The 144,179-nt window shown below is 40.3% G+C and overlaps 1 protein-coding gene and 1 long non-coding RNA gene across 2 annotated transcripts in view; one reads left to right on the top strand and one right to left on the bottom strand.

Annotated features, from left to right (window-relative positions):
* LOC145722649 (uncharacterized) overlaps window positions 1-2,429 on the top strand; it is a 5,299-nt gene extending 2,870 nt beyond the window's left edge. Inside the window, exon 3 of the long non-coding RNA XR_014147052.1 lies at window positions 1-2,429. This exon is cut by the window's left edge and continues 942 nt beyond it. This is a non-coding gene — a long non-coding RNA (uncharacterized LOC145722649).
* Window positions 2,430-52,406: 49,977 nt separating this feature from the next.
* Window positions 52,407-120,539, bottom strand: ELL2 (elongation factor for RNA polymerase II 2). The gene is made up of 12 exons (XM_081826538.1): window positions 120,246-120,539; window positions 103,811-103,858; window positions 79,079-79,200; window positions 74,716-74,879; window positions 67,391-67,650; window positions 65,034-65,158; window positions 64,808-64,895; window positions 62,512-63,082; window positions 59,864-59,930; window positions 56,256-56,427; window positions 53,975-54,019; window positions 52,407-53,883 (listed from the first exon to the last, which is right to left on the bottom strand). The coding sequence occupies exons 1-12, from the start codon at window positions 120,390-120,392 to the stop codon at window positions 53,767-53,769; spliced, it is 1,926 nt and encodes a 641-aa protein (XP_081682664.1). The 5' UTR covers window positions 120,393-120,539; the 3' UTR covers window positions 52,407-53,766.
* Window positions 120,540-144,179: the final 23,640 nt, after the last annotated feature.

Genomic DNA, 144,179 nt, shown 5'->3' with positions numbered 1-144,179 from the left:
AGGCTTTTTCCTGACTTGCCACTTTGCAGGACTTGACCACGCAGGTCACCGTCCCCTCTTGAAGCTCTCTTCTTCAAAAGGTCATTTGTGGCCTTTTTTTTTTTTTTATTCTTCCTGTATCTCTGGGTATTCTGTCTGAGACTCTTTCTTGAGAATTTTGCCCACACATGTGGTATATCCTGGGGCTTGATCCTCTTCTCACTGGGCATACACCCTCCTTGAAAGATTTCATCTGCCCACGTAGCTCCAGCTAGCACCTGGTTGCTGAGGAGTACCACGTCTATTTTTCTTGTCTAGATTTCTCTCCTAAGCCTCAGGAATGGACAGCCCATTGCCTACTGAGAAGACCCCCCTGGGGGTTCCTGAGGCGTGTTAGCCTCAGTATGAACAAAACTGAAGCCGCTCTCCTCTCTTCCATAGGTATGCATGCTCCCATGAGCACCAGCATCTGCCCTGTTGACCTGGGGGGCTGGCATCTGTATGCACACTTCCCCCCCTGGCCCCGCTTTCTTTATACAGAGTGACCAGACTCTAACAATTTGGCCTCCCTTGGACCCCTCCGGTCTGAACGCCCTTCTCAATCTGACTGCCCTGCCTTCAATCCGCCCTCATCAGTTCTCTGCTAGATTTTGTTAGAATCTCCATCTTGGCCTCACGGCCTGGCCCCACACTGCTCCTGGGGGGTGTCTATATTTGCAAATCCTACCATGTTCTCTCTTTTTCTTAGAAGTGTTCCTTTTTTTTTTTTAAGGAAAAACTCCAGATTCCCTAGTGAGGTTGTGGCCCTGCGTGATGGGTCCTCCCTTGCCTCTTGATCTGTGTTGCTGTCTTTCCCCCACATTTCTCCTTTTATTCCAGCTCGGTGGAGTCTGAGCCATTTCCACACTGCTGCTACTCACACCTTCATTGCTTGGGACCTGCTCATCCCTCTGCCTAATGTGCCGCTCCCTCCCCTTCCTCTGTGGCTGACTCCCCTGGTCCAACAGGATCCAGATCCAGATCATGTGTTGACTCCTGTAGGAGGTATCCTTGAGCACACGCCTCTTTTCTCCACCAGAATGGGTGACACTCAGCTGAGCTCACATGCCCATGGCTGGGCTCACATGCTGTGGCCTGACTTATTCTATCTCATCGTCCTTTGTTACTTGTTTTCTGTCATCTGCATTGAGCTCTTGGAGGGCAGGGAGAGGGCCTTCATCCCTGTATTACCAGAACCCAGAAGATTAACAGAGACACCTTGGTCCTTATCCATTCACGCATGCCTCCATCCAACAAATATTTTAAATCAACTGCTCTGAGCCAGACACGAACATCCGTTTCATACAGACCCAGCCCTTAGGAGTTTATGGTCCAGCAGGGAATACAGACACAGGAAATGGACACAGGTGTTATAGAATATTCTAAGTGGTCTAACAGAAGTATGTATCGGCACTAGGGTGACCGAGAGAGTGGTTATTTCTGCCTACAGTGTGCTTAGGGAAAGGTTGACAAGGGTGAGCGAGGCTGAATCTTGAGAGATGAGATGTTTGTGGGTCTACAAGGTAGGGAAGAGCACAGCGAGCAGAGGAAGGAGGAAGAAGCAGGAAGGACATAAATGGCATTTGGTATTGGATGTAGCTGCGTGTGGATAGAGCATAAGGGGTATGAGGTCAGGGGACAGGGGAGAGAGACAGCCGCAGAGCAGGCAGATGGGCATCCTTTACCAAGCTAAATATTGAGGACTTTATACATGGCATTGAGGAGCCGTACTAGGTGTATTTTAAGAGTGGATAGATTTGCAGTTAAATGATCAGTTAATGACTGTGACACATCTCCCAAGTAACACAATGCATACCTAAATGCAGTTTGATCATAGAAAGAGTCTAAGGAATGCTTTGAAGCAGGCCAACCTTTGAGGATCTCTCAGAGCTCACCCTGGGACCACTCCTGGCTTCCACAAGGCTTGACGTGGTGGTGGAAGGGGCAGCTCAGCGGGTGGCAGGCTGCCGTGGTTCTGAGCTGCTGTCAAGACTTCCTAGACTAATCATGGCCGCTCTCAGCCCTGCCAATGTGCGACTGTAGGAGTCCAGGTGAATGAGCCGCGTTACCAGAAGCCCTTTCCAACCTCAGACGCGTCAAAATTCTGGTGTGAGGCCGTGCCCTTTTTCAGAGTCTGAGACTGTTTGGTGCTGTCTCTCTCTCTGGACCTCTCTAGATTTGACCACAGAGGACCAGTGACTTTGAGTCTAACTGTCGTCCCTTTGGTTGGATTGCTTCCTCACCCTCCACCTCTACGCAGGGTTTCTCAGCGCTGAACTCAGTAGCACCGATAGCTACCGCTTACTTTGTCCCTACTGTGTGCCAGGCTCGGGGCTAGGGGCTTTACATACATCATCTCTAATCCTCATAGCAACCTTGAAAGGTAGATACTTTGGATACTTTGGATCCCAGATGACAAGAGGAATAAGGAGAGGATCCCAGATGACTTGGAGGACTTGAAGTTCAACCTAGGTCAGAAGTCTAGGCTGCTTCTCAACAGGCTCCACCATATATTTGGAAAGTCTCCCTTGTTGCCACCTTTTCCAAGATCCAGGCTCAGTCTCGGTCTAGTGTATCACCTACTAATATAGGGGACTGACAAGTCCCTGGATTCCACTGAGGTCTATTGCTGTCATTTAAGTTCAAGACTGTATCCTTGACCTTTCTAGGTGTTTTACTACAGGTAGATCTTACTTTTGCTATTGGCTTCATGGGAGGGAATAAGCCCTACTGCTTTCATCTCCTTAACCTAATCATGCCAAAGCACACTAAGCCCTTTATTAGGAATCTCTTTATTAGGGGCCCCAGTAAGGAAGTGCCATTAGGTCTCTATCTTTCCCCACCATTGGTGCCAAGGTAGGATAGCCCACAGGGCATTATACCTATGTCCTTTGGCTATAAGGAACAGAAACCCCAACTCAAGCATCAGATGTGGCTGGAGAGAGATGGAAAGTTAAGGACTCCCCCTGGGCTGTGACTTGGATTTCCTTTAAGGGCTTCTAGGGTACTTCGAGGGAAAACACGTAGATTTAGATTTCAGAGCATCATGTGAACAAGCAGAATATAATACCCCAGGTTTTTTTTAATAGCCCTAGCCTCCAACCAGATTTATCAGTTTGGATATTTTAGGTGTAAATTAGCAGAAGACCCAATTAAAATCAGTTTTGATTAGGGGTTTATTTTTCTTGGCTCTCAGTTCAGAGGTAGGAAGGTGGCTCGGAGGCTCAGTGATCCGGGGCCCTGGGCAAGGGTCTCTGCGATTTTCTTGGTCCTTCCCTCAGGATGGCAGCTTGCTGCAGCTGGCCCAAGCATCACCTTTACACGGCTGTGTTCAAAGGTGGGAGGTAGAGGGTGGCACAGGCAGGGAGGGCATTCCTCCTTCCATGCTTTTTCCCCAGCAGACTTCCCTTGGGAAGTCTGGGCTGGAACTGGTTCACATGCCCACCCCAAAGTCAGGGTCTCTCTTCCCTGAGCACATTGCTGTATGCTTGCTACCCGAGTTCTCTGGGCCAGCAAGAAGAGACAGATAATCAGTCAGCCTTCTCCTGTACCGCATGTGGTATTCTGATTTTATTGTCTACCATCCCCTTTCACCATCAAGAGCAGGGGTCTGCTTCTCTGTGATCCTTCTCAAGGTAGCTACATCAGAAGCCAGAGGGTTTTCTGTACTGGTTAGTTATTCTTGTGTTTCTTAAGATGACTTTGGCTATAAGAAACAGAAACCCCAACTCAAACTGGCTTAAACAATTATATATATATATTTTATATATACATAAGACCCTTTAGAAATAAGGCCAGCTTTATGGCTGGCATAATTCAGTGGCCTTACCTCCATTTCCCTGCCCTTGTCCATGTGATGGGTTCACCCTCAGCCTGATGGTGGGATGCCTCATTTCTGTGAACAAAAATGTCTTGAGGAAGCTAGGAAGGGTCACTTAGGAAGTTTTCCCACAGTAAACCTCACCTTGTATTACTGATTCAGATTGTTTCACAGGCTCATTCCTGGCCCAAAGATTAGCAAAAGGCATGGAATGACTCTACTTTTGGAGACGATCGGGCCCACCACCTGGAGTGGAGATGGTTTTAGCTTGTCCTGAGGGGACGAGCTATGTTGGGGAGTAGTGGATTCCTGAGCACAGCTGGAGCTCTGTAGGAGGAAGAAAGGGGAAATGGATGTTAGGGAGGCAACTAGCAGTCTTCATGGCCAACTCTCAGGGCAGACTTCTTAGAAGCGGTAAGCCACCAATAGGAACTTTATCTTGCTTAGTCAAACCAAGTTGAAAACACTGAAATAAAAGATGGCCACTTCTGCTGTTCCGCAGGTTGTTTTATCTACTTCTCTGACCGAGTGCAGTGCCTTCCAGGCCTAAATGTTTTTAGCAGTTTCAATTACTCCTTTCCCGAGGCAGGTTCTCTAAATAATTTAATAAATAAATATCCCCCTAGAGTAGGTACCTGCCATTTGCAGATAGGAGAGCAGACTCAGGGAGATTTGGAGACTATTTAAATAGTCACTGTTGAGTTGGCAGTTTGAGGTCTACCAAGCAGAACAAAATGCCACCCAGGAATCAGCAAGGACTGGCAGGACACTAGGAACCAGGCAGAAGTACTGTTGTAAAGCTGAGGGAGCCAGTGTCCAAGCTGGCCTTCGGTGCTACTGATCTGGGATTTGTATCCTGTGTGGATCCCTCTTGCATTGAATAGAGCAGGCATTTATTAACCAACAGGATGTTTTGGAAATGATGCATATGACTTCTGAGAGTAGGTCATAAAAGATATTGTGGGGGCACCCAGGTGGCTCAGTTGGTTAAGCATCTGGCTCTTGATTTCAGTTCAGGTCATGATCTCAGTGTTGTGGGATTGAGCCCCACATGGGGCTCTGTGCTCAGTGTGCAGTCTGCTTGTCCCTCTTTGGGACCCCCCCACAGTGGGTTCTCTCCCCCCCACCCTGGAAAATAGAAAAAAAAAAAATATATATATATAAAGCCTTGCTCTTTCTTAGATCTCTTACTTTAGGGGAAGCCGGCTGCTATATTGTGAGGGCACTCAAGTAGCCCCGTGTAGAGGTCCATGTGGTAAAGAGTTAAGGCCTCTAGTCAATAGCCATTAAGTAGGCCATCTTGAAAGGAGATCCTCCAGCCCTTGTCAAGCCTTCTGATGACTGCAATTCAGCCAACATCTTAACTGCAATCTCATGACAGACCCTGGACCAGAACCACCCAGTTGTTTCAGGCTTTCTGACTCTCAAAAACTGTATGAAATAAAAAAATGCCTGTTATTTTAGGTGGATATGTTTGGGGGTGATTTTTTTCACTGCAGTGAAGAGCTAACACAAAGGCCTAGGTACCTTGGACCTCACCCCACATACCAGAGCAGGGCTTGAGAGTCAACTACTCTAGCATCATTTTCGGGTCAAGATAAGACTTCTGCTAAGCTGCTCACTTGGGATCAACTTAGGGTATGGTCAGCCTTCAGCTTAAAGATCCTCAGAGCATACAGCTGGGAAGGGATGGGGCCATATGAGAGTGTGTTTGTGTGTTAACACACATGTGGAGTGTATGAATGTGGGTATGTGAATCCGTGTTGTTTCCTTGTACCCTCTATAAGGGAAAAAAAGGCCTGTTTGCTCTGCCTTCTGCCTCCAGGGTGACTATGAACCCTACTTTATGATATTTCCTCAGGGTTTCTCTCTCTCTTTTTTTTTTTTTTGGTATAACTGACATATAACATTATATAAGTTTCAGGTGTATGTCTTTTTAAACTAGATTTTACTTTTTAGAGCAGTTTTAACTGATGAACCTACGTAAACACATCATAACCACCCACAGGCCATAGTTTACATTAGGGTTCTCTCTTGGTGTTGTACATTCTATGGGTTTGAACAGATGTGTAATCACTTGTATCCACCATGCAGAGTAGTTTCCTTGCCCTCAGAATCCTCTATGGTCTGCTTGTTCATCTCTCCCTCCTGGGCAGAGGGTTTATTTTCCCCTTCATACCTTCCTCACTGAATCTACTTGCTTTTGTGCTTAATTTTTTACTTATGTAAAGTAGTGATTGGCAGTAAGGAAGTGGAGAAAACCAGTGCAGAATAACCTCTAAAGAATTTTGGCGGACGGAGAAGCGACAATAGGGCAATCATTTAAGGAAATAGCAGGGTTGAGAAAAGTCTTTAGTATGAGGGAGCATTGAGTACATTTTTTAAATCTGTTTTTGCAGAGGAAGCAACCAGTTGAAGGAGGAAAATATATGTGGTAAAGAGGGTGGTTGATGGCGCCAGGTCACAGACCAGAACTGAGGGTAAGGGACAGAGGGCAGGCAGTAGGGTTAACCTTGGCAAGAAGGAGGGGCACACCTTCAGGGGGAGTGCTTCTGGGGCTGAGGATGGGCAAGTCAAGGAGGCATAGTGAGAGCCCAAGGGACAGGGGACTGTAGACTCTGACACATGGCTGAGTCAGCCAGGCCTGGGCTCCAGGCTGGAGAGGAGGCAGGTGAAGCCAGGAGAAGATCATGAAAGAGAAGAATGGGAGAAATTGATGGCCACATGAAGATGAAAAATTGGGTCAGTAGCAGGGATTAAAAAATCCTATATATAAAAGAAGTTATGCTCAATGACAGGAAATTCTGGATCCTAGGCAAGCACTTGGTGGATACTTGATTGCGTGACCAAATAGGACCTGCAGAAACAAAACAATAAAGTAAAAAAAAAAAAAAAAAAGCAGGACATCTGGGTGGCTCAGTTGGTCAAGCATCTGCCTTTGACTCAGGTCGTAGAAAATCCCAGGATTCTGGGATCGAGTCCCACTTCGGTCTCCCTGCTCAGTGGGGAGCCTGCTTCTCCCTCTCCCTCTGCCCCTTCTCCCACTTATTCTCTCTCTCTCTCTCAAGTAAATAAAATCTTTTTTAAAAAGCAGTTTCAAACCCTTCTTGGGAAACGCAACTTTACTTTGGCTACAGTGACCCTACAACTAACTGAGGTCGAAGGTCTGTTTGCCCAGGAAGGCAGCACTAGAGGAAAGCAAACCACCTAGGTCAAGTCGTTACCAGTGCATCCAAAGCTTAAATTCGTGTTTTCAGATTATCAGTTGCACAGCACCTGCCTTCTATAGAAGTAGAAGCTACCTCCAGGTGCAGCCGGTTGTAAAAACCATTCCTTACACCTGAGTTGAGATGCTCAAAGGCAATGAATCACAGGGGCAGAGTGTCTGTGGTGGAAAGGACAGCAGGTCCCACCCGGAGACAGTCGCTGGGCACAAATGTGTGGAGCTGCCATTGGGAGTGACTGGTGCAGAGTGTTTGAGGGAAACCTGAAAGAAGCTGAAACTGGAAAATAAAGATCCGAGCTGACGGTAACTATAGAACAAAATCACCAGGAGTGTTACGAGGTGAATCAAGAGGAAACAGCTCCCCAGGGGCCCTCTTCCCACCCCCTTCGGCCCTGCATCCTGTCGCACACAGCAACCCGCTGGTTTCATGATTCCTCCACAGAATGTGAGGCTCGACTGAAGATGGATGACAAGTATGTTCGTAATAAGAATGCTCCTCAGTGGGCTCCTGGTTAAAACATTTTGGCACATCCAAATGATGGAACAGGATGCAGCTGTTAATACGAACAGTGCCTGAGACCCCTCGGGCACATGAGCTGAGTTTTCTAGGGTCTGAAGATCAAACAGCAGAATCATGTATACAGACTATCTTTTGTACGAAGATAAAAATGTAGGCTATGAGAGAATTCTATGTGTGTGTGTGTATGATATATATACACGGGTATATGAACGAGCTGTATCTATGTATCCTGACATGAAAGATTCCCAAGTGAAAAACCTATCAAGTTTTAAAAGTAGCAAAATCATATCTATATGTAAAATAGTGAGAAATAAAAAATGACATAGGTGCATAGATCCATGGACTACATATGATGTCAATGCCTAGAAAGGGGGCTAGAAGCATGCATTGCAAATGGTGGGCATTGTGGCCTCTGAGAGGTAAAGTGGCCATGGGAGGGATGGTGCAGGTTTTCAGCGTTGCTCTGTAGACTTCTATATTATTTGAAACTTGTACAGTAAGGATGTGTTCATGTCTTACTTATGTAAGAAAAAAAAGAAACAATAAGGGCCAAAAATGAAAGCAGTGTGATCACTCTTGGTACCATCCTGGGAACCTAGAGGACCGGAAGCTACAGACATGAGGGGACACATCCCACATTTAGTAAATCACGCCTATGCTGGGAGCTGACCAACAGAGGGTCATAAAAGGGAGAGGGAACGTCCCAGGCCCAAGTCCCTTACTTCCGCTGCCATGGGGCTACCAGGGAGCTGCGAGGAGCCTGAGCGAGAAAGTCCCTGTCGAACAGTGGGAATCCCTGGGCAGCTGGTGGGCAGTGGGTAGGGGAGAGAAAACAAGCACAGCCTTCTCAGGGCCGTGGGACAGTCATTTCTCTACAATTTTCAGGATGTGGAATTTTAAAGATTCTCTTTTGAACTCTGAATTACTAAAAACTCGAACTGTTTCTGGAGAAGGCAGATGGTCACCCCGTGGCTGGCGATGCCTGAGCCGGACCATGAGGCCGCCGTGTGGCCCAGCGAGGTGGGCCAGTGTGTCAGGACACGTGGCCACGAAGGCCAGTCTGCATGTGAGAGCAACAGAGGCGTGCTCAGAAACAGAGGGTATTTTCTGAGAATGAACATCTCATCCCAGAGGAGGGAACATCTGAATCTTGGCTCAAACTGAGATGCTGCGCGAGTGGCTGGTGGCCAGGGTCTGTGCTGATGAAATGTCTTACAGACCCAGCCTTCAAGGCCTTTCTCGTGCTCTAGTGAGCATCACCTGACACCGACTGCATCCTGAGACCACGCCCCCAGACACATGGGAAGCTGAGAGCGGGGGGGCTACATGTTAGTCTCCTGAATCCCCTCCCTAAATCTGGGGAAATGTGCTTTTTAAAGCACGTAGGTTAGAAATATTGGTGCAGAGCATCCTCATTAGGGGAGGTGAGGGGCCAGCTGTGCAACCAGGCCCGTCCATTTGCAGTAGGACCTAGAGGGACACTTTGAGTGACATCTCCATTCCCTACCAGCCTGATTGGCTTCAAGCCCTTCCTAGGTCTTCATTGCTTCAAGAGTCAGTGGTCACCTTGCGTCAATGGCAGGAAAGCAGTGGTGGAGCTCACAGCTAGCGGAACTGGTGAAAGAAGGGGAGCGAGCTGGAGTGCTGGTCTCCCTCCACGGACGCGGGCAGAGCGGCACAGAAGTGGGCGTCCGGGCCTTGCCAGCTAGAGAGCTGAGGCTGTGCCACTCCGCTGCCGAAACCCGGGGTCGCCCAAGTGCAACATTCCCAAGGCCTGCCACAGCATATCCTGTCTGCCCTGCCCTGCCACACTCTATCTGGCTACCGAGGCCAAAGGGTCTCCGCTCTCCTCTCTCTCCATCCCTAAAGAGGGTGGTGCCTGGGGGCTCCACTTCCAACACCTGTTACTGCAAGGGAGACCCAGGAGGAGGAAGGGCCCTAGCCCTAAAAGGGGACATTGATATCTACACCTGTTGGTTTGGGGACTGTGTGGAGCATGAATACTTGGAGAACACACAGAGAATGATTATTTGAGGACACGCAATTCATAGCACCGATGAAATTTACAACCTTAGGCCCATATGTAATCAGCTTTCAGTCCTATCTGCACATGAGATGCAACTGGGGAGCTTTAAAAAAATACCTGCCTGGGTCCCACTCTGGATTAATTGAATCAGAACCCCTCGGGGTTATGCTCCCACCAAAGACCTTCCTTCCACAGAAGAAGACCCAGTAGGAGATATGTCCTGGCCAGGAGGAGAGAAAATCCTCTTTGTGCCCAGGCTCATCTGCCAGACCTTGGGAAGCTTGTCTATGCTGTGAGGTGCTGTTTTACTATGAAAATTACTCTCCGTAAATCAATAGTAAATTGATGTTAAATGTAGGAAAATGGGTTTCAGCTACTCTGGCTAAGAAGTGCCCTTACCTCCCTTTGAAAGTATCCCTATTTATTTATGGAAAGTATTTCCCCTTTATAAAGCACAAAGATTTATTGAGAGGAAGGTGCAACAGAGTATTGGGTCAATAGTTACCATGGGGAGGGTTTTGTGGTGTGGATAACTTCTCTTTCCCCCTTGCAGGCAGGACAAACAGGCCTTGGTGTTCTGAGCTCTGGATTGTCTTGTTCTGGATAGGGAAGGGGTCAGTGTTATGCTCCATCACGTTTTATGATGGAAGTGTTAGTTTTGAAGTATAAGGAGAGGCTGGAAAAGGAGGGGATGGGGGGTAGGCTTTGAAGGGAAGGGAGTGGCCTGGCTCAGAGGGCAGAGAGAGGCGGCCGGTCTTGAGTACTGGGGGCCTGTGTGCCTCTCACGTCCAGCATCCTGAGCTGTGATACACCCAGCGTGAATCAAGCAGAGGAATTGATGGAGACCTGCGGGTGAGCACTGAGTCTCAGGACCTGGGGGCCCAGGGGGAATGCCCTGGGCCTCACGTGGCCTGGAGGTGGTGAGACCACCAGAGGGGCCTGCGGAGGAGCTGGGGAGCTGGACCATGGGCCAGGAGATGGGGACGGCTACCCCGATGCATCCAGGGCCCCTGCTCCATGTTCCTGGATCCTAGAAACTTTAGAACTGGAGTTCTTTGATGATCACAAAGGAGGGACAGGAACAGGGTGGCCGGGGACAGCCAGATTTCACTTTCTTTGGAGAAACTAAGCAGGGTGGGAATTCTTATATTCTACAATAGTGGAATGATTCCCACCACACAGAGAAATTTATTGGTTTAGCGGGAGGTCATTGAAGAAGAAAGTTTCCATCTAGTGGCTTTAAAGGAGGGAGAAGAATTGAAGTTCGGTGTGTGGAGAAAGGAGAACGCATGAACAGAGCCTGAGAGCTAACTGTGTGATTGGGAGAGGCCAGCAGAGAAGCTCCTGGTGGCAGGTGTTCCAAGAGGGACTATGGGACCAGAAATCTGCAGTTTTCCGTGGGTTGTGGATATAAAGCCCTCCTCTGCCTTCTCCAGGACATTGTCAGTGAAGTTGAAACTCGTTCCCTGATGCTTTTGTGTGGGCAGCTTCCCTCCCTTCTTCCTCATTGGAAATGTTTCAAAGTAACTCTGGATCATTGCTTCCTCTTAATCTTGACCCCTGACCTCATGTTCCTCTCTCAAATGCAACCACGTTTCTGGAGATAGTTGTTCATGTATTTTTTCTTAAACAGTCACCTGTATGCTCAATGTCCTACCCTTGCCTTGGTCTGGCGACAATTTACCTCTGCCCCTGGGACTCAGCTTTATAAACGTTACTTAGTATTCCATTTAATGAATGGACCATCACACACGTAACCAGTGTCCTACAGTCGGAGTTTTGGGTTGTTTCAGTCCACTTGTACTGTTACAGTGTATTTCTGTGTGGTGTGAGTGTGTTCTCTCTCAGAACTGAGAGGGAGGCGGTGTGTTGCAGGCGTGGCTAAAGGGCACTTGGCAGCTGGCAGAGGACCAAGAGAGATTAATTCCAGAAATTGTTAGTATTGGGGGAACTTTGGGGCTTTTTCAGCCCAGGTATTGGAGATTTGAGGTGATCCTCAAGAACTCTCAAGAGCTGATCGTTCAGTTTTCTGCTTCTTCAGAATCCCAGACATACCTTAACTTACTTCTAGTGAGCTTGCAGTAGGACCTCAAGGATGGAAGCCCACCTTTACGTTCCTGGCAATGCTTACCCACAGGCTCTCCATACAGTTTGACTGAATCTAATATCGAATTAAATATGCCTTATTTTTTGTGAAATGTTTTTATTTGCGTGTTTTTTTTTTCCCCTCTGAATCTTCCAGTGGAGAAGTGGTCCTTGCAAAGAGCTTCCAATTATTTCTGGGAATCCTGCACTTAATAATAAATCCTTTCAGCAACTGCAGTATATCTGTGAAACTTTTTACCTTCCTTCTGACTCTGGCCCTCTCTCTTTGGGGCCCTCCTGCTGTGTTGCTGGGCCGAGCAGTACTCCTCACTTTTGACATGACCCGAGGCTCTATGCTGGGAGCCCTGTTCACAGGAGGGGCACGGGTCCTCCGAGTTCCCTGCCGTGTCACCACATTCCTCACCTACTAAAAGCAAGAGCAAAAGTATTTAGGTTTGGGTGTTGGCTTCTTCTTCCAGAACTGGGTCAGTGCTCATGGATTATGAAACCAAGTGCCTCACACCCTCATTACTTCACAAGCTTCCTTTGGGAGGACTAAGTGGGTGGCTGCTGGATAGGGACCTGCTGTTTCCTAAGAGTTGCATTTTGAGATGAGTAGCAGGGCGATGCCACCTGATGGTCCACATTCTGACACACAGCAGCCCACTGGGCTATTGTTACTCATGGTTGAAAATTCTCTTCCCTCGTACAAGAAGAAATTAGTTAGGAAGGAAGTTTTATGTAGAAGAAAGGAGAAAGAGAGTTATACGATCTCCGTTTTTTATTTCTTCCTCACCTGGTGGAGTTCTGTGGCAACATTCGCAGAAACACTAGGACCTACTTCAGTTTTTCTCATTTGTGATGGTGGGAGAGGTGCCCTCAGGAAGAGCTGCGGGGACTCCAGGCTTGGCGGGCTGAAGTTCTGGTGGTCGTCCCCAGTGTGGTGGAAGGGCCAGCCGCAGCTCTGATAGGCTGGGGCTCATGCCATCTGAGCTGTTAAATATTTTAGGTGTGGCTGGGCATATTCTGAAAATAATATTCACTATCGCACAATAGTTTTATACATGGAGACTATAAAAGGGGATTTCTCTTGTAATTCAAACTACAGGAGGTGAAGTTCAGTGAAATGCTTTGGCTGGTGAGATGGAGTAATGCAAAAGACAGAATGGAAGGGAAGAAACCACCGGGGACCGACCATTCCAGACGTTGGGACAGTGGTAGTAAGAACTTCGCACTTATCAGAAGGGCACATGGATGGAATAAGGTAGAGAAACACTCAACTACATAAAACAGAGGTGATTCTTGTTGGGCACCAGCTGGGGTAACTCATGGAGAAAACCTGTTATGCTAACGTCTTCTGTGTATGCTGGTTGTGGGGATGGGGTGCATCCTCAGACATGGAGATTGAAATCCCTGTACCACTGGAGCTGCAAATGGCGCTCTTGAGTCTGGGGGCTCCTGAGTGGCCTTCCGGTACGCCCTTGTTCGGTCTTGTCATTCTGTGCCTTCAGGCTTCCAGGCTGTGAGAGGGCTTTCTGAAGCAGAGGGCCACAGAGGACAGTGTGTAATGGTCAAGAGCTGGGCTTCAGTGTCAGGCAGACCTAGGTTTGGTCCCTTGCTGTCACTGACCGGTCATATAAATTCAGGCAAGTGACTTCATCTCTCCAGCCCCCAGTGTCCTCTTTGATGGGCAATATTAGATTGTGCAAGACAGGAACCTCCCTCAGAGGAGAGGTGAGGATTACATGACATGATGAAGGAGTGCTCAGGAAGTGGTAGCCGGGACTGCTCATCTACCGGGGCGAGAGAGAGAGATTCTGGAGGTTCCACTTCATGCATATAGGAGGAGACAGAGATGTCATGAAGGTTCAGGAACTCCTTAAGGTTAGGAACCTGAAAAGGGTGATGATCAGGAATAATGAGCATAAGGAAACTATAAGGCTTCTGTATCTTTGAACTGTCCCCAGTCCTCCGTGAGCCTCTAGTTCTAATGAAGAAGAAAATCTTGCTCCTCGTTTTCAGGAGTGTCAAAGGTAGCTGGAAGGGTGTGTCCTAGGCCTCTTCAAACTTAGGAGAAGAAAAAACTACCAGGAAACTGAGTAGACAGAAAAACAAAACGGCTGGTAGCCCGGGGTCTGCAGGAAGGAAGAAAAAAGTAGCTGACAGTCAGCCGAGGCTCCAAATGTGGCCCTGGGGATTTGATCAGCCTGCAGTACTTCCTGACACAGTGGCTCCTGGAAGCCAGTTTACCCAACAACACTCCCTGCGTGAGCTCAGTCCAAGTTCAGAACTTACTACAAATAAACATTTGTTGGACGAGCACATCACTGACAGTTGCTTAGCTGACAGTTGCTTAGCTGACAGTTGCTGTTAGCGAGCTGATCTCGAGACGGCCAAGGGTACCACGTGTGCCTTATCCCATCATCACTGAGAGCAGCAGAACTGGGCAGATGAAGGGTTTTTGCCTGCTTCACATCCCTTCTTCCAGCGCCAGAACCTATCTTTCCCTTTTGGAGAACTACCCCACTCTTAACGCTTGGCCCTTGGTTTGGGTTCTATCCTTTAAGACTCCGTTCTGGTAGGACATGACCTCTGGTTAGTTCTCAAATCCCAATGCCAGGAGTGGGCATGTGACACAGGCTGGCCCATCAGAACCAAATCACTTTGTTCAAAGAGAGGCACATGGTACCATCCAAGCCAATGAGCTGCAACTCCCGATACCTGGAGCCATTGGGACACGGGTGTTCTCTTCTTGGGAGGCTTTACACTTGTATGCCTGCAACTGTTGAAATTTGCCTTCCCTTTAGGAAAGTCTGAGTTAGGATGAGGCGGAGACAAGAATAAAGTGGGGACAAGGGAGGGAGAAATAGATGCCTGATGACAGGTATTTGAACACCTGCCTCTGGTTAAGCATGCTCCATCCCTGGACTTTACCATTGCCTGGGCTAATCGATTCCCTTTTTTGCTTAAGTTGGTTTGAGGTGGCCTTTCTTCACCTAAATATGGCAGGAAACTGAGGGGCACCCTCTGTTTTCTCTTCACCAGGGGAGTAGAAAAGCAACAGGGTCCTTTTCCTTGTGACCTGGATCATAGATCTCCCACCACTTTTTAAAGGGTTAATCTTTTCGTGCTCTCTTTTGGTTTTCCCAACTCACCTGTTAACTCAAGTTCTTGCAGCTAGTCTGAAATGAATTTCACATTTGTGAAATAAGGGGAAACAGAAGTTGGTGAGAAAGAGAAAATATTTTATAATGAGATAGGATTTTTTGCCAACATTAACCAGTGTAGCCACTGCCAAGTCTGGATCAGGGACTTGAGTGGGCTTGGATCAGGCTCCGAGGAGGGACGGTTGCCCTTTTCTTGACTGTATTTGACAAAGAGTAGGAAAGGGCTTTAAAAGAGCAATTGAAAAGGTGGAAAAGAAAAAAAAATGCATCTGGACAATGGATACGAGTATACTGATATTTTTCAAGTTCTAAGGGTGTGGGCTTGGGGTTTAGTAAGTATGAAATATGTCTTGCTCCACGTCTATGTCTCTGGTAAGAGGAAATGTATCTCTTAACTGAACCTGAGAGGCAAGTATAAACTGCCTTTAGGTTCATATGGCTTGGCAAATATTCCTTTCTAACCCACGGGTCAGATGAAATGTGGTTCTTTCTTGTTCCTCGTTCTCCCTTCCGTATCATATCCAAAATGGTCTCCACCGTGTATGACTTAGGGCAAGTCCCCAGCTTGCTTCAGTGTTCTCATTTGTAAACGGAGCAGTTTGCATTAGACCAGTGGTTCCAGCTTTAAACAAAACAGAATCGAGTGTCAGGGTCCTCGGTCCAAACAGGGCTTGCGCAGCACGCAGCCTCGCAGGGGGCTCCTGACGGACGTCCTGGAAGCCCTGGGACTCTGAGGGGCTGTTCGGAATGCCCGCCCCCCCTTCCCGTAGATGTTTGCCACGGCCTTTCCCGCTCCACACATGACGCTTCTCTCAGTCTAGGAGCCACCTCTCGTGAAGCTCTTTCAGTTCCCCGGCCCGTGCCGATCGCATCTTCCCCTGCGCCCCGCTGGCGTTAGCGAGCACGCCGCGCACGCGCTGGCTCGTGTTTGCAAACTGACCTCGATGTGGGGGTTTGTCTTCTGGTGGAGTCGGTATATCCTCGTGTTTCTTTTGGGAAGTGGCTCAAGAGTTACTTCAGAAACTGAATGTAATGGAAAGAACCGCAGGAAGTGCGGAGAGAAGCTTCGTTCATAGCCTGGGGGAATCTGGATGTTTGCCCCTGTGGCGAGTCGCCTGTGCTGCCAGAAGCTGCCTTGCTGCTCCAGAGCCCCCCCAGGGCGGAGCAGGGCCAGCACACCGGAGGGCCCCGCATGCGTGCTTTGTCCAGACCTTTTCTCCCCAGTGCGCATGCCGGCCAGGCTGTGGTAGATGGAAGGTCACGGAAGTTGTCCTTGCGAGCGGGGTGCCGGCCTCACCTTTCAGCATCACTGCGCCAGTTCCTGGAGTGGGAGATGAAGTTGCTATTGGAAGCATCACCAGGAGGAAAAGACTGGGCCAGCCACTTGCACCCCCACCCGCCTTAGTCATTTCCTCACCACTGTGAGGAGACTTCTGCTTTTCTGACTAGAGCTTACCACTCTCCTCCTCACTCTGGGGATCCGGATAAATTTGATGGGGCTTAAAACATACTTCATGTGGTGCAATTTCAGTCAGGTCTGGCCTTGTCCAGTGTGGGGCCTAACCTAGGACTGTCCCTGAGGCTCAGGTAGACATTAATGTGTGAGCACCATCTAGTGGTAGTGAAGAATAGTGTGTGTGATGAATGAATATGAGAAATCTTTCCTATGGGTGGATAGTGAGATAAATAGTATTCAGGGATCTTTGATGTCCAAAAACAATTCTATTGAGAATATGATTTTAAGCCAAATTATAATAAACATACTAGATTATAGGTATATGGTAGTTATGCTAAACATAAACATAATTTTAGTTTTATCTTAATGATTCTAAAAACAGATGAGTGTCATCATAATGAACACTAGTTATTATTATAGAGTGCCATAAATGTAACAGCTTGGAAAAAATCTATAAAAAAATTTTTATCTCATCTAAGTTTCTATTTTTTAAAAATGTGTACATCCAGAAATAATATACCATGTAACCATTAAAAGAAAGAGGCTTATGTAAAGATCTGGTTAAGAGGGGCACCTGGCTGGCTCAGCCGGTTAAGCATACGACTCTTGCTTTCAGCTCAGGTCCTGATCTCATGGGTCCTGGGGTTGACAGCCCCCATGTCGGGCTCTTTGCTCAGCGAGGAGTCTGCTTGGATATTCTCTTCTGCCCCTTCCCCCACTTGCACTCTTCTTGCTTGCTTGCGCGCTCTCTCTCTTTCTCAAATAAATAAATAAATAAATCTTACAAAAAAAGAACGGGCTAAGAGATATTAAAAGAAAGAAGGTGTCGGGCGCCTGGGTGGCTCAGACGGTTAAGTGTCTGCCTTCGGCTCAGGTCATGGTCCCAGAGTCCTGGGATCGAGTCCCGCATCGGGCTCCCTGCTCCTTGGGAGCCTGCTTCTCTCTCTGCTTCTCTCTCTCTCTGTCTCTCATGAATAAATAAATAAAATCTTTAAAAAAAAATTATAAAAAAAAAAAAAAAAAAAAAAGAAAGAAGGTGTCGAATGGTATCACTGGAATGCTGTATTTCACATGGGAAACAGAAAAAAATATATATGTATGGAAATACATATATACATACATGTATACTATATATACTATATACATGTATACGTATATGTGTATATATATATACTGTATACATATATATTTTTATGTGTATATATATGATTTACAATATAGCGATACATACTTGTTTTGTCATCCTGGAAGGATACCTAATAAACTAATCTTTGTGGTGGTCTCTGGGGAGAGGAACCAAGGGACTGGGGAAAGGAATTAAAAGAAAACACACACACACATTTAATTTGTTGATGCTGTGTTTCTTTTATACCCTTTGCATTCTGGCAAGTAATATGTTACATATCCAAATAAAGAAAAAATTTAAATATTAAGTCTTTAATAGTACTTATCAATAAATAGTAGCCATCATTATGATTATTGGTAGCATTATTAGCAATAGTCATAATATTGACATTTTTCACTTCCTTCTAGAAAAGCTGTGTGCAGAAAATAAATCTGGTTCTTTGAGCTCTCTGGTTATTTGCATCCTGGAGAAGTGGGAGTTGAAGGTACTTTCCAAGCTAATTAATTCAATTGCCTGGAGCTCAGTGCCAAGTCTAAGGAAAGAGTTCTCAGTGACAAGATTCTTAATACCAGCCTATAAATGATCATCATCATTTACAAGAGAAATTTGGAGAAAGAATATAACTGATTCAGTGGGAACTCATTGCTGAAAAATAATTCAAGTTGCCAGAAGCTCTTCTGAAATATTGAATCTTAGAATCTTTGTGTTGTAAAAGGCCTCGAAGATACTGCAGTCCTTTACTTAGTGTTTTCTTGGCCACGGAACTCTTTCTTCCAATGAAATCTTACTCTATATTTCTGTTTGTAACCCATAGACTTGGCAAGAAGGGAAGCCACACAGTTGTGTGTAAGTTTGAATCCAATGTACCTAGGAGGTATAACTTATGCTGCATCATACAGAGTTTTCCAACAAACACACTGACATGTGTACACCTAATAATTATCGTTAAAATAATCATCTCAGGAGGCAGTTCGTTTATTCCAATGGCATATCATTGGTCTTTAAAATTTGGGGACTTCTCTCTTGGAAATGCCTTATTATCAGTTTTCACTGGTGAGGTGAAAGTCACATTACATTATTTTGGGTGACACTCCTTTGGAGTCTAAAACTCCATTAAGCAGCTTAGCCAACTTTCTTAGTTGTCAGATTTATCAGAGATTGTCTATTTCTAAAAATTAAATCTCCCCAGATGAGAAGACAATGTTAACTGTTCCTCTAAACCCAAGAGATGCTTCACTTTTGATGGAGTTTAAGATGCAAGGAAAGGGATAAATGAGCAAACAATTGCAAATAATTTTCACTTAGAAAATGTTCCTCGTGTGAGGTTTTAAAATAGTGGGTAAGTCTGGGATGGGTGGAGGGGATGCCAGCGAGAAAGTCTTTAAAAAGGGGAATCCTGCTCCTTCAGGATGGTTTTGGTATAATGTGTAGGATTGTAGAGAGACAGACTTGGTTCCTATGGCAACAGAAGATGCAAAAATTAAAAGGCCAATATATCCTTTCTTGTCTTCATAAAATATTCAACAATTTGCCAAGGTTACAGGCAGATCTCAAGTTAAACCTAGCGTGTAGTCATAGTACTAATCATGGTACTCTTTGAATTAATATTTGTTCATTTAGTTTAGGTGAGATGGGGAAATAAGTTTGGTAAATGTAATTTAAATAATTTGAATTATTTTACATAAGCAACATACATCCATATTGATTTTAGATCTGTGAACAGCTGTTGAGGGGTTAAGAGTGTGGGCTCTGAACTCCCCCGCTCAGGTTCAAATCCTATCTTGACCTTGGGCAAAGAACTTGACATTTCCTGTGCCTTCATCTACTGCTCTGTAAAGTGGGGATAATAAAACCTGCACTCTCTTAAAAGCTGTGGTGAAGAATGTAAAGGAAAATGTTCTGCTTATAGTGGTGCTTGCGAAGAAGAGATCACAACTGACGGTGTCTTTTTCACAGCTGACGGTTTCGGTGTTTTTCTCACAGCTGGCTCTGACCGGCTGGAGCTGATAAAGGACGAGGACCTTGTATTGACCCCGAGACCCCAGACTCAGTGGTCTTAACTGAAGACTTTCCTAAGTAATGAGCAGTATGGTTTGTTTCAGCCAACTGTTTTTAAACCCCGTGGACTCCTTCTATCCTCTCCAGAGTAGTGGATTTCAATCCTTAGTTAGCAATAACCACATGAACACCTCCCTACCCCCAGGACTTTAAAAACTGATTTTTCCCTCTCAGTGAACTTTTACTTACACAGTGAGTTTTTTTCACTAGCCTGTTCTCCTTTGTCTGGCAAATCAATAGACTTTGTTTTTATTTTTATCTATTCATCCATCCATCTATCCATCTCTTCTCCACTTATTTTTTACTTCTGATGGTCTTCTTTTTTAAAATTTTTTTAAAGATTTTATTTTTAAGTAATCTCTCATCTCTACACCCAATGTGGGACTTTAACTTACAACCCCAAAATCGAGTCGCATGCTCGGGGCCCCTGGGTGGCTCTCTCGGTTGAGTGTCCAACGCTTGATTTCAGCTCAGGTCGTGATCTCAGGGTCATGCGATCCACGCTTGGCAGGGAGTCCACTTGAGACTCTATATCTCTCCCTCTCCCTCTGCCCCTCCCTGCTCAGGTGTGGGTGCGTGCAAGCATGTGCGCACATGCTCTCTCTCTCAAATACATAAACAAATCTTAAAAAAAAAAAGAGTCACATGCTTACTGAGCCAGTCAGGTGCCCCTTACCTTTGATGGTCTTTGTTTTACTTGTTGACAGGCACAAATAAATTAGTGTATATAAAGCACTGATATGTGACAACTATTATTATCTTATTCACTCACTGGTATTTTGTGTATAATAACAACATGTCACTGAGATATTTTAATTATATCTCTGTAAAAGTATACATGAATAATAATACATAGACTTTAGATGATAGAATGTTTCTAACTCAAATTTGTAAGTATGGGGTGCTTGGGGGGCTTAACCTATTAAGCATACAACTCTTGATTTCCGCTCAGGTTATGATCCCAGGTTGGGATCGAGCCCTGTGTCGGGCTCCACACTGGGCATGGAGCCTGCTTAAGATTCTGTCTCTCCCTCTCCCTCCCCCTGTTGCTAGCCCCCCAACCCTGTGCATGCACACACACACCCTTGTGTGCTCTCTCCCTCTAAAAAAGAAATTGAGAGTATGATGTGGTATTCAGGAGCAGGAACAGGAACCTCCTTTAGCATCAAGAGGAATGGCTAGTAAGATTTTGAGGCTGACCAGTGGGGATGAGGCTGAAACATTCAGGTCTAAGTTCAGGGTCAAACACTGACATTCAAAAGATTTGTCATTCTGATTCTTTCTAACTTATGGACCTTTGAAAATTTTAACTCTGAACTCTTTAAGGAAACAGGGTTAAAAGGTAGTTTGTTGGTATATGAGCATCTGCCAAAAAATCCGTTTCAAAGCTCAGCATCGGCGCGCACGCACACTCCAGAGCCTTGGCCTTTTGCTGTAGACTCCCTGCACAGCACACAAGGACATGCCTTTGTTACCAGGGAAATGACTTTCTCAGAGCAAAGAGATGTTGAGGACGCTTCTCAGTAAGCGATACAGAACAAGGCCCTGTTGTTTCTTAGACCTGCTGTTCTGGGTAGCCTGAAGCTCTGTGTCCTCCCCGCCCACCCGGCCCATCGCTGCTACAGTGGTAGCAGCCAGTGCGGCTTCCTTGGTGAAGTCCAGCCCATAGCTGACAGTCCGCCTTCCCTTCCTACTTGCTTGGGCAATTGTGGCACGTGTTTGAAATGACCCGTGAAGAAAGCTCTTTAGCAACTTTGCATCAGTCTCCGAGTGCTGCAGAAACTTCAGACACAGATGTGGACGGGGTCACCGAGGCTGGGACTCTGGATGCCATTGCTGCCTCTGCAGGGCAGGTGTAGGACCGTTGGGAGACTGTACGGCAAAGACGACAGTAGGGACCCTCAGAGCCAGCAGTCCAGGTCCCCACAAGCTGGGAACCAGCTTTGCTTCACATGGGAGTTCTTCCTCTTTTAATTGTCCTTTTAGTTGAAATTAATTAATTACTTCTTTGGAATCTGTACTTCCTGACAGTTGCCCAACTGACTGCAGCTGCAACTCCTTTCCCCAGATCAACACTGAAGAAAGTACAGAAGCAAGAAAGAAGCATAGATTTTAAAAATTACGAACAAACCACCCATCTCCGTGGTGCTTCTCCGTAAAGGAGGGGCAAATGGGAATAGGGGCCATGGTTCTAGTGCTTGGGTGCATCACCTCCCTTTCCTTAAACTCTTTTCCTGATGTGCAGTATCAGAGGGTAGCTGATTCCCCCTTTCAATATAAGCTCAAAGGTCAGAAAGTACCCTAATTTGGAAAGTCCCCCAATACATACTACGTAAGCAAAAATATTAGAATGAACAGAAGGAGGATATAAAATGAGCTTGATATAAATATCCTGAAGAAAATGAGAATATATTAGCAATTTGAAACAAGCATAGGAGATCATGAGAAGAATTAAGTGGAAATATTAAGTATTAAAATAGTTGAAATAAAGACCACGATATATAACATAAATAGTAGGATAAATATAGTTGAAGAATGAATTAGATAAGGTTAAGGGAACTTTCCCAGAAGGGAGCAAGAAAGGAGAAAGAGACAATAGTATGAAAAGAAAGCTAAGATATAAGGAGGAAAGAAGTAAAGATGTTAACATCCAGATCACGGGAGTCCCAGAGAAAGAGAAAACTAAAAACCAAATACAGGAAATATTTGGGAGAAATGATGGAGGTACATTTCCCAGAATTAAAGAACTTGAAAAGTTCTCGATTGACTAGACTTGTGGCGTACCACACAGAGAGATAAAGAAAAACCCATACCTAGACAAATTTTAGAGCAATTAAAAGTTTCATGAACAAAAGAAAAGTCTAAAAGCTGCTAGAGAGAAAGAAACCATCTTGTAAAGGAGCAAGGCTCAGATGAAAGCTGACTTCTCACAGCAGGACTGGATGTAGTTAAGAAATGGAGTAACCCACTTCCAACTTAGACTCTTGTATTCCAGGCACATTCAAATGGGAGGGGATTCTCCAAAAGAAGGAGGAGGTTCAGATCCTGGAGGAGGAGAGTGAATGACAAATGTGCACTATGGTAGCTTTGGCAAGTTTCTTTAGCTCTCTGAGCATCATTTCTCTGAGAAAGACAATGGCCCTTCGATGTCATCCATCCATCCATATATCCATCCATCCATCCATATATCCATCCATCCATCCATCCATCCATCCATCCATCCATATATCCATCCATCCATCCATCCATGCATGCATCCATCCATCCATCCATCTATCCAGCAGCAAACATTTATTGAGAGCTATTCTAGTTATCTATTATTTCATGATGAACTACCCCAAAGCTTAGTGACCGAATCAACCATTTTATTATATCTCATGATTTTGTGAGTTGGGAATTTAGGCAGGGCTTAGCTAAGTGATTATTCTTCTCTATGTGGAGTCAACTGGGGTCCTTTGGGACAGGCAGATGGTGGCTGATCTGACCTGCATGGTTCAAAATGGCTCCATGTATTTGTCTGATGTTTTGGCAGGGGCGGCTGGAAGGTTAGGCTCAGTTGGGCTCATCTCCCTCTCCATGTGATCCCCACATGGACTCTCCAGTAGGGTAGCTGGATTTTGTACGTGAAAGCTCATGGCTTGAAGATACCAAGTTCTCTTTAAGACTAGGCTTGGAGCTGGCATAATGTCACTTCCACTATATTCAGGTATTCAAAGCAGTCCCAGGCCAGCCCAGATTCAAAAGAAGGAGAAATACATTGCATCTCTTAGTGGGAGGTGTCAAAGAATTTGCAGCCACCTTTCATCAAACTATGGGCCAGGCATACATAGGCCACACAAAAATAAACAATACATGGCTCTGTCTTCAAGAAGCTCATAGTCACGTAAGGTCACATGGCAGACAAACAAATGAAAGCAGTAAATGAGATCAATGCAAAGATTCATTGTAAACTGCAAAACACCTCTACTATGAAGATTTGCTCTAAAACTAGAATATAACAAACTCTTCTGATGCTCTCAAATATCTGTTACCATTTTTTGACTGGTTTGCCAGGAATCAGGAACTTAGCGAAGCCTTTTCCTGGCATAACCTTCCCCAGTTCTCAAACCAGCACTATGACTGTAACTTATACACAATGCTCCTTGCTTAATTACACAACATCTTGGGATCTTGTCTTATATCAGCACCCATCACTCTCCTGCCCGTCAATGCCATTTACTGGATGCTTCTCAAGATGCCCAAAGAGGCCCCTGGCTATTCAAGAAGAGATTTTCAATTCAGAGTGACACATCCAGCTCATCCTTCAAGGCTCTGATTCCTTCCTCTCACAATTTTTATTTTAATCTGCTGTCCTCTCCTGAGCCACGAGGCAACAAATTCTCAGGCTCCAAGGCTGACAGAGTGACAACATATTTAAAGGTGCTTATGTTTTATAAGCAAAATTTATTAAGTTCCTACCGTGTATAAAGAACTGGACAACCAACCACTTGGAGCAAATACATTTTCTGTTGCAGAGACCGGCCACCCAGACAAGATTGTAAAACTGTACATTTGTTTTTCCTGGTTGGCAAAGTAACATACATAGGTAAAAACAGGCAAAATTAGAATGTAGAAAATTTGAAGAGTAAAAACAAACAAACAAAAAAAAGAAATTAGTCATAATCTCATCATCCAAAAGACATTACTGTTAGCATTTTATTTCCTTCTGGTTTTTCATTTATTTGTTTTTAGTTTTTTGTGTTTTTTTTAAAGATTTTCTTTATTTATTTGACAGAGAGAGAGACAGCGAGAGAGGGAACATAAGCAGGGGGAGTGGGAGAGGGAGAAGCAGGCTTCCCGCCGAGCCAGGAGCCCGATGCGGGGCTCGATCCCAGGACCCTGGGACCACGACCTGAGCCGATGGCAGACGTTTAACCAACTGAGCCACCCAGGCGCCCCTGTTTTTAGTTTTGTTAATAAGAGTAAAAGACTTCATTCTTTAGAACAGTTTTAGGTTTATAGAAACATTGAACCAATATTACAAATACTTCCCATATATACTCCTTCCCTGCACACAGCTTGGCCTGTTGTTAATATCCTGCATGAGGTGCACAGCTGTTATAATTGATGAACCAATATTGAAACACTATTATTAACTGAAATCCCTTCTTCACATTAAGGTTTATCTTTGCGTTATACAGTTCTGTGGGTTTTGACAAATGCATAAGATCGTGCATCCATTACTGTATCATACTGGTCAGCTTCCTCGTTTATCTTTGTACTATCGGACGCCGCCACGAGATAGTTCCGCAGGCAGCTTTTCTCTCTGCTTTTCCGTTAGAGCCTGACACAAACCCCCCTTTACCTTATGGCACTTCTTTGTGTGTTGATAAACTCTCATAAACGTTAGAGAATACACCAGCCTCTACTTCACCGTTCCCCTCATGGTAGACATTCATGCTGCTGACGGTTTTGCACATATCATAAGGTATTTTACAATCAGCTCATGGAAATAGCTTTCCAGGACTTAGGTAACATGTAGAAAAGAAAAAAACAAAATCAATTTAGAAAGAAATACGTTGTGTGGCGTCTCCCAACACCTCCTAGACAAAAGGCTTTTGTCTGGAGGCTTGAGGCCTGTGCTACCGGGGACTGCCAGTGGCCCTTTGCCGTGCACTGGTCGGGGAGGTTGGGCCTTCCCAGGAGGCCAGGAGAGAGAGAGACTGCTTCCACAGGGAGGCCCTGGGCTCCGGCGTCCCCTCCCTTCTCACTTTCGTCTCTCCAGCTCTCCTCAGAGCCTTTATCTGTAAACCTGGCACTATTTTCGTTTGCTCTTAGGACTGGTTGGCTCAATGGGGGAGGACAGCACTGCTATTGGTAGAAGTGAACTTGGGCCGCACAGGACGGCTTTGACGACCATGTCACTCGGGTTAGCCGGGCAGGTCAGACTGCCTCACAGAAACCTGGAACTATATATATAGCTCTGTCCCGAAGTTTTTGCCACAGGGCAAAAGACTGCACAGATAGTATCTCTTTACCATCCCTCAGACAAGCGCATGTCAGAATTGATAAAATACTTGTTTTCCTGTGGAACTGATAACCATACATGCACTGTATCTGCAGAACCCTGGAGTCTACCAGCACTTTCTCACACACGGGGTCGCGTTACCTGACAACAGTTTAGCATGGATGTCATTACTGCCACTTTAGAGCGAGAAGCTTTGGCCTATGTGAAGTCGTCAGAGACGACGCTGCCAAAGGCCGCCCTTCCAGTCCGGCGTACAGCTTCCCCGCGGTATGTGGCAGAACAGGAAGCTGAATGCAGTGTTTTCCTCATCCACCCCAGCTGCCTAAGAATGGGGCAGGCCACTTTTCACACCCCGTCATCCCATCCCAAGACACAGTGGCCAGCCCCAGCCTGCGGGCCCCCACATGTCACCGAGAGCCTTGTTTGTTTTTGCCCTGGAAGTCCAGTTCTGTCCCCTGACCTCTGGCCTAGAACTGTTCATTCCAACCATTCCTGGTCTGTCATCCTGGCTCAAAACAAGGTGAACGAAAGCTCTTTCTTCAGGCCCTGCTTGCATACTCGAGGGGTCAGTGAAAATGAGTGGTGTGGTCATGTGGCTGATGAGTCATTTTGGCCTTGAAATAACAAGTAAAATATACTATATAGTTCATGGCCTCATAGGGCACCAACAGCTGGGAAGCAGTAAACTCTGGGAGCATGGTCTTCGGGCCAGACACACTTGGGCTAGAGTCCTATCTTTACACCTCTGAGCTGGGCAACCTTAGGCCACTTAAACTCTGTGGGCCTCAGTTTCCACATGTGTAAAGCAGGGCTAAGCATAGTGCTAATCTTCTAGAGCAGTTGTGAGGATTACATGAGAAAAGAAAAGGTAAAGTACTTAGCCTACTGCCTGGCCTAAGTCAGCCCTCACAGTGCCGTTGTTTTTATTACTCAGTTACCGGGAAAACCCAGAAGACTCAGTCTGTTGGGTCACTCACTGGTGTTTCTGGTAGTGTCAGCAGACACTGCCCCATTGCTAACAGCAGTTTTCTTCATGAAACACCTTTGCTTTTGTCTTTCAGGCCTCCTGCTTCAACAAATGTCCAATGGCTTTAGGTCAGGAACCTCTCTGGCAGGGAAAGTCGCCTCCTAATTGTGACCCATGGGAGCCTATCTCTGACAAAGAGCCACAGGCGCGGGTTCGGCCGAGTTTTCCGACGTACCCCTTACAGCCTGTCGGAGGTGGCTGGCTGAGGTTGGACTTCAGATTTCTTGGCTCAGCTGGCTGGAGTTTACTTCCGGTCAGAGTCCGCCCTGGATCTCCTCCACGCCCACGGCCGGTGCCGCCCGGCTGAGGGACTGTGAGTCTTTGCCTCCATGGGGGTGCAGTCGTTTGAAAGGGGGGGAAACTCATTCGTGTGCTGTCATCCTCAGACGTGGTGAGGTCATGAGTAATTCTGCTAGCAGAGCCAGGGTGCTGGCCGCTCATTTGGGTGAGACGGTTTTATCTCCCTGTACAGAGTAGTAGGAGATTCAATGGGATAATTTATGTGAGAGTAGCTGCCAACTGTAGAACTCCTTGCGGGCCCAGCAAGGAGGATGACGATAACACCACTTTCCCTACCTTTAAGAGATCACCTCTGGACCCACCCAAATGCACAACCACACTGTACGTTGACACATACGCGTGTGCACACACACCACACCCCATTCTATAGTGGAGAAAGGATCGCGTGTGCACCCTGAGGATGGGTCGGGATCAGGAGTGCGTATTTCTGCTAGTGTTTTTGTTCTCCTTCCGGTCAGGCCTGGTCGTTGCCTCAAAGCAAACAGGGCGCCGGTAGGACGCAGCGGGGTCCGCGGTCAGCTCGTCTGCTGCTCTCCCGAGCGGCTTCCAGCAGGTGGCGCTGCACCCCGCGCGGCCCCGGCCCGCCGGCCCACGCTCCCGAGGAGGCACCCGAGGCACTGGCAAGTCGGGAAGTGGGTTTTCGCGGACGCCGAGCTGCAGCCGTGGCAAACGCAAACGATGACACACCGGCTTGACGAAGGCCTTTGTCAGAGGCACGGGGGATCTGGCGTCACCGCACAATGGAAAACAAAGTGCTTCTGCCTGCCTGGCCAGAGTTCGCTTTGCTCACCATCGATTCTGGGGCATTTACAGGCAGAATGAGTTCATGTGAAGTTTCAGGACCTTGCCATGACTCAGATTCACTTTCTGTAAACCAGTCAGCATTGACCCTTCCCCCTCGCCTTGGATCATTACTCAGACTTTTAGGGGACCAATTGTATTTGTGCTCACTGAAGATAAATTTGAGTATTTCATAAGCACTTCTGTTTTTTCAAGGGCACTTTTATTTTTTAAAACTAACTTGGGGCAGATTTGTATTTTTGAGAATTTTGCCACTCTTAGTTCCAAACATAGTTTTGCCTTGTCTGTTAATTTACGTGTTCAAAAGTATGCCTTTTAGAAATTCAAGTGAAAGCTGTAAAATAACTACTCTGGCAGGAAGCCCAGGAGACGCTTGTTCTTGGAGACGGTGACTTGGTCAGAGGAGCAGGAAATGTGGGTGAGGAGGGAGTGAACTGAGGGAACCTGCCCAGTTTTTTGTTTTCTGCACCTAGAAAAAAATGTAGATGACTGGAGTTGATCTGTTCTGAGGATTATGCAGAATTTTGGTATTGAGGAAGTGACACAAGATGGGGTTAGAACTGGAGAGAAAACAGATCTGGGAAGGTCTGAAAGGGTTTGAGCCAGTGAACAGGGAGCCTGAATGATACCGTGGATTTACATCAGGAGAAGCACCTGAAGAGAACTTGATTTAACTCAGGAGGAGGGGGCACGGGAAAGCTTTTCACCTGCAGGAGGGGGGCGGGAGCAGCTGGACACGAAGGTCCGAAGGTCCGGGCCACGCAAAGGTGACTCTTTTACCTGACTCTCACCAGCACATTGCTCTGACTCTTCTCCCACATTTAGAGGGAAATAGATTCCGGAGAAGTTCCCCACATCCTCATTCCTAGTTTTGGCTAGTTGTTCCTCTGGGATTTTTCCTACCGGTGTCCAATCCCCTTTCCCACCTTGTGTGATCTCAAATCTCATTGGTCCCTAAAAGTTCTCCTACAGAAATCTCTATGCCTCGTTAAATTTTTCGTGCTTTTATTTAGGTTTTGTTTCTGGTTTTTGGTGTTTGGTTCTTGTAGGTTTTTACTGAAAGATTATCTTTGGGGACTGGAGAAGGTAGGGAATCCATAGTTTCTCTTGATTTCCCTCTTCCTTGCAGGGCTCGCTGGTGGGGGAGGGGGCGGGGGTCTCCAGCTGTCCCAGGTTCTCTGGCTTTAGTGGAATTGGGTGGGGGCCCACAGGAAGGGCGTGAGTATAAGCACTGAGCACTTTTCTGGCACAGGGACACGGATGTTTCAGGTGAGTGAGCAAACAAAAGCATAAACACCTTGAAAACCAAGTCCAGCAGAGTTTAGTTTAGTCCAAATAAATTCACCCCCATCCCCACCCCTTAGGGCACACAGGAAGAATGATGCTTGTGTGTGTAATATTTTCTCCTGGATGTATGCAATGTTATGAGTAATTCTTGGCTTGTGCTGTAAATTCTCTCCTGTTCTTGCTCACTTGGAGAAATGTACTGGAGTTGGAGAAAATGAAAGAATTCGGATTCTTTATAAGTATGTGTGTTGTGTGTGTTTTATGTGAGGGAGGAAACAAATGCAAACAGAAACTTTGCTAAGATTATGATCGATCCCGATTTATCAGGGTAGTAGATACGAACAAAGCCAGAAAACAACAGTTGTTCACCCAAAGAACCATGCGTTGGTCTGGCGTTTTTAATATGTGACCTTTGTAGAATAAAACAGGTCAGGTGAACTCACACCATTTTGGAGATGGTGAAACCAAGACTCATAGAGGGCTTATGTGAATTTTTTAAGACCATGGTATATCACAGGTGTAGTCAAGTAGTCCAGCTTCTGGTTCATGCCTTTAAACACCTCTTGCCCTTTGTGAGGTGAGTGGGGAAGACTAGGTGCAGGTCTGATACGTGCCTCCTTCCATTTTCAGAGGGGCCGAGGTCAGGCATCTCCTACAAGTCAAGAGGGCTTGCTGAGACCATGGCCGCGTCCTGTGATGCTCAGGTGAGTGTCCTTCTCTGAGTCTTAGTACCTGATGAAGCCACCATTTGTGAAGCCCGCAAGCCGAGAGGCTGGCTAGAATATGGTTCGGCAGTCTCAGGGTGACAGCATTGGTTTTATTGTCATTTGAGAGGTGTGTGGCATGTCAGCCGGGCTTTTATCACTCAGCCCCTTTCCCTTCCTGAGAACTGTTTGTGTTGCGGAGATTTCCTGTCTATGTTGTTAGTGTCTGATTCTCCCTGGTTGCTCGAGTATCCGTGGCCATGTTTCATTGACTCACGCAGATGCCCTGATGCCCCTGAGAAAACGGATGGCTGCTGAGCGGAAAGAGTTCAGTGTGGAAGCCCAGGGATTGTCCCACAGCTTGCCTTATTGGGTCCAGCTGATTTTTTGGAACAGGGTTTGCCGATAGCTTAGCTTTCAGAATTACAGTTTCGTCAGTTCGCTTCCTTAATGCTGAATCAGAAAAAGGACATATCCTGGGGTAAAGCAAAAGGGAGTGGGTGTGGCAAGTATTCATTAGTGTCCCCTCTCCTCGCTGCTGCTTTTCGGCCAGCTGGAGTTCCCAAAGCCCTGCGTCTGTGGGCAAGGCTGCGTGGTGAAACAGCTGAGTCACAGCTTTGCTTCTCTATAATTACAAATTTTATCATCTCATCTGACATAGAAAGGGTGTTGGTTGGAAATGAAATACACATTAGGAATAAGCTCTTTAGAAATAGAAAAAAAAAAAATGAAAAACCCGGCTTTCACAATTTTTCCCCGGTAGCTAAGGTCATGAAGAGACAGAGAAGTCATTTCCTTCTCACCCATACAATCAGGAAAATTAAAACATCAAAATAAACAACCCTGTAAATTTCTCGACAAGCCCTCTTCTCATTTTTTTGTTTCGTGTCCTCAGTGCGAACGTCTGGCTAACATACCATGCCAGCCATCCCCCCCATCTTTTCTCCCATCTTCTTTGCTGTTCTGTCTCTCAAGACCTTATTCAAAATCACCTTCAGTATGAAATCTTGTCTCCCTAGGAGATACTGTTCCATGGTATGTTACTGTGCTTCTGAAACTTAAAAATTGTTCTCAGGTCATTCTCTGTGTACATCACATCTCCAACAGATTGGAAGTCCTTCCAGATCAGAGGCAGTGCCTTCCAACGCCTTTGTATTCTCCTTGTGCTTCCTCCTTCCATGGGGTAGTCCTTAGTATGAGTAGCATCCAATCTCAAGCCTCTTTTCCAACTTAGCCCAACCAAGCTCCCCCACCAGCTAAGCTAAGAACAAACTCCCCTCCCAAATGCGTGTGTAAACAGCCCCCCAAAATAGCCAGGACATGCAAACTAATGAAGTTTCCAATCCACCTCTACCCAAATATGACCTTGTTGATACCATCTCCTTTTAGATGACAGATCCGGATGTTTCTATTGCTTGGTTGCTATTTGCCACATGCTTCCTGGACAGGTTTCCAGGTAACCTTAATGGCCATGCTTCTGGGGAAGGAGGGGTAGAAAATAATTCACCTCTTCAGTAAGTGGTTGTAAAAATATAACAGCATTTAAAAGCTTTTAAAGAGCAGCTCTCTCCTTCCGGTCGCTCAGGGCCCTGTTAGCTTTGCGATAGGAGCCCCCATAATGCTTTGTGCTTGGCAACCTCTCACTAGGACAGAAGCCAGATTTAAAGCCCAGGAGATTGATTTTTTTTTTTTTTTTTGGTGGAGGGCTTTCCATGGAGAGTGTGGGAGAGGAATCACTCAGGGAAGCAGTGGTCAGTGAGGCTTACTTCTCCATCTGCTCTTCATTCATATGTAAGGCTGAACAAGCTCCTTGTCTCAACAAGTGAGAGTCCCAGACCGCAGAGCGGGAGCAGTTTATCCTGGAGGTCCCAGGGGGAGGGGGGACCTGGAAGTAAGAGGTAGGGGCTGTCACTGACTCTCCTCCCACTCACATTCCCATCAAAACTTGCAGGGCGAATGTCCCCAAATTGCATGTGTGTTTTGCTTTGATGTGGCCACACTGTGGCCAGCCAGGCTTACTCTGGTGCAGCTGGATCCCATGGTTCAAACTGGGCCTGACTGTCCAATTTTGGAAACTGGGAGGCGTTTTCCCCTCTGCCAGGGCTTGGAGTTTATCTTCCCTAGAGCACTGAGTAAGAAATTCATGTTTATAAAATCCTGAGCCCCATGGTTTCTTCCTGCTGGGGCTGGAAAAGAAGTAGGCACAGAATGTCAGGCAGACCTTGCAACTGCTGTCCTTTTGTTCCTGCCCAGCACAAAGTTACCAGGGGAAAAATAGGGATAGATGGGGTGAAGGGATGTATTGGTTGTTTGAACCCTGAATATATAATTTTAAAATTGTCACTGCAAATCAAGTCATGAGATCTTCTGCCTGCAATTTTATTTCTTCCAAAACAATTCCTAAAAGCTATATATAAATGAAAATTTAAAACCGACACTGTATTTTAAATGCTCTGGGTAATGTTTTTTTTTTGTTCCCCCCCCTCCCCCGCAAGAAGTGCTGTTAAGTCCTCTAAAAGATGTGTACTCTCCATGTAGTTTATTTTTTGTGCAAATTTATATATGTGTATATATATATATATTTAATATATTAAAGTTTTTAAAAACCAAGTACTCAGTATTTGGCAATATCTAACAGTTGCTAAACCAACTCCAAATCTCCTCTAGGTCGTTTCACCCTTTGGTGTCACCTTGAGCAGAAAACCACTTCTGCGTAGCAGCCGTGTGCCCATCCGTGTTGACTCTCATGGACGTACTGATCATGGGCTTTTCCACCATGAGGTGCAAACTGCTTCTCATGGTTTAGAGAGCGCTTGGTTACACAGCACCTCCTAGGTCTTAAAATTAAAAATAAGACATGAGAGGTGGGGGTTGTGCGATATTCTATCTGTGAAGACATAACCGTGTATATATTTTGGTGTTCATCAACTTCATGAAAATAAAGATTCCAAACCACCACCAAAATGTCATTTGGCTTTAAAGATGGGAAGTAGTGAGTTTCTACAATTTCCAGTTATTTGGGGCCGTGTAAGGGTAAAACGACAGGAGCTGAGAAGTTCACATTAAGGCAGACTGAGGCTCACCAAGTCCCACATTTCCAGCAGGACTGAATTCTCTGAGTCACATCAACTCTGGGTGGAAGATTCAATGAGGAGTGGGGTGGGGCAAAAACCAGTCTGGAGGATGCTAGGCAGTAGAGGCTGATGATGACTTTTAGAGTCCTCACGAATCAAAAAATACTAAGATTCATTCTCCTCCAACCCCACCGCACATAATTCAAAATAGCCTATTCAAAGTTACATCATAATTGTAAAAAATTCTCCAGTGGTAATTACCTGGTTGATTAAAATACATTTAATTTTTTCTTTCTCTTTGACTTGCTGCCACGGTGAGCATGTGCTTGATCTGCCTCTTAGCTACCTTAGCAAACTAGCAAGGTGGGGAGGTGTGGGGAAGGGCAGCTATGGAGCTGGTCATTCGAGAGAATGTAGGGCTCGAGCTAGAGGGTCGTGCTCCTGCCCAGCCATGGGGCAAACAGAATAAAGACACAGCCCCAGCAAGAACTCTAGAGTGGGTGGATTTCAAAATGTGCAGAGCTGCTCCTTGTAGGGCTCAAGCACTGGGTACTTAGTTTATAATTTGCACACATTCATTTTCTGGCTGGAAGGCTGGAGACAAACAGACAGCTCATTAGGAAAATAACCGAAGAGCTAAATATAATGGAGGAAGTAGGTAGCAGCTCCCAGACAGATGAGCATGGCTCACAGTCCTTCATGGAGATCAGAGGCCAAGCCAAACCAACGTGTCTGTCCCTCAAAGGTCAGCCATCTAGGGCTTTGTCAGACCAGGAAGGGAACAGAGTTTCAAAGGACCTTTTGTGGAACACACACAGCTCTGGCCCCTGAGATTCAAATCAGGATCTAGAAACCTCTGTAGCAACCGCTCACGTGCACAGTGCTTAGAGACCAGTGGGGCCCTCCATTCTCCTTTTTTTTTTTTTTTTCTCTTTTATGAGCACCAAGCTTTCCCTGTAGTTGGGTAAGAGATCATAAGAAACAAAATAACCAAAAGATGAAGTTATTTACTTATTTTGAATAAAGCCAAAGAATGTTACATAATTTTTGTTGGATATTATTCAGAAAACTATATAGGAAATGTACTTAAAAACCATCGAAAACATTATTATTTGTATCATAGGTCCTTTTGCCTTGTTGATAATACAATATGCATATATTATGTTTCAATATATATGAACAAGAACCAAACGTATGAATAGATACGCAATAACCTTGTTAAAAATTGAAATAATACTTCAAGTAGACTCTCAATGGTTTTTGACCTCCAGTTTCTTTTGCTAAATCCTGTCTTCTCTATGTATTATCATTTCTTTTTTTTTTTTTCTTTTTGCTTCAAATGGCAACGATGCTTCTCTGTCCTTTTCTATCTTTGGTGAGTGTTATAAACATTAGGAAGTGCTGATGTTTACCGTTTTGCTCCTGAGTCTCATTTAGTTTTCAGGCGGTACACAGTTCTTCTATGTTTTGTTCGGTTTTTCTCAAGCAGTACCCCTGAGGACTCTGGGCTTTTCAGATTTTGTGTTGCGTGGAGAAGCCCTGCCCCAAGAGTAGAGAGCCTAGTCCTGGCTCAAGCCCCACTTTCTAATCTGGGAAATCTAACCTGTGTCCTGTCCTTGATGTTCTCTAAGATACAGCTTTTGTAACCGTTGGCTGGGTTGTTAAGGACATCAAACTCAATAATGACTATATAAACTCTACTCACATGTAAATTATGTGCTATTATTAGTAAAGTTTATTTTATTCCAAGACAAAGGGCCACTGGCAGTTGTCATTCATTTGTTATACAGTTTTTCTTTTATTCCTATCATTCATTCTACATGTTTTCCCTTCTATTTCTGTCCCTGGCTCCCTTCAAATTTTATAAGTTGAAAATGATGTCGTCATTATTGAGCCATGCCTCTGAGTCAGCCACTGAGAATATGAATCAACTGAAATTAAAGGAAGAGTCATCTCAAGTCCAGTAGGACCTGACACTATGGAGTCAGCTTCTCTTGAAGACAAAGAACTCTCTTCCGTTGTAAAGGTCTAATTGAAACCCTGAGTCAAAGGAATAAGCTAGAACTTTTAGGGCAAAGAACCAGGGAACTCAATAGGCAATAAATGAAGAGTCAGAGGAACTTACAAATAGCCGTAGAGGGCAGTTTTGAAACTGCAGGCCTCGTAACCTATAATCATTCTTGAAGACAGGAATATCATAATCTCAGCAAGCTGAATAAAGAAGGCCAACCAGCGAATCCAGCCTATGGTTATGCAATGGCTTGCCTTGCAGTTCTGAAAGCTTGCTGACAGCAGGTTCTCTTTCTCTCCACCCTTTCATTGAAGTTTCTTGACCCAGGAGGGTTGAACACTTGTTAGAAGCGCATGCCTAAATCACATTTCTCAAGCATTAGTCATTATCATTTGCCATGTTCCTATTGGGATGATGTATTTGTAAACCAGCAACTCAAGTTCATCTGTGAAACCCTAGTGCAGGGAGTCGCAGTCTTTGATTTTGAGCCATGGCCCTATTTAGAAGTCCGGTGGAGCCTGTGAACCACTTCTTAGAGTGATTCTTGGAAGTACGAAACAAAATACATAGGATACTAAGGAAACCAATTATGGTGAAGAAAATTTTTAAAAAATATGTGATATAGTAATGTAGGTGCTTCTTTATTAATACATTAAATAAGATCTGGTGGGTTTAGTAAGCATTGCAGTAAGCATTGCACCTTCAAAGTGGGGATGAATGTTAATGATATTTCAAGGAACTGGCAACAACTAATGGTGACAAAGTCATAGGGAACTATTGTAGTTTGTTGCCTATCTTCATAATTAAAAGAAAGCTAAATTTCAGTTACAGGTTAGTGAAAATAAGTGTTTTTTTTCCCCCATCCAAATTTATGGGAAATTCTGAAATTCTCTCCAAGAGCCACTTGGGTGTTTTTGAGCCCAAGGGTAAGCACCCCCTGCCAGAGTGGCTTCTTTGCTCTTGGTTCAAAGGACAGCCACGTGACCTAAGAACAGCATTACCTATATCTTCTTGCTGTATCTACTTATGAAACCCATCTTTCCCAGTGCATTCCCAAATGGCATACCTCTGTTTGATGGCGAGAAATGAAGGTAAAATTCATTTGGGAAGTAGAGTCAGTATATACTTGTTTTGTGCTTTTGCTACAGTGACCAGATACCCCTACTTACAACAGGGAGCCAAGGTTTCAGAGTACTTGACAAAACAAACTGTTAGGGTCATCTTGACTTTATTTGAGGGTTTCCAGGCCCCATAGGAAAGCTGAGGAGATTAGTACAAAGGTGGGCTAACAGCCAGACAAAGGTGAGTGAAGGCCCACATTAAAATGTGACATGAAAGTGGGCACTGGAAGAGGCAAGAAATGTCTGAGCTCGGGCATCAAGATGAGCCTGGGCTGGGCATTCTCCTAGAACTCCAGCCCCCAGGCTTGGGCAGCCACAGAGTGTGGGCCAAACAGGCATTTTTATCAGTTTCACAGTGAACACATACATAGTCACTTCCCCAGCATGAATGGAAATACCACATAAGTGGAAGCAAACACAAAACCTACCATTTCTTGGTTTGCGAGAATTGGGATTTTTTTTTGGGGGGGGGTGGCTAAAAGGCAGAAATGTACTGATATCCACAATTTAGCAATATCCATATAGTGTGTGTGCTCAAGGAAGCAAAAGAATTTAATAGATCCTAGAAATAATGTGCTCTATTTCATCTTTTCAGTGACATAGTTTTAAATTTCATCATTTTTGTTTTAGGAGATGTTGCTACCATGCTTTCTTTTAATGTGTATGGTTTGTTGCAGATTATGGTAGCATCAACCAAATTTTATATATGCACATAAATATGTACATGTATTATATATGCATGCATGCATGTATATATGTTTAGTTTTTATTTTTGTTATTAGCAGATACCTGGAAAAGCATCACTTTTAGAAAATAAGGGACATCATCCCAAAGGGATGATACCTGCGTGCTCATGCTTACTTGTTTGTTACTGAGTCACATACACAGAATTTCCAGACAAATGTCTGAGAGAGCGACACATGCTTTGATAATGGTTGAGTCAAAACTAGACGAGGGAACTGCTATGAATAGAAAAAGGGAATTCAAGTTGTGTGGTAGGCTTAGGAAGTGTGGCAATGAGCTCATACACAAGGAACAACAAATTGTGAAAGTAACTGCTTTTCTAAAATGGTGAATGCTGTGTGGTCTAGCCAGTGGCCAAGACTCAGGGTGAGGGAGGGACTGCCAGTGTCTCTGGGAAACGGACTTGGTTGGCCTCGGCTGCCAGCAGAGATCTGGGAGCAGCTGGTGCTCCTCGTGAGCAGTGGGAGCTTTGAGGAGCAAGGATGAGCTTTCCAGGTTAGCCTCGCTGTCATGTGTGCCTCGTTCAATGCCCCGAGTGTTACGTAGTGGTCTGAGTGTGCCCCGTGGCATTCTCAGAATTTTTCATTTCTAGGTTTCTGAGAAGTGCTATAGTCTCACTCTGGTCCCAGCGTGGTGGTCACTGGGTTTAATGGAAACTCTCCAGCTGTGTTAATACGTGTCATCCTCTGCACTCAGGTGTGGTGATGCCGGCCCGTGGAATCCCCTCATTTTCCATGCGCTGTCACAGAGGGCTCACGGTTAAAGTTCCAGCCATGGTTCTATCCAGGGATGGAATTTCAAAATTTAACTACAGGAAATAGACCAACATGAAGTTTCCCTAGAACTCATCTTTGCAGTGTTTTAAATGGAATTGAGAAACACGTAGGGCCCCTTGCTCCCATGAAAAATTTGTTCCCTGCTTTTCTTTATAGAAGCCATTTCCTTCCCAGAACATTTAAAAACCATTGCACACGGTGTTCTGGGAGCTGGAGGAAGATTAAGAATGACCTTTAGCTGAGGAAAGAGGCAGCACAACTACAGGAGATTCTGACCTATTTTCTTTCTTTTTTTTTTTTTTTTTTTTTTATGTGTATAATGTTGCATATCCATGGAAAACACTGGCAAGGTCCCAAGCCAGCTTCAAGTGACTCTAAATATTCTCAGAGAAATAGCCTTCAATCAATAGAAAAATTGTCTAAATGCGCAGCAGGATAAAACCCAGTTCAGATCTGTTAAAGGTTTCTCCCATTGAAAGGAGGGCTGGGATTTCATTTTAAAGGACGGAACATAAGATAAGGTAGACGGTAATACTATTTCCTTACACTGGCTATTACTTAACAGTTTGTGGAGCACTTTCATGATTGTCTCTTTGGATTTTTCAGAGATAGAGTTAAGAGAGCAATGATATAGTTAAGAATTATGCAATTATATAGCAGATAGTATTAACAAGGGGTAAGAACACTCATCTTAAAACTATACAAAACAAAAAACTTTCTGGGACGTCTGGGTAGCTCAGTTGGCTAAGTGTCTGCTTTCGGCTCAGGTCATGATCCCAGTGTCCTGGGATCGAGTCCCACATCAGGGTCCCTGCTCACTGGGGAGTCTGCTTCTCCCTCTGCCTGCCACTCCCCCTGCTTGTGCTCGCTCACTCTCCCTCTCTCTCTCTCTGACAAATAAATAAAATCTTTAAAAACAAAACCAAAAAACTTCTGTATGTGTTAAATAGCTAATATAACAGATATGGCAACTAAGGGATGAAACATGAACAGAGTTAATTTGGCAAGAAAATAAACATTTATGAAATGTGAGCCTGGCACTGTGCAGGGATCTTGACATGCATTATTCTCCTTGGTCCTTACAACAGATTGATAGTATTGGGTATTTTACCAAAGGCAAAACCGACAGAGGAATGGTTTCACTGAGAGAGCACAGTAATTGTACAATCTGAGAGGTGAGCCCCGTCCATATACCTCTAAAGCCCATTGTCTTGCCATCATGCCACCGTACCTCAAGTTACTTAGCGTGAATGTTGCGCATCATTTTTTCTTTCCTTTTGATTTTTATCACTGCTTCAGTTGAATGTGATCACACTCTCCATATCTCCTTTCATCACCATGATCACATCATAATAATAGTGATCATTCATTGACCTCATTCAGTGCATCTTATTATGGTTACTTAGAGATATCTCATCTTATCCATGTTCTACCATAGTGTTCCTTGAAAGTAGGTCTTGAGTCTTACTCAGTTTTATATCTTAAGCAGCATCTTACATACTGTTCTGCATCTAATATTTACTCAATAAATTTTTATTTTAAGTTACTTAGTAAATGATTCATGCCAACTTTATATTCTATTGATTTGTGCTGGGGGCAGGGAGTGTTCAATAGTATAATAAATGTTTAATAGATGATTTTGAAAGAAACTAAGTGAAGCAAAATGCTCATAATCCCTTAAGCCTATTAACTAGAGAGTTTCAAGGAAACAAAAAGTGATTAAGCTAAAAGATGGTGGTGTAAAGTTGTGTTTTCTTTATCCCTTCCATGAAACCTACAGAATGAATGAAGTTAAAATGGATGAAATTTTGATAGGAAAGGTCCATCTGCAGTAAAACTAGGAAGTAGCTAAAATCTCAAAGTACTTTATCCCCCAAATATGGTGCATCTGGACTGAGTCAAGGGAGGCTGGAAGGAGTTGAAACACACCTTTTGGGTTCCAATTAAGATTCAGAGTTTTCTGAAAGTAAGTGTTACCAGGGGTCCAGGTGATGCTCTTTTACTTAGAGCAAGAACTGAGGGTCTTTGCTCTACATTGCAGAGAAGAGAGGTTGGTCAGACAGACGGAAGGACATTACTGGGCAAGGCATGTTTATTTCCCAAAGCAGAATTCCTCTTTGGGAGGTGAGGCAGGGAGGATGAAAAGGTGGTAGTGGCAGCCAGCTTAGTGGTGGTTGATTGATTCAAACAAGCGGCTACAGATATGCATAAATAACCCAATAAAAGGCTGGAGAGCTGGGAGTCTCCACCATGGTCCTTACATTTTGCCGGGGCCATCTGCTCACTTGAGAGGTCAGAGAATAAGGCAAATATGGTTAAAAACTACTGAAGCCCAATAAAAACCCAGTTTGAAGCCTGCCAGCCTGAACTCGTCTCCATAATTAAAACAAATGGCAAGTCAGGCAAGAACCGCATTTCCTTCAGAGCAGGGAGTATGTTTTCAAGTTGATGTAGGTCCATTAATGTCAAAAGCAAATAAAAATCACAAACAAAACTGTGCAAAGAAACTCAAAAACCAAAAGGCAAATGAAGCATAATACTCTTTTTTTTTTTTTAAAAGATTTTATTTATTTATTCATGAGAGACAGAGAGAGAGACAGAGGCAGAGGGAGAAGCAGGCTCCCCGCAGAGCGGGGAGCCCGATGCGGGACTCGATCCCAGGACCCTGGGATCATGACCTGAGCCGAAGGCAGACGCTCAACCGACTGAGCCACCCAGGCGTCCCGAAGCATAATACTCTTAAGAGGAATCATTGTAGCACACCAAGGATTTTCAGATGTGTATTTGTCTGCACTCCCAATTTTAAAAATACAGAAGGTCTTTGTGAAATAATTCTGAAGTGAAATAATATGATCAAAGAAGAATAGGCAAAAGAAGACAAAGTAAGCTAAGAGTGATGAATGAAATTGAAGATAATATAACTATCCTAGAAATGAAGACCGCATTAGAACAGATGTTGAAAACATATTCAGTGATGCAGAGGTCAGACCAAAGAGAATAAAATAGCATTTATGGGGGGGGGGGTGCGGATCTCCAAATAAATAAAAACTAAGTACAAGATGACAGCCAGCCAGACAACAGTCAGTCAGCATATGGGATGATAGTGTTCCTAAAGTACGTAACAGAACAAATGGAACAGAAAATAAAAATATCAAAAATAAAATGAAAACTCCATGGGAACAAACTATGATCTGACTGTGCATTGAAAGAGATCTTGGGGGAAGAAACTTGTAACAGAATCATCAACACAAAGACACATAGTCAAGTTAGTTGAACTTTAAGGACAGTATAAGAATCCACATGGGCATCTAGGCGAAAAAAGCATGTTTCTTACAAAGGAGAAACGAACAGACTGACCTCAAATTTCCCATTGGAGATATTTCATTAGGGGAAAAAAGTACACAGTAAAATCTGGTTAACTATGAGATGAATCAAAATAAAGTCTCAGGAATGGGGAAGGCTTAGAGTCAAAGAATTGAGGTAGAGTCTTGAATCCACTGAATTATAGAACTAAACCAAATGCACAAAATTATGGTTAAAGAACAGAATGTAACTATTGTAAATCCTAAACATCATAAAAGTACAATATAAACATATAATAGTCCAAAATGGTCAGTAGCGAAATTAGCTTTTTTCTTCTCTCCTCATTCATAGCTTGGAGCCACAGCTACCATCAAAGGTTGTTGAACTTAAGAAACAAAATGTACTTGACCACTTTTAGAAACTGATGAATAATATTTAAATTTTTTGCATCTGTAAATGATTTCTGAACATCCTCTAAACAGTCTTTAAGTTTTATGGTTCTCTCATGCTTTAAGAGGATTTGGTGATAAGGCAAGGTAAGGTAGATATTGTCAGCAGGGTTACTGACTAAAATGTTAAACCATTCAGTTTAAAAAGAATTTTTTCCCTGGGTGGCTCAGTGGGTTAAGCGTCCAACTCTTGGTTTCAGCTCAGGTCATGATCTCAGAGTCAAGAGATCGAGCCCCGCATCAGGTTCTGTGCTCAGTGTGGAGTCTGCTTGAGATTCTTTCTTTCCCTCTGCCCCTCTCCTTGTTCCTGTGCACTCTCTCTCTAAATAAATAAATAAAATCTTTTTTTTTTTTTTCTAAAGAGAATTTATATGGCCATTGTTGGTGATTTCAGTTTTTCACTATTAGGAATAATCCTGAATCTCAGGAGTGATTAAATTATGAAATTATGACCTAAGTGCTGGAATACCATGCAGCTGTTAAAAAGAATGAAATAAGTCAACAGGGATTAACATGGAATGATGTTCAAGCAGTGTTATTAAATAAAAAATTAAGTTGCAGACTATAGTTTGATATCCTATTTGAACCAAAGAGAAGACTATGCATGATACTGTGCATGTTTCGTGGCTACCTCCAGGACCTGAGGTAGATGAGTGTGAACAGGGGGCGTTTGCTATTTATTTTATTTACTATGTACTATTGGAAATTGTTGTCAAGAGTAGAAAGGACTTTTTTTTAAACCACAGATTAAGAAAAAGACAAAGGACAAATTTTAATTTTTCATTGGATGACCATAACAGTCATGGTAGGGGAGTTAGAAAAATGGTCTGGTGAAACTGATTGGCTTAGGAGTGTCCTTTAAGGTTCTGTTCCCACTGCCAGGGGGAAACTTTGTCTGGCTATGACGGAGGGCATCCCACCCCCCAGGAGAAAACAGGAGGAAGGGATGGTTACAGTCATGGATGGGAGCCTGGGAAGGATGCCCGTGATGTGGAATGGCCTGAACTCAAGGGTAGTGTTCCAGATTGAGGCATTTTCATAGTAGATTTAGGTGTTTACCTGGCTGAAGAAGCCAAGGCACTGAGGAATACCTGGCTCAGCACAAGATAGGGATAGAAATTTACCTTCTGTAAGTAGGGGTACTCTTACAGGAGAGACTAAATTTCAAGGAGGAAGAACATGAGTTGGCTGGGAGGAGACCTTGCTGGGTCCCCTCAGTAACTAGGTAGATCTTGGGGATCAGCACCAAGTCCTAGAGGGCAAGCTCCTGAGGTACGCTGGAAGTGGGGTATGGTAGAGCGACAAGACTGGTATTCTTGTCCTAGTACTGATACCATGTGACCCCTCTAAGCCTATTTTTTTCTTGGTGGGATATTCCCCCTCATGATAAAAAGAGTTTAGAGGGAGGATTGAGAATGTGTGCAAAAAAAAAATTGCATGGAAGAAGCACAAAGCATTGTATGCTATAAAGTGGTCTCTCAGAAAATACCCACCTTGCTTCCCAACTTCTGCTCATTTTGATTCCCAGAAGTTCTTCTTTTCAGCTTCTCTGACCTTTTGGCATGTTTCTCCACCCCTCTTGTTGGGGTTTCCTCCCTGCCCACCATGACCTCCTTAGAGTCACACCACACAGATGGTCTGCCTGGCTGCTGGCAGCAAAGAGAGAAGGCTGGCAATGTTAATCGTCCAGGTGTTACTTATTTTTCTCAGAGAAACTGCCTCTGGCTGATAGGGCTCTACCCCTGTGGCCAAGACTTCTTGCTGTAACTCCAGAAACCTCCGCCAGCGCAGGGCACTTGCCAGCGTGGCTCTCTATGCATTTGTTCTGCGCTAGCCTCCAACTTCAGGGGAGAAGGTGGGCTGGCTAATTTCTGGGCAAGGCCATCACTTTCCTCCCCAGCTCAAACTTTGCCAATGTGAAGGCTCTTGGACCTGTCTGAGATCAACTGTCCCCTAAACTGATAACACTCTATTTTGGAAACTTTCCTCAGAACTATTAGCAACATGAGAAGGCCACCAGATAAGAACCTCAAGTTCCAAAATGCCTGTGATAAGGCAATAACCTCAAGTGCCTAGACTTCAGTAGGGAATCTTGTCTGGGCTTCATATCGGCAGAAATGCTTAGTTAGGGCAAAGCAGCCATTGAGAAAACAAGTTCGACAACAAAAAAGCCAGACCCTAAATGCCTTTTGTTAAGGAGAAGTGATGGGGATAAACAGGCATTCAGTGAGTGCTAAAGGCCTTCTTCTCAAGGCTTTCCCACATGCTCGCTCTTTCTGGTACAGTCTCCTCTCATCCAGCTCCTACTCATCCCCCAGGTGCTGGCTTCCATGCCACTTCCCCTGCTCCATTCCCTAACTGCCCTATGTCCCCTTATTATTCATTCTCATAGTTGCCCTTTCATTTTGCAGCACTTAACACAATTGGAATCAAACAATTTGTGTCATTTGCATGGGTCTGGTTTGGTGATAGATTCCCAGCCCCTAGCACAGTACCTAGGTGCACATCAGTATTTGTTGGATTAATGCACCAGTGTTCAGACTGAAAATCCCCAAACATATATCATGGGGTTTAACACAGGACTCTGACAGCTTTGGCTGATGTCACAAGGCAGTAGATTGCTGTTTACCCACAACTGTAAAGCAAGACGCTGAACCACACATGCAGGGCTTGCAGAGGGGGTCAAAATACCCAGTTTTGCTCCCTTAGCTTCTGGCTCCTCTCACTGGCATAAAGGCTTTTAGTTGAGAAGTCAGCTGATGTGGGAAATCAGAGGGTTTCTCCAGAGGGTTGGGAGTGTTTCCCCTTACCACAGGCTAATGATAGCAGCTTCACAAAGACCACTTAGATGTTGGTGTGGACGTGGAGTAAAGTAAACCTGGGGCATTGCTGGCGGGAGCGGAAGCTGGTGTAGCCACTGTGGAAAACTGCATGGACGTTCTTTTGAAAATTAGAAATAGAGCTGTCATATGATCCAGCAATCCTACTTTTGGATATTTATCCAAAGAAATTAAGTTCTCAAAGAGATATCTGCACTCCTTTGTTCACTGCCACACTATTCACAATAGCCAAGATATGAAAACAACATAAATGTCCATAGACGACAGATGAATGGATACAGAAAATGTGCTGTGTACACACACATACACACACAATGGAATATTTCAGCCTTAAAATGAAGTCCTGCCATTTGCAAAAACATGAATAGACCTGGAGAACATTATGTTAAACGAAATAAGCCAGACAGAGAAAGACAGATACTGTATTTTCTCACTTATATGTGTGATCTGAAAGAGCGAAACTCATAGAAGCACAGTAGAAGCACAGTAGAATGGTGATCATAGGGGCTAGGGGGAGGGGGAAATGAAGAGGTGTGATGGTCAAAGGGTACCAAGTGTCAGTTATGCAAGTTCTGGAGACTCACTACACAGCACAGTGCCTGTAGTATGTACCTGAAATCTCCTAAGAGATCTTATGTTAAATATTCTTAACACATACACAAAAATAATAATGTTAACAAAGGGTGTGAGTGGAAGCTTTGGGAGGTGGTTGGGTACGTTTGTAGCCTTGATGGTGGTGATGGTTTTATAGGTGTATCCTTCCTCCAAACTCACTGAGTTGTATATATTAAATACGTACAGCTTTTTACATGTTAGTCATATTTTAATAAAGTGGTTTAAATAAACAAAACACCCCTGATTTGTGACTCCTCAAACTTGGGGGACACAGAGGGCTGGTATTTGCTTGGAAAAATACACAAAACAAAACCACCCCTACAGTAGAGTAGAGGATGTTTGTTCATGGCTGAGGTGGAAGGGTGGATGTGACCAGAAAGAACACGTGTAGCTGCCATGTTGGCATGGTCCTTTAGAAAGAGACCCTAAGCTACTAGTTCCTACCTGAATAGGTGTGTGTGTGTGTGTGTGTGTGTGTATGCACGCGCGCTGTTGGAGGGCTGGCCAAAGGAGAGGTCCTGTCAACACCCTGCAAGGCTGGAGGAGCTCAGCGTGGCACCTTCTGAGGCACCCAGGATGGGTTTTTGACAATGCCTGCAGGAAGCCAAGGCCAGATTCCAGGGGTGCTAAGATCTCTGCAGCCCTAATCCCTCCTCTGCACCCTCTTCTCCGTCAACCCATGGGTGGCTGAGTGGTGGGTCAATGGGGAGGGTGGCAAGAATCACTTGGCTTTCAGCAAGCCTAAGCTGGAAGAGGGGAGAGACTTTAATTTTAAATGAATTTCAGAGTTTTGGCTGTTAGAGAAGGCTGGACTTACTAGTTATGAAATGAAACTTATGCTAAGAGTGACCAGAGGACTTATCAAGAACAACTGTCCTGGAAGAATTAAGATCTGCCGAGGGCAAGGAAACAGCCACCAAAGTGTGTTTGCAGGGGCACGTGTGAAATAAATAGGGTTCTTTATGATTGCCCCGCCCAGTCCCTCTCATGAAATGCAACAGTCTGTGTTTAATCCTTGCATAACTATGGAATATAGGTATTATCCTAATTCATCAGAGATGTTGGAAGGAAGATCCAGGGGATTAGGCAAATTGCTTGGGGTCAACCGGTCGGTGAATCTCAGAACTAGGACTCAAACCCAGGGTGTAGTTCTATATTCTTTACTCTCTGTACCACATACCAAAGCATTTTCAATTTTACTTCCCAAACAGGTTCTTGGTTTTGAACTGGCCTTCTCATTGTAAGTCAAGTCATCTGTACCCAAAGACAGGAGAAATGATAGGATACGCACCTTAACAGAAGGGAGGAGTCATAATAGTTCATTCAGGCGAGAGCGGTGAGTTAGAAGGGAGGAGCAGGTGGGGTGGTGATAATTGGCTACCACAGCAATACAGACTTGTCATCAGGGGCAGAGGGAGGAAGGAAGGATTAGGGAGGATAGGAGGTGGCTCTGCCAACAGTCCCCAGTGTCCCCTTATAGCCTGTTCTCAGCTGCAGAGCTCTGTGGCTCAGGTGGCCACAAGACCCCTGGAGACCCTCTTGGCACTGGTTTGACAGGGCTGACTTAAGTGAACTCTATCCTTGAGAGGAGAAGGAAAAGCTTACAGGTGTACGAGAGTCATTTCCACAGCAGGCTTTTCCCCAAAGCATCTTACCTGAATTGATCTGTGCCAACCCCCTCCAGTACCTGCATGGGTAAGAAGCACTCAGGCTTACAGACCACAAGGCTCTTTTTAAAACTCTCCTATGAAGACAAAGTAGAAGAGAGGATTAATAGAATATTCAAAGTTAAGCTCAAGTTTGGGACAAGTGCATCAGTACTGTTATTGGTAGCCATGATGCTAAGAGAAGCTAATACCATACTTGGAAAGATTCACAGAGAAAACTTATTTCACAAAGCAGCAAGGAGCAGAGCCTCAAAAATGTTCTGGATTGTGTTTATCATACAATGGGGCTCATTCACTGCTATGCAAAAATCTAAATGAACCCAACAGACTTCTTAGTCCTGGCTGGCTGCTTGTCAGGTATATTGTAACAAAACTCTCCAAATCCAAATAAAAGATGGAAAGAAATAATTAGAAAATAAACTATATATATATATATATATATATATATATATATATATATATATATGGAAAACTTACTAGGTACCATGCACCATCCTACCTATACATTATCATAATGCTCTGAGGAAGGTACTATCCCATTCATGGATGGGAAGCTGAAGCTGCAGGGCTTTATGAACTTGCCTATGGTCTGTGGTTGGTGAGTGGCAGAGCAGGACTCTAAGCCAGGCTGTCTGGCTTGACTGCTTTGAACCACGTGTGTACGGTACTTCTTGTTTGGCGCTTTACGACTCCATCTTTGTATTGTTTGCCATCAGTGGCTGCTGGGCTGTTCTCAGCTCCTCTCTAGGGAGAGTCTGTAAGCTCCTAGGGTCTCATCCTGCTCTGTGTGGCTGTCATTTAAACATCTTCATTTCATCGTCTATGGAATCCAGAGAGTTGTTCTGGATGCTGTTGATGGGCTACACTATAGTTCTATCATTACAGGAATCCCACAGTCCTTCAGTTGTCCTCAAAATGTCTATGCTTGGAAGATGACAGAAATGCTAGGCATAAAATAAGTGTCAACAAAAGCTCATATCGAATTTAAAGAAATGTCAGGCTAATCTATCTTTAATGAAGATAGAAACATGATATACAACATTATCTCTAGACTGCTGTCCTCTACCCTGTCTTGGAGAAGTGGGAGAAAAGCTATAGAAAAAATACAGTAGGAAATGAAATCAGAACCCATCAGTTATGATAAATAAAAGTAACTTTTAAAATCATTTAATTTTATATTACAAACCATTATAGACTATTGAGATGCTCATGTTCCAGAGGTGACTAGAGGTATGAATGCCAAATTGGAAAGAGACATCCCCTTTGAAGGTGTCCAGTTGGTTAATCATGGCAAAGGGACTCCCAAAGGCAAGTCAGTCTGCCATCAGGAAAAAAAAAAAAAAAAGAAATTAATTTCGAAATCATGACTTTGGAAAGATGTGGCAAGGCACATAGACCTAAATGACACTTGCAGTAATCCAAATCCTCTGGCCACATGAATTTTAAATAGGACATAATATCAATAACCTCCCTCATTCATTCTTTGAATAAATTATTATTGAGCACCTTCTCTGTGCCAGGTACTAGACTAGGAGCTGGGAACACCCTAGAGAACAAGATAGTCTCCACTCTCATGGAATTTAATACAACTAGTATTTAAGTTATAATTGTGATAAATGCCACAAAAGAGAAGTAGAAGATGAAACAGAGTGTATACCAGCGTGACCTGAGTTAGTCTGAGAGGTTAGGGACAGCTTCCTGGAGGAGGTGATGTTAAGGGGAGATCTTGAGGGTGAGGAGGACTTAGCTAAGTGAGGAAGGGGTGGAGGATAGACCTGGTAGTACAGAAGAGACAGCAAGTACTGAGTAAGACCTTGGGATAGGAGGAGCGGGGGTTATTGGAGAATCTGAAGGCATCTGTGTGACTGGTGTGCAGAAAGTGGGTGCAGCAGGTGATGACACTGGTGAGGTAGAGCATGCTGTCTATCTACGCCACAGTGGAATTCTGTAAGTCCTAGAAATCCATGAAATATAGAAAGGAAGGTGGTCATTCCTCTAGAAGTCCCAGCTTTAGAACTCAAGTGCGGGGGCTAGTCATGTGGGCTCATCTTTAGGAAGCACTCTCGTACATTTCACAACCCTAGAAATGGAATTCTTATCACCCATCTATAAATGCCCATATTCTACCAAGGATCTCATTACAGTAAGACGAACCAGCCTGGCTGGCCAGCTGAATTCAGCAGGCAGGAGTTGTAAATACACATCTCTACTGTCACACATCGTACCAGAATCATCTGACCCCAACTTGAGAATTGAGCAATCCTAAAATACCAGAGCTACTTCCTGCCACTGCCAGCCTCCTGTCCCAATCTCAGAAAGGTAAAACCAGTGGAGCAGGTCTGTGTAGGTCTCGGCTTTTGATAAAACAAACCCCAAACACTCCACCTTGAAACCTCCAGCCTCTCTCTGCCCTTCCCCCCCCCGCCCCTGCAATCAGTCAAAAAGGACTCGTTCTCAGCAGGAAACTCATGCTCTAATAAACTCTCCCTATGGCAGTCAGCGGACGATCCATAATCTAGATAGCAGTTTTTCATGGAACTCGTCAGTGCTTTACAAACAATGATGAAGCCTCTTCCATGCCCCAGTAAGAAGGCATGTTTTTTCTTTACAGCTGAGGAGAAGAGTTCGTTAAATGTCCGGTGGGGGAGGGCTGCGGACACAATGATAACACTAGGAACCTCATTCATTCATCCATGAGGCTCCTCGTAAACCTAACCAGAATCACTGCTGGCACTGATCGATCTGATCGTTCCAGGTTTTCTGTATCAGTGTTTAGTCTAGGACTTCTTCCTTTCCCTTTCTATTATTCCTTCAGAAAGCTCGTAGAAACTAGAGGTTAAGGACCCAGCTAGGAGAACTATCCTTATGTCTAATTCAGACTGGACAGCCCCTAAGCTGGAGTCTGTTACTGAGACGGCCTTTTACTCTGAAGAGGAGATGGTGATTCCAGGACTGTACCCTGCCCGGGGCCTCTACCTGCATTGCCCCCGGTCTCCCTCAAAGAGCCTGCTTGTTACGACTGCACACATGCGAAAATAAAGGAAACATACTTTTTCTCAAGAAGTATTTTGGCCTCCCTTCACATTTACCCATCATTTCTGACAAAATCAACTCGTTGAAAATAATCTACTAGATATTACCCCACCCCTCACATTCTAGTCTCCTTTGAATCAAGAGTTTGTCTAGCTTGTCTGGTGTTACTGGAAGGGTTACTTCGTGAAGCTCACACTAAGGTGCCAGCATTATGAGGGGCAGTATGGAGAAGCGGTGAAGAACACAGATGCTGGGGTCAGGCTTCCCAGCTTCCACTGTTTACCAGCTGTGTCATGGACAAGTCTCTTAACTTCTCTAAGCCTCAGTTCACTCACCTATAAAATGGGGATAACAGGGTTGTGGTGAGGAGTAATGGGACAATGTATGCACAAAGTGTGTAAACAACAGGAAACCCTTACATGGTAACTGTGATTATTGTTCTCCAAGTAGATGTTGCCTCTGGAGGGCATGCCATACACTTAGAAAACAGGCAGGATCCTGGAGCAAATACCCGGCCCGTATTTCACCAACAAGAAGTATCTCTGTCCCAGGAGGATCATTTACATTAGGGCATCAGAGAGCACTTTGTTGTGGGTTTTTAATTTATTTTTTTAGAGAAATTTAAAAGCCTTGAAATGAGACAAAGGAAAAACACTTACCAGAATTGCAAAGTTAACATTTTTATTGAACTGAAATTGGTGTAGAACAAAAGGGACCACCACAGCTGCTGAGCTTAGTAACAACTGAAAAGTCTGTGTGACATTTTACCTTGAGAGTCCTAACATGGTTTGGGTGGAACTGAGAAACAGTGTAGATATATATCCGTATCTATATATCTATATATAGATCTGTAGATCTCTCTCTCTCTCTCTATATATATATATATTTTTTTAACACTTCAAAATATTTTGAAATGAGCCTCACAGCTTTGTTTAGTTTCAGGTTACAGAGAACACTGATAACATCTTCTGTTGCCTTCATTTAGTAGTATCAGTTTATATCCTTTCATAAAAGGTTCCTCAAAATGCTGGCTATAATTTTCCCCTATCCGGTACACGTAAAGAAAAGGATTTAGGAACACTTAGGCAAGTAATAAACCGTATGAACTTCAAAAGTAGTAAGGGTGGATACCAAGCATACATGACTCAACACTCACACTGCCAGAAACACCATGAACTGGCTGAGGAGTTTCAGCCAAGTTCCAGAAGCAAAGAATGCACTAATGGAAGGGATAAGGCAACCAAGGAGAGTGTTGGAACTAATGGACCACTTGTGTCTAATCCTCATTTCAGCATCTTGCTTCCAACATGCAAGTATGCATTTCTTTTACATAATAAGGTAAAATACTTTAAGGGAAAAGAAAACTATAAAGTTTAAAAGATCAATCAGATGAAAGGAAATTAATACTGAATTTTTTATGATCAGTGTGCATAGAGCAATGATATAAACTGATCACACCAATTATTTTTGTGAGAGCAAGTACTGAACATCCATTGCTACTCAGGGTTGGAAGTTACCCCCTCTCAAATATTCCATGGGAAATAAATGACAAGATAGGAAACAGAATCCCTACTTAAAAAACAAAACCACATCTACTCAATGTTCCTTTTGGTTTGTATTAAGTCAGATGCTCATTCAATCTGGAGTTAATCTGCTGTTGGTAAAAATTTTCAAAAGTGCTTCACATTATTTTAGAAGAAATGTGATACAAAAATAACAACTCTTTCTCTCATCTTGATAATGCTGTTTTATACTTACTTTGTCTCTCAAAACAACTAAATAAATTCTTCCACCGGAGTAACTGGTACTAAGTGGCCACTCATTCCTGCAGCAGTTATTTGAGAGAATCTAAAAATCTTGCAGTAGGAGATAAAGGATGATTATAAATATTTAAATAGGCTCATGCCCATCTTCACAAGAGATGCAGCCTCAGGTAATAGCAGATTCAGAGATTTATAACTCAAATTTGTAACTGATAGATACACATTTTGCAAGGATGTGCCCAAAGTATACAACAAACATCTAAATTAAGGCTTTTATAGGTAGGTGGTCAAGTCTATGTGCAATGCTGGATTTTTATAACCTATCTCCAGCTTCCATTATTATCCAGTTTGTAAACCAGAAGATGTGCTGATGTATGTGGGTGGGAGCTCCAAGGGCTAAGAGCCAACTGGAAGGCTTGTTCATAAACAAGTTCTGAAATAAGAGCTGGCAGTGAAACAGTTGATCATGTAGAGGGGCAGAGTGATTTGTGCCTGCTAACAGGGATGGGCTTAAAAAAAAAGCCAATAGTTCAACTTCAGTTCAAGACTTTGAGATTTAGAGACCCAAAGGTTTAACGCCATATCTAAGCCAATGGTTCTCACACCTTCCCTTGCAAAAGTCACCTGGAGGCTACTTATGAAAGTGTGGATACCTGGGCCCTATACCCAGAGATTCTAATTTGGGTTATGCAAGTGGTCCAAGCACCTTGCTTTTGAGAAACACTGCTCATAGCAAATAGCAGCAGAAATCTTTGATTAAAAGGCCAAGTTGTCCAAGAAATGACACCAGTGAGGTCATTACCTACAGACAAATCTCTTAGGAGACTCCACCTTTATATGAGGAACAAAGTTATCCCCAATTAAGTTTCCTATCTTTTTACAACTCAAAGTTTAAAATCAATGAACATTTAGTAATGATTGTACCAATTCTGAGGTAAAAGGAAGAGCACCAGGGATCTCAATGCTAAAAGAAACCAATTCCTTAAGAGGTCCGTGCTACATAGAAATCTAATTTCTGTGGTAATGTTATAGAGTTATAGTGCACAGGGTCTTTTATCAGTCTTTGTATAGTCTTTTTACTTTTGTATACTCTTCTATATTATCTACTCTTTCCAGTTAATGTTTTAGAAGAACTGCAAAGAGGAAAGTTCTTCTATATGCTCTCTCAGGTTTTCTAGATACCAACATTTTCTGGTTTACACTGATACACAACAAAGTTATTTATTTATTTTTTGGATGCTGGAGACAAACATCTTTATTAAAGATACTACCAAAATTTTGGCAAACATTTCAAAACAGATTTGTAAACATAATGCTTCCCTTTTCAACTGGCAGCACTTTGAAAAGACAATACGATAAAGACAACACAACTTGAATCAACATTAGTTCAAAATCCTTATATTTTTGACCACATAACTTATGTTCCCACATGATAAAACAAATGATAGTTTAAATCAACGTCAACAGATAAACTCCATGAAATGAAAGTTTGTGCTGTTTGATGACTCACAGTATGTTATGGTTAAATATATCCGCTCTTTTTTTATAGTCCTGGCTCCCAGGATGAAAAAAAAAATCTTTAAATATACATTTCATGTAGGTAATAGCTTCTTTGCATATCTCTCTTCAAAAAATACTTTATAGCAGTATATAAATAGGTTACCTACATGTTTAATTTTATAATTTTGCCCCAAAACTATAGATCTGTTTCATTTTCATAACATATTGATTTTGCCCAACATTAATAAAGCTGACAAACTGTTGAAATGGAAATGCTTTTGTCTTCCACAATAGAAGTAGCAATTTGACAGAAAACAAACAAACAAACAACCCCTACAGTAACACTCATCAGTTGTTTAACCTGAGCGTTTGGCCTACTGAGAGTAGCAGCTTTTTTCCTCCATGCACGCTCACATCCACACCACCTCTGCACACATACAGGTTGAGCACACGCTTTCAGACGCTGGTAGGCCACAGTATGCTTCCCACTGCTCTAACCAAGTGGGAAGCAGTGTAGCTAATGATTAACCACACTAATGTACACAACTAGCAAACACCTTAAGGCAACCATTGCAATGGGGGGTTAACTTGCAGGGCGGATATACTGTCTAGATCAAGTCAGCCTGTATGTCCATATGTGTGTGCATACCTATACACATACACATACGCCTTTCTATTTCTTAACCCTCCAAAACAATGTTTCAATTTTTTTTTGTATTTTGTGCAAATTTCTAAATATTCTACCATTTAAGGCAAAGAGTTTGCATTAAGAAAGGTCAGAAAATAGGCTTATGTTTATCCAAAAGCATTTCACCTTGCACATTACTGTTTTTTTTTTTTTAAACACACATAACTTTGAAGTGTGGACATTGGATCCCCAATATCTAAAAAAAAATCATTTCCAATGACAAACATAAGTTTTTAAAGAAAAAATTGATTTGAAGTATAGACACTGGATCCCCAATATCTAAAAAGAAAAATTATTTCTATTGACAAACATAAGTCTTGGGGGTAGGGTGGGGCTGGGGTGAAGGGCCAGAAAAAAGCAGCTTCAAAAATGCAGGGAAGCGAAGTAAAATGGGGAAAAGAAAAAAAAAAAAAAAAGGTAAATAACTCAAGTTTACTCATACTGAAACTTTCAACAAGCAAAGTTTCATTTTTTTTAGAATCTTAGAGCAACTCATTTGGAATTTTAAATAAATAAGCTTAAGTTTATTCACATCTTCTGGTCCAAGCAGAGATTTAGTGCCATGACTCTGCTTGCTGCTGGTCAAATTCACCTATTAGTCTTTTGATGTGAGCCAGCTTGTTATGAAGATACTCGCATCTATATTTTTCTTCATGATAATTGGGACTGGACTGCAGAGGAAAAAAACAGGGAGGAATTAGGTTGCAGAATTTGTAATAGTTCCCAAGCATGGGTCAGAAAACCCACAGTGATGATTCCTACCTGCTTGATCTTCTGATATTCCTGTAAGACTTCTTCGTGAACATTCTACAAAATTAAAAATTAAAATAAGAAGGGAACAACTTTTCTTTTTGACAATATAAACAGCTAAGACCCATTCAGTAAGGGTGTCGGAAATACTGATGATGGGAATGTAAATTGGTACAATCTTTAAAGAAGGCAATTTGGCAACTGCTATCAAAATAGCAAATGCAGAACTGACTCAGCACTCCTATACTTCTCTTTCAGATTTGCTTGTGCCTGAGTGAAATGCTGTGTGTACAAGGTTACTTGCTGCAGTATCAGTTGTAAAGCAAAAGGCAGTACACAAAATTTCAATGTCCATTAATGCATAAAAAGGGATACTAAGAGGCCATTAAAAAGGGGGAAATGCTTCATGCACTTATATAAAGTTCTCTAAGGTGCATTATATTGTTTAATGAAAAAAGTACAGAATGATTTATACAGCTTGATATTATTTGTTTAAAAGGGGAAATAGAATGATATTCTAAGAATTTCATTACTTCTAAGATGCACATTTCTTATCAGAATTTCATGACTTCTAAGATGCACATTCCTTATCATTTTAATGAGATCAGATAAATAATGTATCACAGTTTAACTTACTGGAACAGAAGACCGTGGTGCATATTGTAATTGATGACATCTTAAATTCAATTACATATGGTACATACATGAATTTGCTTGTGTATATATGCACAGACCTCTGAAAGAATACACTGGAAACCAGTACTATTGATTACCTCTAGGCTGGAGAAAATGGCTAATACTTATGTAACCTTACGTACTATGGATATAAGCATTTCCAAATGCTTACATTTATTCTGCACAACTCTATAATCACCTTATTTTATGGAGGGAGATTTTGAGGAAAGTTCGATAACTTGCCCAAGTCACACAAATATTAAATGGTACAGCTGGGAATCAAACCCAGGCAGTCTAGCTCTGGAGCCTCCTCCTAACCACTAAGCAGTCTTTGGAGTTACATTTTAGTTTAAATATAATCATGGTACACTGGTAAATAACTAGATCTAAAAAAAAAACCCCAAACCACCATATATCAAGACCTCTTGCATCCTCAAAGACTAATTCCTCTGGCAAAATCTGTAACTCTAGGCAGCCTGTTTAAAGATTAAGGCCCACTAATGAAAGACACATGAGTCTTTAAGGCACAGATGCTCTCAGGCTGTTTTCCCCACTGTGGGAAACCCATTCATTCTCTTACATAGATTCCTGTCAGAACAACAGTAGTAGGCCAGAATGAGGGCACTATCTATGGGTGTGAAGTGTGACAACTTCTGTGGCCGACACAAGGAGGGAAACATTCATTTATATTAATCCTTTTGCCTGTTAACTATGTGAACAACCAGTACGTGGGTCTGGCTTCTGGTTTGTCAGCTGTGGTAATACCACTACTTAAAGTCAGGAAGTGAAAACAGATTAGTGTGTGTTAACAAATGTCAGTCTTTGAAGAGCTGGAAATACCAAACTTTTCTTCACTTAAACTCCAAATCTCTGTTGCACTAAACCCTGTTTATATTTTATGTCTATATTTTCCCTACCTTGTGTCAGATTGAGCTTTGTGGTTTTTTTTTTTTTTTAATGTACTTGAAATAGCAATTTTGGGGAACAGCACCAGAACTAGCAGCTATAGTCTGAGTTGGCAGTGCAATCAAATATTTCCGTGAATCCCAAATCCAACTTTTTCTCCTATTAGTTGTATTTGCTTTTTTCTTGATACTCTCTTTATTATGTTATCGTAAAGTTAAAGCATATATTACATATTTTATACATACTATGCTATATAAAACGTTATTTTTTTCCACTGACAGAAAAACAGTTCATTGTATTTACTTATGTTTGAGAACTGTTTCAATATTTAGTTTCCTAGCTAATTTTTTAAATTTTTTATTTATTTTTTAAAAGATTTTATTTATTTATTTGACAGAGACACAGCGAGAGAGGGAACACAAGCAGGGGGAGTGGGAGAGGGAGAAGCAGGCTTCCCGCTGAGCAGAGAGCCCGACGCGGGGCTCGATCCCAGGACCCCGGGATCATGACCTGAGCCGAAGGCAGATGCTTAACGACTGAGCCACCCAGGCACCCCTCCTAGCTAATTTTAAATGAAGACCAAAAGCTGCAGAGAGGCTGGTTTGCCAGAAGACCTGCTCTGAAGGCCAGTAGGGTGCCTGGGGATGGGCCAGGCAGAGAACAAAGAGGGTAAAATATGGAAGTCAGCCTATCTAGGAGCAAACATGTTTACCTGATACTCTTTTGAGCCTGGAGAAAGCCGTTTTCGTTGTGCATCTAGTTTGATAAATCTTCTAGCTACAGTCTCCATCCTGGCATGCAAGGCCCTGTACTCATCATACTCAGCATTGAAGTCATCCTTGTAATTTTGGCGTTGCTCATAGGAGACGATAGCAATATATTTTCTAATAAGAAAAAAGAAAGAAGATAAATTGAGAGAGACTATAGAATCAACATGATGCATAAGGCCTGACATTTAAACCAAAAACCTAGAAACCGTATCCAAGCATGTATCCTTAGACTGAATGCTGCCCCTGCCACTGTTTGCTCCCATGTCACTCCTTCGGACGACTGCCAGGTGAAATTATCCCACCGGAGAGCTTCAGACCTTCAGTGAAGGAAAGTAAATGTGAAAAAAACATGGTGGCGATGGGACTGAAGTGTGACTAGAAAACAACACTTTGACACATTTAGCTTCCCAAACCTTTCTCTATCCAAAGTAATTCACTACCACACTAGTGGCAGAGGCCAACCCATCTGTTACGAGTCACATGGAAACAGAAGGTGGGTAACATGAAACCAGGAGAGTGTTACATAGTCACTGAATGCTGAAGTCAAAGCTCCCCCTGGATCTGCTGCTTTATGAGAGGAGGTCTGTCTTCTGGCCGTTTATACCTGCTGCCAGCAAGGTGCCTCCGGCTTATTCTCTCTACCTCTTTCCTCCCACGTTTGACTAGGCAAATGTATAAAATACAAAAGAGTAATTGTTTTCTTTTGAAATGAGAGACCAGGAAAAAAAAGAGGGGGTGAGGGGGAAGGCATATTTCTCTAGTTCTTTTCAACACTAAAATATCAGTCTGTGTAACTGAACATCAGCGTATACTATTATTCTAATTTACTTTTTTAATAAAAACGCCATAAATCTGTTTTACTTGGGGTTGTGAATAACTTTAGGAAACTGGCGAGGGAAGGCCATTTTCCCAGAGTGTCAGTTTAGTCAGTGGTAAGCAAATTAAAACAGCATTCTAGTATTAAAAACGAAGTATTATTTGTTTGTGGCTCCGGGAAGTGGGATCACACCAGGGTCTGGCCTGGGTCTCTGTACTCTGTGTTCCTGTCGTGGAATGCAAAATTCCCTTACTTTTGGAGATAAAAATTGAGATTTCAAAGCAATTTCAGGCAGGTAGCAGGTGCTTCAGCATGCCTCAGGCACGTGCATATATTCTTGACTGTGGGAAAACCTTGGAGTTCAGTCTTCTTCAAAAATGGTTTCAGATAATCTTGCCAGTTTTATTCAAAATGAGAGAGCAAAGTGTCCAGTTGGAAATGTGAGAAAAGTGATGCAACTGTGCAACCTTAATGTCCTCATTAATATTTTTATTCATGCTGAGTTAGACACTGTGGAGGTTTATTTTTCTAAGTGTAATTGAGACAGCAGTAGTATGCTGATTTAAAGCGCCCTGCTGGTGTCTTTGCTGTAAAAGGAACGGGGCCAGCCAAGCAGAGAAGCAGTCCTCTCCTAGACAGGGCTGTCCTGACTGCACACCAGAGGAAGCCCAGGGTGGGGAAAAGAGGTTCCTGGGGATAAGTGTATGTAACCAAATGGCTAAACTGCTCATGAAACTCAGGCTTAATTTGTTATATAAAATACCCTGCTTTCTCAAAATCACAACCGAGGCTACACCCTCAGTATTTTATTTAATAACTTCCTTAGGAAAAATACCAAACTGGCCAACAGTTGTGTTGCTATTATAGAAGATTATTTGGTTATACTGGCATTTTAACGAAAAGCATTTCACTATTTAAAAAACAAAACAAAACTGTTATGGTTCTCTAGTTGGTTCCTAATGCAGGGATGGAATAAAATTTTCAGGGGCTTGGCTATTTCACAACCACAAGTAAAAGTATTCTTATTGTATAAAAATTAGGAATATTGTGGTTTAAGTATGACTTATTCAGAGGCTGATCATTAAGGTTTTATTGTATGTCTTTTTGGTTTTCTTATGAAACAACCAAAGTCTTTTAAGTTCTGTAATTTTGGTGTTCTTGAAAAGTCCAGCTTTCTCACCATTTTAAGAAAATTTGCTGTATTAATATCAGATAGTTTTGGGATAAAATAAATTAAGCAAATAATCACAGAGGTTATATACTTTCATGATTTTAAAGAGCCAGAAACATGAAGCAAATGCAGCAACCATCCTCAGATTAGGGAGTTAAAAACAAGTTTTAAAATATAGAACGAACTGGTTAAGCTGACAAAACACAGCAACATCCTGAATCCATGGGGAAAGGGTTAGAATTATTTTATAGTCTCCCCACATGATTTTGTCACATATAACCAGTCTGTATCACTATTACAAAAAAAACGGGGAATTCAAAATCCAAAGATCCAAAATCACAAGAGAATGAGAGCCCAGTATTGCAGTTGTCATTTGAGGGGGGGAACTTTCACAAGACTTTTAAGGAGAAGTGGGTTTGCAAAAGGAGAGGTGAACTCTCTCATCAGTGAAGCCAGGAGCTATCCCCCAACCCAAGCCTTCCTGGGCCAATTCAGTGGTGGTTGCTTTTCAAAGCTCCCTCAGAAGTCTAAAACCATACCACTTCATATGAGAGAGGAGTCAGCATGGTTTCTTGGGTTCTTTCTAGTTAAGAGATGATAACCAGCATTATGGTTTCATGCTGTATCGTTCCCCATTAAGTATAGCTTTCACACTACTGTTAAGCAAAGGTTAACACATTTTAAGTATAAAATGTTCTCTACTTTAGAAATGAACATTTCGTTGTACATGGAGTGCCAAACGGCATAGTTTAACTTTGTCCATCATGAGATGCTACTAAGAGAGAAAAAATGTTTATACAGCTCAGAGTTCATTTTCCAATCTACATTCAAATTATTTTGCCCATTTGTTCATTTTCAAAGCTATCCTGCAGTCAAATCTGTTTGCTCTTCTACTCTTCATTTTTCCAGGCTCTTGCAACTTAATTATTTCTTCTTACAGAAGCCTCTGAGTCTATAAAAAAGCTAGAATTATGTGTACAAGTTATAATTTCTGTGATAACCAGTTACAAAAATGTCTCCAGCTCAGCATTTAGCAACTTGTTGCCATAACAAGAAAAACATTGTAACTGGTACTAAAGTGAAATGATCAAATTTTACTATTCTCTCCTCTTAAAATTAATTCCATGGCAGAGATTTATTTAAATGAAAATCAGTCTATCTGTACTTTGTATTAACTGCGGAGGTTTAAGCTCTTTATCAGTAATAAACTCTCTCTTCAAGGGGAACAAGTGAATGTGCATTGATTGACTGTCAGCTTTGAAGAGTCAGATCCCTGAAATCTTCCATAATCAAATGCCTGGCCTGGCACCGGAACAAAGGACAGGCTTCTCTATACTTAAAGGCCCATGGAGCAGAGCTCAGAGCAGGGGGAGGCACAACCTGCTCAGGCAGACAGGGGTGGATCTGGGACAAGCAGGCTTAATGGCAGCCTTTCAAATGCAGGGGTGGCTCCAGGACTCTATTTCTGGAACTTCTTTTCTGATTTGTGAATTATGGGAAAAGAAATTGCAAACTTTCTAAAATTAAACAGTTCTCTCCCATTGGCAGACGTCAGAACTTACATCAAATAATCTGGGAGTTCAATTGTTGAAGAAGGCTCCGTGGAGGCAGTGCAACCCTCTTTAACTCCTACAACGAAGAAAAAGATTCAGGCTTTCACCAAACAGTATGGTTATAAAATGCCTATAATTCTAAAATAGATCAGAAACATCTGGAACACTCTTCCTCCAAATCTGTTCTTCCAGCTCAATAAGCAACAGTGAGCAAGGCATACAACTGAATCCGAACAATGGAGGCCCCATGACCAGGGCCAGCAGAAGTGAGGGCAGGCATTGAGAGTGCCCTGGCTGCTGCAGTGTCTGCATAATAAAGGAATTTCATCTTAACCCAAGGTCAGTCTTCTATTCTTTCCATAACAGTTGTGGCATCTGCCTAGCAATTCAAAGACTGTGGTGGCAGATGCAGCCAGACAATGGAAGATACAAATTTTACATCAACATCTACTTTTCATAGGATTCAAACAAGGCAGATGAGACAATGAAGTCAGGTAACAGACTGCTCTGGCCACTGTATTTTATTGCCACCCTTTTTGTATGCAGACGGTGGAAGCAGCCAAGAAGTCTTCCTGTGTCAGTTTAAAGTAATTTAAAATAAGTCATTACTGAATCACAATTTACGCCCCTCCCATCTCTACATCTCATAATACTTCAGATTTGTTTTTAAAAGGACAAAATAAATAAATAAATAAATAGACTGCCAGTCATTCAGGGCTATGCTGTGAAAGTATGTAAAATCCCTTAGTCAGTATTCTATTTGTGTGAATGCACCACCTTTTCCTATGGGTATGTTTAGACTTTTTATAGGGTAATTTTTTAGCATTCAGAGTAGAATTAAATAACTCAAATCCTAATCCTGCCTGTGGCAAAACATACATGTTCAATATAAAATAAAGTGAAAATTCTGTAATTTCTTGATTTAATATTTTAAAAGACCAAGTATAGTAAACAGATTATGCACTCTGTGGGCTTATTGTTCATGGTCGGGTGCGCGTGCGTGCGTGCGTGTTTGTGTGTTTGACTCAAGCCTGAGTCTTTTTTTCACAACAGCCTGTGTCTTAAAGGAAAAGGCATTAAGTGCATCTCACCTGGCTGCTTCTTTGCTACAAACACCAGATAAATTCCAATAGATTCAGGGGCTGTGGGTCTGGATCTATCCTCAGTATTTTGGGATAATCTCAACTGTCTTTGAGAGGTACTACATCCTCAGTGGAGGATTCAAAGACTAGGTCTGCTTCTCCAGGCCTCTAACTCTGAGAAACACTCAAACTGTGCTGTAGGTCTTAACATACTGGGACCCAATCCCCCCAACACCAGCCTGATTCAGGATCACCATCTCAGGGTGGGAAGTGTGGAGGCTGGGATATAACCAGGAACATGGCTTGCTAACTCTGAACACAAGGTTTTATTACCTCTTGCCTTTTCCTGACCTGGCAAATTCAAGTACAGTAGTACTCGAGGGAAAAAAGCTTACATCTACCTTTTGGGCCACTATACGTAGTACCATACTGATCTAAATGTTTCAACAGATAAGCTTTGATATGCAGTATATTCAATCCAGGTCAATGAAGGCACTGCATCATACTGTTCTGCAAAGTTCCTCTCTTGTGGTAAAAATGGTCAGTTAAATCTAAGGATTACAGACTTCCAGTATTATGGGCAAATTACAGAAAGACAACACTCCTTAAACTCTATTCATTAAATGAATAACTTTTCTAAGGTTGTATTTTCCTAGAGAATTTTGCTTTAGGTAAGCTGGGTTTAAAACTGGCAGCAATGCTAAATGATGGGCTTGAATCTTCGATGTGCTGGCATGGGGGACATTAAGTTTTAGAGGACAACTTTTTTAAAATAAGAAAAATAGAATTTTGTCCCTAGGTGTTAAAGATCATTATACCTCAGGTAAGTGGTCTTTTCTACTGATTAGCTTTATAAGCTTCTTTGCATCTCTACATATCTGGCGTTTAAAGTTTCCAAAAGCTTGAAATGGTTAAATTTTACTAATAACAATTAATACTAGTTTACTAAAACAGGGTTCTTAAAACTGAAAAAGAATTTCTTAAGCTCTATCAAGCAAATTGCCAATAGCCTTACATAAGACAAACTGCTTTCACTCTGAATAACGATGATGTGATGGATCTGCAGATGCAATCTTACCTTGCCTGTTTTATAAAGAATTTGACATTTCTCCTGTGTTAATATTAATTAAGGCAGGGGTGACCCTGTTTCTTTGGCAAAGAAGGAAAAGAATTATTTTTATCGCTAATTGTGTGTCTGGTTAAATTAGTTCAAGACTGGCATATAATAGGTCACGTTGAGGTTGCGCAGTACCCTGGCAGTTAAGGGAAAGAGCAACACAGTCTACCTTCTAGAAGGGGGTCTCTAGAGGATAATAAAGTCATTTTCAAATGTTACCATCTTATTCTCAAATATAGAAACTATGTTTAATAGTTGGCTAAAAAGAGACTGAAAATGACTGCTGTTAAATACAAGAAAAAAATCTGCTCAATACCACAACACTAAGATTAATAACAGAAGGTCAATGGATAAAAAAAGCACTACTAATTACAAACAGCATAATCTCACACTCATGATGAGTTTGCTCTGCTCATTCACTGAACACATGTCGTTGGTTTTACAAATGTAAAATATACCTTCATTGGAATCTGGACTGGAGTTGCTCAGCTTGGCAATTTCCTCTTCTCTTTTAAGGTCCTCTTCCTTTTCTTCTGTCATCTCAATGTCGTGCTTTTTAATTTGGTCCTTCTCCTTGTGTTTTTTAGACTTCTTTTTGGACTTTTTGTGAGACACTGAATGGTTTTCTTCCATAGGCTTTGGACACTTTAGTAGAACTGAACCAGGGGGTAAGGTTTCCAGAGAAGTCCTAGAGGTATATTTATCTTGCTGGTCCTCATAGATACTACTGTTTTGACTAAAACTGTCAACAGGTAGGTCTTGAGTCCCCCGGCCTTCTGGAGTGCTGGGGGAATTGGAGTTAGAGTTTACAGTCTGAGGAGGATTGGAGACGGGCAGGTGGGTTGGAGGAAGCGGTGGAGGGGTAGGGATGGCAGCGGCTGCAGGGGGCGGCAGGAGGCCAGCGGCAGATTTCTCACTGGGGGGATTCAAATGGCCATTTAATGTTGGCGGCACTCGGTTTGTCAGGTGAGATATTCGAGCTTTTTTATTCATTAAGGGATCAATGAAATCTGAATCTAAAAGCCGTTTCTGGGGGGGCGGGGGGAAGAAGGAGAAAAAAAATGAGCCAATTTGTATGAAAACTCAACACATGCATCACTGGTTACCATATGAACAACTGAATAATTTTACTCATTCTTAAGTTTATCACCGGCATTATGTTAACCATTCTGCAAGCTTAAGCAGGAACAAACAATCCACAAAAACAAAAGGGAAATAAATTCTCATGCCTAACATAAAAAAGGAGAATCTGGCAAATATATGTTTTTTGGAGTACTTATACTTTCTGATCATATAGCCGCACCCTAAGTTCTTCAAGAGCCAATTTATGTGGGCTATACCACTTCGGAGAGTATTAAATAGAGGTAACCTCCTTCCTCTGTGGGCCACAGCTGACCTAGTTATATTAAGAGAGAGGAGAAAGCAGTTTGTACCATTTCACGCTGTCAGAACTAAGAAGGGTAGGTAAAGGGCAATAAAAGCCTACACTTACTTAATCTCCTCTAATGTGCTAAGATGTTCCAGTTATGAATATTTTGGCTGTCATTTATTATTTCACCTGTCTTAAAATGGAAACAGCCAGCACCTTCAAAGTAATTTCTCTAGGTATCTCCATCAGTGCTGAAATGCTATTCAATTTCTTCCCTGTAAATATATCTCTTCAATGGATTGGAAAGTAAGTCTTAATGACAAGTCCACAAAAATGATATGGAATTAATGTTTCAAAAAATTTAAAAATTATGCTAATACTAGCCCAATCCAGCAACAATATTTAAATTAAAAAGAAAATTCAGGTAGTTGAAAAGTACAAAGCATATATCCAATGTAATGGTGTGGCCTAAACTTCAGCTTGGAAGAAAATAACAGTTAATCATCCCATTAATTTATTCTGTTTTCAGTTTAGCATCATTGATTTGGCAGCCATTATATAATTAGATCAGAGTATAAATAACTTCATGGAAGTTGGCATTAAAAGTGAGGCTTCTATAGACAATGCATACAAGGACAGAACTGCTTTTATTTTTTCTTCCTCTGTTCCTCACAATAGGTTTCTAACATTTTTTGATATATGAATAGCCTTGTGCCCATAGCATGCTTACTGTTCTCCACACATGTGTCCCATCTCCCTAATCCTTGGGAAGAGGGTCCAGAGAGTGGACCACTTTGTCAGTAGCACTGGGGTAGATAGGTCTGTCCCACTGTCAGCCTCCAAACCACGGAACCAAGGAATCTCTTGGGGGAAACTTTAAGCTGGAAGGAGTGAGGTTTAAATGGAGAATTCTGATTGGGATCTAAATGAAAAAAGTACATTAAGGAGATATGTCTGAAATTGACAGAATTTTTTATTTGCTTATTTTAGAAACATTTTTCCCTAAGAAAAGTTTTTTTTGAACATGGTTCAGATAATATTAAATATCTTCAATTTTCTGTATAATTTGAGACTGGATATGGGCCTAGGTAAGTCTTCTAGTTAGTGATCTAATGGAAAAGTAGATAATCTTATAATACAATGTAAACTTTAAATATGGACAAACAAAGTAGATATTAAGCACTTTGACAAGCAAAGCTGTGTAGAGAAAAAGAGGTCTGGGCTGTGAGCTGGGAGCTCTGCCCTGAACTAACTAGCTATGTGACTTTGGGCAGGCAAGCTGTGCAGCTTCTGGGCCTCATTTCTCTCATGCATAAGTAGACCACCTGAACTAGGTGGCCCCTGAGGTTCACTTCAGGGCTATGATTATATAATTTTATGAATACCTGAGGAGAAGATGCAGCATCTCTATTAGAACATACGGGAGATTCTGAACGGCTGGTGCTGGCAGCGTTCTGAGATGGATTTAGTTTTCTGTAAAGGATACACACATTCCAGTTATGGAAAGAATTGTCAAATGTTCGTGATAAAAAGCTTACCCTTGTTTCTTCCTTCTCAACACTAAACTAACAATGACTAAAATTTTTTTTTTTAAAGGAAAAAAAAATTTACCTTGAGAGCACAGACTCTAATGACCGTCTGTCTACTTCATTGTATCCAGGCCAGTCTCTCTGAAGTTCTTTAAAAACATAATCCTTTAGGGTATATGAGAGGTCCTTTGGATTCAGATTGGCTACCTGGTACATGGTGTGAAAACAGAGCATTAGATCTTTTTGTTACTTCCTAACCCGGAACAGGAAACATTTTGCATTTACACTGAAAGTAACTGTACCAATTGGCCCCAAAGGCACTGCTAGTTTTGCATATGCCAGATCTCAGTAAATGCTGTTCGACTTTATTTGGGAAATAAAAACTTTATATAAGTAGCTAAATATTTTTTCCCTGAACATTCACTGTATGTCATATTTCTATTCAAACAGCCTACATTAGGCAAAAAGTGGAGGGAAGTTTATTTTATTTTTTTTTACTTTTTTAAATCAAGTTTTTCTAGTCTAAGGAGTGAGGTTTAACAGCTTCATTATTTACTTCTGGTCATTAACGCCATTAGTTTTGAACCACAGTAAAAATCCTTGATCATTTGTATTAAGTAGAAACCAAACACTGCCCAAATGCTAGGTTATAAACTTTCCCTTGAGCAATCAGCAGAAATTATCTCCATAAATAGTATCAATTCTGATGCCCTTGTCTGTCATTTTCTTGGCTTGCTAAGCCTGCTTCTTGTGGCTGCCAGTTCTCCTGAAGAACCACTTATTCAAAGTCCTTGAAATTCCCGAAAACCAATAAAACGAAACATACAGCAAAATAACCCCCAAATTACTGTTATTAGTCAGCAAGTTTATTCTTAAGTGTAATCTTTTCTTATCGTATAATGGCAATTCCTAGAGTGTCCAGGCCTAGATTCCATTAATAATACAAATGTATGGATTCAAGTGCCAAACCAAGAGTCATTTTTAAGGCTGGCAGAAAGGTATTCCTCCTGTCATTTCCTACTGGAATGGTCTTTTTCAATAGCTTCACTTCTTTCTGTGTCCTTTTAAAGTACTATCAAATGTATTATGATAGTTTATGCTTTTCTTACAGCTTAACATTAACGTTAATGTTGTTATAAAGTAGAAAATGGTAGCCTTGGGGCGCCTGGGTGGCTCAGTCGTTAAGCGTCTGCCTTCGGCTCAGGTCACGATCCCAGAGTCCTGGGATCGAGCCCTGCATCGGGCTCCCTGCTCAGCGGGGAGTCTGCTTCTCCTTCTCCCTCTGTCTACCACTCTGCCTACTTGTGCTCTGTCAAATAAATAAATAAAATCTTTAAAAAAAAAAAAGAAAATGGTAGCCTTAAGATTCAAATTTGCAAATACATTAGGATGAGACACAACCCGATTTCTCAAAGTGGAAAAAATACCAACAATGCTTAGCTTTCCTGTTATCCTCGGGACTATGTAGACTTAATACCCCATCTCTTCTCTAGGCTTCATAATGGGACCTTCTCCTGTTTTTCTCCTCCTCCCTCTTTTTTTCTTGTCTTTTTTGTGCACTCTTCTGTATGCTAGAGTGCTTAGGACCTATCCTCTGCCCTATTTTCTTCATTGTCATCATCTTCTCCTAAGTCTATTTCATTCAGCCCTATGGCTTGCTTGCTTTCTTTTTCTTTTTTCTTTAAGTAATCTCTGCACCCAACATGGGGCTCGAACTCATGCTCCTGAGATCAAGAGTCGTATGTTCCTTCAACTGAGCCAGCCAGGTGTCCCAGTTCTAAAGCTTTCACTAGCTAATCTATACACTGCTATCTCCTAATTTATAACTCCAGCTCCAACATTTATACTTAAACTTGTAATTACAAGGTAATTGATCAAAGCTAATACACATTCAAATCCCTTAATGAAGACAAGTGAATGATCTCAGCATACTCAGTGGTAGAAAAAGGCAGAGTAAAGAGCATGCACGGCAAGACACAATTGAAACTCATAGATAAAAATATTCTAGCTTATACCAACCAAAGACTGATAAAAATAAATTGTACAACTTCACCTATATAAATGAATAAATACAACAGCAATGGTTTAGGTGATTCAAGACCAAAAAAGAGACATCAAAAACTTCTTACTTTTTTTATGGAATTTCAGAGCAAAATTTGTTTAATCCAAATGAAGATAATGACTTGAAATTTACTTTTTTAAATTAACAATTCAGTAGCCTCTAACTTATAAAACCTACTATAAATGCCTATAGTTCAATTAGTTTTTTAATTAAATGTTTAAAACAAGATGACTTAATATTCAAGAGTTATAATTCATATACCATCGATGAAGATGATCCTGAAATTTCTCTACCTCAAATAGCAACAACACGAAGCCTTCTTAAATGAGCTTCTCAACAAGAAAGTACAAGGAAGGAGCTCTCTCCACATGTCTCACCTGTTGTAGAATTGCTCCGAGGGAGTTCTTGTCTTTTTGATTGACACCATCTTTCTGCAGTCGAGCCAGCAGCTCAGGTTTCTTATAGGCCTTCAGTGCCAGTAGGTGAATCACTCTGTCCCTGTATGGCCGCTGAGAAACACTGCTGCTGCCATGTGTCTTCCGAATCGTATTTGCAGGATTCATGGGGGTTGACCGTTTCCTCTCAGGTACTGCATCTGAAACAGCTTGAGGTGCTTTCCGAATTTGCACTCTTTTCCCTAAAGTCCAGTGGAAATGACATTGTTACACATTTGCAGGTAAAAACATAATGAGCATCACAGTTTCCTCAACTCTGATATAGGTACTTCTTCATTTCTAGAGGGAATTAAGGCCACTTTATTTCAGTTTTTACTTTAAAGAGATATACAGACAGAAAGCATTTCTAATAAATGGCCTAAAATTATGGATTTGAAATTGTTTTGATAGAAACGTTTATTGGACTAAATACATATACAGAATTATTCTGGTCACTTAGCTACATATGGTACATTAGTGACATGGTACATGTAGCAACAGACTGGAAAAAAATTTTTTTTTTTAAAGATTTTATTTATTTATTTGACAGACACAGTGAGAGAGGGAACACAAGCAGGGAGAGTGAGAGAGGGAGAAGCAGGCTTCCTGCTGAGCAAGGAACCCGATGAGGGGCTCCATCCCAGGACCCCGGGATCATGACCTGAGCTGAAGGCAGATGCTTAACGACTGAGCCACCCAGGTGCCCCAACAGACTAGAAATTTTAAGTTCGTAGGTAGTTCATGTCAAGTGGAAATAAAGTAATTTCCATGTTTACCTGTGCCATTTACAGAACTTAAATCTACATATTATATGTCATTTCTTTGGCAGACAGAATGTAGCACATGTGAAACATGAGAAATACTTGTTGTATCTAAGACCATACTTTTGGCTGAGCTGGGGAATTATCTTAATATCACAGATTCAAAACCTCAAAGAGGGGAGTCAGGCATAATTTGGGGTCAACATTCAGCAGGACATCCACTAGACATATTCCTTTTCAATAGGCCGTAACACATTTTAGGAGTCAAAACCAAAACCAAAACTAACCAACCAAAAAACACTCTCAGAGAGCCAGACAAGCAGACATCTGCACTGCAGGGCTGAGGCTACACTGGTGAATTAGAGGAATGGAAAATGGTAAAAACGAGGCCCTCACATCATTCCTGCCAGGCAAGTGCCATTTGGTAATTAACTGACTTTGCCCTTAAACTTAACATTGGTAATTGGCAAGTGGCTACTTCTAGAAAGTATCTGTGGGCTGAAGTAATCTGGATACCATGTGGATGTCCAGAGCCATCAGGACATAGCTGATCCCTGACAAAACCTGGTAAACTTTCTTCCCTGAAGAAAAAATTAGAATGAAACTGTAGAAGACCCTCATTTTATCATTTCTGAAGTGGAATCTTCTAGCACCTTTAGAATACTCTAAACCTCCAACTCTGTGTCCTCTCGTTAAAGAGTGGGGAGAAGTGGTAATGACATACAATGTGGGGCAAGTGCCTTAGGAACAAGACTAGCAACTAGAAACAATGGATAAGTAAAAGTAGTCTCTTAAGTGCTATGGTCTGATCTGGTCTGGTCTGGTGTGAAAACAGCTTAACTGGGCAGGAGCTTTAATAGTAATTCTGTCCATGCTGGGGTCCTGAGGCCTAGCCAGAGGGGCTGTTTGTCTGACACAATCCTGCCTAGAATAAAGGAGAAAGGACAAATATCTCACTGGCTCTTATATTTCTCTACTGTCTGGACATAATGAATTATAAATATCAGATCAAAATATTGCACAACAAAGGAACTCAACATTAAAGGAACACTGCCTAGTAGTAAGAAAAGCTATTAGGGTGCATTAGAGTTTTGGAGATAGACTTAGATCTGGTTTCTGTATTTTTCTTAGAGATAGCTAGATCAGTGTCAGATGGGCAGGGAACTAATATTTACCATGAATCAATTAAGTGGTGGTGGTGGGGACACTGTGCTAAGACCTTTACACATATTAAGTCTCATAGCAGCATGACGAAACAGGCATGGTCACATGTCACAGATGAGAAAACTGAGGCTTTCAATGGGATAAGCTCAAATGGTATAAAGTGCTCACTTAGCATTTGGAAGGTTCTGTTATTAGTACCCAAGTTTTCCTACATGAACTTCTTTGTAGGAAAGGTTTTATGAACAAATGCCTCCTGTCTGCCAGCTTCGTGTTAGGTTGTAAGCTCCATACGGGCAGGGCTGTGGCTGCTTTGTTCACTAGGAGACTTTGAATCAGCATTTGATGACTAGCGAAGTGTCAAAGTGAGTGACAGCGAGAGAACAAGCAGACAGCAGAGGAGCCAGCATCAATGTGGTCTGTATTTTCCCATATTGCCAGGATGCCAGCATCTGAGGAAACACTGGAATTTCTAATGTGGCAAATGCAAACCTTCCAATCTACCACTTCTCAGTTGTAACAGTATTAACAAACAGTACTGTTCCTTGAAATCTTAATAGGAATTTGTGCGGAAAAAAAAATAAAGCCAGGGTCACAAAAGTTTAGGAAATGCTATAAATTCCACACTCTCCTCCCCCTTGAAACCTGTTTAGCTTACATTTCCCCAAAAAAGCTGACTATGGAGCCCTCTCTACCACTCTTCCCTAGGGAGGGGAGTGGACAGTGTAATGTTTTTTAGCTAGCTAAGCTCACACATACCATGATTGATCATTTAGAATGAATTCAAGCCAGCAAGGAAGGCAAATAAAAATAAAAAGTGACAGCAGTACCAGTGTGTTCCAGGCTGCCCTACCTCCTCTGTATATCTGACCCACCTCTGATCCTCAGTCTCAGGAGAGCCCCAAGGTCTCCTGAGTTTACCCCCACCCCTCCCTGAAGTAAGCATAGGGTGGATAAATAAGGGAGGCTCATTTTGCCCCTAAAAGGCGTGTAAGTACGATGTTTGACAAGAAATTAGAATCTGGCCAGGGATATGACAGCAGTGAGGTCTCAGCTGGGGCCTAATGCTAGGCTGTTACTGGTACATGAATCTCCTACCCCCAGTACACTCACTTCACCTTTATCTCATTTTCCTTTACTTATTTTTTTTACTTATTTTATTTTATTTTTTTTAATGTAAGCTCTACCCAACTTGAGACTTAAACTCAAGACCCCAAGACCAAGAGTTGCATGCCTACTGACTGAGCCACCCAGATGCTCCACTCTCATTTTTCCTTTAAACAGCCAGTTGTGGGGTAACCCACTTCTTTTAAATGCTGATAGAGCAATCCAAACACACTGGGCCACTGAGTTTTATGCCAAGATCACTTGCTTGTTGCCTCCCCATCAGTCTGTGCCTATTCATCCAGGAAGTCCTCTGATTTAAGGTAAGACCGGCTACAGATGAAGAAAACATCAGTGCTCTAAGTAGTTATGGAACTGAGATACTAAAGAAAAAAAGAAAGAGAGAAAAAAAAGTAACGCAAGAAAATGTGAGGTTCAAAGTGGGCAGAAGAAAGGCTTTATTTTTATTTTTTCACATTTGCCTCAGAAAAGCCCTTTTAATAAAGCCTGTGGGAGAACCTAATTCTCTTCCCAGACCCAACTGCTAATCAATTCCCTGGGCTCCTTATATAAACAGCAGCAGTGGGTCTGACAGAGTTGGGTAATCTGGGACTGTATCTGAACTGCTGTTTCATAACAAGGAGTCCACTTCTAGCGTCTCCATTTAATATGAGATGGTAAAAGTATTTATCCCTCTGTCTAGTGGCTCTGGGTAAACAATCTGAAAGGCAGGTGTTAAAACAGTACATCAGAAAGACAGCAGGGGCTGTAGACGTCTTCTGCGGTGGTTTTTCTATTCTGTGGAACCTGGCCAGAAGCCCTGCAACACCAACCCAATGCTTTAAAAAACACTGGCAGGACCTTGATGATGGGGTGACTGGCATGGTAAATACATAATCCACTGCAATGGAAACCATCTCCACCATTTGGCATTTTTGCTCTTTTTTTTTTGCAAAAGGTTTATTATCCAAATACACACACACACACACACCTACGCCACAGAATGTTAGAACTGCAAAGGACCTTTGATGCTACCCAGTTCAAATATCCCTTATCTAATAATTGAGAAAATTAAGGTCCACAGATATTAAATGATTTGTCCAAGGTCATTCAAAATGTATCAGCTCATTATAAATAAGATGGGGCAGAAGTTGGGAAAATTGGAAAAAGAATTCTAAAAATTACACAGGTTGGGTTATTTTATCCATCTAAATAAATATTAGCATGTATTAAAAATGTACAATTCAATAAAATTCCAGAATTTAGGTAGAAATCAGGGAGCAGACATATTGGTAAAATGGAAGCAGTGGTAATTAGTGATTCTTGAGTTTTTTTTTTTTTTTCAAACAAAGTGAAAGGATTATAACACAACAGTGCTCACCACTGATACAAATTTCACGACTAGAAGCAGAAATATTATGAAGAAATAATAACGATGTTTCCTAGGTTAAAGACTCTCCTGTTCCTCTTCAGGCAAAATAGATTTTGTTTTTGTTTTTGTTTTCAGTCTACAAGAGGGTCTCAAAAGCTCATATTCCTGAATGACTAGGCCAGGTGACCCTTAGGAATATAGTCTTCATCCCCTTAAACAGGGTTTGTGCCCTAATTCAGCTGCCAGAGGCCTCGCCTGGCATTATGCCACCACAACCCCTCAGCGAGACCAGCATTATTCCCATTTGTCCTCCACCCAAGCTGATGCTGTTGAGAGAAGCCTTGCTATGCAGGTACTTTGAAGGTTGCGAAAGTGTGCTTCTGGTATCATTTTATATGATATATTCAATTATGAACTAAAGAGGTATCTCCTATTGTCTTAAGCAAATAACACAACTTGTTATGGGGCCAAATCCATATCATTTGCTATTTGTTGATACCAACTATGTGATATGGAAAATGGAGAGTAATCATAACCCCCCTAATGGGGTGGTTTTGAGATCTAGATGAGTAACTATGTATAAAGTGCTAACCAGCATCTTGTGCACAGCAAGCATGCCATAAGTGTCGGGTAATATTAGTACTGAGGGGTGAATGACTAGCATTTGAAAGAAATGAATGAGTCAGATAGTTTTGAGTTACTAAAAAAGGCAGGAAGATACAAACTGAGCCACCTATAAGGAAAGAAATATGGTAAAGGACTAGCAGTGGATAAGATTAAAAGAGAAAGGTCAAAACACACCATAACAAAGCACAGTAAAAAAATCAAAAACTTAAGTTTTGAATTCTGAGCTGAAGAAATGGATGCAGTCAAAAAGAGAGCAATAAAAATAATTAAAGGGTTGGGATACAGGCCATTTTAAGAAAAGTTAAAAGGAGCTGGGGTTATGCGACCAAGAGAATAAAAGGCTGAAGAGGTTAACGACAAGACTGAAGACCAGAGAACACTATACTGTGCCGGGGAGCGGCCAGGGCACAGAGGACCCAGCAGAGTGGGGCACGCAGGCTGGCAGGGTCACTGCAGAGCTCTGTGGGGGCAAACGTATGTGTGCAGAGGGAGGCCAGCCTGTCTGAGAATGGCACGGATGTAATCTGGCTCAATTTAAACTTTAGATGACCTCAAATTTTACATGAGTTATCTACAGTGCCTATAAGAAACCCTGCAAGTTCGAAAATTCCTGTACCGTTAGGAACAGTGTGAGTTACGTGACTCTGGGTGTTGAAAAGTCTGCCGTGTAACATGCTGTGCAGATAAACTGTACCTGACCCTATCAAAACAAACACATGAACGGAGGGGACACCCAAGGATCATTCAATGGAAAGGTACAGTGATCACTGTTGATTTGCAAACTTTGGAATAAATCAAGGTAAAGTTTTTCAGCTAGTTCTACTGAGAGGCCAAAAAAAAAAATCATTTTGGTGGTTTTAGTCTTCTAGTCCTTTGTCAAACACACCAACTTGCCTCACTGTTTATAAAACGATGGTACTGGACAGAGTAAAAAATACTTTCAAAGCAATGGGGACAGCAAATTCGCTGTTTGTACTTAAAATTTAAGTGCGGCAGATCTTGTGCATTTTAAAAACAATTTGAGATTTAGCCTACTACAGAGAAAGTGAAGTTACTTGTGAAAATAAAGAGAAAGAAAGGAGGTTGGAAGTTGCTACCTCACTCAGCAGGAAAGGGAAGGTGAAAAATCTCACTGCTGGTAACTTACTGGGTTGGGACTAGGCCCCATGGGTACAGATACCTGGAGAAGCCATGAATTGTTGTTAAACCAAACTAAATGTATCTAAGCTAAGCACCAAGTCCCAGGAGCACTGGCTTTGTTCCAAAGAAATACTTACTGAAGACACCAGTGGAGCTTCTCAAAGCTGAATGTACTGTAGCTGGGTCAGCAATGGGAAAATACAGAAGTAAAATTATACCAAACCATGGAAAGATGTTGATTAAAGAATTTGGTTATTCATGAGACTGTTTTTGTGTGCATTTACATTTCCAAATTTCTATCTTTTCATCATTTACTTATGATGACTTATGTTATCATGACCAAAAGCCTCAAAGAGCTCATCTTTACTCTTGATAATTGTTCCTATTACTGTTAATAGTCACTGCCAATCAACTCTTTAAAAATTGGTAGGGTCACTGCTCATAAAGGAGAGACTCATCTTGCTTGTCCGGTCTTACTTCCCTTCAGTCTGATGGATATTTGAGTGAGCTGACCATAAAGATGATGGGGGTGGGGCAGCCTCTTAATTAATGTATAGAAGAGGATGAGAATCCATGAATGACATCACAGTTGAGGTACCAAAAAGGCATTACCCTCATACTTTGTTATAAGCATATTTTATATTTTAAAATAAAAATTCTGTGTGCAAAGATCCTCTGAAATTCTACTAATGGAAAACTCATAAATTTTACCAATAGATTTTACTGTAAAAATAACCCTGTAAAAATGCCAAACAAAACCTATACTGTCCATCATTGAAATTACATCATCCAGGGTCAAAGAACACACAACAGTACCACTACTACAACCTCACATAGTAAAGTCACGTGACCAGATCCCAGTACTGTAACATAACAAATGTTATGGATTTAAAGGATTCGGGATTTATGAAAGAAGTAAAACTTTTCTATCTGTTCAATTTATTATCAGTATAAAGAGAACAGATGATTTTTGACCCTGTTATTCAAAATGTTCTGGAAACTAATTCTGTGTTAACATTAAGTTAATATTACCAGTATTTACCTACAGTGGTCTTGAATTATTCCAATCAATCAGTGAGAAGGAAAACGATATCTATACAAACCTACATATGGTCCACCGGGTTTGATAACTTTTGTGCTTCGGTTGCGGGATTCCTCCTCTGCCTGGGTCATTCTTTCTCGTGTCATCTGATACGAGTCGTTTGTTGCACACACTGTAATTTTATCTTGTATAAATCCCAGGCAATTGAGCTGGGAGGCTCCAGAGCTGTCAAGTAAGATGGTGGCTTTGTTAGAAATGTCCCTCATTTTGCACAATAATGGTAAGAGAGAATTGTATAATTCTAAAATCAGCAGCCCAAACAACAGCCTTGCAATCTGGAAATAACTAATATTAATAATTTGAAATGTTGAAATTTAAAATATTTAAATTCCTTTCCTTCATTTCACATCACATTTTTTTTCATATTTTGAATAGAATGGGTAAAATGAACTCTCAGAGGCCAAATCTGTAAAATTCTGAAAATAATTAGTATTTATATTAAAGACCAGAATCTCAATGAGCACTGTAGTTCTACTTTCATTTTATAAAAAATTATCTACCACTTATATGAAAAATGTTTAAAGTTTACTTTTGGAGGAACCATAATATGCATGCTTTAGAAATGACTAGAAGAAATAGACCCACTGTAATGCTTTTTATTTTTAATAAGATAATTCATTTTAAGGCCAAAATATTGCCAAACATTAGGATTTATTATTAGCCCAAATATCCTAAACATTTGTAGACTCTGTATTTACCATTTTGTTAAATCTCTACATAAGATAACCTATTTGTGTGGCAAATATTGAAGAAAATACTGGACAAAGAGATTTTTGTAAATATTTTTTGAAAAACTTTTATTTAAAAAAACCATGAAAATTAACATTGGCCTGGAAGATGGCTCTGTTTCAAAGTATTATGCTAATATTAGGGGATCATGGTAGCAGTTACACTGGTATTTTATTTATATATTTATTTATTTTGAAGATTTTATTTATTTATGAGAGAGAGAGAGATTGAGTGAAAGAGAGAGCAGGGGCAGAGGGAGAAGCAGACTCCCTGCTGAACAGGGAGCCTGATGCAGGGTTCAATTCCAGGACCCCGGGATCATGACCTAAGTTGAAGGTAGACGCTTAACTGACTGAGCCCCCCAGGTGCTCCTACGCTGGTATTTTAAAAAGAAATTACTATGGCCTTAAAACAGACTGGAATATAGAAGTAATGAAAATGTCACTACAGCTCTGATACTCTATTTCCAAACTAGCTTTGTTATGAGGCTAAGAAATAGGGTTGATAAAATTTCTGTAAATTCCTAATAACTGTACAAATGCTATTTAAGAAGAAAACCAGTTCATTCATCTCATAAATATTTATTAGGCAGGGACTGCACACCAGGCAATATGTGAGGGTCAGACTGAGACAAGGACTAAGAGAGATGTGGCCCCTCATTCAAGAAGCTGTCTACTGGGTGACAAGGATGAGCACACTGGAAATTATGACACAGTGTGACAAATGGCAGGGAGGCAGGGAAACCCCAGGAAGGTCCTTCACCTGGATTGTAGGCAAGGCAAAAGCTTCCTGGAGGAAGTGAAGCCGAAGTTGATCTACAGGGATGTCTACAGGGGGTGTGTGTGTGGACGGGGAGGATAGACGTTTTCTGGGAGGAGAACCAACCTGTGTGGGCCCAGGGGAAGCAAGGAGGAAGTTTTCAGTTTGACCAAAGAAAGTTGGAAAAGACAATTAGAGCTGAGACTGAAGAGGGCAGGAGAAGTACTCATACAGGGCTTTGGAGGATTTTAGATTTATCCCAAGAAAAAGGCTAAAAACAGGGGCGAGAAAATATCTTATTTGTACTGTAAAAAGATCAATCTGGATAAGGAACAGATTGGGAGGTAGGGGGCACAAAAGTGAAAGCAGGAGGAGACCACTTAGGAGGCTACTGAAGGACTACTGGCAAGGAAGAAGAAGAGACTACAGTTTGAAGTTCTGGTGGGAGGAAGTTTGAATTTCAGCATCTCCCCCCAGAAATTATTAAATAATTTCAATAGTGAGAATAAGCTGAACCTTTTGTCAGTCACAATGAAGTTACAGCTTATACCACTCAAAGTCAAGAAACAGATCTTTCCATTAAACAAAATAGAGCTAAATCCTGTAGGCAAGAAGGTACTCTCTAGAATTGTCCACTCATCCCTTTTCAGAGTTACCTTAAAAGTACCTTAAGAGTACTTAAATACTTTGACATATAAGCATTTGACATTTGACATGTAAGCATTCCTAGAATCTTTCTCTAGCCTAGCTCAGTTTCCTACAATAGACTGTGCATTACTGTATGGGGCTATATGCCTGAACTATGTATTTCCAAGAGGCCTGTGAATGGACAGATTTAAGGAATTTTTGAAAGGCAATTTTAACTTTGGGATTTCCTCCATTTTAGATATGATAAAAGTGACATTCAAGGAGAACCTGAACTACAGCAGAGACAAGAACCATGGGAAAAATAAAAATTCAATTGAACAGAAGAGGTGGAATGAAATTATAAAAAAAAAAAAACTTGCTTGCCAGGTTGAGAACTGAAGTTTCAGGGCTTTTGTTTTCATAGTGGCAACTTCAATTTATACCCATACAAGACCATTTTATGATCATACTTTTATAGTTGGATCATACTTTTATAAAACGCACTGGATCATACTAATGTATTTGCCCCAATTTTCTCACAATAGTTGTTTCATTTCTCTTGCTGCATCATGTAGCATTTTGTAAGTGACTTTAAATCCTTCTCCAAACAAGCAAGGGTGTTTATGATCTAAGGGAGAAATCATATTACCTATGATGCTATCACTGGTTTTGAAGAGGGGATTGTTTCTCAATAAAATTCCTAATGGGACGTAGTTCAATTTGAGGTCAAAGTGTTCTCACTATAATAAAATAATTCTCTAAAGGCAAGCATCATAAGTAATAGCACCACAATTTGAAATCGGTGTGCCCTTTGGTGTGTAAAGAACACTGGTCTGGGAGTTAGGAGGACCCAGTTTTTATTCAGCCTTGTCACCAACTAACCAGCTGTGTAACTATAAATACGTCATCTGTGCAGTGAAGGGGTTGAACTATACAATCACTAAAGACCCTCATACTTGATGCTTCTGTAATCTTCTGCAGTGCTGTCCTATAGTACTTTCTGCAATTGTGAAAATGTTTTGTATCTGTACTGTCCATCATGATAGCCACTAGCCATGTGGCTATTGAGCCCATACATAATACGTGGTAAATGTGAGTGAAGAACTAAATTTTAAATTTTATTTCATTTTTATCAATTGAAATGTAAATAGCCACATATGGCCAGTAGCTATCACAGTGGATACTACAGAAATGTCTATATAATCTACAACATACACAATTTATACCAAAAAATGTAAGTTTGGGAGTGGGCAACTTTTAAAGAGCAAAATTAACATTTACTCAGGAAAATGGCTTATTAAGATAGAACAGAAAGTTATTTAGTCACCCTAAATGGGAGTAGAAATTCAGAACTCTCAGTGAAGTGTCTTATTTGGTATCTCTACCTTCCATGCTCCCTTGCAATATAGCTTTCCTTTCCTTTCTCCCACATACAGCAAATGCTTACACAGTTTCAAGTACTGCACAGATGAGAGATAGGAATGGATAGCCTGAGACAGTTTGGGCCAATTTCAATGTTCTCGGGATGTTGGGGGTTCTAAGGCCTTGTCTTTATCCATGGGCAGAACAAACTCCCCCTACTCAAGGGGCCCATTCTTTAATCAGAAACAACCAGAGCAAAGACAAGTCAAACAAGTAGCTTATTGTTTACAGAGGACCTAAGTGAGATAAGGGTTCCATGGTACCCTGGGATGTGGGTGTGTATTCTTGTCTTCCTCCCTCTTTTTTTTTTTCCTTTAAAATTAGCGGTGACTGCTCTATTGGGATTAATTTCTAGTTTCCATTATGCTGCAGCATAAAAATTTCTGAAAATCTTAAAACAAGGCTTGCACAGGGAAGAAAGAAAGGGATATACAAGATATACATATTTTTTTTACTCCTTTACTCTGGAGTGTGAACCTTGAGTATACAATAAGGCACTCTTATTGAAATACAGTGAATAAAAACTTAAAAAAAATTCTTAAACTTGTCTTTAATTAAAAAAAAAAAACCCGTTTTATAGATAAAAAATCTATACCTTAAAAATTCCTGAGGGCAAGAACCTTAAAATTTTTATGATTGTATCCCACAGTGACAAATATAACTGTTGGCACATAGTAGGTACTCAATATTTCTTAATAAAAGAGCTCTATAATTCAATTGAATAAACATCTATGGAATGACTACTATATATTTTATTGTTTAAGTAAAAACAAAAAACTCTTAAAGAAAAATTATTCTCCCTTCAGCATATCTTCAAACATACTTACCTGGAGAATGTTTGCTGGATGCAGTCAAAGCTGCCCTGAGGGTTGTCTTTACCCACATTTGACAAATAGAAGTTAAAGGTGTGCGCTTCATTGGGGGGATCATTTTTAGGAATTTTGACAAGCTAAAGGGAGGGAAAAGAGAGAAACATCTCAAATTATAAATTTGACAATGATCTGATGACTGACTTAACTGTTTTTCAAGTGACATTCATTTTATATGTAAGCCCTCTTGAGCATTGAAATTTACAGCATTTAAATTACCAAATCATTGAAGGAATCAAGCAAGTATGCCTAAAAATCACACCACTCTTATTTGCATTTTCTACCCTTAAGTGTCAATAATCACTTCTGATCAATAGTTTATAAAGAGAAAACCTCTTTGTTTCAAACTAGCAAATGATTATAGTTCACATGAAAAAGTTATTAGTGAATTTGCTAAAAAGTAAAAAGCTTTTCCTCTTTTGAGGACAAGGTTGTCTTTGGCTGCCATGCTGCCCCTTGCTGAATAGCTTCTAGATATTTAAATGATCTCTGGGACACTGTTTATATCCCAATCTTTACTCTCTTATTATATGCACATTTCATTTTAATTCTTCCTTCTTTGAGTAATATTTTTGAAGAATAACTAGCAGCATAAGGTCAATGCCACAGTTACATTCACACCAAAATGCAGAGGGGTATTTCTCCCTGCCTTAAGATTCTCTTACCCTCATGTTTACAGAATAGGGTCAGGAGCCCGGAGAGAGGATTCTGCGGACTCCAAGGCCGAGCCCCAAATAACACTGTGGAAAAGGCAAATGTTTTTTATGCTCTTACTCAAGGTCTAGTTTCTCTATTAGATGGGAAGCCCCAAAAGTGAAAGGATGGGGTTGCTCTAGATCACTGAGCACATTTTCTGGCACATTTTCTGGTACATAGTAGGACCTCAGTAAACATCTGTGAACAAATGAACTGAAAACTTCTGTCTTTCAATGGCTCCATCCTTTCCGGCTCCTAATACCTTTCTTCCCTTGGGTTTGCAGGGGCTACCATGATGTTAGGTGATAATTATGAAAAGGATTCATTGGCAAGAATAAAAAATATGACTTCCTGCTTTCCAGCCTCCAAATACACAGAGTCTTAGCAATTGAGGAGATGAGTAGGGAGCAGGGGGGGTGGAGAGGTGGCGGGGGTGGGGGATGTTCTCCAGTTCTCATTCTTTCCCCCCAAATCTGCCCTTTTCATTATGGTAAGATGAAGATTCAGAACTAACTGGTTGCCAGACAGATATTCATGAATGTGCTAGTAAGCATAAGCATGTATAACTTCTGCTTGGCCAGGCAGGACACCCTGCAAGCGACTGTGACTTGCTCACTCTAAAAGACACCTAACTTTTGACCTAAGGAAAAGAATTTGTTTGAAGCTACCAAGCTACCAATTCCACAGCCCCCTGCCACCCACCAAAACCAAAACAAAAACATAAAGTAAGAAGTGAGATAATTTGCAATGTCTAGTGCATAGTAGACATGCAATAAATGTTTGTTGAGGGAATGAATGAACAACGGGTAGAAATAAGTCAAAGAAAAACATCTTTTCAGAGGAGATTCAGAAAACTCATGTCAAGCTTGAGAGGGCAAATTTCACCAAAGATGTTGAGTATTACATAATATACTCCATAGAGCCTCCGTCATCCTTGAAATTTAAACTTTGACTCCTTCTTTTAAATTAGTTCCAATTGCTAGGGTGATAAGTTTCTACATTTATTATCTACTTTATAAATTATACCTTTTTTGGTCCCTAAAGTTATTTTATTTCTCAGATTTTCCCCTAGTTCTAAAGTGCTGGAACTTTGTGAGCAAGTCTTAATTTACTCTGGAAGGACTCATTAGGCTGTATTACTGGATGTGCAAAGTGAATGCCTAGTTAGCACACACACACTGGTGAAACAATGCTATGTTTTACTTCTTAATTCTACAGAGGTATGGGAGAGCAGGAGCCAAAGGAATGCTGCGTTGAGATACAAGGGAACAAAAAGTCCATCCTCAGGCACTGAGTGTAACAGCACTCAACTGACATCTGTCTGCTTTTTATTTTAAAGAATAGGAGGATTCTGCTGATAGAGAAGGAATGTGCCCTGTAGTTAAAGCCTCCTTAAAGGCCTATGAGAGAAAGTGGACAGGTAAAGAAGGTGTGAACACCTAAATGGAATCCTTTCTCCCGCTCTAACTCATTTCCATTTTCCTTCTGCCCTTAACCCTCACACAGATCTGCAGAGCCTGGGTGGGGACATTTTCACAGTGGTTGCAGGCTCATCTGCAGGCCGGGCTCTGGTTTCTCTTGAGGTCTAAGGTCTTCATTCCTGTGCAGCTCAGGTCTGGAAATGCAGAAGCACTTCACCCAGCAAAATATGGAAGACTGTCCCTTTGGGGAGATTCTAAATTGCATTTTTAAAAAGTAGAATCATAGAGTTTTTTCTATATTTTTCAAGAGTGGCTAGACTTTTTATTCAAATTCTATAAATGTTCAGTATTCTTTCCCTAAAAACTTGTAACTTAATTACAGGAGTTCTTAAGCTCAGACATATAATAAACAGCATTTCATGAAAGCTCTTATCAAACCTTTGTAATAATTAAATGTAGATTTTTCCTTTCTCAGCCTCTGAACTGATTGTTCTGAAGTAACGCTTATACTTTTTAAGGTGAAGAATTATCTTCCTATACATTAAAAAAAATTTAAACACGTACACACAGTGTCTTGTATAAACCTGGAAGATTCAACAACAAAAATATCTGGTATGAATTACTGTGCACGCTCCTCAAAATAATAGGGTCTGGCCTGGTGGTGGACACAGAAGGTTTTAATATTCTCCTTCTTTAAAAGTGTCTTGAATAGAAAAGAAACAGACAACAACAACAAAAAACAAATCTACGGTCTTTTAAAAAAGTATCACAAACCAATAGGAAAGAATCAGATTAAAAAGAAATAAAGTTAAAAAGAAAAGCACATACAACCCATGCTATATCCCCACTGAAGTGTTTGGAAGCATGTGTTACACATAGATCAGAACAGCTGCTCTCAACAAGGGGCAATTCTGCCCCTGGGGACGTTTGATCTGGGTGGGTGCTACGGGCACATCCTGGAGGGGAGAGATATTGTCCAACACCCTATAATGCACAGGATAGCCCCCACAACGAAGAATTACCATGACATTCTAAAATGTCAGTAGGGCCAAGGTTGAGAAATTATGGATTACAAATAGAGGCAGGTCAGTCTCTTAGAAGTCGGAATTCTGACTTCAGTGACTTCTGAATATTAATAAAGTAGAAGGAAAAATAGTATCTTAAAAAAATAAAAGTTCCCAATTAGTATCAAATGGAAGGAACCATTTTAACTTATTTGCAACACGATTCCATGTTTAAAACTTCTGATCAGAAAACAATGAAAGGCAAATAAGTGTACCTGAAGCATATTTAAAGTGTATTTTAGTCATAGAGAGAATGAAGATTTAAGTACCTACTGCAAGTGAATTTCTGAAACTTCTAAACATCATGAAATCAGCAAACAAGCAAAAGTCTTAATGGGAGTTATAAAAAAGTACTTCTTTTGGAATGCCTACTTTAGATATCAATTAAAAAATAGCTCTTAGAAAGAGATAATAATTTACTAAGAACTCTCAAAATGAGAAAGGATTGGTTCAGGATAAAGAAAGTAAACCTTTGTAGTGATGGTCTCCGAGAATTCAGTTCCCCTGTGAGTTCCAAAACCCTCACCTGCAGTAACAATTAGAAGAGACTTGTATAGTTTTCAACTTAAAAGAAAAACAAAACAAGGTAACACGTATCTGGAGACTATTTGTAGTCCTTACTATTCCCCCTCTTTTTTTTTTTTTTTTAAAGATTGTTTATTTGTCAGAGAGAGAGAGAGGGAGGGAGAGCGAGCACAAGCAGGGGTAGTGGCAGGCAAAGGGAGAAGCACCCAGGCGCCTCCCCACCCCCATTCTTATATATACCTCACATGCAGGTAAGGTTCTCAGGCTGCTAACTACCAGCGACAAACAAGCTTTGTCCTCAAGTCTTTGGAAGAAAGGGAGCATGATGGAGAATGCGAGCAGGACTTCTCAACAATCTCTCCTAACCTCTGTTCTACTCTGTGAATGTGTGTATAAGTGAGCACTGTGCAGATGGGGGCAGGAGCAGGCCTCAGAGTGAATCACACTCATTTTGGGACCCAAAGGTGAATCTTGATGTATATCATAGTATTTTGTCCAGCTATGGAGCTGGGGTGGGGCTGGAAGTTAAGGAATGATGACAAAACAGAGTTCTGAGTTTCTATGTCACCTTTCCTCAGTGGTTTTCAGAGCAGCAGCGATGCAGATGGTACAGCCTGACTTAATCTCAGGATTTTCCTGTAAAAGAGCTGAGAGCAAGGTGTTGCCAAGCAACTTTTACATCTTTAAAATCTCAAAAGCTTAAATTACACTGTTTATAGATTTAGTATATCTCATTTTCTGAAGGCAGTATAAATTAGATACAAATTTTATTTGTATCAATAACTATGCTCTTAAGAATGAAAAGGATGTAGGAAGGAGCTCTTATGTTCATAGCTGGTAAATCTGCATAACAGTTTGGCCACCATAGGCAGTAAAGCAAGAGTCCTAATGAAAAGAGCAGGTTGTGTATGACAATTAGGGCAGGTGGGGGTGGATGAGTGGGAACTTCAGAACTAAACTACAGGGAACTCTGAGTGGACCAGAGCCTCTGGGACTGTTGAAGGCCACAGCTAAAGTGGGATTCAAGACCTTGTCAAATCTAGAGCCATTTTAGAGACTAGACTTTCAGGGAAACTTGGAGATACTCATCACTCCCCTTTCTGATATATAGAAGCCTACTCCACAGCTTGTCTAGATAATGAAGCAGTAGGCATCCTTTATTCCCGAATGGTTACAAAGCATTTTCTTATAAACTGGACTTTAAATTTATGGAATATGAAGGGGTGGGGGATGACTATGAAATGACTGTTACTGGGAGCCCTAGGGTCAGCTTCCGGGGAATGGGCTACCACCATAGGAAAAGAAATACTGAGGTCTGATTTAGAAACAATCTTGGAAGACCATCCCTTTGTGTAATAGGAACCTCTCTATTTTAATTATAGTATTTTAGGCTTCTCCTGCAAGTCAGTGGAATGCCATTATATTTAGGGACACATGGTCTACTTGAAATTTTTAGCTAAATGCCTTAAGAATGAAATATTACTTTAAAAAAAGTATCAAAGACTATGATTCCCAACAGTTTCTTATTCAAGACAAAGAATATAAATATATGCCACCATGTTCTGGGAAGTTGGAAAAGTAGATTTTAATTTTCATTCCAAAAAATGGGGGTTGAAAATCAAAGGCTTGGGACCACAATCCATAGCCCTCCTTCCAAACACCAGTCTGTCTCTGATAAAAAGCTACAAAGAAAAGTTTCAGGAAACCTTCAGACATTTATAATTAACATAAACACTGTATACCAAGATGTTTAAGTCAAAACTTCTAATTATTCTGAGATACAAGCTCAGGCATACAGCAATGGAACACTGTCTAGAAGGTCATTTCAACATCAAGTCACAGACCTCCGATTTACATAAAGATGTAGGGCAGTAACACAATGTGCACACTGCTGTAAATTTTCATACAGACAGGCTAACATCTGCTTAAAAGCCATTGGTACCTTTACAGCAGAGGTTTCTTACCCTTAAGTACTTTCTACTCAATATTGGATTGAGGTACATGCTAGATTGAAAACAGGAGGACCATCAATTTTTTTTTTTTGCATTTATTTAAAATTAATGCTTTGCTCCTTTGTGGGTATTAACAAATGATTTAAACTTACAGACTTTTCTTTGAATTTTAATATCCAACCCTGATGATTATAAATGCTCAGTAAGATGCTCATGGCCCAGCAGTAACACAGTTGGATACAACTCTTGGGTGATTAAAGCAAACCCATAGTTCTGGCAGGCCCTTTAAGATCAAATTACTTGAATTTCTTCATTTTATAGATTAGGAAAACAGAAGACACTCGATGATTGCTCAACATTATGACTATTTAAAATTGCAACCCCTGTACTCCTGACCCCCTGACCCTGCTCCATGTTTGTCTAAAACACTTAGTGACTGTACTATGTACAGATTATGTTTACTGTCTTTCTCCCCTGACGAGAATATAATCCTTGGAAGGACAGAGGCTTCTGTCTGGTTTGTTCCCTGAATATATCACCCACTTCTCAAATAGTGTCTGCCACGAAATAGTCACTCCATACATCTTTGTTGAATGAATGAAAATGTTGATTAATGCCTGAGCCAGGACTAGAACTAAAGTATCTGCTTCTTTTCCCACCAATATTTCCAAAGTATGCTGAAAAGTTTCCTTACGTGAAAAAGGTTCTATCCTGAAACAAATTTGGGAAATGCCAGGTTAAAATAATGACTTTCTTTGCTGTAGGTCCTTTCATACTGAATAATAGTTTCCCATTTTATAAAACCTCAGAACCTACCTCCTCCATTTCTCTAGTATCTTAGGGGAATAGCTGGTCTCTTAATACTTTATAACTAATAAGTTTATTATTTTCCTATATATAAACTATATGCCTTAGCTTGGATAAAAAAAATTGCTACAAACATTTAAACATTAGAATTCTCTGTTGTTCTCAAACCCTTTCTAGACTCTTAATGATTCTGTGATTTCCTAAAAATCTAGAAAATTCAGTTTAGCTAGAGAAATATATTTGCATGTACTGTTCCAGAGTTAAGGGGCAGAATGAATAATCTAGAATCAGAACAGAAAATAGAAACCTCAACCTGAAAGCCACAAGTCCTATTTTTCAAACCAGAGCAGCAGTTATGACTTTAGGCCTAACATTATGGGCTTAGGGAAGGAAAAAAAAGCCTGTCAGATCAACCCAGATGTGAAAACCAATGCCTGGGAAGGAGAGAGGGGAGAGTATCTTTCTCCAGCAATAGAAAAAGTATTAGGGACATCAGTAACAACTAACTATTCCTACTGACAAGGAATAGCAGGGGTTAGAGAGGATCCCACGCATACTAGGTAACATCTGAAATACCCACATGATAGATACTGTACTGAGGAGAGTAGTGCAAAATGTTAAATTTATCTAGCACAAAGAGAAATACTGGCAGTTATCTAAAAAAATTCAGGCCATGTAACAATTAATATGAATAATTCAGGACAAAATAAAGCCATTTATTTCCTGCATTCTTCCTCTTTATCAAGATGTTATTACAGAAAAAAAGTAGAATAGCTTTCCTTAATTATTCTTCATATAGCTTTAGATCCAGTATTAGAATTTCTTAAAAAGTTCTTGATGAAAGGGTAGAGTAGACCAGTATTGAGCTTCTTTGGTTCTACTACTTCTGTGGGATACAGTCTTTTTTTTTCCTTAAGATTTTATTTATTTATTTGAGAAAGAGTGAGAGAGCACACGCAGGGGGAGGGGCAGAGGATGAGGGAGAAGCAGGCTCCCAGCTGAGCAGGGAACCCAATGCAGGACTCATCCAAGAACCCTGGAATCATGACCTGAGCTGAAGGCAGACGCTTAACCGACTGAGCCACCCAGAAGCCCCTGTGGGATACAGTCTTAAATCTTTCCTGAGAATTGCATTCTCATCTCTAATGTATTCTTTTAAATTTATGGCCATCTTGGGGAAAACATCATCAATAGCAACATTTCAAAACTAATTTTAATTGGTTACAAGTAAGCAACAACATATTAATTGAGTGCCTAATGTGTTTACATTTCTGTGACACAATAATGAACAAAAACTACAAAGATCCTTGCCATTATGGCACATATGTATAGAAATCCAGGAACTATCAGGAGATGGGGAGAAGTGGAGGGATTCAGGATATATTTTGCAGATAGATACAGCAAGATTCCTAGGTATAAAAAAAAGAGAAATCAGGATGACACCAAGGTGTTTCTCCCTGGAAAACTAGAATTATTTTAGAGTGTGAGTGTGCATGTGTCTGTGTATATGTGTGTACACATATACATATATACATGTACACGTATATTCATGTATTTATACACACACACACAAATATATATATATAGTATCTCTGATATGATGTCAAGTACTTTAATATAACCCAATTCATACTATCCAGGTGCACTAAAATACAATTGACCAATGCTGGTTTCACCAGCTAAAAAGAGGCTTCAAAGTGAGTTTTGTTATGACTCATTTTGTAGCTTCATGGTTAAAAATTTAGCAGAGACCAGGTGGCTGGGTACAGTTGGGTGGTAGCTGGGTATTTCCAAGAAAAAAGGGGGGATGACAGTTATTGGCAGGGAAAAGATACAAACGGCAGGTACTAGAGATACTGTATCAAGGAAAAGGTATACAGACTATGGAACATAACAGAATAGAAAATTTAGATTTAAAAATGACTACAAAATTGAGAAATGCCAAAGAAGCTTTTAGAAGAAAAGTGAGAGAATCTTAAGTTTTTTCAAACTTCATGGCTGGGCTAATCCAGAAGTCTTTTTTTGGCAGCAAAAACTAAAGTCTCCCATTATAAAACTGCTTTTCATTTTCCTTTTATTAACCAGTCTCTTCTAATATTTATATATATCCCATAGAATCAATGCTTATATAGAAAAAAATTTTTATCTTATCCCTAAATCTGCCCACCCTCTCATATTGTTTATCTCCCAGTTAATAAACCACCATTTATCTAGTTACTGAGGTTACTGGCAGCCTGGGGAGTCAACCTTCAATCCTCCCTCTCTCACACCACCCCATGCACCTCAACATCCAGATAATCACAAGTCATACTGCTTTCACTTCCTGAATGATCTCTCAAATATATGTCCTCATCTCTCTCCTCTGCTTTGGCTCAATATCACCTTTTGCTTGGACAACTTGTCTTTCAGCCTCTACTTTTGTCTGTTCTCAAGCTCCTTCTTTAACCATTTGGCTGCCAAAACTAGTTTCATAAAATGCCAATCTGACCATGTCATTTCCAAGCATCATTTATTTCTTCATGACTCTACTACCATTTATCTACCAGCCAGTCTAAGCTCCTTAATAGGACATATGAGGTTCCTTCCCAACAGACCTGGCCCTCACTCTCCACCTTGTATTTGATTCCCCACTTCTTGCCTTGGCTTGTGCTAACTTATCCTTTATTTAAGACTCAGCTCAGGAGCTGTTCTCTCAGGGAGCCTTTCCCTCTCCAGTGAGGTGAGTTTAAAGCTCCTTTTCTGTCTCCACAACCCCTTGGGCTCACCTTTAGTGCTGCCTTTACTACACTGCATGCTAAAGTACTTGCTTATGTGTCTTCTTCCCCACCAGTTAGTTGGGGGCAAGGACCATGGTCTTACTTCTGTATGTATCTGGAACAGAACAGATACCTAGTAAGTATTTGTTGGATCCTTCTGACTTGGTACTAGATTATATTCATTTAGATGAAGCCTTATGCCAGGGAGACTAAAAAATTAGAGATGTATCTGAAATAGATCACTTAAGAGTCTGTGGAAAACCAGGGCTCCCTGGAGCAGGCAAAAATAAATAACAAAATGAAAGGAGGAGGAAAAAAAAAAAAAAGTCCCACACAGCTGCATGCTGTGTGGTACAAACGTCAGGATGAGAAAATTTCTGACCTCTCTTGTGCTATGTTTAGCCCTGAAACCCAGGCCAAGTGGCTCCTGAGATCTGTGGAACTTAAATTTACATTATACATTTTTCTTTTTAAAAAGTATCTTCATCTTTATTAAAATACTCACAGAATACTCTGTCCTCACCAAATTCCATTTGAAAATATGAGTGTCTTTAAGACCGTTTTGCATTTTAAAGAACTTAGGGAGACCACACTAAATAATTCTAAGTTTAGTAATTCTCTTGGTCAAGTAGAAAGCAGAATTTTGTTTAAAAAAAAAAAAAAAAGATTTGTTTCTCAGAAACAAAGCCCAAACTTGAATTCTACAAGAAAAAAAAAAATTCTTAAAGATAAATGTCAATTTCCAAATTCACTGCCAATCTTCTCCCCTTTTTGCTCTCCTGGAGTCTTGAGGAAAGCACTTTTTGCAAATGCAAGGAGGAACTGCTGCCAAAATGTGAGTGAGAATACAATTCATGCATGGCCATCAGCAACAGTTGTGTAAATCTAGGGGAGACTGGTACTTAACAGATGTGAATCCTCAAGATCAACATAAATTGCTAAAAGTGGCCAAGGCCCTGGATTTCACAGAACACATGGTTTTATCCCAAACCAATCAATGTTACCATGAAAGCTCATTAAGTTCAATAACATAAACAATATCAAAGTCTGAGGAATATTTTCATATAGATTTGGAAGTATATTCAGCTCTTAATTCTCTGTTTTTCAACACCAAAAATAATCATACTTTTTTTTTTTAAAGCTAAATCTTTTTCAGAATAAATCTTATGGGGAAACCCACCATGTATTACAAACAGAGTTAGCATTGCTCTGGTTGAAGAAAGGGATGATGAGGGACTGGGACTGCTGAGGCAGCCACTGTGGTTACATCACAGAATCCCCAGGCTCTGGGGACCCAAGACACAAAACCAAGGCTCTATGCTAAGGAAAGAAAAACAGCAACAAGATGTAGAACAGCTGTGGGCTATAAATTTTAGTCACATCTTAAATGACAATTACAAAAGAGTGTACAAAATATAAACTCTTATGAATGCCATTTTTTTTATGAGAATTACTGCCAAATATTTGGAGGATACCAAAGATAAAAAATGGTGTTCTGCTTCTTTGTTCTCTTTGCTTTTTAAAATGTTTTCTTTATTACTGGATCCCTTTGTATTTCCAGTTCTAAGCTGGGTTTCCTCAATCGTTTGAGAAAAGTGACTCTTTTACACACAGAGGAAAAGGGAACAGTGCAAACAGATGATACCTAGTGTGCTACATAATGAGTTCTGGAGCACACTGCCCAGTTTCCGACTTGGCTCTGGATTCTACCATCTGTGGACAAATAACTTAACCTCATTAATCCCTAGTTTCCTCATCAGCAAAATGAGGATAATGATATTATTCACTGAATAGGACTGCTGTGAAATTTAAAGAAATAACCCTTCTAAAGGTGCTTGGCACAATGTCTAGCCTGTAGTATGTGCCCCAAAATGCTTGCTCTGGTGATGTAAAGACACTACTGGGGAAATCCCACTCTGATTTTAGCTTGTTTGATTCAAACACATACGTAATGAGGTATTTGATTTTTGAAGTAGTTTTCAAATGGCAAAGGACAGATAATAAGTGTCCTGTGGATCATCAAAAGCTGACAATACTGAGAGGTAAAAAAAACAACTGACAATACTTATTTTGAATCCTCGGTATTTACAAAAGGAAGAGACTAGAAACCTTCAAGGTTTCCAATTTCAGTGTTAGCTTAAATAGAAGTCAAAGAAACTATCTGGGAAAACAAACAACCAAAAAGACCAGCAATATTTCTAAATGTTTCCAACCCAAAGTACAGAGAAATTAGGTCCAAGAACAAATTGGCCACAACAAGTGTCTACGGAAGGCTGAACAATCACAGATGCCAGCTGCTACTGTAGAAGGGGAGCAAACACTGCTTCCCAAGTGCGCGAGCCACAAAAAATATGCTGCCTTCAGAGCCCTAGGAGGAACCGCTGCCAAATGTGAGAACAGAAGTCATGCTATATAGCACAACAAAGAAACAAAGAAAACAGAATTAAGAGTTCTCATGAACATAAGTGCTTTGTTACTTACAATCTTCATAAATGTGAACAGTATTTTAAAGTTTGTGGGGATTTTTAGTGTCAAATCTATAGGTAGCCCTAAAAATGAATAAAGCCTATACAGGATTTTAATTTTTATGGATCTCTTTCCAAACACCCACCTTGAAAATACATTCCTGAGATGGGGTCCATTTCATAAAATTTAGTTCTATTCAATTTTCATAAGTCAAATTCATGTGCTAATTTTCTTCAGGACTATAAAGGAAGTAAAATTATTTGATTTAACATGTATAAAGCTATTGATACACTACTGATATATACAAGAGCTAAATTAGAAACTGCAGTTCTAATTTCTTTTTTTTTTAAAGATTTTATTTTTATTTATTTCAGAGAGAATGAGAGACAGAGAGTATGAGAGGGAGGAGGGTCAGAGGGAGAAGCAGACTCCCTGCCGAGCAGGGAGCCCGATGCGGGACTCGATCCAGGGACTCCAGGATCATGACCTGAGCCGAAGGCAGTCGCTTAACCAACTGAGCCACCCAGGCGCCCCTGCAGTTCTAATTTCTAAGAGACTTAGCAGGTCTAATGTAAATAAGAGGACCTGTCAAGTCTCTTAGATAAATTGATTTATAATTGTAAGATTCATTTTTAAGGACAGTATGCTTGAGCTATTGGCAAAGCCATCAAACCTGCCTTCAAATAAAGGAATATATGTTAGCAAAGAAAGGGCAAAGACTTATATATGGACAATTAATGACTATATTTGGATAACTGTTATATGGAAACTATATAAGTAATAGGAGGATTGCTAAAGAAATGTTAGTTTATCTATAAAATGAAATGTTAGGTAGCTATTTAGAAGTAACTTTTACTATTTAATGACATGGGAAAATGCTCATATGTTAAGTGGAAAAAGAAGGATATAAAAAAGCAGTAAATACACTGTGACTACAATTTAAAAAATGTATGTGTGAACATGAAAAAAAAAAAAAGACTAGGAGAAATCCAACAACACTAGCTGGTTTTCATTTCATTGTTAAGACATTTATTCATCTTTGTCCTTATCTGTACCTTATATACAATTCTAAAATGTACATTCATTAGTTTTTCAATCAAAAAACAATAGACAGCTTTAAAAAACGATTACACAATGACATTGGCCTTTCATGACTCAATCACCTTAAATATTTAAAAAAAAAAGTTTTTTTTTTTGTTTGGTTTTTTACAGAATCAGAAATTGTGAAACATAAGACTATTCAAAGTTAAACACTATCCTAAAAAAAGAAAAACAAAGAAAAAATACCAAGCATCCCTAGGGCAAAGTTCTTTTTAGCCAAATACAAGACTTTTAAATAGCTGTGGAAATAGAGTCAGCATCATCTTACTGTTCAGTGGAAATGCAACACACTCAAGCACCATCCCTCATTCCTAATCTGTGAAGACTGACTTCAGCGAATTACTAGCACAATTAGAATAAGGGAAGACTAAAAAGCATTCAGATTAGTCAAAGAATTTCTTGGTATTGATTGGTAGAGTATTACCACATTCATAACTATGTCTGTGCCTTATATTCTCAGTCTAAAATAAGACATCCCCAATATAACTTAATGAATTATTATTAAACACTAAGCTGCCTAAGTACAGAAAAAGATTGCCCCTTTTCTATGGCTAATTAAGTACCAACCCTTACACTGTGGGCCCAACTTAGTTACCCTTAATCAGTTTTATGGATTCTGAGTTTTATTACCTAAAAATCCCTAAGAATTTTATCTTTTTAAATTCAGCTGACTACTACTTTCATTCCCGTAATTTGTCCTTTCTAGACAAGACCCATTCCTAGGGCACATCACAATACCACTGCTCCAAAATGTCAACTGTTAACTCAGAAAGAAAAGTGGCCTTTCCTCTCATATCCCTGTTAACACCAGTAACTCTGCTTGAACCTTCCTTCCAATGGGGAGAAAGATCACAGATGGGGAGAAAACTTTCTTTCTCCATTGATAGATGACAAAGCAGCTCTATCAAGTAGTAGACTAGCAAGATATTTAGCTGGTGTCCAGCTCTAGATAACTTCTTAAGACCTGCCTTCTCTATTTTCACTGTCAACCTGTTTCTTTTCAACCTTTAATATTTAGCCTTTCTCCTAGATTCTTTACATATTTAAACTTGGCATCACAAAACATTTATGTATATAGAACAATTAGGAAATGGAGACAAACAAATATATATGTAAAAAAATCTCATATAGATTACCAGCAATGACATTTTGGTTTAGAGCATTTCATATTTACTTTGTCGGTTTATATTTGTGTTTCTGGATTTTTTTATTTTTTTAAATTAGTATAATGGTATATATGATGTCTTATTACCTATTGATTGATTAGGGAGATGAAATGACAACTTAAAAAGTTTCTTACCTAAATGGACAGTCTTGCCATTTACCACTTACATACTCTCTTATACCCACCAGGAAAGGAATATAGCTCTTTAGACAGGTCTAGAATAACATGACCTATACTTAATTTTTGGTATTTCATTTTGGTAATTTTTCATTGCTACCATAAATGAGATCATTTTTACACTGAAACACTAATTGCTGGTGCTTAGGGAGGCCAGTGATTTTTAAAAAATTATACTTACCATTTATTGGGCATGTTCCATATGCCAACACATTGCCAAGCTCTAACATTTTAAGACTTTGGCCTGTGTGTTTTGACTTTAGATTGAAGATAATATGGCTAAAGAAATGGTTTCTAACAAACAACAGTAATTTCAAAATCTGCACTCATATACATGCCTTCTTCTAGTTACCACAGATGAACTTTCTTTGCTCCTATCTAAAGCCAATTTCATATCTGAGATACCATTTTCCAACCTACTCAGGGACATTGCTCCAGCAAATCTTTCCCTCTCTCCTACATTATCAACTTTTGCTTTCTACTGGGTTAACAAATATATAAAAATAACATCAGTTAACAATTACCCTGCTTTTTTGGGGCAACTGGGTGGCTCAGTTGGTTAAATGTCTGATTCTTGATTTCGGCTCAGGTCATGATCTCAGGTCAATCGTGAGTTCAAGTCCTGTGTGGGGCTCTGGACTTGGCGGGGATCTGCTTGAGATTCTCTCTCTCCCTCTCCCCCTCCCCGGGCTTGCACTCTCTCTCTCTCTAATAAATCTTAAAAAAAAAAAAAAAAAAATCCTGCTCTTGCTTTCATTTTGAAAGAAATGTCTTTTCACACCAGCCACCCAATATTAAGCCAGTGATTTTAAAAGTTCTTTCTGAAGTGACTACCTTAACTGAAAGTAATCCTTAAGTTTTTCACTTGGTGTACGTGGATTATCTGCAGATACTGGCAAACTTATCTATTATCTATAGCTTTTATTTCATTTTCTTTTCCATTACTAAGCATTCTCAGAACAATGTTAAACTACAGAGATGATAGTGGGCATGTGTACTTTATTGCTAACATTAATAAAGATATTTCTATGGTCTTATCACTAAGTATGTAACTGGCTATTAGTTTCATAGAGATTTTTTTTTTAACATGCTAAGGAAGAATTCTTCTATTCCCTACTTACTTATTTCCTTAAGTTTTTATTCAGATTTAATACTGAATTTTTATCAAATGCCTTTTTGGCATCTGTTGAAATATGTCCTGGCTTTTGTCATTTAATCCATGAAGATAAGATGACAGATCATATTTAAAGTTAATGATAATGAGAACAATCTTTATGTGATATTTATTTCTACAAAATACAGCTTGAGAGTTATGAAGCTTGATGATTTAATGAACACCTATGAACTCACTGCCCAACTTAAAAAATAGAACATTAGCAATAATCTAACCATGTGCTCCACTCCAATCCCTTATGCTTGCCTTCTTCTACCAAACATAACAACTACTCCAACTTCTGTGATGATCATTCCTTTTGTTTTCCATAATTTTATTGCATGTGTATATACCTACCACATATTAATTTTGCTTATTATTCAACTTTATAAAAATGGTGTGAAGCCATATGCAGTCTTCTGCCCACCTGAGTTTTCACTGTTGAGTATTCTTCCACTGAATCAGTATGCACAGTTTAGCTTTATGTGCCATTATTCTAAATCAGTGTGAACAAAATTTGGCAAAAGGAGCTTTAAATTCCCTAAATGTTAATAATTAAAAGTACTAACACTCATAAGTATTCATAAATCAACCAGTAATTTTAGCAGTTGAAAAAAAAGTAACTCCTTAAATATAGATTTATACCAGAATTCCATCTGTAAACACACTTTTTTTTCCTTCTTACTACTGAACTTCCATGTATAATTAAATCCTATGAAATGTCCTTTGGAGTTGTTTCTTGAAAATCCCTTTGCTCCAAACTCCCAGACGCCACAGCCTCCCGGACAGCTCCATTTTTACAGAACGAGGTATGGAGTATTACCTACGCATCTCATGTATAGCATGTCCCAAACACACCCCATGCCTCCTGCCTCAATGTGTTTTTTCATCTATTCGGATTTGTATAATAGCCCCACCATCCAACCAAATACTCATCATAAATATGGAGCCATCCTTGACTCCTTTCTTTCCTTCCTTCCAATATAAAAGGAATGACTAAGTTAGGGGAGCTACTGGATAAATGTTAAATGTTAAAATGCAAATCTGACCACATGACTCCCTGGCTAAAATTTTTTAAATAGATGATAATTTCCTGCAGTGCTTTTTTAAACCAGACTGTTATCCACTGGAAGGTCATGACATTAATTTAGTGGATTATGACCAGGATTCTTTAAAATGAAATAGAATATATCAGGTTATACTGATGAAGAAACAATACGGTGCTGTGAAACTTCTGTTTTAAGCTGGGTGAATGTGTATACCTATAGTGTAAAGGGTCACAATGTGAAATGTTTTTTCTTACCATGCATTATTTCTAAGTATGTTTGAAAGCACCTACTGCAGTAGGTACCACCCAGAAAATAATGAAAGTTGTGAACCTTCTCCTGAGAACAGAACGTACACATACCTATACATCTGCATATTCTTATAATGTTCTTAATTATAGTGAACCTAGCTATCATAAGAAAGCCTAGGGGAAAATATTTTAAAGTCGTGCTTTCCAGACTTCATCACAGACTCCCAGGAAAATTTTATAAGTAAGAAGTACTGATCTCCAAGGTGAAATTCAAATTCCTTAATAAGGTGGGAACATTTGACAAACCTGTTTACCACTTTGCTCATGCTAAACTATGGGACTGAAAAGCATTTTCTTCCTCTTTTGATCAGCCAGCTCTTGGTAATACTTCAAAGCCCAGTTCAAACATTACTTCTCTGAGACCTTCCTGACTGTTGCTCTTCCTCTTGCTAGTTGGAGAGGTACTCAACAGATGTTTACATGAATGTGAGAATAAGTAAGATGCTTATTGAACATTTATTATAGGCAGGTGGGGATCACTGTACTGATGAGAACAGGCTCTGAAATCAGATGCTAGAGTGGATTGTAGCCTCCTTTACTCACTGATTGTGTGAGTTTCAAAAACCAAATTCAGAGTCATGGTATGTATACATATGAACAAAATGGGAGTGTGTGCTTCACAGCATTCCTGTGAGGATTAAATGAGAATGAATGTGTAAAGTGCTCAGTACAGAGTTCTTAGCATGTAATAAATATTCAATTAATTTTAGCTGTAATCATTGAAAAATAACTGGAATCTATCAACAAAATAATTGGATAACTGTACATTTATGCAAAATACAGTATAAATTATAAGACCATGTAGAGAGATTTGAGAATTCTTGGCCTGATAAGGGCAAATTCATTAGCCTTAAGGCATGTCTGTGGACTTTTTGAAGCCTTTAAACCCATAAAACTCTTCTAAATTTGTTTTCAAAACAAGTTACTTTTATAAGTGAAGGTTTTAGCTTAAAAACAAATTTGAGAACATTATAATTTCATACTTTTGTTCCTTCCAGTTAGATCACAATTCAAGAATGGTTATAAAAATATACCTTCCCTGTAAATCCCCCCAGATTATCTAACATATGGAGCTATCCAAGCAAGCTAGTCAAGGGTGGGGTCAGGAAAGAAAACTTCTGAAAAGATTTTGTTCAGATAAAATCTTATCACAGAATACACAGACTGTCTAAATACCTCCACTGCACTGCTGTAATTCATTGAATCTACGATGCTAGCAATTGTTAAGGCTATGATTTTATGTACCACTGCATGATAGAAAATGCTGACCAACTATGACACAGTACGAAGATGCCATTTATAATGAGATGCATTCCAATTCCAAAGATGTTAAATGTTAAAAGGAAAACTTCAAAATATCGTTTGAAATAAGATCTAGGGCTTGGACACATTCTGCTAAATTGTTTTTCCTGCTTATTTAAATTTTGACTTTTCTTTTTAATAAAGCTCTTTATAAGCTCATCTTATGTGCCTAGAATAGCGTCTTGACATATTAAGAGGTCAAAAGATACTTAAGTAATGCTCATGGTAAGGTATTATAAAATGGTAAAATATTATTTTCCAAGCTTAAATAAGCGAGTGCTATTAAAGTGACAATTTCTGTAACACAGGTGACTCAATCTTTCAAGTTTCAGTTTTTGGTGGGAAACAAAAAGGCAAAACCATCAGTGGCAGATTTTATTGACAAATAGATACTGTCAGTTAGGAACAAGAGCTGGCATTTCAAAGTCCTATTTACCTTTGTCTATACAGTATCAACCATGGTGCGTGGTACACAATGACTATTCATAAATGCTTGTTGAATGTAGACAGGAAGCCTAACACACTGCTAAGAAGGCAATTTATGGCATTTGTGGCTGCTTCGGATTTCAATCAGAGTTCCAACTGCTGCCTTCCAAAGTGACTGCAGTGTGGTGAAGGACAGAGCAGAACACCATCAGTTCCTGTTTGTGATCATATTTTGGGAGGCTTGTCCTTTGTAGCCCACACTGAATCTGTGTGAAGGTGTGGTCAGCAAGTACTTTGAGATAGTTTCTGCAGGTACCACAAACACAAAGGCAAAGTCATCCTCCCACCCTCTGCCCTTTTGCACTCTTCCAGGGCAGGAGAGGGGCCCGGTCCCCTGGTGCCTGTCATGTTACCTAGTCAGGGTGTGAAACAATGGATGGTGAATTTAGTTCATTGCTCTCTTTCTTTAGAAACCCCACTGCTAGTTCTTACCCAGAAGAAAAGGAGGGCAAAGGTGTATGGCAGCATAAAATAGACCAACTGGTTAACTTACAATAGCTTCAAACTATGATTCAATTATTATTTGAGATAAAATGAGTTTCTACATTGTCAGCCCATACTCCTGGCCGAATGAGCTTTATATATATATATATATATATATATATATGTATAAATTATATGTTATATATTATATGATATATGAAACTATAATATGTTATGTATAATATAATCTTGGATATATATTGAAGTTAAATTTTTTTTTTTCAGATTAGGCCATTTATTGTATTAGGCCATTACTGTAATGATACCTTAGTAAATTAACACATGGTTAAAGAGTTATGATTCAATGCAAATACTGAAATGTTATCTATACATGTCAACCACTGTAATATTAAAAAAATTAAAACAGAACTGCCATTACAAAGAGATGTAATTCTAACTTCTTTCTAGTATTAATTACATTCGGAGCTGAGTGTATAAAGGTAGCTGTTAGTCAGCAACCTTTGAGCAGACTGACTAAACACAACTATTGGCAAAATCAGTGGGCTAGCCAAACCAAAAACAGCAGGGGAAAGCAGTCCGAGTACAGGCATATCATCTGCGAAGGAATTTGGCAGTGTTGGGGATTTATTTTTATCTCTGCTGCTGTTTCAGACGGATAGTTATCTTTGCTTCCCAGGTATCAAGTAGGTTAGAGAAGGGTAGTTTGCAGAAAGCATCTGTAGGTGGGTTGAAATTGCCTACTAATTTCCAATACTATATAATTTAGTATTTCAGACCCGATCTTCTCCCCAACCTGCAAAGGAAAATAAGCAATTGACAAAATATTTCTGAATGCTTGCAAGAAAAATGCAACCCTCTGTTCTTTTTAGTTAATGACTCCACTGTAAGAGTTTTATAGCATTATTCAAGCCATTAAAGTTAGCAGTTAAATGCTGATTTAATCTTCAGAAGGTCACAGTGCCTTTTGGAAGACATACATTTAAAACTTGTTTGGCTGGTTATTCCTTGTTTATTCCTGGAAACGCACATGTGACTCACTATCTTACAGGAGACACTATGTGGTACTTATAGAAAATATTTGCTATTTTCAGTCCTCTTTTTAAAAATAATTTCTAAATTATATATGCCAAACTAAACTTCTGTTTTCTTAAAGCCTCTGGGATTGCTGAGTCTGAAGAAGGCAATTAGAAAATTTTGGAACAACATTCTCATAAATACTGAGGTCTGGAATCGCATTTACTGTGACAAAGTTAACATTATTTCTCACTGCCCTGGGATACTCATTCCCTGGACATGAGTCCCTGAGGCTGCAGGCAAGTGTACTCCAAGGCCACCAAAGGCCTGCAGATGTGGCCATTATTTGCTGTTGAAAAACTTGCCATTTCAGTTTTTATCTGAGTGATACCACAAATTTACCTTTTTGAGTATGTGTATACAGATTTTAATAGGCCTTCAGGAATTTTACTTATCTATCACCAGAATATATTTTGCATCCCCTGAAATCTTTGTTTAAAATGCTGATTCAGGGACATTTGGGTGGCTCAGTCAGTTAAGCACCTGCCTTTGGCTCAGGTCATGATCTCAGGGTCCTGGGATTGAGCCTCACAGCAGGCTCCCTGCTTCTCCCTCTGCTTGCAGCTTCCCCTGCTTGTGCTCTCTCTCTCAGACAAATAAATAAAATCTTAAAAAATAAATAAATAAAATAAAATGCTGATTATAGGACACCTGGGTGGCTCAGGTGGTTAAGTGTCTGCTAGGGTGCGGGGATCCAGTCCTGCATCGGCCTCCTTGCTCAGCGGGGAACCTCCCTCTCCCTCCGCCTGCCACTCCCCCTGCTTGTGCTCTCTCTGTCTCCCCAAAAAATAAAGTTAAAAAAAAAAATGCTGATTGATACCAATCAGAAATACACACATGAGCCTTGCTCCTGACAGTGCCATTTACATAGAAGTTATGAGTGGTGAGTTCTGGATAAGTCCTGCATTATTAATTCTTTCCTGAGTATTAGTCTATATGTGTTTGGACTGAGACTCTGAGTTCCCTAAGGACCGGACCCATGTCTTACAAATCCCTGTATCTGCACACTAAGCACTTAGCCAAGTACTTGGCAACAGTAAGGACTAAAACAATGTGCAATAAATAAGAAACAAATACAACAACAAACCTATTAGCACAACCATTGCTTAGGCACCTGTTTAGAATTTATTGTGAAGAATAATTAGGTTAGTAGATAACTGTATCAGTGACAACTGCTATTACTTGAAAACAATGAGTTCAGTTGCTTCTAATACCTCTCCTTTCCAAGCTGTACAGTATATTGAGGAGAACTTTTCCCTGGTAGTATGAAAATTTAGACTAATTATAGCTCTGTCTCTACTGTGTCTTTAGACAAGAAGCCCTCAACAAACATAAAAATACAGAGTGTAGTTTTTAAAATTTTACCAGAACACATACTTTGGGAAGATTTTCACCTGGTACATTTTCAGTATCCAGTTAAAATACAAGAGGCACAACTGTATTTCTATATATGATTACCTGACAATCAAGATACAGCTTTTGGAAACCAGGTGCATTATACCAGTACACCCCTCTGAACATTGTAATTCAAACACCTCATTACTCTAGCCCATGTGAATCTGACCAGCTACCTTTTCAGTCAATTAGAATGATCCATAGAAAATTTATAATCCCAATAAACCTTTAGTTATGAGTATCCTAGATGTGATTAGAACCGTGAGGATAACTGGTTGACCCATACCCTTCAGAATCCACAAGGCATTTTTGGCTGATTTATTCAGCTCCTAATATTCATGAGTTTAGAAATCATACTCAACTGCTCCCATAGATATTTCCTCATCTTTCTGAATCCAGAAAATGCCTTCAATGACTGCTCAGTTTACTGAGTACCATCTTCCACTAAGGGAAAGGGGTGAGCTGGAATGTGAAAGACACAATTTACATTTTTTTATGCTATAAAAGCTGCAGGTCAACTGCAATGATAAAAATCTAGGTAGTCAATGGTTCTCAGCAATTTCACTGTTAACAGCATCCTGCTCTAGTTTGTTTAATGTTCCAGGCTGCATTTATTTAGAGGAAAACTTCAACCTAAGAGAACATGTTCAGGCATAAAAGTAAATAAGCTTAAAAGCTAACCTGCCAAGACCCAAATTCTGATCTTCTAAAGACATTACTGAAGCAAGAAAAATCCTATAATTAGTAAAAAGGAACAGCAATAACCATGCCGTGCTTAGCATCACGGAAACGAAAATACTCTTAACGGTCTCTTAATGGTCACTTTGGAATGGTATTTTAACAGTACTTCATTTAGGTTTCAAATATGCCTATATATGACACTATCATGATAGGTAATGTATATTTTTTATCACATTTGATGTAAAAAGACTGTAAATTTGTTAGATTTGCCAAATCCTTTCCAGAAAAACTTTCAAAATTTCTGAAAGTGTATTAAAAATTTTCATTTTAATACATTAAGAAAAATGATCTTTTGTGGGAAATCTAAATTTAAGCCTTTAAAGCCTTCTTAAAAGTCCTGAACATTTTCCACACAGGAAAACTATAAGCATACTTCTTCAGGGCTTTTAAAGCAATCAGCACAGGCAATGTTAAACTATCATGGCTCTCGAGAATAACAGAGGAGCACTGTACAGAAGACCCTCACATTTGTGGCTCTGCGTATTCCCTGTAGGCTGTGCCAACCCACTCTCTCTCCTGTAATGACTCTTTGTTTTTACTAAGTCCCAAAGGGCTGGTGAGAACTCTGCAAAGAGAAGGGGGGGAAGGGTGGATGGAATGCAGCTGCAGGCTCAGAAACAATGCTGAGTCCATATATTTTGTTCCCAGTTAGAATAATAAAAAGGGGGCTTCGGGTGGGGTTGGGAGTGGAGGGGTAGAGGAGACGAAAAGCTAAGCAAGCAAGGTAGGGCCAAGTATTCCATTGCTCTCAGGCTACAGCCTCCTACCCCTTCCCCCACTCTACTAGATCCAATAACCATTCATTTGGGTTAAAAAAGCTTATCTGTTAAAATTCAAACACCCATTAAGATTTAAACCTATCAGTCATTTACATCTAAGTTATCTTTATCAGAACCACACTCAGGCAAGGAATGGAGTAGGAAGAGAACGATGCTTGCAAAGATAAACTGAGGAAGCCTGGACACATGAGACAGGAAAGCCTGGGGGAGGTAGAATTGAGAAAAGGACATGCAAAGTCTCAAATATCAACTGCCAGCTTTGCAATGGTGCCTGGGTCCTTTTGTGGGCAAATGGTGTGCCAGAGAAAACCATATTCTTTCTAAGCCTGCTAAAAGCTGCATGTGTCTGAATCAAGAGTTTGGAAGCCTGCACATGTTGGTTTCTCATTATTCAGTCTAACTTGGTGCCTCCTAAGAAAATGTTCTTCTTTTGCATTTCCCTAGCCTTTATGTCCTAACTGGGAAAAGAGAATTAAGGGAAGAGGCAGATCCCAAACAAGGTAACAGCTGCTACTGATGGAAAAGCAGTTCAAACCTTACTCTCCACTCCTGGGTCTTGAACTCTCATCTCAGATAACCCTTTACTGAAAATCCCTGGAGCCCTCCAGCGTTCACAGACTCAGGCTTGCCTCTGGAACATGCTTTCAGAGATTATTGATGCCATTAAATTTTGTGACAAAACTTAAGAAGCCTTACATAAATAACCAAAACTAATACCTCAAAATAGTGCCAGGAGGTGCTAAGGACCTAAAAAGCGATAAAACAAAACGCAGAAGATGCTTGCTGCAATTAGGATCCCATTCATAAACACTCAGTTACTGGGGGAGGAAAAAAAAAAGAACTTCATTGTAAAGCTATCATGTAGAAGAAGAGCTCTGACAACCACACACAAACATCTCCTTCACGTTAGCATTATTTAGAAGTACTCTTAGCTGGTACTGAATGATATAATTAAACTCTTGACTCTTGAAATGTTTTCAAGTTATAAAGTTTAGAAAGACTGTATTGATTTACATTGAGTTTTTGCATTTTGTGACATAATATTTACAAATGTAGATTTATAATAAGCAGGAATATGATCTCCCTCTCTCAGCTTGCCTTTTTTTCTCGAGCTCTAAAATCCATTTACAGATATTCCAAATCTCCATACTACAGTCAATATATAGACACAAATTCAGAAATGCATATTAAAGGAAGGAATGATTAAGACTTTTTATTAATATTAAATATTAATAGTAATAATTAAAAAATAATACACTACTCCTGTAAAGTTTATCATCTATTATAAACACAAAATTCATAGGTATATTTTATTAGGAGTTATCATTTATTATGCTTTTAAATGCAGCAATAAAATATACAATATTTATTCTGTGTACTGGTAAAACTCAATTTTCTATTTACACATTTCTTAGTATGTACAATCGAAATTAGGTCTACAGAGAGCAAAAGTTCATCAATAGTAACAACAATCACATAATCATAACTTGACTGAAATTAACAATTCCTTATGGTTGCTTAATTGCAGTAAAAAAATTCTCATAATACTGTGACATATATTATGCATCAAAAAAAGGTAAAAAATGCCATTATTCATGATTAGGGCAAAAAACTACTCTTCAATAAGTATATCTGAATTATTTTTTAAAATCAGGAAAAGATAATTCAAGTGTATTAAGGTGTCCAAAATTTACATTTAAGTCATAAAGTTCACAAAATATGAGTGACCTTATATTGAGGCACAAGTGAATACAAATTTTAAGAGCTTAAATATAATAGCATGTAAGAAGAATATTAGATTTTCTTGCTGAATCAACAAGAGTACTCACCCCTTGGAGCCCTTGGAACTGAATGGAAGGTCGAAAAGGAATTAAATTCTATTAAAAGAAACATAAGAAACAAACAGGTCAACCTTCGTTACCGTGTCACAGAACTAAATGTTTAAACTTTAAATCTGTTCATCTGGTCAATGCCATAGTCTGTGAAAATATCTTTTCATTATATAACTAGGTTTATATATCATCATATTAAGATGCCTTAATGAGCAAGATCATACTGCTGACATTTCTCTGAATCACACAACCACAGGTATATTGGGCAGTGTAGTCAGGTTTTTTTAAATGATGCAATTTGGCAAAAAATGATTAGTATACTAACTCAATTTCACATCAAAAAAACATTTTTGCTTAGTTTCTTGATATGTTTTTAAAAGGTTGGGGGGGGAAGGAAGAGATAATTAGAGGAACTTTACAGAATCTAACAGGATACTATAAACAGAAAATTAAAATATTTGATAATGAACTGTGGTTTCCAGTTTCTCACATTTTACCATAGGTTAGTTTCTAGTTGAGGGTCAAACAGGTTACCAGTTTTCTTACAAGATTTTCACCAGGAGAATATAATTTCTAGAACAATGCTTTGTTTTATAACAAGCTTTGTCCTCCTCATAACTTTAATATTTTGTCATAGAATTGTGTATTTAGAAGAAATGCTATAGGTATCTACCATAGTCTGAGGCATAATTTCCTGTATCTAAAGTCACCAGTATGTTTCTCTATGGGAATGCTTTTTCAAACTCCTTTGAGGCTGGTTATAATTTCCTCCCTGACTCTTTGCAACTCAGACACTGTCTTCAGCTCATCACTGGAATTTGAAATTCTCTATCAATTTCATCAATTCTTCTTGGTCAAACAAATGCTACCTTTTCTCAATTGTCAAACTGCTAACTCCTCCCTGGATATCACAGCTTCCGTACACTCAGAGACACCAGTCCTCTTAGCTCTTTTATCATGCCTTTCATTTCAAAAACCAGTGCCCTTCACTTTGCTCTTTCTCATCCACTCCCTCCTGGAGGCTCATTTCGCCTGTTTGGTGATGACTTTGAATCTCTTCTCTATTGGTCAACTCCCTTCTCTCCATAGCCTACTACTTATCATTGTCTAGGACATTTTGCATTAGAAACTCAATGACAGCGAAACGGGCAAACGCTATACTAACTTCCCTTCCCTACTCCTTCCTCAACCAAATGGCACATCTTTCCTACTTTTCTGGAGTTTGGTTTTCTGGGCTCACAACCTTAATTTACAGTCTCTTTTCCCTTACCCCTAATCCCATTCTATTAGGCCTTTTTACACTGCTAGAATTATAGAATTCTGAATCACAGAAAATACAGTCAAGGCCTATTCCCCATAGGCCATGTGTATCATTAATTAAGCTGGGACCAGGACCCAGGAGCAATCCTCCTATTCTTCCATGCTGCTCTTCTACTACCTTGTGCTCCACAGACATCTGCTATGGGAGACTCAAGAGTATGATGGGGGGGTGGGGCTACTCCTTCATGCCAGAGTTCACATGTTACTTGGGGAACATGTGAGAATGATTAAATACTAGGCTAAGTACTACGGGGAGGTGCAGTAAGAATTCTCAAAAAGCAGAGAAAAATATGGGTTAGAAGAAATAATTAGAAAAGCCAAAGGGCTTATGGAAAAGTGGATCTTAGTAGCAATTTTGAAAAGACAAATGAAAGGGAATGCCCTGAGCAGAAAAGCAAGGAGACAGGAATGAATATTGTGTGAGCAAAGGGCAGGTCTGTGTGTGTGTACAGAGTTCTTTCACACTTGAAACACAACACAAAGGATGAGAATTGGACCTGGCGAACCCTGCCTAATCTTTCCTTGACTTCAAAATTTATCTTCAGTTTTAGCTGCTGTACACTACAGAATAAATAGGACAGTAATTTAAATTTTAGATCTCAGGATTTCAAAAGGTTTATCACCCTGTGAAATAACTGCCCTAATCTCTTCTATTACCCCCTCAGGGATGGCCTTTAAGTCCTGCCTTTGACATGATAAACAACTGAAAGGGCTTCTAATTTTTGGAATAACAAAGTGAGTTGCTGAAAGAACTGTTTCAGGGAAAGCAGCTCTTTTGGTCATGTGTAAGAATGAGGGAGAGAGATGGATTGGGGCTAGGGAAAAGGATTAGACATCAGCTCCAGAGGATCCTTTATTTAGAAATACTCTAGTGATAAGGCCTAAATTAGTATGACTTCATCCAGAGCAAACAGGAGATGATGGAATGAGTAGACTTTCCCAAGAAAGAATGATAAATGTCGGGAAACCCTGAATATCAGGCACCAAAGAAAAGTGAAGCAAAGGTGGCTTCACAGCTCTGAATCTTCATCTTTGGCCAATCAGCCCCAGATTCCTTCAAATTAGGCTCTTAGTCTCTATTTTGAAAACCTCTGGACTGTTTCAGGCCCCTATCACTGAGCACTGAGATTAAGGCCTTCTTTCTTCCCTTCAATTCCTTCTAAATACTGCCCATCATTCAAAGAACAGAAACTCTCTCAGATACCATCTCAGCATGTCACACAGGCTGTGGTGGGTTCCTTCCCAGTGGATTCTATCAGAGCAAAGCAAACTCCTTCACGTGGAAAAGAGACCTTCCATTTACAGGACCAACCAATTTCATCTTCCACTTTCTCTCAACGGATGCTTCAGCTGTGTTAACCCTTTTTGTTTTGTAAACATTTTCCTTTTTTTTTAAGATTTTATTTTTAAGTAATTTCTACATCCAATGTGGGGCTCGAGCTCACAACCCCAAGATCAAGAGTCACATGTTCCACTGACAGAACCACCCAGGCACTCCTTCCTATTTCTACTTCCTTCCCTTCCTTCAAGCTGGCTTGCCTTCCCAAACACTATTTTGTCAATCCATACTAATAACTTACTTAACATTCAATTTTAAGATTAGTTTCGTCAGGTAGGCCTTTCTTTGGATAAATCAGGAATCAAAGACTCAATGGGTTTAAGGACCCAAGGCAGATAAATGTGAGAGAGACTGATGTAAAGCAACAAGGAATGTCAAGTACCTGGAGAATAAATGCCCAACTGAGAAAGGATTCAAATTTTTAAAATGTTAAACCTTTCCCAGCCAAACCAAACACTGATGCCACCATTTTCCTAACTTGGAGCCCACTTTGAGTTAACTCTCGTTAGCTGTTGTTTTTCCAGATGCCTGTGTCTAGGGTTCCACTACATTGGGGGGGTGGGTATTATTTTCATAGGTTGTCTTACTCCTAGTTGTTAGGATAGGGTCTAACATATATTTAACTTAAAAGTATTTACATTATGCTCAGCTAAAGAAAAAATCTATTGTAAAATCATTTTGGCCATGTTTTCTTCATACTACTTTATAGCAGTATATTACTATAGACATCTGCTTTACAGATTACTATTCATTGTTGTATAGGCAAAATAATACAACCACATTTTACATTAGTTTAGTAACTTCCAAGAGTAATTTTGACTTTAATCAGTTTTTTTGTTTCAGGACTTGAATTTAGAACCTAACCTCCTGATATGCTTACAATTCTATCTGTATTGCTTGATTCCTCAACAGAAATGATAATTTTTTTTTACATAATTTTCTAATGTACAGGGCATTTTTATATCCATTATCTCAAGTGAGCCTCCTAAAACCAGCCCTGGGTGGTAGGAAGGCAGCATTATCTCCCATTTCAGAGGGAGATAAATGGGTCTCTAGCAGGTAAAGAGTATTGGTCAGGAACACCAAACTAGTGATTAGCAAAGCTGGACTTCAAAGCCAGCCCTGTGAATCCTAAATACAGAACACTTTCCTTCTCTTGCCTCTTTAACAGGTTACCTCCCAGTGCTGAGCATTTAAAAGTCCTTAACTGCTCATTCACTTCTGGTATTTTGTTTTTTCTTTTCTTTCTTTTCTCTTCTTTTTCTTTCTTTCTTCTTTTTTTATTTTCTTTTTGTGGCATTTTGTTTCCAAGGAAAATGAATTTCATAAAATCATTACAATTTCTAGATTTCAGTTTCTGATTAAATAAAAACTAAACAATAACTTTCGGTTTTTTTTGCTCTAAGGACCACGTATAACAAAGGAACATATATAAATATGTGTTATCATTCCTCATTTAAAAAGTAATAAAACCCTCATGTATGGAATAGTTATGGGTGCTTAGCCAAATAGGACAAACTAAGATCACTGTTACTAAAAAACTCCTTTAAGATTATCTGACAACCCACAAGAGAAAAATACATGAAAGAAACTCCAATGCTTTATTGATTTTAATCCCAATTTTAGACAAGAAGATGTTAGTAAATTACCAGATGTTATTAGTTCTAGAATGCTTAAAAATGCAACAAGAGGACAGCTAGAACTCTATACCACTTATTGTGCATCTGACCACTGTGTTAATGGGGTAGCTACCAGGAATAAATTCTAAAAGTCAATACCATATAAGTAAATGTTTCATGCATGTTAGCTAGTTGTCTAAATGTTCTTTAGCCTAAGTTTAACTGCACAAACATGACCTCAACTCATTGTATATATATTTTTAATTCCATTTTAAAAGATAACATAATTACAGGTGATAAGGCATGTTTTAAAATGTTTAACTAAGTACATTCCCATTACAAATGAGTTTCAACAAGGGCTTCAACTTTTGATTTTTAGCTTTAATTAAATATTTGCACCAAGTAGCTCTTTTGAAAATCAAGTAACTCTAGAGTTTAACTGAACAGTAGTTGAGCTATAAGTAAGACTGATATGATATCTTCATCCAGCCAAGAAACACAACACAGACTGAAACTGGCTAGGGAAACTCCTTTGACAAATGCTTCAACAACCTCATAATGGTTGTGTTTTGTAGTCAAAAGGTTCTGTTAAACTTAGTTGTTTCACTGTTTTTAGAGCTCCTTGATTAACCCTCTGTATCTCTTGGGAAATCTAAGACATTCTTAAGCATAGATATGTAGGCAATACTAAAGTGCTCAAAAGTTGGGCATCTGGGTGGCTCAGTCGTTAAGTGTCTGCCTTCGGCTCAGGTCATGATCCCAGGGTCCTGGGATTGAGCCCCGCATCGGGCTCCTTGCTCTGCGGGAAGCCTGCTTCTCCCTCTCCCACTCCCCCTGCTTGTGTTCCTGCTCTCGCTATGTCTCTCTCTGTCACATAAATAAATAAAAAAATCTTAAAAAAAAATGTTCAGAAGTTTCATTACACTCTTGACATTTGCCATTACAAGATAATTCTACTGCAAAAAAATTGCTCTATGACCAAAGAAATCTATGTCCATTTATTTCCAGAAACTATTCCTCACAATATATCAGGACTATAAAGTAATACATAATTTACTAAGTAATGTTATTAAGTAATCTTAATTTTGCTGAGTAATATTAATTTCTGACATGATACTTAGAGGGTGGGAGAGAAGGAGCAAAGCTATGGTTTTCTGGGGTTGAATAAAAGAAAGTTATTTACCCTATAAAATTATAACTATCTCTTGATTATTTACATACTGCTTATCTATGTAGACAAATTAAATCTGTGGTTACTTTTACTTTATCAACAACCATTGGTTTTATGAATATACAAAGGTAACAAATAGCATTTTGGGCCTAGAAAAGAGTGATTTCCCTAAGAAACACATTATAGAGGTCTAACTTTATTTCCTCAGATTAGATATATTCTTGAAACATCTTCAGCTTTCCTTCTGAACTCATCATGGAACTTTGACTTAACTCAAAATTAACTTCAACTATTTAATCAATCAACAGGCATTTATTAAATACTTGACATTTATCTGAATGCCTAAGTTGCATTATAAGTCATGATAAAGATAGTGCAAAAAAAAATTTCCAAAGTCAAATATAATTTTGGAACTTTGCCAAAACCAGAAACCTTTCTAGAAATGGTGATGGGTCAAGTCATTTCTTTAAGTGGAATTGCTTATAGCTACATAGTTACTATTTATTGAGTGAGCCTAAAACATGTTAGACACTATAATCATTTTTACTATCACCTCCAGGAATTCTGAGAACACCTTTGTGGGGTAGATATTATTATTTCCAATTCTCAGGTAAGTCCTATGAATTACCAAAGGTTACACAGGTAGGAAGGGGCTTGGGACTCAAACCCGGTCTCAGTTTAAGAAATGTGGTCTTACCCACCACTTTACACAGCTGGCCTCTCCTGCCACTCCTTAACAATGGTTATATAAAATGTGAAACATCTAAAAGTTAGAAAATTAAGAATTGATAAGAACTGGTAAGCATTGATAGCTTTTTTGGTTCTGCACTATAGCTTAAGGAAAATATCAGGTACTTGAATTTGTTGTCATTTTGTAAATAATAAAGTAAATAATAAAAGTATTTATGATTTTTCCTGGGATACAATTTCTATAAAAGATCATCTTTCTTAAAAGAAGTACTATACCATTTTAAGAAGTTGTGGTTCTGTTTTTTAATTTAGAAAGTCATTTTATTCTGTTCTTAAAAACATTACCTGATAGAGAAACCAAAGAACACTTAATAATTATATTTTAACCACTGTAATAAAAAAATATCTAGGCAGGGAGAGAAGACGCAGAAGGAAAATTGGAGCTAAAGCAGGAAATAGTGCAGGAAATCAGGCACTTGATTCTGAATAAATCAAATATATTTAGCTCTTGTCAAAAGCTGGTAGCGTTTAGAATGATAGCATGAATGTAAAATTTATTGATAACTGATAATCCAAAGCTAACTTAAACAGTGTCTCCTTCTTGCCCCAACATTTTATTAGATGCTAACAGAGAGTCACCAAGTTTCACAAAATCTAGTATTTTGCTTTGTGGGTCAATCCAAACTCACACATATGAGAAACTTCTCTACAAATTTGGAAGAACCAGATTAAAGTGCATGTGCAATAAAGAATAATGTATTTCTATCATTATAGCATAGAAAAGAATGAAATATAAAAGGATTGCCAAAACAGTAGTGAGAAGAGGTCAAAAAGCTAATTTATTTAACATAATCCTTGTTGTGAAAGATAGCTTCTGGAAAACTAGCTATCTGATGCAGGCCAAATTAAAATATTATACACACACATATATATATACACACACACCCTTTATATCTTACTATTTCAAATAGTTCCTAAAGAAACATGGAAGGCAAAATCTAAATTGAAGAACTAGCTAAAAAGTTAGTTACTGTGAACCAGGCTTTAAAACAACAATACTTGAAGCATAAGATCCCATCATTTTTTTTTTTTTCTGAGAAGGCTTTGTGATTATATAAAAAGCTTATGTGTCAAAGCTGACTATAAATGCAAATGATTTCTTCCTTGGGATCATAATCTCTAGAACATAAGGAGAAGCAGTAAAATGAACGTGGAATGGAAGATTGAGATTATTTTTAAAGTACAAGAAATTTACAAAATAAACCATTTAAAACATTTTTACAAAGGGAGACATAAGAAGGCTTGAAACCAGGAAACTACGTGAATATACTAAATGTTTTTAAAAGATCACTGGCTGCTGTGTGGAGAAGCATGGACTATGGGGGTAAGACTGGAAGCTTGGAAGCTAGTTGGAAGTCCATGGAAATCCTTGACAGATGCGTGGGACTGGAGTAGTCGTGAAGGATGGATGGGGTTAGATTTTGGATGTTTGGAGATTCACAGGACTTGTTGACAGATCTACTAAGTCAAGAAATGAGAAGACAAATCTAGAAATACTAGTCAATTACTAAGCAACTGGTGACAGGTACTGCCACCAACTGAGATGAGGAATACTTCTAAAGATGTAGGTTTGAGGAGTGAAATCAAGAATTCAGTTTGGATTTGTTAAGACTGAGATGCCTGTTAAACTTTGATAAGGAGATGAAGTATTGTAAATAAATGCCTGGAGTTGGAGGAAGGTCAGAGCTGGAGATCAATATTTGCAAGTCATTAACATATAGATGACATTTAAATCCATAAGACTAAATGAGCTCACCTAGAGAGAATGAATAGATAAAGAGAAGGGAGCAGCGATCTCCAACATTCAAAGACCAAACAGGATGATCAGCAGAGGAGACTAAGAATGGGCAGGGAGGTAGGAGGAAAATCAGTAAAGTGTTTTCATTAACAGGAAGGAGTGGTTAACAGGATGGAATGCTGCTAAGGTCAGGTAAGGGAGGAACAGAGAGATGACCAACAAACTTGGCAGAGAGATGACCAATGAAGACAACCCAACCAGAGTGAGCTGAGCAGAGGATGGGAGGTAAAGAAGCAGACACTGTTTTTCAGACACATCCTTAAACATACTCCTTCTCTCTTTAGGTGTCCCCTTGAACAAAGACTTTATTGCAATTATTTGTTCACACATCTGCCTGTTTCTATAAAGCACAAGCACTTTCTTGATGGCAGGGACCATCCAGGACTTACTCAGACATGAGTATCTCCAGTGTGTAGTTCTATGCCTGGCACATGTCAGAAAATTAATAAGTGTTTGCTAAATGAATAAATGAGTATTTGGAGGTTATAATTCTGACTCCTACCTCTTAATCTCTTAAAAAAAAAATCTTAAGATACTCCGCTAAGTTTCTACTACATATGTTTCCTGGTCCTCTGAGGCATCATGATTTCTGATAATGGAAATCAAAAGCAATGATATTAAAAGTTATTTTAAAATATGCTAACACTTAAGGTAGCATATCTAGATAAGCATATCTAGATCCTGAAATATCTCAGTGAATCTTATCAGTAAGTTTAAGCCTGGCTTCACCTTTGAATAAGCTTACTGTTGAGTGGAAATTCCTCAGACAAGATTATCTCCAAGGACCATGAACTCAGCATCAAACCTAGTCCATTACAATGTATATGTATAACAAAAGCTTTATGTAGTTACATTATTTTTTGTTTTGTTTTTCCCCAATGAAACTAACAACAACAAAAAGAGGAGAATCAAAACACCAAAACAGAAATGGAGGTAATTGGAGGTGAAGACATTGACTCTTTCAAGGCCTCCAGAATCATTTCAAAATGATGCTTGAAATGTAAATCCAGGCTTTATATAGAGTTACTTAATGTTTCAATAATCACTAGGGACAGAAACCACAGAAGGTCTAATCTCCATGTTATAATCAAATTATATTTTCATATTATCTGTGCTTGATGATGGTCTTAGTGCAATTTATAGAGGTTATTAAAGTCTATAAAAATACAAAAAATCCCTACACAAACCAAAAATTTCTTCCACTTAATTTCAGCTTCCTCCCAAATATCACCAATACCCCAAATTTCCATCCAAATGTCAGTTAATAGGACACATGTAAACAATACAGCACTGTTCTAGTCTAGCCTCAAATCTCCAAATATACTTCTTAAATATAAAAACACTTAATCAAATCTAAGTCTCTTGGTCACCAAACAAAAGACTGAATGTTCACTAAAATGGTACCTATCATCTTTATCTCCCCTGTGCCCACCCCACCCTCCCAACTGCCTCTGATTCCCCTCCCCCCCTTTTTTTTAAACTAAGAATACCTCTAGTGCTGATGGCTAGAAATCTCAATTCAATCCTCTTTCTTTCAAAACCTGTTAAAGTCTATAGATTGTATTCATCTTTAATGTCTCCCACAAGCATCCTAATTTAGACTCCAAGCATCTCTAGCCTGGACCACATACTTCCTCCTAACTTGTCTACTTCCTTCCAGATTCAACTTACATTCATCATGTAACACGGAGGCCAGGATAATCCTAAAACACAGCTCAAATCACTTTATATTTCTACTCAGTGTCTTCCCAGTGTTGACAGAATAAAATTTAACCTGCTCTAATCTCCCTTTCCTCTCTTAAATCCAACTATATTTTTCTCCTATATTAACTTCAGGTTAAGTAGAACATGGTATTCCCTGGGATTCTCAGACCCTGCCCTAACTTTTCTACTGCTGTCCTTCCCCCTGCTGGAGATGTGGTCCCCCATCTAGTCCTTGCCTGCTAAAATCTTGCAAAAATCCTTTAAGACCTGAGGATTTTTTTTTAAACCAATAATATATAGGATCCCCAATAAGAAAAGAAAGTTACATCATTTGTCTAACAATCTAGTTACTATAAAACTAGTAGCCAAATGCTCTGACTGTAGAGTTCAATTCCAGGTGCTAATTTGACTCATGAATCTTTAAGGAGCATATAGGCTAACTAATAAAATTCTCTCTTCTTATATCCTATATTAAACTGCCAGCCATGGAAATACTAGGTTTGGCCTTCAGTGGCAAAGTATTAGTGGAGGCTCTTAAACCAGTTTTTCCTAAACACTTAACATGGCTTTCAAGGGCCATAATGCCATGACAGAAATTATAGATAGGTAGATAAACTGGGAGGGAGGGAGGGAGCCAAAGAAAAGAAAGAGCAATTCTCCTGGATACATTTGACCTGAGTTACGCCTTTTTTTTTTTTAAGCTTCAATTTGACTGTGGAAATATGGCCATTAATTTACTGTATTCTACTTCAGAACTGCTTCTCTACATTTTTGCATTAAGTCATGGAAAATGTAGTATGGAAGTGAGGAGTGAGGTATGCAAGACAGTCAGATGTGGGGTTATATACACTGTTTTATTATAAAACTTAGCTGATGTTAAATAGAAATGCCTGTATCATCACATTTTAGGAACATCTTCTCAAATACTCCAAATACATTTGGCCCATTGGGCAAATACATGGGCTGGACTCTGGTACAAGGCTCCTGAGCCTCTCTTGTGGTCACTGCAAATTGTTAAATGACCCAGGATTTGTTGGCTGAAATTCTAATTTTCCTCCCTCTGCTGGCTTTATCACAAATTACTTAGTAAGCACTATGAGCACTGCCTTCATGGTTTTTTTTGTTTTTTTTTTTTTTAACAAGTGCAAATAGAGCAAATAGAAAGACTGGATCTGGTGATTGTCTTCCATAAGCTTTCCTGTAAATCATTCCAAGAATTCTACGCCCCTTTCCTTTTAAACTCTTTTCTTGAACATGTTCCAATCCTTCACATATGTTCTTTCTTTCTCCTTCCAATTCGGGTGCCAAAGTTCCCTGTCTATCTTTTTAGGCAATCTGGCTCCTGCTTTTCACCAGGAAGGGCACCCTTCTTTGCACTGAGTGCCTGATCATTTTAATAAAAGTTTCAAACACTTGCAACATGAGGTACAAATTTGACTTTACTTGATAAAAAGCATTTAAAATCAAGTTCAGCCTGAAGATGGGTCTAAGTTAAAAGTCAGTAAGATTAATGTTTTTAAAATTAAACCTGGCAACATTTAAAATGTTCAAGAAAATGAATCTGACAATGTAGTTCAGTTAGCCAACATACGGTACATCATTAGTTTTTGATGTAGTGTTAAATGATTCATTAATTGAACTTAATAAAAAGAATCTGACAGTGCAAACCTCTTTGTTTTAGTTAATAAACATGTTCTACGGCAGTGGCAATTCTGTGCTGGCAGGTCTGGATGCTTGAGTGATGCCTTAAGAACACGGTCTTCTGTATTTATAAGACAGATTACTGAACACACACACACACACACACACACACTTGAAATTGTTTAAGGACAGGCAGAAAAATGGAGATAAGGAAAAAGTAAAGTAGGAGTCTTTTCGTGCCTTAAACCACAATGCATCAAATGCTAAAAAGTTCACCTGATAGAGACCGGCTGAGCGGAAATTACCTACCTCATGACCTGTGGAATCAGTGATTTTAAAAGACCAAGTAACACACAAAAGGAGCTATTGTGAAGGATGGTAACTTTGTGAAGATTTATGTTTTGATTGGAAATAATTATATCTGGTATACTGAGAGAAACTCAGGTCCTCATGCAAAATTAAATGTAAATTTGTACAAATTTTCAAAACACTATCATTTTCCTAGAAGACACTTATCAAAGAAGGAAAATTCATTTAAAGCCAATAATTAGAGTTGACAAGAGAATGTGTTAACAGAATCCTTCTTAAACACATCTGCTTTCTGATCTTTAGGCACAGAGAATGAAAAGACCCTACCCCCAAACATATTAATGCAATGGCTTTTTATGTAATGGTAAACATGATGGTATTATTTGAGCCACCATCTTTGAAACTTTGACTAAACATTTTTAAAAAATAAGTTGACAGGCTCAGCATTGACAGGATCTGCTAAAATATTTTGATAAGATTTTCTTACTAAAAATGTCAGAATAAGCCAGCTACACATTACTGAATTAGCTAAAATATATTGTAGAATTTGGGGGTTTAATTTTAAATACAGCTTTAGGAAAAATTTGGGAGAAATATGTAATTACAGTAATATATGTTCACTTAAAGTATGTAGCGCTTATATAGACCACACAATCACAAACATCAATTTAGAATGAATATAAAGTTGTAATTTGTAACTTTATTTAGTAACTTTCCTCTCATTTAAAATCATCTATAGTTAACAAAAAAGTAGCTTTGCAATATATCCTAGATATCTGCATTAGTATGCCTAAATTTACTTTCCATTTAACACTTTTTAATAAAAATCAATTTGAAACTGTTTCTGTATTCACACTGAACGGAAAACAACTTTTAGGAGGTATTTACTCCAACTATAACTCCCACTCCTGGACCCATAAGTCTCCTCTCTCCCCCAACCCAGTCCCTATTTTGGAAGGTTCTCAAGTTAGCATTTTTCGTTTCTCTAAAAATAGAAAACCTGAATAATGATGGTCAATTAGATTTGATTGTCTTCTGAAACAGTGAGGAATTGTTTCCAATTGAAGATTCTGTTTCCATGAACTGTAACAATTCCGTATACTTGTTCAATTCTATCTAAAGAACTTCTTTTTCTGCTTAAATCATTTTAGTTTACTAAAATCCCTGAATGCACCTCCCTGAAATCTTAAGTCAAGTGGATTAATTTAGAAGAGTAAATCTAGTGGGCAAAGTAATCTGGATAAAAACAGCTTTCTGATGCTTAATTTAGGAAACTGTTGAAATTTCTGGCTCTTAGAAAGTCATTAGAAGAGGAGGAATAATAGTCATAACCTTGCACAGGCCAAAGCCACTTGGAGGCCATCTGTCAAGCATCAACCTTCCTATCTGAGCACAGGAATGGTGGGGGCAGTCTTATATGAAAATTAATGCCATTCTTCCCCAAGAGGGAATAGACTTGACCACCAGAAACTTCTTCCCATTTAGCCAACATATGTCAACATATTTCCAAACAGCTGCTACAATTTCAAGTCATGAGCCCTCCTTCTGATAAGGGCGTAAGGTGTAAGAGACCAAATAAGTTACCTTCCAACTGGAAGATAAAAGCTCAGCCAGATGTCTACTGCTAGCAACTCCCTGATGGGGGAGCCCTGGTCTGGCCTGAGCCAGGAGGGTCACTGAGAACACATTTGTAGGAGACTTAGCTGAACACACCAGACTAAGTACAGTAAGTACCAACAGTATAGTCACCCGAAAGGTCCCTCATTTCTTTTTCCACAGCCTCTTTCCACTTCTCAACCACCTGGATTAACATTCTCACCCCAATTCCTGCTTTTCCAAGCCCCTTAAAAAGTATTGTGTAGCTGAAATGACAGTGAGGCCTGGGGTCAGAAGCTGGTTAAGTCAGAAACAAGGCAGTGTCCAATTGCAAAGGCCAAGTCAGCTTATTTCTTCTTCCTCTCTTTGCATGCCACTGCTTCTACCACCAGCTTTTCAGAAGAAAAGGAGTACCAGAACTAACTCAATCTACCTGGGTCCACCCTCAGAAAGATGGAAGGACTTGGAAAAGTCTTCTCCCTTTCTCTTCTCTGCTTCTGTACAGAATGACCAGGCTCATTAATTTGCATGCACAGAGATGGAAAAATATAGTAATGACATTAATTGGCAACAGAAGTAGTTAGCAAAAAAATCCAGTGACTTCAGTACCTTTGACTATAAAAAGTAAAAAAAAAAAAAAAAAAAATCAAGAACCAAGTGGAGGGTTGGGAGAGAATTTTTGATCTCCTGTTTCTTGGAAGATACTGGTTTATAAATGTGAGGACTTTTGGAGTCAAAGTACTCCAACCTTAATCCCAAGTATGTCACACTAAGATGTAGGAGGCAGAAGTGAAGGTAGAAAAACAAAGATTCCCTTTGTGGGCCCTAGCCCAGAAGCCCATTGAGCACTGGAGCCTCTGGCACCTCACTCTCCCTGGGCATCATCCTTTCCCATTGTGGGTCTCCTCACCCACCTCTTTCCCTGCCAAGTGTATATAGTGTCTGTCAATTTTGCTGTAATCAACTGTACAGTTTGCCTCTTGTTCCCCGCCAGGTGGTTGGTGACCTAATGTCCCCAGAGATGAATCTACCTATCCTCTATGTGTCAGTCTTTCTCTGACGGAAAGCTGGCCTTCTCCTGCTGGCTTCTTCCTCTTCAGCCTGTGTGTTTTTCTCTTCACACCCCTGACCTACCTTCTTGCCAGTGTCATTCCTTCCCATGCCCTCCCTTTGGAACTGGCAAGCTTATCTCTCCATCTTGCAGGGCTGAAGTTACTCTCCACCGTCTGCCTCTGTCCTGCTTGCCTATCTGACTTCCCCCATATGGGTCTCCTACTCCATGCTGGTGCTGGTCTCTTCCCCGCAGGTGTACCTGTCTAGGAGCAGCTACTGACATACGCAGTTTTGTATTTCTTTTATCTTCTTGCATTCTTATTACTGGGTGCACACTGACTTTCCAGCCACAAATGAGACTCTTTTTTCCCTAGGATTTCACAGTTGTGTAGGAAGGTATTTCCCCCCCCACCCCCCCATGTACATACACTCCTCCCTCCCCTCCTAAATCTGTGTGTTTTCCACCATACACTTCTCTGATGGATAACACATGTGCCCTGAAGTGTACATCTACACAGCCACTCGATTCTGTGAGTGCCCTTCCGAGCAAGCTGACCTCTGTGAGTCTCTCCTGCTATTTACACCTATACTGAATTCATGTACTTCCCAAGCAGTGCACAACTGTGTGCCTCCCTCTGTGTGCACCTTTATGTAGGGGGCTTCTCTGAAGATGAGTCTCCCCTCACGCAGCTTCATAAGCTCCCACTGAACCAGGTTTCACACCTCTCTCACAGCTCTGCTTCCAAATCCGACTTCCTTCTATGCATTTAAAGTACCTGGCACTAGTGGGAGCTCAACAGATGTTAATTCTGTTCTCCACTTTTATCTGAATAACTATGTGAGTCTGAGTCTGGGTGTCCCTCTGGCCCTCTGTGCCTGTTTCAGTTAATTGAAGCATGTTTCATTGGTATGGACTGGACTGGGCTGTTTGTCAGTACGCCCTGTGGGTTTTCTTTCTTTCCTACTATCCCTCCTCTCAGAGTAAATGTTACTTGTCTCTCATATGGTATATCCCTCTCTTTATACATCCATACACTGCATGTTGGTAAACAGCTTTCCCATGCACCCTGGGTTATGGCGTGTTTTCTCTGTCTCCCCACCCTCCGCTTTTTTATTTTTATTTTATTCCCCCAACGAGAAAATGCGTTTCTGGGTTTGTACTCCAACTGCGGCATGTGTGCGTCTATATGACTCTTAGCTGTACTTGAGTTGTGTGTGTGTATACACGGGTGTCTCTTCGGAACGGGGTGCTGGGTGCGGGACGGGGGTCTCTGCCCTGGACGCGTGTATCTTCCCCCATCCTCACCCTGGATCCACGTCCCTATCGCCGGGAGTTAGCCCGAGACAGCGCGTCTTTTGGATACAAGGGAGCCTTTGCGAACCTTTCTCCTGCTCCCGGGTGAGCGTTGGGTGTGTGCACGGTGCACGGTGTTGGTCCCTCTCCGGGAAGGCGAAGCGCCAGTGTCCCCGAATTTCTGGGAATGCAAGGTGTCCCCCTACTTTACATACGCGGAGCGTCGTGTCCCAGCCTTTGCGAGTACATGGTGTGCCCCCCAAGCAGTGTACCTGTGTCCCCAAGTCCCTGCGAGTACAAGGTGTGTCCCACCTCTACACGCGGAGCTGCTGTGTCCGAGTCTCTGCGGATCCGCGGTGCCTATGTGTTACCTCCCAAACGCGGACGGCTCATGCCCTCGGTACTCCGAGTTCGTTAGTGGTACGCTGCACCCGCTCCCCCTCCCCCGTCACGGACAGCGTAGTCATCTCAATTTTCTCTCTAGTGCTCCCCTCCCTCCGTGGGACAGAAAACGCCAGGAAACCCGCGGGCGCCGTCGGAAAGTCCCACAGCGGCGGCGCAGCCCACCCAAGGCTGCGGCTGCCTCGGCCCTGCCACCAGGGGCCGCCCGGCTGCCCGCCTCCCAACGCCCCGGCGCCCGGCCGACCCGGGACGGCAGCGTCAGCGACCCTGCCCGGCCCTGCCCAGCCTAGCTGCCGCGGGCGCTGACGGCAGCTGAGGCGAGCCACTGCTCCGCGGCCCCGCGCCGGTTGTCCGGAGCCCCGGGTGGAGCCACCAGGAGGCGACAAGCGCCCTCTCCCTCTCGCAGCCCTTCCAGTTGGCCGGCTGGCCCGCTCACCTTGTGGCTCTGGTAGGTCTCGAGCGCCCGGATCGCCGTCTCGGTGAGCTTCACATGCAGTACGGTGATGTTGTCTTGTCCCAGCCGCCCGCACGACAGCCCGTAGCGCTGCTCCTCCCGCAGGCCCGCCGCCCCCCCTGCCGCCATCTTAAACTCCCCGGGGTGCCGACGCCGACGCCGCTCGGGCTCTAGCCTCCACTGCGGCCGCGGCTGCTTGGGCTTCTGCAGCCGCCGCCACAGCTACGGCCATCCCGCTGCTGACGTACTGTCATATACTGCGCGCAGCCAGACCTCGGGCTGCCACCGCCGCCACCCGCCCCACCCTCTGGCCCCGCGCCCCGCCCCGGACTCGTCTCATTGGCCTCGTTCCCCTCGGGACGGCCTTCATTGGCCGCCCTACACTCTCACGGGGGCGGGGCCCAAAGTCTCTGGAGTTTTGCTCCCGGGACAGGACGTCCGAGGTGAGAGGCTGACGTAGAGGTGACGCGACAATTTAATCGCATCTTACGTCACGTTTGGTCGTCTTGGCTCGGCGGCCGCGATTGGTCAGGCTGGCTTGGGGGATCCCTTGCTAATTGGGTGTCCAGGTTGCCTGGCCGGGTTACCTAGAGTTGGAGCCCCGCCCCTTGGGGGATAGTAGTGCAGAGACGGGAGAGTAGGGGAATCTCTTCCTGCCCCGGTGGTCCTTGAAGAGGAGGACCCTCCACCCCCAAAGTGTGACCAAGTAAGGACTTCGTCCCCCGACGGTTGCGGAAGCTTGTGGGACTTGGGTGTGCGTGTGAGGGAGGGCGAAGTAGGTGGAGTCACTGGAGAGCATCCTCTCAAAACTCAGTTTAGCGCTGGTGAACAGGTGAAATTGGGGAAAACGCCCTTCTTCGTCATTTCACCCTAACCTTGAAATTAGTGAGTCGACCCTAGGCTTTAGGAGTTGTGCTGGAATATGTGGAGAACCTTAGGTACAACACCATACCTAAAGCTTACGTGCTTTTGCTGTGCTGGGCACAGTACTTTAGAAAATTGAGCTTCTAGGTCTTTCCCTCTTTATGCCCGTTCTGATCCTAGGGGAACACATCCCGTCTCTCTGGAGCTCACCACTGGGAAAGGGTTGTGCCTTTTACGGAATTTGGAGTATCTCCTTTCAAAGGACCATTTAAGAGTAGAACTGGAATTGACCTAAATTAAACATCCACACCTGTCATTCTTCGGTTCTGTTTGAGCTCTGCTCATTTTATTTGACATGGATGTGGGAAAACCTAGCTAGGGCTTAAGCTATTGGAGGCTAAGTAGAGGAGATGAGGGTGTGAGGGTGTGCGGAGGCCGTGCATACTTTCCATTCCTCGCAAGGCTCCGTGTGTAGGCGTGGCTAAAGTAGGGAGCCTAATCTAGAGCCCTCTTCAGGCTGTGTTTGGGTAGACTGACAGGCTTCCTGTCAGAGAGGATGAATTAACAGGGTGATCCAAAACACCAGATAAAAACAAACCATTGAAAGGATTGAAACCGTTAAAAGGCAGTGTAAAAAATCTACTTAAAAAAATTGAGACGCTTGTTATTTCCCTCAGATTGAAAACCTTGTTGCGTTTTATAGGGATTCCCTGGAGAAATTGAAAGGCATTTAAACAGTATTTCCCATCCTTTCAAATTGGATAGGGCTGTGATTTTCCCATAAGATCCAAGTGGGAGTTTTTCATGATTCATCCCACCCCATCACCCGAATTAATCCTTTCCCAAGCCTACAGGGTACACTGCCTCTTGATTCAGACCCGCAAGCGCTGGAAGTATCTAATATGAATTATAGAGCTACTTCTCTTTCCACAGAGTATGGGTTAAGTGAAAACATCTGTATTAACTGTTGGTTACATCACAGGAGAGCATTTTTAAAATTGACTTAATTTTAATCCACTAGAATTTGCTAGTTGTTAAGACATGATCAACACTTGTTAATTCAGTTTACTAAAGTGTAAATTATCTTGAATTCTTTGAATAGAGAAATTAAGGTAATCACAAAAAATAATTTTGTACGTGAATTATTCTTTTCTCATGTTGCTTTAATAGAGAAGGACTGACCACATATCTAAAACCTTAATTGTTTGCGGGGAGGGGGAGTCTGACCCAAACAAGTAGAACCTGTATCTCACTACTTTTCTTGTGAAAGTGGGTAAATTCCCACCCACATGTCATGTTGCTCTCCTGTTACTCAGAACTTCTGATGATACGGGGTGAGAGAGGTTCAAGGGGTGAGAGAGGATCAAGGGTGGTTTTCACTGTACTTTTCATATGTCTGACCTGCAGCAACTTAGTAGTAATTGATTTTCTTTTCTCAATTGTGGTAGGAAAATTTTTCTCATGTCCTATTTTAATGGGTAACATCATCTTTCACTGGGCAATATCTTATAGTGACTTATTGTTTGTTTATATTTTTCCCGTTTTGAGCTTTTCAACTAAGAAAGGAAGCAATAATCATGTACAAAGTAATATAGTAATTTAGTACTGTGTCTCTTCATTGCATAGTACACATTATGCCTACCTGAATTAGATGGGCAAGTTGTGATGCTGATAGGGGTAATTTGTTTGGAGGGATCTGATGAAAGTTGCTTTTTGGGAAGTTTATAGATATTTTCTGTATCGTTCAGAGTAAATAATTAACAAATAATTATTGAATGCCAATCGAGTGTAAAATGCTGTGGAGGATTTAAAAATTAAACTGTATAGTTTCTTATTTAAAGGAATTTTCTGTTTAAATATGGCAAATGAACCGATGCACTCCAAGCAAAGCAATTAGAGAATTAGAAAACGCTAGTTTGGGTGGTGGTGGTGATTAGCTCAAGAATTTAAAGAAAGGAGGTCTGGAGAGGTTTTGAAGAGGTGGTGGAACTTGAACATCTCTGGAGGGCTGAGTAGATTCTAGATAAGTAGAGATGGTATAGATGGGGAGAGGCCAACTGAAAATGATCTTAATGATCATTCTAGCTGAACCTCTTCATTTTATGAGTGAATAAACCGAGACATTGTTCATTCAAAAGCAACCTGCCTAACCTACTACAACCAGGAGCGGTAGGTCTCAATCAGCTCTTCTAGTCACTATATACATTAAATAGCTCTTTGGAATTAATAACTGAGGAGAAATATGTCTTACATGATAATTCAGCGCAAGGAAAAGGCAAAATAGAAGTAAACTGATGTAGGGCCTGCTCCATTTGTGATATCTACTGTACAAAATGGGCAAAGGACTGTGAACATCAAAGTCTTTGCTGGTTTTCAAAGGCCGAGCCACCCCTCATTCCTGGTTGCCACGTATTTAATGACTACTTTTCACTTCTTCTTTGAAGCTGAGCTCTCTAGTTCAGATGCCTTTAGGGGCTATTAGGTACCCAAAATAAATGGAGTGGGCTACAGGGACTGAAGGTGCTAGACTGTGGTAAGCTAGGGGTGTCTTTAAAGTGTTTAGCAGTTTCTGGTCCATCTGACTGTTGCAAGGTGAACATGCAGGGGCCCAATGTTGTCCAGTCTTCTAATTTTTAAAGAAAGCTGGAAAGCACAGATTTTTATGTGAACTTTCTGATTTTCATTTTTTGGCACCTACCTGAAATTTGCCATAAACATTTTGTGGACATTAAAAAAATTCTTTGGGCCTGAGTTAACCCACAGATTTCTAGTTTTTAGCCTCTGCTTTAGTGACTTCCAGTGCACGAAGCCATTCTGTCTTATACCTGTCTTAGTAGTTTTGTGAGTTTTTCTTAAAGCTACCTATAAAAAATTTGTACTAATGTCTTAATGCATTGGCTTCTGTTAGGAAAAGAGAACACAGAACCTTACAAAGTTACAGCAGAGGAGCTCTCTGGAAATTTTTTTTCCATATGGAAATTCTTTCTTCTTGGAATTCTCTCTCCCTGATGCCTCCTGTCCCCACTGGGTTTGACCTTGTACCATTATACTTCTAGTTCTGTACAAAAAAAATCTTCTCCTCTCCTTAGACACAAGTGAAGTGGGAGCTTAATGGTTTTAAAAGAAATTCACTAAGTATTTATAGAGAATAAAAGTGAAATACCTACAAGAAGGACATAAATAGTTGTTGCCTAAACACAGATTTTTTTTTTTTAAAGATTTTTAATTTATTTTTTGACAGAGAGAGACAGCGAGAGAGGGGACACAAGCAGGGGGAGTGTGAGAGGGAGAAGCAGGCTTCCCACTGAGCAGGGAGCCCGATGCGGGGCTCGATCCCAGGACCCTGGGATCATGACCTGAGCTGAAGGCAGACGCTAAACAGCTGAGCCACCCAGGCGCCCCTAAACACAGATTTTAAGCTAAACAATTATTGTATCACATGTGATTATTTTTTACTCCACTCCATTTAAGTGTAAGAAATATCTCATTGTGTGACTTATCATGATAATCATCATTATTGCTAAATCTGGCTCTGAGCTCCCCATCTCACTGGGTGGTAGAACAATAAATCCACAGGTGTTACAAAGGTCCCAGAATATATGGTGAAGACGGTCTGTTCTATGTCCATCACTGCTGGATAATCCATTGGAAGCTCAAGAATTTCCCTTTAGAAACAGTTTGTGATTGGGTGTAATCTAGATGGAGGGAACCAGATGACCTGATTTGAAACTGGGCTTATGTAAAAAACATACTGGTTTTATTTAGATTGTGTGTTTGTTTGGCAGTGTGGTTGACAGTCGCACTGATGGGGATTATGAGAAGGGAGGTTGAAACTCCCTAAGTACTGCTTGGCACAAAACATATATGGTGATAGTCCACATGATTTCCTGGAAGGTATAGCACGTCTGGGAACTCTGCTGAGACTGGCAGCTTTGGGTACCAAGTAGAGCCTCCCTCTCCAGGTGTGTACTTTCTAGGGGAGCTGTAAGGACAGTGGGCTTAATTTGCACTCTTCCTGGAATTGGCAGCCTCTGCCCTTCCTAATCCTGGGGGAAAGCATGCCGGCTCTAGACTTCTACCTCTACACCCTCTTAGTCTCTGAAGTCTTTTCTTCCTCTGAGGATAGTCTGGTTCTTTTCAAAAATTGTGATGTGGGAGTAAGGAAAGTATCCCCCACCCACACTTTTATCCTCCCCTCCAGTTCACATACCTTCTTTACTCTTGGTGTGGAGCTGAGTAGAGACGGCTAGGTGGGCAGAGTTTTCACTCATTCTTTCAGATGTATCAAAAACACAACTCTGGCTTCCGAAGATGGCAATATTCAGTATTCACTAACACCTCTTTGGCCTTCTTTCCCTCTTTGTTGCTTGCCTTTCCCTACTTGAAGAGCAATCTCGAGAAAGTTGTATATTCTTTAGAAGGGAAAGACTCAAGTTTGAATTCTTTTTTTTTTTTTTAAAGATTTTATTTATTTATTTGAGAGAGAGAGAATGAGAGAGAGCACATGAGAGGGGGGAGGGTCAGAGGGAGAAGCAAACTCCCTGCCGAGCAGGGAGCCCGATGCAGGACTCGATCCAGGGACTCCAGGATCATGACCTGAGCCGAAGGCAGTCGCTTAACCAACTGAGCCAGTTAGCTCAGGCGCCACTCAGGTTTGAATTCTGTACACCAAGAAAGTTCTCTCCTTCCAAACTGATTGAGAAACATGTCCTGTCCATAGAATTGCATACTATAGTGACCAAAGTGTCCCTTTCTTGCACATAATAATTATTTTCATAGCTTTTCAGTGTAATGCAAGGTGCCCTGAAAGGCGTCAAATAAGATCTGAGAGGGGGAAGGGTACTAATGGTGACCTCTGTGTTGTTTTGTACTAAAAAAGAACACATGTATATCTGAATAAACTGAGGAGGGAAGACCAGAGGAGACAAAACACCTCTTCAGCTTTCCACTTTTAAACATGCTAATAGTGAGCCAAATTCCATCAACATTAAGAATGATATTGATAATAATAGCTTATTCTTTTTTTTAAAGGTTTTATTTTTAAGTAATCTCTACACCCAGCGTGGAGCTTAAGTTCACAACCCTGAGATTAAGAGCTGCACCCTCCACTGACTGAGCCAGCCAGGCACCCCAATAATAACTTATTCTTGATGAAGCTTTGCAGCTTAAAAGCAACAAAGCTACATTGTCTCTTTGATTTTTCTTCCTACTCTGTGAGGTAGCCATTGTTTTATATTCATTTTACCTTTGAGGTAACTGAGACTCGCAGAGACTGTGTATCACCCAGTTGGTAAGTGACAGAGCTTGGTCAGAACCTAAGATTTCCTTTTCCAAATCTAGCACTTCTATCTTTGAACATAGCTCTAACGTCTGAGGAATTATACAATAAAATTAATGAAGAGAAAATGGAGGACATCTGGGTGGCTCTGTCTTTTGAGCCTCAGGATCATGAGATTGAGCGCCACACCAGCTCCATGCTCATTTTGGAGTCTGCTTGAGATTCTCTCTCTCCCTCCCCCTCTGCCCTACCCTCACTTGTGCACTCTCTCTCTCTCTAAAATAAATAAATAAAATCTTAAAAAATTAAAAAAAAAATAAAGAGAAAATGATTGGTTCTACCATTTTGAGCTGCTTGGGGGTTGGTTTTGTTGTTGATCTTGAAAGTAAGACTAAGTCATTTGAATCCCCTACCCCCCCAAAAAAACAAACATCATACATCCTATTAAATAGTAAGATGGCAAATAAAGTGATCAATTCATCTTTGGTTTATTATAGCTAGCATATTGACTTTACTGAGATTTATGAAAGCTATTTTATGTAAGCATAGATAATTTGTGATATATTGGAACCCTTGGCATAACAAATATGCATAGTGTGTGGATGCCCATTTGAAAATGCTCATATTATAATTTTAAATTATAAGGATTTACAGTTGTTATCTTTGCTTTTATTGCATATTGTTCCTATCTATGATTTATTTGATAATGAGTCTTTGTTGAAAAGCACAATCCCCAATAACATCACTGTTCCCATGGGAAAATGATACTTTATGACCCAATTTCTAGAACATATTATGGCAAAAAGTGCAGAATAAATGTATCACACATGTGAACACAGAAGACTTTTGTGTGTCTACTTACAGAATTAGAATTGCAGCTGCCTTGATTCCATTTTGTTTTCAATCAAGTATCATATTTATCATCTTTGATCTTTTGATCCTTTATGGCCTACTATTTTGGGAGCTTTCACTGTTGTGTTGGATTTTGGAAATTTAAGAGTCAACATGACCCTTATAGGTTAAAACATTTATAACATTAGAAACAAAATAGGATAGTCTAATATAGAATGCAAGATATGAGGATAAGGGATATTAGATGAGAAGTACCATACAGGCACTAATTCAGTGGTATAGGAAGTTCTGGATTGCTAGAACATATTCAGCTCAGGGTGCTGGGAAAAACTTCATGGGAGAGTTAGCTCTGGGACATCAAAGGTTTGTAGCTGTGATAACGAGAGTATTGAAACATTCTAAATTTAGGGATCCTAAGAGCACTGGTTTGCTATCACCAGGTGTTTTGGCAAAAGACTATAATCTGGTTTAACTGGCATATGGGACACGTGAAGGTGGTTGTAACAGAGTTAGAAAGATAGGTTGAAGATAGATTGTGAAGAGATCTTTCAATGTTGGATTAAGGAATATGGCCTTTTATCTGTGAGCAATGGGGAACCATTGGAGGCTTCTGACCAGGAAGTGACATACACTAATCCTCATGTTAGGGTTGTCTAGATGATAGCAGTATGGGTAATGGATTAGAATGGGGGAATACCGGAAAGAGGAAGCTGAATTAGGAGGTGAAAGGTAATGAGGCCTGTGCCAGCGTATTGATAATGGGAACAGAGAAGAGGAGAAGGATATGAAAGACCCTCTGAAGGCAGAACTGACTGATCTGACAGCTTCATTTGGGTATGAGAGGTGAGTGAGCATGAGGAACCAAAAATAAGTACTAGCTTCAAGTTTGTTTGCTCCAAGATAGTATTGATATAAAAAGACATAAGGAAACCAAAAGGAGGAGCTGGTTTAGGTTAGAGGTGGTGGTACAATATATGAGTGAAAATGTTCAGGCATTTGGAAATGTGGGCCTTAGGCCTCAGAATCAATCCCATTGAAATAATTGTAGGAGTCACAGAACTGGACAAGTTTTCTGAGGGAGGTTTTGAGGAAAGCAGAGGAGAAGCGAAAGAACTAGGGAGTTTACCCGAACCACACCCATCATAAGGGTTGTACACCTCTTTCCCATTGAGAATCGTGGCTATGGTGGGCCACTGTTACTGACAAAAGTATTTTACACCTGAGCTATGTATGTATCCCTATATATATTTCCAAGATTTTCCCAATAGTAACATCATTCTCAGTCACTTGCCTTTAAATGTATTTTGGAGTGGGAGAAAAAGGGGGTGGAAAATTAATAGTTGTTTCTTAGGCATTGCATTTATTCAGTGTACACCCATGAAGATGTGTTGACCTTGCACACTTTTTTCGTTGGATATGTTATGACAGAGAGTAGGTGTTGCAGGCAGTAATGGGGGAGCCTGAAGACACTTTGATCTGAAATGTACAGGAAACACAAGATAATTGGGGAGAGGATAAGCAGGGAGACCAATGATCAGAGGTGACTCTATATCATTTGAAAGTTTGAAATAGGGTACCATCAGTGGAAATAATGAACAGTGTGAAGCTAAAGTGATAATGTGTAAAAAGAATTTAGTAAGAGATCATTGCTGTTGGTAGTAGCCACATACTCATTGAATAAATTTCACTGGGTGTACATTGGTACTTAAAGTGATAATGCCCCCCTTTAAGTTGTCGTAGCAAATTAATTTTAATGATAATTTATTAACAGAAATGTTTTTGGTTTGTGTTTGTGATCTTGAAAGCAGGGCCATTAAAACTGAGAATAAGGTGAGTTGCTCTCTGTTTCTGATTCTGTCCTTCTAATCTTTAGCTTGAATAAATCACTTCTCTTATGTGTAAAATGATTTTAGGTGATTTAATTGCTCTGTATTTGAATTGTGATTTCTCTTCAATATTTCTCAGTTGAGCCAACATAAAAAAAATGTAAAAAGTGTAAGGTATAATATGATTTACCTGCCAAAGAGTATTAGTCTCTAACAGATATTCATATTTCTTAAAAAACAAGAACTGTCCAGAATGTTAATGATTTGTTATAACTCTGACTCCTGGTGAAAATACCAGTACTGGAGTCAGCGGATTCTATGAAACTTCAATTGTATAGAAAGCCAAGCAGCATGATTTAGCTTTGTCAAATGTTGACAAATTGTGCACAGAGGAAGACATCTGTCCTATGTAATCTTGATTTGATCAGTATCTTTGCCTGAATTTTTTTTTAGGTTCCTGAATCTTTAAAAAAAAAAAAAAGTTTTTATTTTGTGATTTTAAAGTTAACTTTTTTTTTTTTTTAACATACTTGCTGTAAGCATATAGGTTTGAACAGATCGATTGATGTTATTTTTGAGTATTTGCCCAAACAGAAACATGCCATTGGAAATTTACTTTAAAAAAAGAAAATTTGGGGGCATCTGAGTGGCTCAGTTGGTTGTGTCTGCCTTCAACTCAGGTCATGATCTCAGGGACCTGGGATGGAGCCCCACATCAGGCTCTCTACTCAGTGGGGAGTCTGCTCTTCTCTCTCCCTCTCAACTCTGCTCTCTCTCGCTCTCTCCCAAATTAAAAAAAAAAAAAAATCTTCAGAAAAATGGAAAATTTGCTGGTCTTTTTAGTTTGCAATGACAATTATTCCTGAAAGTTTAGTGTAAAATATTCAAGTGTTAGCTCAGAATAAACTCTTTAAAATTTATTTTAATTTACATACAGTAAAATTTATTCTTTTTTTTTATACATTTGACAAATAGGACAGTTCTGTCACCCCCAGAAAACTCCCTCCTCATACCTTTTTCCGTGACTCTTTTTTTTTATTTTATTTTTTAATTAAAAAAATTTTTTTTAAAGATTTTATTTATTTGTCAGAGAGGGAGAGAGCGCAGGCAGGGGGAGCAGCAGGCAGAAGGAGAAGCAGATTCCCCACTGAGTGAGGAGCCCAAAGAGGACTCAATCCCAGGACCCTGGGATCATGACCTGAGCTGAAGGCAGACGCTTAACCTACTGAGCCACCCAGGCATCCCTCTCCTTGATGCTTAACTTCTAACAACCACTGATACGTTCTCTATCCCTATGGGTTTGCTTCTCTAGAATGTCATATACATGGAATCATACAGATGCAACCTTTTCACTGTGGCTTCGTTCACTTAGCATAATGCATTTGAGATTCATCCATGTTGTTGCATGTATCTGTAGTTTGTTCCTTTTTATTGCTGAATGATATTTCATTGTATGGATGCTCCACAGTATGTTTAGCCACCAATTGAAGAACACTTGTATTGTATCCAGTTTTTGGTGTTTCTGACTAAAGCTGCTATAAACATTCACAAATGGTTTTTATATCAACATACGTCTTATTTCTCTTGGGCAAATACCTAAGAGTGAAATTAACTGCCTATAGGGAGTGTACATTTTATGTCATAATAAACAGGTACGTTCCAGGCTCCAGAGTATGTATGAGCTTAGTTATATAGATAAATGAAGACTATCTTCCCAAAGTGTCAGTACCATTTTGCATTTGAGAGTTCAGGTTTCTCTACATACTAACCAGCACTTCATATTGTTAGTCTTTTTGTTTTTAATTTTAGTCATTCTACAGGGTGCATATTAATATCACATTGCAGTTTAATTTGAATTTCCCTAATAACTAATGACGTAGAGTATCTTCTCATGTGCTTGTTTGCCATCCTCATATCTTCTTTGCTGAATTGTCTTTTCAGATTTTTGGTCCATTTTTAAAATCTGTTTGTTTTCATATTGTTGAGGTTGAAAATTCCTTATATAATCTGGGTATAAGTTCTTTGTCAGATGCGATTTGCAAATATTTTGCTCTACTCTGTGGCATATTTTAAATTCTGTTATAGTGTTATGCAGAGAAAAATTTGTCTTTATAGGGCAAAAAAATATGTTTAATATTGACGAAGTCCAATTTATCAATTTCTTACGGATAGTGCTTTTAGTGTTATATCTAAGAACTCTGCCTAGCTAAAAGTCACAAAAATTTTTGCACGTGTTTTCCCTAAATGTTTTACAGTTTTACATTTCCATTCAAGTCTGTGGCCCATTTTGAGTTAATCTTGGTGCAAGATGTGAGGTATATATCTAGGTCCTTTTTTTTTTTGCATATAGATGTGTGCAAAATATGGTCTTTTCTCCATTGCCTTTGCATCTATGTCAAAATTAATTGATCGTAATATTTATGTGATTATATTTCTGGACTCTCTATTCTTTATTGATCTATATGTCTATCCTTTCGCAGATATCATATGATGTCATTATTGTAGCTTTATAGTAGAATTAACTTTCAGACATCTCTGCTAGAGAGAAACAAGTTCTCTGCAGCACACTAGTCAAATTCCTTTGCAATTTTCTTCCAAGCAAATGAATCACTTCTCAACAATTTTAATGTTTTCTATCTTTATTCAGTTTATATATTGATTATAAATTCAGAATAGGCTATAGTCATACTTCTTATATCCCTTCCCTGGATAGAAAAGACCCCTGTGGACTATGGCATTCAGTTAGGGCTTTCTCAACATCACAATCAAAATGCAAAAATTTGGGGCGCCTAGGTGGCTCAGTCAGTTAAGTGTCCGACTCTTGATTTCAGCTCAGGTCGTGATCTCAGGGTCCAAAGATCAAGCCCCACATTAAGATTCTTTCTCTCCATCTCCTGCCCCTCCCCACCTTCTCTCTCTCTAAAATAAATAAATAAATAAAGCAAAAATTTTCAAAAGCATCATTTTCTAAGCTCTCCATCTGAAGAAGTTCCCTGATGGGCTTCCCCTTCTTTTACAGGCCCCACTACCCAGCCTGAGCTGCCTGGACTAACACCCATTGACATCCAGCTTCCTGTCTGGTGGAGTGGCAGTTGGGGGAAACCAGCTGTTATGATTCATCCCATTTAAGATTTCTGCTTTTTGAGAGGTGACACTAATAGAGCCAGGCTGAATGGTGTCTGATTGGGAGAATCTTATGAAAGAGTTTGATTTCTAGTGACTCAGCAATTGAACTTTTTATTTTTTAACAGGTATGTTCCAGGCTCCAGAGTATGTATGAGCTTAGTTATATAGATAAATGTTGCTTTCATCAAGTGTTTGTACTGGCTATTATTTCTTCCTGAAAAACAAACAGATATGGAAACTTCTGTAAAAAAGGTTCTTGTATTACCAATTCTTTAATAGTTTTACAAGCTTTTAGATTTCTTATATTCTCCAAAAGGCAAAAAATTCTCTGCCCAAGGTCTTGCTTGTTACATTTTGGATTTGGTGAAAGAATTCTCAGGTGTCTAAGGGGATAACCTCACATACCATGAGGACATGACATGGCTTTTCTCTTGGAGTGCTGAAGCCAATTTCATCCCTCCTCACTTTTTTCGGTCATTTTGTTAGCTTTTATGAGTATTATTTAAAAGCAGAATATTTGTTAGGAGGTTGGAGAAATCTACAAGCATAGGGACCAGTTTTTGTGCTAGTCAGTCAGTAAATACACTGAAAAGAACAATATAAGAAAAATACGTTGCGAAATATCGATAGGGGGAAAGTGCACTGGGTTTTATGAGTTACCCAAAATTAACATCATCCTTCCTTCCAGGAATATGAGAGAGCATCATGATGAAGGAAAATGACAGTGATTAATTTGGGGCCATACCAGTTGTGGTACCAGTCCTGTGCAAGGGGTGGGAAGGAGAGCCTGTTACTGCAGCCTTGTACAGGATGCGCAGATTTCTATAGCAGTGCTGTATAGCATCTGGGCTACATGCTGAATCATGCCCCTAAATATGAGAAACTCAAATTGTGGCTGGAATTTTTCTAATGCTAACAAGTGCCGTTTTCCTAGAAGTTCAACATTTTATAATATTTGGTAGTAACAAGTGATTTTTAGCTTTGGATTGGTGATACCCTAGGGCAGAAGTTCTCAAACTTTAGTGTCCGTAAGAATCCCCTGGGGAACTTGTTAAAATTTAGGTCCCTGGCTCTAGCCCTCCAAGGTTTGAATTATTAGGTCTGGGTATTGGCTGAGAATCTGCATTTTAACAACAACCTCACTCTGTTTGGCATTCTGAGTTATCTCTCAAGAAGTTGCAAAATTCTCCTAGGAAAAACAATTGTTCCTCAACTGATTTTTTTTTTTTAAGTAGCTTGAACTCAGGACCCTGAGATCAAGACTTGAGCTGAGATCAAGACTCAGACGCTTAACTTACTGAGCCATTCAGGTGTCCCCTCAACTGAATTTTTAAAATGCTATTTCACTTAGCACAGTAGGCATTACGAAACTTAATCATTGAGCTTCAGAGTTCCAAAGAGGTTAGCAATAACTAGTTTAGATTCCCCAGGTGTAAACTAAGTAAGATATAACATGCAATGAGCAGAATACATAGACTTAAGTTAGATTTCTTTCAATTAGAAATTATTAGTTACACAATTTCCATTTCCAGGTCATCTATGCCTCCACAGATGGTATTAGATAGGCGAGATAGGCCAAGCATAGATACCTAGGGAATTTCACAAGGTTCTTTATAATCATTTATTGCCTACTGTGCCCTTAATGATGTTACTCAGGATCTCATTAAATTAGCCGTGAATATACTAATTGGTCCCTTGACAATAGCTAGGGGGTGTCAAATCCTGTCCCCCCACCCCATTCTGGTCATGTTGGAGACAGGATAGAAATTCTTGCCTTTGTAAGGGTATGTTTCTTTCTTGGGACAAGGCACCTGTGGGCCAAAGGAAATTTTTTAAAATATAGCAGGAATTCTTAGAGAATCCTCCCCTAATTCAGACAGGCACTTATGACCTACTTTTAAAAGTAATTTGAAAATCCCATCAAACATAAGCAAACAAACTCCAGATTCTCTACCAGGTATTCTATAAACCTAGCATGGCATCGTTTCTATCTGCTCATACCAACAGCATAAATATAGTTTGGACAGGGTTTTTCCCTTCCTTTGTTGATACTTAGGTAAAACAGAGCATTTCTAGTTTCTGGACTCAAAGCAACTGCACAAATGGTGAATACAATGTGATGTAAATTGGTTCTTTCTGTCCATAAGAAGGGAATCAAATTTGCTAACTTGGTATTCAAATTCAGACAAAGTACTGCAGTTTGCAGAATTAAAACACCTAAACCAGAGCTTACTTCTCCTTCCTTTGAAGCCCTGAGCTTGTGGTTTATAAATGCATCTGGCTTATATGAAACTTTAAATTTTGGTAAGGCAAAGAGTTTCAGAGAATCTTCCAGAGTTGGAAGGTACATTAAAGAACATCCAATTCCATCTCTTAACTAATTTTTGAATCTCCTCTTGCTTCTATTTTAACTCTCCCACTAAATTGTTAGCTTCATAAGGAGAAGTTTCCTACTCATATGCATTTTTAATCTCCATGAGATCGTATTAATAATCAGGTTCAGCTTCTTGAGGAAGAAGGTTTCATTTTGCACAGTTGGCCTAAATAAATTTTTGTGTATTTGATCAATAAGTTGGCAGATGGCTTTTTTCATTCCCTATTTTGCTGTTGCACAAGTTTGGTTGCCACATTGGTTCAGTTCAGATCCTTGCCCTGTGTCCTGCCAGGTGTATGACTTTGGGCAAGTTGCTTAACCTCTCTGTGCCTTCGTTTTTTTTTTTTTTTTGCTGTAAAATGGCACTCAAAAAGTGTTAGTGTGATCCTGATCACTACTAGCAGACCTTGCTGTCTGAATTTTAATCATTTCAGATTTCTGTCATCTCTTCTATTTGCACTGGTACCTTTAGCTAACCCTAAAATCAGTCTGAATTTTCTGCATTTATTCATTTCTGGCTATATTTTGTCTAGTAGAAATCTGCAATATGAGGAATTGTATGGCAGTGCTTCAGGCTCTGGGAAGATGGCTTAAAAGGTTGTGAGATTGTGTAACATAACATAGGCTGTGATACAGCCTGTTGTAATCCTAGATCTGCCACTTACTTCACTTTTCCTCACAAGCCTCAATTCCTTAAAGGTAAAATGGAGATGATAATAGTACACTTGGCATGAGGTGTAGCATTAAATGATTTAACATATGTAAAAGCACTCAGAATGATGACTACATAAAACAGATACCATGCCCACGCTCCATCCTGAGATTCTGATTAAATTGATCTGGGGTGGTATCTGTATATTTAAAAACTCTATAGGGGACTCTAATGTGCAGTGGGGACTGAGAACCACTGGACTAGATGATTTTCAGTCTAGCCCAATTAGCAGTGGTACAGGCTTACATGTTTATGCTTCCTGTCCTTTCATTTCATAGTTTAAGTTCTGTCCAGAAAATACCGTGGGAAGACAGAAGTTACTTGAAGGCAGTTGAAAGTATAACAAATTAAGAGTTTTACAATTATTTAGCATGTACATACTGGATACACTTCATTATGGTAAATTCCTTATGATTCTAAGTCAAGCAGTTTTTCAATAGAAACTGTAATAACGAGTTTTTAGGCTGCTTCGACTCACCGTCCTACAACAATGTAATGTGGAAATCACTGCTTTAAAAAAAACACAAACTTCATGATTCAGTTAACAAAGTCAAGATATGTATGCTTATGTAGAGTAGAAGAATAAATTAATTGGGTGTTTAGAGTCTGATATGTTATAATGAATTGGGTTATCAGGTGGTGACTTAATTAGACTATTGAATGAATTAACACCCCATAAATGTGGGATGTTCACACTCAGCTTTCTCACTTCTGTCACTGAACTGGTGGCAGTCTCCAAAAGATCAAGGTGCATTTCTGGAAAAAAAAAAATCCAAGTGGTTCCTATTAAAAAATAGTGAGTATCAGAGGCATTGGGGCCCTATCATGTAATGGTGCTAATGTCCCCTATAATATTCACTACAGACAAACTGGGGAAAATATAGAGAAATAGAAAGAAGAAAATTAAAACCACCAGCAAGCCCATACCCTAAAACAACCATTACTAAGAACTTTATATACCATCTTTTCCTAGCCACAATTATATATATTTATAAGATTCAAAGTAGGATTATACTACAGATACAATTTTGAAATTATTCCATTAAGTATACTCACTGAGAGCATCTTGCCAGACAAAATAATTTTTAAATTTTGCTTTCTCCTTAGTTATATATGAGATATACTCAATAATATTATTAGTTCAAGATAAAGGATGTAAGTAAAAGGAAGATTGATCCTGCGCAGGGTAGAAAAACAAGACAGTAAAGAATAATGTGTTTTATTTCTGAATATCACTTTTATTCATTAATAAATTATTTATGGAAAAAGTGCTTCAGAGGGAAGTGGTTTAAGTTCACTAGTGATCTTTTCGGGAGTGGCTCAATAAGTAATAATTGTATGAATGAATTAAGGAAGAATTAAATATAAATACAGTCCTTAAAAGCTTAAATTGTTTCTCTTTCTCTCTCCCCAGACTTATTCCAAAGCCCCACTTTTTTTTCCTATTCTGCCACTTAGAAATTTTAATTTTTAAAAATATAGGAAGTATTACTCTTGGTCATATCTTCCTTTTTAAAATGTAGAAAATATGGAAGCATACCTGGGTAGTAGTAGGTATAAACACAAAGATTTAGGAGATATATGCTTACAAATCTTAGTCTTGGCTTATGTTCCATAGTGGAAAGTCTCCTTTAAAGAGAGACAGGCAAAGCTTATATTGCTAAAGGATTCCTGGAGCCATCTTGTAATGAAGACTGCTTTTGGTACCCATTAGAGTTCACCACTGGGCCCGGGCACCTGCTGTGCAAGTGCTGGAAGTTCATCTTTTGATTCCCAATGACCTCTGCAGCACTGACTACATGCTTTGCCAGGCCTAGTGCAAAGTAAAAATATGGAGCCCCCTGTTCAAAAAGCAAGAAAATTAAAACATAAAGCTTTTTCCTTTCTTGCACTGTCTTTTTCTCTATCTATAATGGTGTTTTTCTTTGCTATTTAATGTTTCATGTCCTCAGGCATGGGGACACTTGCCCAGGGAATGCAGATTCTCATAGGGTCCTATTCTGTGACTAAGCACACATACCACCCACTGGCTGCTTGGTTTCCTCTCCCATCAGCCGCTGGACTGGCGCATGTCCTGGCAGGAGGTGGGGAAGTCGTGCCAGGTATCTCCCCTTCCCCTAGGCCTGCCACCTGTGGGAACCCATGGTGGATGGGGGAACCTCTGAGGGTAGTGCAGCCTCCATGCTGGAACGTGCTGGGTACCTGGATCAGCAGTAGGTGAGAGGCTGTCTTCTGCCCACCAGTCACCAGTACACATCTCATGGTGCTGCCAGTCTGGGATGTCTCAGGGAGCAAGGGAGCCCTTTTGTCTGTGCCCAGACCTCTGCTGGGGCTGGGAGTCAGCAACAATTGCTGGATAAGGACATGGAGGAAAAGGATCCCAAAGTGCCAGGGCAGCTGAGAACACATCCCAGCAAGGTAGAGAAGTATGCTGATTGGTAAGCTGAGGCTCCGTGCTCCCAGAGCATGATCTCTGGTCTCATAGGACTTCACTTACAAAACTCAAAGATAAAATTATTAAGAATTTCAAGATAGAGTATTAAACCTCATGTTGGAAGAACGTCTTCTAAGCCAATACTTATGGAGCTGAACTGGCTGCATACCAGTGAAGCAGACCCTGAGCTTCTGGAATAACCTATCTGACAATGAAATGAAGAAACTATTTTTTTAATAGAATGAGAAATACTTGAATATCGCTTTTATTTCTTATATAACAGTGCTTCTAAACTTTAATGTGCTTAAGAATCATATATGAGGTTCTTGTTAAAATGTGGATTCTAATTTAGTAGGTCTGGGGCCTGAGATCCTGCATTTCTAACAAGTTCCCAGTGGATGCCATGGCTGGTCTGAGAACCACCCTTCCACACCTGCCTCCCTTAAAAATATTTTATTTGGAAATAATTATAGACTCACAAGACGTTGCAAAAATAGTAGACTCCTCTCTTAACTCCCAATGGTGACATCTTATATGTAATGGAAATACAATATATGATATGACTGTAATATACTATCAAAACCAAGAAATTGACATTGGTACTATCAAATAACAAAAATAATACAATTTAGCAACAAGTTTAATGTCTTTTATTCAAGGGAAAACAATTCATGGATTGGAGGAGTACAGTGCCTCACAAATAGTGGGACTTTATCCTGAGACATTTTGGTTAAGAGCAAGTTTTATAGAATGTTACAAGAATAAAAGCAAGTTTTATAGAATGTTACAACATGGAAGCAGGGCATGGTTGGCTAGGATGTTGAGGATTTCCTTGTAAGGCAAGCAGGTCCTATTTTCTAGGGTAAGTTTAGCTAGCTAAAGCAGAGTTGGAGGATTATCATTAGTGTATGTTAGGTTTCTTTGATAGGTGTTTCCTATGAATGTAGGCTGACTTAGGTGTACGTTTGTGACATGGGCTGGGCCACTGGGGTGTCCTCCATTTTATGGGTCCTGATATACAGATTAACCTTATCAGTACAGTATTGTTATCTAGACTACAGACCTGGTTCCATTTTCATCATTTTTTACTTGGATATATTTGTGTGTGTGTATGTGTGTGTGTGTGTGTGTGTCTGTATAGTTATATGTAATTTCATCCCATGTATAGATTTATGTAACTACCACTGCAATCAAGATATGGAACTGTTGTATTACCAAAGAGAATTAATTTGTGTCCCCCAGAGGATGGATATAATATTTTGGGAATTCTCAATAATTCATACAATAACAATTCCTATTCTTTCTCATAGTGAGAATTGTCCCCAGAATCCAGCAAACCATGAGCTTGGCAGTTGTACGTGCAATGAAGCAATAATGTGAGATGAAGCTCTGGGGGCAAAAATAACATTGGTCATTGGAGGGAAGTATAACATTGTCCTAGTGCCTTGTGCTCATCCTGGAGTGTACTTTGTATGACCAAAGTCAAATGCAAATTTGGGGGAATCTTTACTTAAAAGAGACATAAGGAAAATAAGAACCAGGTATACACAGTAGATCTCCAGGACTCAGTATGGAAATTGGTAAATATTAATTGATAATGATGAAGTAAGATGTTCATCATCATACTGTTGGGTGGACTTGCTAATTGCTTTATCTGTGCATTAGACAGCCTTTAAACTTCACTCATTTTATGATAATAAGCCTATTTTATAATGCCACTGAAAATAAGACTTCTTAGCTATGACATGCCTTGTAATTGCAAAGTATATCAGATTTGGTAAATATGACTCATAATTATCAACTACTCTTTGTATTTTGGTGTTATAGCATAGTGGTTAAACACATTATTCTTATCAGCTATGTGACCTTGGCCAAGTAACTTAACAGCTCTATGCCCCAGTTTTCTTATCTGTAAGTTGTAAATGAGTTTAAGAATTAACACATAGGGTTGTTGCATGGGTAAATCACATGCAACACTGCCTTGCAGAGTGTAAACTGGGTCAGTTAATGGTATCATTAATATTAGGACTAGGCCAGCCTTGGGTGCCTTCTACTAACAATTGCCCCAGGTTTTGCTTCTTTATATCCAAACTATTGACCCCAACAACTTTTTTATATTGAACATATATAGATTTTTAAGGTTAGAATTTCTTTTAAATGTAACCATTCATTGCACGGACTAAAGCACATAGGCTCTGGGTTCAAGTTCCAGCCCTTACTAACTGCAGACTAATTGTGGGGCTTGGGCAAGGAAATTCCCTAAACTGTAGTTTCCTTATCTATAAACAGGGGTATAGTAACAGTATTTACCCCATAAACTTGTAAGGATTAAATAAAACAATTCATGTAAAGCATTTGGCATGTAATTAGCACTTTATTGATATTTGCTGTTATCTTTTTTTTAATATACATTTCTGGTTTTCCCAGTAAGTGTACATAGCTCACAGACTTCCAGGGGTACTTGGGAGAAGTGATGTAAAACCGAATATAAAAGAACATCGTTTCAGCTCAGTGACTGGTCAGTCACGCCTTGAGTTCAGAGAAGTTGGATCTCCTAACAATGTAGATTCCCCGGTGCCACAGAGAGTACTAACTATCCCCCAATATCCATCCTCTTCTTTCTTTTAATAATTGAACCCTGCCCCTTGCCAGTTTTAGGAGGGCAAATGGCCAACTGAGCCAGAAACCACATTTCCCTGGCCTGCATTGTAACTATATGTGGCCATGTTTTCTGCCAGTGGGAGTGTGTACAATTTCTGTACTTCCTTACCGATTACTCCCTACTTCCATATGTTCCCTTTTCCTCTGCTGAGAGTGTGATAGTCCATGGACAAGGTAGAGGACCAGCTTCTACCATGCAAGCAAGGCTGCACCCAGAGTTTGACAGAGCCACAAGGCAACATGAATTTGGTTCCTTGGACCACTTTATGGAGTAAATTGTAGTACAGGTCTATTAAATGAGAAAGAAGTCACCTTCTGTCTTGTTGGTGCTACTGTATTTTGGAGTCTCTTGGTTACAGCACTTTAGATGTATCTTAACTAATTCATGAGGCCTATCTCTAAAGAAGTTGAATGCTGGAAAAGATGCATTTTAATAAGATCCCCCAGGAACTATAATGCCAGCAATCCAGGGACTATACTTTGAAAAACATAACACGAATGTGCTCCAAAGATGTCTTCTTATCTCTAAGCAAAATAGAAGTTTTGGAAAGGAGTCTAGAATTTAGAAGATAGGAACACCTTTTGTTAAAATTTTATTGTATTTGAACTGAAATTTGTTCAAGAATTCCGAAATAATTAACATGCCACCTCATTTTACAGTAGCACTATGATTACATTTTAAGTTAAAAAAAATAGGCTTATTAAAATGAATGCCTAAGGTGTTCTTTACAATGTTATTTTTTATAATGACCGAAAGAGTGAAAATACTTTGGTCATCAGGCTATTTGTTCACTTCTATACCATGGAATTACAAGGATGAGGTAATTCTATATATCTGATTAAGATGCCCAAGATGTATTAAGCTAAAAATTAACAAATAAATATTGCAAAAAAACATAAGCCAGACACAAAAGAATACATTTTGTATGACTCCATTTATTTAAAATCTGAAAACAGTAAAAGTTACAGTGCTTAACTAAGGGGCAGGGTTCAATTATTAAAAGAAAGAAGAGGATGGATATCGGGGGATAGTTAGTACTCTCTGTGGCGCCGGGGAATCTACATTGTTAGGAGATCCAACTTCTCTGAACTCAAGGCGTGACTGACCAGTACTTGTGTGCTTAGGCAGTAAAATTAAAAGAAAAAATAAGGAATTAGTTACTGTGAAAGTCAGGATAGTGGAAACCTTTGAGAAGGAGGGTGAAAAAGGGTAGTAATTAGGAGGAGTCATGAGGAGAGCTTCTAAGGGGCTGGCAGTGTTTTACTTTTCAGTCTGGGTGGTGATTGTAAGGAGGTTCACTTTATTATTTTGCACACTGATCTATGTGTATATTAGATTTCACAATAAAAACCACTGAAAACATATTTCATAACTACATTAGGCATATATATATTCTCTATATCTTCATATATATTTATGTTATACGTGTGTTTGTATTCCTGTGTACTCACAGAAAATTTCACAAAGGATACACACACAAACACACACACACACACACAAAAGAAACAGTTGTGGGCATTTGTTACTACCTTCGGGTAGTGGAAATATGGGGTAGGGAACATTTTACTTTGCATTTTACAATTTGCATTTATTTATAATTTATATTTTCTTATAATAATTTGTTGCTTTATTTTAAAATAATCCCTCAAATATTGTATGTGAATATAGATAATTTTATTTTATTTATTTATTTTTAAAATATTTATTTATTTTAGAAAGAGAGAGAGCGCAAGCAGGGGAGAGGCAGAGGGAGAGAGAGAGAGAGAGAATTCTAAACAGTCTCCATGCCCAGTGTGGAGCCCAATGCCAGCTCGATCCCAGGACCCTGAGATCATGACCTGAGCCAAAATCAAGAGTTGGGCAGTTAATTGACTGAGCCACCCAGGTGCCCCTAGATCATTTTATTTTACATGCTTCTGTACTATTTGAATTTTGTTTATAATCATGCTACTTTAAAACTTCTTTCTCCAAATTTGCATGTGTATACATATGTGTATATTGTATGTACATACTAATATATACTTGGAGAATTATGGGATGATTCTCATGAAACTCTTAACAGTGGTCACCTCTGAGGGATGAACCTGGGGATAATTAAGAGAGAGGAGAACTTTCACTTTTTACTTTATATACTTCTGGTTTGTTTGAATATTTTCTTTTACAATGAACATGTGCTACTTTTAAATTTACAGTGTACATAATAAAAAAAATAAAACCTTAAAAAAATAAGGGTGCCTGGCTGGCTCAGTTGGTAGAGTATGTGACTCTTGATCTTGGGATCGTGAGTTCAAGCCCCATGGTGGGTGTGGAGACTACTTTAAAAAAATAAATAAAATAATGAAGTGGAAAAATAGCTGGATCAAGAGGATTGTGTTAAAAAATTTTTTTAATTAAAATAAAATGTTAAATGTATAGCACACAACAAAGGTGGTATATAGCATATTCCAGCATATTTTGTTTTTTACGTAGAATGGACTTAGACAGGTAGAGTCTACTTAAAAATGTGTCCAATTTGGGGAGAAGATTCATCTATAGGAAAAGATATGCTAGAATGCAAACCTAAACCCTTGCCTCATCACACATATGCCAGAGCCTCTGATAATAGGCTAATCTGATGTAATCTTTGAAATTAAATCATGAAGATAGGATTCCTTAAAGCCAAGCATGACTCCTGACCTATCGAAAGTATTCAATAGTTATTTGTTGAATTTATTTGTGAACAATGCAGTTTTTAAATGATATTTCATCCACTAAACTTTCACTACTTGTTGATACTTTATGTTTTATAACATGTTAGGTTTTTTTTAGTGAGAGGATTGAGAGGTGCAGAACATGATTGATGAGATGCAAATGGGTGGTTTCTGGGAAAAAAAATAGTAGTGTTTAGGTCAGCTAGTATTTTAGTCTGGTTTTTAAAAGCATAGGACACTTTTAAAATTGTTAATTAACAGTTTCCAAGATGACAAAGGAGTAGTAGAGCTTAATTTTGTCTGGTCCCAGGAATTCAGCTAGATAGCTATCAAATCATTCTGAACACCTGTTAACTCACCCTAGCTCTAAGAAAAGAATTGCTGCAACTCTACAAATAGAAAAGTGACCACTTTCTGTGAGGTAGGAAGTGCAAAGTGAATCCAAGGCAATATATCAGAAGATAAACCATGGGGGGATATAGCAGCGGAGTGCAAAATCAAAACTTGTAAAAGTCTGCTCCGGAGAGGGACAACCTTGCCTGAAAGGCACTCAGGTGGCGAAGCGGGGCAGAATCCTAGGTGGGACAGTGTGGTCTCAGGATCCCCGGGGTCACAGAAAGAATGGGGGTGCCTGAATGAATGTGGCAGATTTCCCAGACATCAGAGTGGGTAAGCCAGCTGCAATCAGCGAGCCCAGGAGTGGGCTTTTAGCTCCTTGTTGCCATAAATCATGAACCCTGGTACAGTCGGGTGACCTCTCTCTGAGCAGGGGCCCAGCAAGTGGCAGAACCACCACAAGACCCTCCCTCCCTCCCAGGAGAGGAGCAGGGCAGGTGTGTACCATAGCACAGTTTGGGGACTTGAGGTGAGGTCACGAGCCTGAGATAGAAACACTCCATCACACACTGGGTGAGCACGGAATGCGGACAGAAACAAGGGAGACAAGAGTGATTGACTACTTTTCTCTGAGGGCACACTGAGGAATGGGGGGCACAAGCTTTTGGGTCCAGGGCTGGAGATTGGGAGGCTGCCATTTTTATTTTTTATTTTTTTTTAAGATTTTATTTATTTATTTGAGAGAGAGAGAATGAGAGACAG

Source organism: Leptonychotes weddellii, chromosome 7, assembly GCF_054177405.1.
Source record: "Leptonychotes weddellii isolate Sample4059 chromosome 7, ASM5417740v2, whole genome shotgun sequence".
NCBI lineage: Eukaryota > Metazoa > Chordata > Mammalia > Carnivora > Phocidae > Leptonychotes > Leptonychotes weddellii.
Note: the sequence above shows the minus strand (reverse complement) of the source record. Positions and strands in the feature narration are given on the sequence as shown.

What these genes read in the sequence shown, in the direction of transcription:
- ELL2 (XM_081826538.1), bottom strand. Translation starts at nt 120,392, where the DNA reads ATGGCGGCAGGGGGGGCGGCGGGCCTGCGGGAGGAGCAGCGCTACGGG. An exon ending in ATGCTGCATCTTCTCCTCAG is followed by an intron (nt 63,083 to 64,807) that starts GTATTCATAAAA and finishes CCGCCCCCCCAG; the next exon opens with AAACGGCTTTTAGATTCAGA. An exon ending in CAGTCCAGATTCCAATGAAG is followed by an intron (nt 59,931 to 62,511) that starts GTATATTTTACA and finishes TCTTCGTTGTAG; the next exon opens with GAGTTAAAGAGGGTTGCACT.